General features: G+C 38.9%; 19 protein-coding genes and 2 pseudogenes across 21 annotated transcripts; 9 read left to right on the forward strand and 12 right to left on the reverse strand.

The window, feature by feature from the left end:
* The first annotated feature begins 10,975 nt into the window (after positions 1-10,975).
* LOC126782778 (tyrosine decarboxylase 2) lies at positions 10,976-15,029 on the forward strand. The gene is made up of 13 exons (XM_050508087.1): positions 10,976-11,104; positions 11,208-11,328; positions 11,501-11,573; positions 11,747-11,977; positions 12,255-12,418; positions 12,744-12,884; positions 13,014-13,073; positions 13,318-13,482; positions 13,778-13,834; positions 13,924-13,988; positions 14,187-14,310; positions 14,415-14,552; positions 14,651-15,029. Coding segments are annotated over exons 1-13 (1,470 nt in total). The 5' UTR covers positions 10,976-11,102; the 3' UTR covers positions 14,780-15,029.
* Positions 15,030-22,578: 7,549 nt separating this feature from the next.
* Positions 22,579-30,720, forward strand: LOC126785268 (ABC transporter C family member 5). The gene is made up of 11 exons (XM_050510897.1): positions 22,579-25,555; positions 25,681-26,001; positions 26,085-26,171; positions 26,496-27,182; positions 27,279-27,443; positions 27,594-27,888; positions 28,368-28,582; positions 28,758-29,063; positions 29,405-29,468; positions 29,571-29,810; positions 30,044-30,720. Exons 1-11 carry the CDS (start codon positions 23,423-23,425, stop codon positions 30,145-30,147), a joined length of 4,617 nt encoding a protein of 1,538 aa, XP_050366854.1. The 5' UTR covers positions 22,579-23,422; the 3' UTR covers positions 30,148-30,720.
* A 731-nt stretch (positions 30,721-31,451) lies between these two features.
* Positions 31,452-32,871, reverse strand: LOC126784098 (putative FBD-associated F-box protein At3g50710; annotated as a pseudogene).
* Positions 32,872-33,208: 337 nt separating this feature from the next.
* On the forward strand, positions 33,209-37,411 carry LOC126782834 (NADH dehydrogenase [ubiquinone] 1 alpha subcomplex subunit 9, mitochondrial). 2 transcript variants are annotated; one of them, XR_007670816.1, is made up of 13 exons: positions 33,209-33,327; positions 33,415-33,511; positions 34,000-34,064; positions 34,306-34,391; positions 34,519-34,603; positions 34,688-34,758; positions 35,355-35,486; positions 35,568-35,683; positions 35,790-35,913; positions 35,984-36,052; positions 36,595-36,715; positions 36,826-37,034; positions 37,174-37,411. XR_007670816.1 is itself a non-coding variant. In XM_050508162.1 (12 exons), exons 1-12 carry the CDS (start codon positions 33,240-33,242, stop codon positions 36,963-36,965), a joined length of 1,194 nt encoding a protein of 397 aa, XP_050364119.1. In that variant the 5' UTR covers positions 33,209-33,239; the 3' UTR covers positions 36,966-37,087. The 2 variants fall into 2 exon arrangements, 1 of the variants encoding a protein (XP_050364119.1); XM_050508162.1 differs by lacking the exon at positions 37,174-37,411 and having other exon boundaries at positions 36,826-37,087.
* Positions 37,412-43,171: 5,760 nt separating this feature from the next.
* Positions 43,172-45,730, forward strand: LOC126785515 (xyloglucan galactosyltransferase MUR3). The gene has a single exon (XM_050511235.1). The coding sequence runs from the start codon at positions 43,614-43,616 to the stop codon at positions 45,429-45,431; it is 1,818 nt and encodes a 605-aa protein (XP_050367192.1). The 5' UTR covers positions 43,172-43,613; the 3' UTR covers positions 45,432-45,730.
* Positions 45,731-45,993: 263 nt separating this feature from the next.
* LOC126784099 (early light-induced protein, chloroplastic-like) lies at positions 45,994-46,964 on the reverse strand. Its single transcript, XM_050509594.1, has 3 exons — positions 46,950-46,964; positions 46,659-46,817; positions 45,994-46,555 (listed from the first exon to the last, which is right to left on the reverse strand). Exons 1-3 carry the CDS (start codon positions 46,962-46,964, stop codon positions 46,121-46,123), a joined length of 609 nt encoding a protein of 202 aa, XP_050365551.1. The 3' UTR covers positions 45,994-46,120.
* Positions 46,965-48,466: 1,502 nt separating this feature from the next.
* LOC126784100 (uncharacterized) lies at positions 48,467-50,227 on the reverse strand (annotated as a pseudogene).
* Positions 50,123-51,010, reverse strand: LOC126784492 (senescence/dehydration-associated protein At4g35985, chloroplastic-like). Its single transcript, XM_050509956.1, has one exon. The coding sequence runs from the start codon at positions 50,831-50,833 to the stop codon at positions 50,354-50,356; it is 480 nt and encodes a 159-aa protein (XP_050365913.1). The 5' UTR covers positions 50,834-51,010; the 3' UTR covers positions 50,123-50,353.
* Positions 51,011-53,254: 2,244 nt separating this feature from the next.
* LOC126784101 (subtilisin-like protease SBT1.2) lies at positions 53,255-55,667 on the forward strand. The gene has a single exon (XM_050509595.1). It carries the CDS (start codon positions 53,358-53,360, stop codon positions 55,665-55,667), a length of 2,310 nt encoding a protein of 769 aa, XP_050365552.1. The 5' UTR covers positions 53,255-53,357.
* A 472-nt stretch (positions 55,668-56,139) lies between these two features.
* Positions 56,140-57,478, reverse strand: LOC126784504 (photosystem II reaction center Psb28 protein). Its single transcript, XM_050509967.1, has 2 exons — positions 57,368-57,478; positions 56,140-56,905 (listed from the first exon to the last, which is right to left on the reverse strand). The coding sequence occupies exons 1-2, from the start codon at positions 57,441-57,443 to the stop codon at positions 56,436-56,438; spliced, it is 546 nt and encodes a 181-aa protein (XP_050365924.1). The 5' UTR covers positions 57,444-57,478; the 3' UTR covers positions 56,140-56,435.
* Positions 57,479-62,701: 5,223 nt separating this feature from the next.
* On the forward strand, positions 62,702-65,840 carry LOC126783411 (bifunctional TH2 protein, mitochondrial-like). Its single transcript, XM_050508876.1, has 6 exons — positions 62,702-62,972; positions 63,042-63,150; positions 63,631-63,921; positions 64,028-64,448; positions 64,545-64,811; positions 64,968-65,840. Exons 1-6 carry the CDS (start codon positions 62,800-62,802, stop codon positions 65,414-65,416), a joined length of 1,710 nt encoding a protein of 569 aa, XP_050364833.1. The 5' UTR covers positions 62,702-62,799; the 3' UTR covers positions 65,417-65,840.
* A 2,450-nt stretch (positions 65,841-68,290) lies between these two features.
* Positions 68,291-71,923, forward strand: LOC126783410 (MDIS1-interacting receptor like kinase 1). Its single transcript, XM_050508875.1, has 2 exons — positions 68,291-71,229; positions 71,352-71,923. Exons 1-2 carry the CDS (start codon positions 68,604-68,606, stop codon positions 71,759-71,761), a joined length of 3,036 nt encoding a protein of 1,011 aa, XP_050364832.1. The 5' UTR covers positions 68,291-68,603; the 3' UTR covers positions 71,762-71,923.
* A 260-nt stretch (positions 71,924-72,183) lies between these two features.
* On the reverse strand, positions 72,184-75,060 carry LOC126782474 (auxin-responsive protein IAA11). 2 transcript variants are annotated; one of them, XM_050507727.1, is made up of 5 exons: positions 74,545-75,060; positions 73,354-73,673; positions 72,808-72,943; positions 72,606-72,667; positions 72,184-72,525 (listed from the first exon to the last, which is right to left on the reverse strand). In XM_050507727.1, the coding sequence occupies exons 1-5, from the start codon at positions 74,871-74,873 to the stop codon at positions 72,479-72,481; spliced, it is 894 nt and encodes a 297-aa protein (XP_050363684.1). In that variant the 5' UTR covers positions 74,874-75,060; the 3' UTR covers positions 72,184-72,478. The 2 variants fall into 2 exon arrangements, with proteins under 2 accessions (XP_050363684.1, XP_050363683.1); XM_050507726.1 differs by having other exon boundaries at positions 73,354-73,676; positions 74,545-75,059.
* A 1,888-nt stretch (positions 75,061-76,948) lies between these two features.
* On the reverse strand, positions 76,949-79,650 carry LOC126783500 (uncharacterized). The gene is made up of 4 exons (XM_050508978.1): positions 79,483-79,650; positions 78,937-79,080; positions 78,111-78,298; positions 76,949-77,402 (listed from the first exon to the last, which is right to left on the reverse strand). The coding sequence occupies exons 1-4, from the start codon at positions 79,539-79,541 to the stop codon at positions 77,209-77,211; spliced, it is 585 nt and encodes a 194-aa protein (XP_050364935.1). The 5' UTR covers positions 79,542-79,650; the 3' UTR covers positions 76,949-77,208.
* Positions 79,651-83,252: 3,602 nt separating this feature from the next.
* On the reverse strand, positions 83,253-87,239 carry LOC126782611 (hypothetical protein At1g04090). The gene is made up of 2 exons (XM_050507889.1): positions 86,881-87,239; positions 83,253-85,186 (listed from the first exon to the last, which is right to left on the reverse strand). The coding sequence occupies exons 1-2, from the start codon at positions 86,981-86,983 to the stop codon at positions 83,586-83,588; spliced, it is 1,704 nt and encodes a 567-aa protein (XP_050363846.1). The 5' UTR covers positions 86,984-87,239; the 3' UTR covers positions 83,253-83,585.
* Positions 87,240-89,231: 1,992 nt separating this feature from the next.
* On the forward strand, positions 89,232-91,061 carry LOC126785263 (uncharacterized). Its single transcript, XM_050510891.1, has 4 exons — positions 89,232-89,395; positions 89,531-90,355; positions 90,449-90,621; positions 90,719-91,061. Exons 2-4 carry the CDS (start codon positions 89,561-89,563, stop codon positions 90,858-90,860), a joined length of 1,110 nt encoding a protein of 369 aa, XP_050366848.1. The 5' UTR covers positions 89,232-89,395; positions 89,531-89,560; the 3' UTR covers positions 90,861-91,061.
* Positions 91,062-91,230: 169 nt separating this feature from the next.
* LOC126785261 (nuclear transport factor 2) lies at positions 91,231-95,073 on the reverse strand. The gene is made up of 9 exons (XM_050510890.1): positions 94,796-95,073; positions 94,578-94,712; positions 94,131-94,440; positions 93,662-93,918; positions 93,291-93,483; positions 92,805-92,926; positions 92,665-92,730; positions 92,098-92,176; positions 91,231-91,673 (listed from the first exon to the last, which is right to left on the reverse strand). The coding sequence occupies exons 1-9, from the start codon at positions 94,832-94,834 to the stop codon at positions 91,525-91,527; spliced, it is 1,350 nt and encodes a 449-aa protein (XP_050366847.1). The 5' UTR covers positions 94,835-95,073; the 3' UTR covers positions 91,231-91,524.
* A 624-nt stretch (positions 95,074-95,697) lies between these two features.
* LOC126785260 (pre-mRNA-processing factor 39-1) lies at positions 95,698-103,076 on the reverse strand. Its single transcript, XM_050510889.1, has 14 exons — positions 102,956-103,076; positions 102,038-102,464; positions 101,610-101,713; positions 100,572-100,801; positions 99,776-99,943; positions 99,334-99,694; positions 98,731-98,874; positions 97,856-98,008; positions 97,659-97,775; positions 97,396-97,476; positions 97,136-97,285; positions 96,554-96,859; positions 96,294-96,389; positions 95,698-96,020 (listed from the first exon to the last, which is right to left on the reverse strand). Exons 2-14 carry the CDS (start codon positions 102,429-102,431, stop codon positions 95,889-95,891), a joined length of 2,436 nt encoding a protein of 811 aa, XP_050366846.1. The 5' UTR covers positions 102,432-102,464; positions 102,956-103,076; the 3' UTR covers positions 95,698-95,888.
* Positions 103,077-117,713: 14,637 nt separating this feature from the next.
* LOC126784696 (uncharacterized) lies at positions 117,714-124,267 on the reverse strand. The gene is made up of 5 exons (XM_050510180.1): positions 124,129-124,267; positions 118,602-118,712; positions 118,411-118,509; positions 118,194-118,292; positions 117,714-118,104 (listed from the first exon to the last, which is right to left on the reverse strand). Coding segments are annotated over exons 1-5 (582 nt in total). The 5' UTR covers positions 124,130-124,267; the 3' UTR covers positions 117,714-117,832.
* An 893-nt stretch (positions 124,268-125,160) lies between these two features.
* LOC126783657 (mitochondrial import receptor subunit TOM9-2) lies at positions 125,161-125,813 on the forward strand. Its single transcript, XM_050509161.1, has one exon. It carries the CDS (start codon positions 125,237-125,239, stop codon positions 125,564-125,566), a length of 330 nt encoding a protein of 109 aa, XP_050365118.1. The 5' UTR covers positions 125,161-125,236; the 3' UTR covers positions 125,567-125,813.
* A 7,437-nt stretch (positions 125,814-133,250) lies between these two features.
* Positions 133,251-134,837, reverse strand: LOC126783760 (plasmodesmata-located protein 1-like). The gene is made up of 2 exons (XM_050509286.1): positions 133,848-134,837; positions 133,251-133,455 (listed from the first exon to the last, which is right to left on the reverse strand). Exons 1-2 carry the CDS (start codon positions 134,599-134,601, stop codon positions 133,307-133,309), a joined length of 903 nt encoding a protein of 300 aa, XP_050365243.1. The 5' UTR covers positions 134,602-134,837; the 3' UTR covers positions 133,251-133,306.
* Positions 134,838-139,460: the final 4,623 nt, after the last annotated feature.

Raw genomic sequence — 139,460 nt, forward strand, 5'->3', positions numbered from 1 at the left:
TTCCACAAGCACCTTCTGCTCCCCTTCACCGACGCGGACCACCACCAGGCTTCGGGAATTAGCCTCGTCCTCCTTGTTCTTATTACCATGATACTAACCATGCTTGTGCGACCTGCTGGAAAATATATCCACACCTTAGGCCTAAGAGGCCTAATTATCTTCCCCGGGCTAAAGCAGCTCTTGAATTAGTTCCGGAACCTGATATCTATGGTGTGGTTGGGCATGATCATCATCATACTGCTAGAGGAGCACATACAACCTCCGTCGTTGGTCGTGGTCAAATTGGTATGGCTTTCAATATTTCTCACTATGTTAGTTTTGATACATGGATTATTGATTCTGGTGCATCTGATCATATGACTTATGAAAAATCTTATTTTACCGTATTGTCACCTCCACCCGTACCATATGTTACTAATGCTAATGGTGAGGCATTTCCCGTGTTAGGGACAGGGTATGTTCGTATTACTCCCACCATAGAGCTTCACAATGTACTCTATGTACCTGCTTTATCTCATCATTTGATATCTGTTCCCCAATTAAACGCTGACGCTCAGTGCTCTGTGACCTTTTTTCCTATGTATGTGATATTTCAGGATCTTCTCACCGGACGGGGGTATCTAAGGGGCCGGTTGTTTCATCTGGATCTGACATACGCAGGGGACAAACCAGGGGGACAGTCTCGGACCGCTTTACTCTCCACTTCTGACAAGCTAAGTGAAGTTTGGTTATGGCATCGTCGCTTAGGGCATCCATCTTTTAGTGTTATGAAAAAATTCATGCCTACTTTATTTATTAGTGTTGACGAGTCTTGTTTATGTTGTGAGACATGTCTTTTAGGCAAGAGTCATCGATCTACTTATTCCCCTAGTACTTCTCCTAAAAGTTTTCTTCCTTTTGAATTAATCCATTCTGATGTTTGGGGACCCTCTAAAGAATTTACTGTATCAGGAATGCGATACTTTGTGTCATTTATTGATGATTGCACACGTCTTTCATGGATTGTTCTTCTTAAAAATAAAGATGAGGTTTTTCCAGCTTTTCGTGCCTTCTATACCTCTGTCCAAACACAATACAATGCCACCATTCGAGTTCTTCGTTCTGATAATGGGGGGGGGAATATGTGAATCATGTCTTTCAGGAGTTCTTTAACACACACGGGATTGTTCATCAAATAATGTACTCTTACACACCTGAGCAAAATGGGGTTTTTGAAAGAAAAAATCGTCATTTACTTGATATGGCTCGATGTATTCTCTTTAGTACCCACATGCCTAAATACCTTTGGGGTGATGTTGTCATTACTTCCGACCACCTTATTAATCGTCTTCCATCTCGTGTCCTTCAAGGGAAAGTTCCATATGAGGTGCTTGCATCTCATGTCTCATTACCCTCTTTTCATAATCTTCCTGCCCGTGTTTTCGGTTGTGTTGCTTTTGTACATCTTCCACAACATCAGCGTTCTAAGTTGGATGCCCGGGCAGTTAAGTGTGTGTTTGTTGGGTACAGAGGACATCAGAAAGGGTACCGGTACTATCATCCCCCTACTCGGAAGTACTATGTCACTATGGATGTTACCTTTTTTGAAGACATGAGTTATTTTTCCTCTTCTGATACCGCTCTTCAGGGGGAGAATTCATATTTTGAAGAGCTGTATCATGGAGAGGGGAAGACAAGTGAGCCAGTCGATATGGTAACAGGTTCTGTTGAAATTACCAATGTGTCAGCCACACAGGCACCACCGAAGGTCGTCACTCAAGAGATTGAGGCACCAGAAGCTGACAACACAACTGCCCCTCATGTCTCCCGTACCACTGTTTATACCCCTGACCAATGCTCTCCTGGTACAGAAGATCACTCATCTGAGGTTAGTCATTCTATTAGGGCTAATAGCAGACAATATGTTTTGCCAAATAAGTCTACTCGGGGACAACCAACAAAAAAATATGAACTTACCCTTCAGACTAAAGCCAAGTATCCAATGGCCAATTTTATATCTACCAAAAGATTATCTAAGTCATATGAGTCATTTGTGAATCAAATATCTACTATATCAGTACCTAACAAAGTGTAGGATGCATTGGGAGATCCAAAATGGAGGAAAGCAATGGAGGAAGAGATGGAAGCATTACAAAAGAACAATACTTGGGAGATTGTACCTACACCATATGGCAAGAAGACTGTAGGAAGTCGTTGGGTGTTTACAGTGAAACATAATCCAGATGGGTTAGTAAGCCGGTATAAAGCACGTCTAGTAGCAAAGGGGTTCACCCAGACATATGGTATAGCCTATGATGAGACATTTGCACATGTTGCAAAGATGAACACTATCCGGGTATTACTCTCTGTCGCTGCTAACTTGAACTGGCCACTTAGGCAGTTTGATGTCAAGAATGCATTCCTTCATGGAGAACTAACAGAGGAAGTATACATGGATCTTCCGCTTGGATATGTGGCCGCTTCCCCAAGTAACTCTGTATGCAGATTGAGAAAGTCTTTGTATGGTCTTAAACATTCACCTCGTGCTTGGTTTGGAAGATTCTCACAATTCATGAGGAAACTTGGCTACATACAAAGTAATTCAGACCACATGTTATTTCTCAAACATCAACAAAGGTAACATCCCTAATTATATATGTTGATGATATGGTAGTTACTGGGAATGATACTGTTGAGGTGGATAGATTACAGAAACAGTTTGCCACAGAGTTTGAGATGAAGGACCTAGGTACGCTCAAGTACTTCTTAGGCATTGAAGTAGCCCGGGGAAGCAATGGTATCTATCTGTGTCAAAAGAAGTACATCCTTGATCTACTAACAGAGACAGGTATGTTAGACTGCACTCCCATTGATACTCCTATTGAGCAGAACCATCGGTTAGCAGAGTATCCAGATCAAGTCCCTACTGACAAACCTCGTTATCAGAGGCTAGTCGGGCGCCTGATTTATCTATCACATACCAGACCAGATGTTGCGTATGCAGTAAGTGTAGTAAGTCAGTTCATGCATAACCCCAGTGATGACCACATGGATGTTGTTGTAAGGATCTTGAGGTACTTGAAGTCAGCTCCGGGGAGAGGAGTAATGTTTTCTAATCACAACAATATCTTTGATGTTTGTGGCTTCACAGATGCAGACTGGGCTGGAAATATTACAGATCGGAGGTCTACATCAGGGTATTTTACCTTTGTTGGAGGTAACCTTGTTACGTGGAGGAGTAAGAAACAAAATGTGGTAGCTCGATCTAGTGCTGAAGCAGAATACAGAGATATGGCTCAGGGAGTGTGCGAGTTGTTGTGGATTAGGAATTTGCTACAAGATTTGGGTGTTAAACCTAAGTGTGCTATACAACTGTACTGTGATAACAAGGTGGCTATTAATATTTCACAGAATCATGTGCAGCATGATCGTACAAAACATGTAGAGGTTGATCGTCACTTTATAAAAGAGAAGTTAGACGCTAAGATCATTTGTTTTCTGTTTGTTCCTACAGAAGAGCAACTTGCATATATACTCACCAAAGAAGTGTCCAAGAATGTTTTTTATGACTCACTTTGCAAGTTGGGCATGGTTGATGTGTATGCGCCAACTTGAGGGGGAGTGTTAGCATAAGTGAGCTGTGTGTGAGTTGTGTAAAGCAACAAACATGTTACTCATGGTGCTAGAACAGCTAGGATTCATCATTAGTGATAGTGCTAATGTTCAAATCAATTCCTATAAATAGCTAGACTTGTATCAGATCAAATATATCAATATCAAGCAGTATAATTACCTCATTCAAGTTTAACAAGATTTTCAATTCCAATCCTTGTAAAAAAAACCAAGATTGTTCAATATCAAGATTGTAAAATCTTTATCCTTTCCTATGAAGAAAAAGGATATATAAAGAAACAAATTCTTATCATGGTCATCTTGTAGAAAATCAAAGCTTATTCTGTGTACTTTTTGGATTTTGCCATCAGGAATCACATCTAACTTCTCCAATGCACTTCGCCATACATCTACACTTTTTCCAAATAAAGAAGATCCTAGAACTTGAAGAGCTAAAGGAAGCCCCCCTCAGTGATGTACCGCAAGTGTTGAAACCTCCATGTAGCTTGGGATAGGATGAGCTTGTCTGAAGGCATGCCGAGTAAAAAGCTCAAGTGATTCTTGCTCATCTAGTTCTTGAACCACAAACATCTTAGAAACCCCATTAGCCTTCGGCATTTGTTCATCTCTAGTTGTTATGATAATTTTACTTCCCGGATGAAACCATTCTCGCATTCCCATAATTGCATTGAATTCGTCCGAGTCAGTTAAATCATCGAGAACAATAAGAACCCTTTTTTACCTTACAACATACTTGATCTGGCTTATCCCTTCATCAACAGAATATATCTTCTTTGGCTTCTGCTTCTGGATATCGCATATAAGTTTACTTAGCAAGTGAATAAAACCATTAGGTTGCTCTGAAGTTGCTCTAATAGCTGCAAGAAAGCTACTTCCTTGAAAGCTTTCAGGGTTCATGTTATAAGCAGCTTTTGCAATGGTGGTCTTGCCAATTCTACCCATTCCATAGATCCCAGCAACACCAACATCATCTGATTTATCTCTTAACCATAGGTTTAGGCTTTCCACACGATCCTCTATTCCAACAGCATAAGGAGCAACCTTCAATGTTTTCGGGTTCAGCTTTTTCCCAATCTCCTCCACAATATTTTGGATATGCTGTGACTCAAACCTAATAAAATTTGTTTAAAAAAAAAGAAAAAGAAAAAGAAAGGCACATTAACACAAACCAACAAACTCGTTTATTTCTCTCAAATATAAATTCATGAGTTACTGATATATAATCCAAGTGAAATATCTACTCATCCTTATGCAAAGTGGTAGAACCAAACTGGTGAGGGCGGGATTTGCAGAAGAAAAGAGAATAAGCTGAAAAGAGTTTAATGCATAATTATTGATTCCTTTCATGTCCCCCAAATGGCTCCGGGTTACAAGTTTTAAAGGAAGAGCCATAGAGATTCTCTTCCAGATAAAAGGGAAAATGTGCCACGTCTTGCAAGACCCCATTAGAGCTTGTAACTATTACTACTGCATGTAATACACAGAACTGAGAATTAAGAGGGAGTTAAGAAAGTGATCCTAACATGTAGCTTGATTAGGATGGGGATTAGGGATGGTCCTAACAAGTCCCACCCCCTTGAGTGGGTGCTTGTCCACGAGCACCGAATTGGGGATGCATAGCCATGATTGAAGCGGCTGGTTCCCAAGTAGCATCATCAACAGGGAGACCCAACCATTTGACCAGCCACATTGTGACTGATTTCTTCTTCCGGTGGTGAATAGCAATATCAAGAACTTCCTCGGGTGTCCAGAGTAATTCCCCTTGATCATCAAATGGAGGCAATGTGGTAGAGGTAGGTGTGTCTGAGCCGACTCTGCGTTTGAGGAGAGAAACATGGAAGGTAGGGTAGATTTTGGAGTAAGAGGGCAGCTCCAAATGATAGGCCACACTGCCAATGCGTGCTAAGACCTTGAACGGACCATAAAAGCGAGGAGCAAGCTTGTGGGATGGTCGTTTCACCAAGGATTGCTGCCGGTATGGGTGCAATTTGAGAAACACCCAATCACCTTCCTTGAATTCTCTATCGGTGCGGTTCTTGTCGGCTTGTTGCTTCATCCTGTTGCGGACATTCTCTAGATGCTGCCTAAGTTGAGCCAACAATTGATCACGGCTGCGGAGGGTAGTGTCAATTGCTGCAACTGAAGTAGACCCCGGTAGATAGCGAGCTACTGATGGAGGAGGTTTTCCATACAAGGCCTCAAAGGGTGTCATACGGATAGAGGAGTGGAAAATGGTATTGTACCACCATTCCGCCCAATGGAGCAGCTCCGACCAAGATGAGGGTTTGTCTGCGACATAACATCTCAAGTAATGTTCCAAACAACGATTAACCACCTCAGTTTGCCCGTCCGATTGAGGATGATATGCCGAGCTATGACACAGCTGAGTACCCTGCAATTGATGAAAAGCCTTCCAAAAACGACTAATAAAGATTGGATCCCGATCACTCACATTTTCTTAGGCATTCCGTGTAAGCGGAAAACCTCCTTGGTGAATACAACAGCGATACCGGCAGCAGTGTAAGGATGAGACACTGGAATGAAATGGCCATATTTGGACAAGCGATCAACTACCACCATTATAGCATTGTGGCCTTGAGAGAGCGGAAGACCGTCAACAAAATCCATTGATATGTCTGAGAACACTTCTTCCGGAACCGGAAGAGGCTGAAGAAGACCTGGAGGTCTAATGGTCTCATAAGCTTGGCGTTGGCACTGGTCACATGCTGCAATGTACTCCTTGATGGTTCGTCGCATTCCTGGCCAAGCGAAACTACGACGAATACGAGCATAAGTCCTCAAATAGCCTGAATGGCCTGCTTGCAAGGAAGAGTGGTACTCAAATAGTAACTTGGGTCGCCAATCTGAGGAGGCAGGAACAAAGAAACGATCTTTATAGAGCAAATGATTGTTGGAGATGGTAAATCCTGCCTTTGTAGGTTGGCTAGCTCGGAAGGCAGCCATAATTGACTGACCCTCAGTGTCTCGGTTACAAGCCTGTGCAATTTGATCCATAAAATTCAAAACTGGGGCAGAAATTGAATGAATGGCGCAAACCTCGAATTGCCGAGATAAAGCATCAGGAACTGTATTTTGGGCACCGGCGCGGTACTAAATCTCATAATCATACCCCAATAGTTTGGATAACCACTTGTGTTGTGACGGCATCGTGATGCGTTGATCAAGCAGGTGGCGAAGGGTTTGGTGGTCTGTAAGGATGAGAAACCGATTACCCAATAAGTAGTGGCGCCATTTATTGACCGCAAAGAGGATCGCCATCATTTCTTTGTCATAAGTGGAGAGCTGCTGATGTACAGGAGAGAGAGATTTGCTAAGATAAGCAATTGGATGTTTCTCCTGCGTCAATACTGCACCCAACCCTGTGCCCGACGCATCAGTCTCGACAACAAATTGCTTGGAAAAATCCGGCAATTGGAGGACCGGCGCAGAGGTGACTGCGGCCTTGAGAGCATCAAAAGCGGCGGTGGCTGCAGGTGTCCACACAAAATTATCTTTTCTCAGCAACTCAGTGAGGGGTTTTGCTATTATCCCAATGTTTTTCACCAAACGGCAATAATAGCCTGCTAATCCGAGAAAGCCACGTAAGGCTTTGACTGAAGTGGGCAAGGGCCAAGCAAGTAGACTGCTGACTTTATCTGGATCGGCTGCCACACCTTCTTTGGAGATGACATGGCCCAAATATTTGATGGTGGGTTGAGCAAAGTCGCATTTAGATTCCTTGAGCTTCAAATCATTTTCCCTAAGAATGGAAAAAACTTCGGCAAGCAAGGTTACATGAGAATCTGAATCTTTGCTATACACCAAAATGTCATCAAAAAATACTAACACACCCTTGCGTAATAAAGGCTTAAGCAATGAATTCATAAGTGCTTGAAATGTAGATGGAGCATTAGAAAGACCAAAAGGCATTACTACAAATTCATAGTGACCTTCATGTGTGCGAAATGCGGTTTTGTGGATGTCCACTTCTTTCATGCGAATTTGGTGGTAGCCAGAGCGGAGGTCAAGCTTGGTGAAAAGGGTGGCTCCATATAATTCGTCAAGTAACTCATCAACTATCGAAATAGGAAACCGATCTTTAATGGTCACGGCATTAAGGGCTCTATAATCAACACAAAAACGCCATGTGCCTTTTTTCTTGCGGACAAGGAGGACTGGAGAAGAAAAAGGGCTCTGACTAGGTCGTATGAGACCTTGGGCGAGCATCTCACGGACTTGGGCCTCCAATTCGGACTTTTGAGAATGAGCATATCTATACGGTCGAACATTGACCGGTTTGGTATTGGGCTGCAACGAGATGCAGTGATCAATGGGCCGTGGGGGAGGTAAGCCCGTTGGTGCAGCGAACAAATCACTGAAAGAATGTAGCAACTCCCGGATACTCTGAGCATGGGTTTGTTGATGCTCCCATTTGGGTTCGGGTGGATAGGGATAAGTATCCAACTGTTCTGAAGATAATAAAGCACATAAGTCCAATGGAGCCGCAGAGGATGGTTTGTTGGTTATACCTTGCAGAACGTGGAATTGGCCTTGAGCTGTGAAAGCCATAACTTTATCGGGGAAATGCCACCCCATAAAACCCAAAGTATCCAGCCATTGGACCCCGAGAAGGAGATCACATTCATCAACCGGAAGGAGAAGAAATGAGCTGGTAAAGTGATAGCTTTGGATGGTAACTGTTACATTCTCTGCCATCCCGGACGGTTTGACCGGTTCACCAGTCACCGACTTGAAGCGGAGGTTTGATGGGGGAACAATGGTACAACCCAGCTTGGTCGCAACTTCCGGATTGAGGAAGTTCATAGCAGAGCCACAATCGACAAATACTCTGATTGGGTGGTTGTTGATGGATCCTTCGAATCTCATCATTTCACTGATTCAGTTCGTGGTTATAGCATGGATGGGTAAGGCTGTATTTTGATCTGGTGGTGGGTTACATTCTTCCTCTTCTTCTGCATACCTCTCTGTCTCAGTGGGTTCACAAATGGTAGGGGCTTCTAGAATTGCCATAATTGGCTGCTTGCAAACATGGTTCCAAGACCATTTGTCGTCACAGTGAAGGCATAGACCTTTGGCTATGCGCTCTCTTTGGGAATTGGCTGGCCAGTGACGGAACTGAGTATCAGAATTTGTTCTTGGTTGATAGTGGGTTGGACCATTAGAGGCAGATGGGGATTGGGCACGGTTCTGTGATAGAGGAATGGTGGTGGAATTGGGGATTGGGTTTGAAAGTGATGTGGCAGGGGAAGGTGGTGGCCTGTTTAAGCTTTGCCAAGGAAAAGGACGAGGGAAACGGCTCACATTCTTGTCTTGTAGTTTGGCTTCATACCTTCGAGCAAGGCGTTGGGCAGTGGCCAGGGAAGGAGGATCCAAGAGTCTGACGTTGTGTTGTATCTCCGGTTTCAAACCACCCAAGAATATGGATTTGAAATCGTCGTCGGTCCATTCCGGAATCCGGCAAGCCAAAATGGTGAATTCCGAAATGAAGACATCGATCGACGAACGTTGTTGTAGGTGAGTGATACTCGTCTTGTAGTCAGTGATGGTACCTCCTCCAAAGTGCTCCAAGAAGGAACCCACAAATTGTTCCCAAGTGCAATTGGGGTTTCTCTGCTCAAAGAAATTCATCCAATGTGAGAGGTTGGGACCGAAGTGAGCTGCAACAATGGGGATACGCACCTCTGGCGGTATTTGTTATGAACTGAGGTACCTCTCCGACATGGCGAACCAGCCGGTAACATCCTCTCCCATGAAACGGGGAAGTTCAATCTTAGGAGGGCGGTAGTATGGTTGTTGGTGGTGATGGTTGTGGTTGTGAGGTTGTGGTTGTACATTTGGGATGTGGTGAAGGTTGTTCTGTAACTGAGGTCGTGGTGTATGCGAAGTGAGAGGGTTGATGGGGTGGTTGTACTGTAGAGGGGTCGGATAGGGGGTTGTATATGTGGGCTGAGCAGTGGTGTAAGATGGTGTTTGTGGGGAATTGTGTAGGTGGATAGATGGGCGTGGTGGGGCTGGGGTTTGTGGCAGAGGCAAGGCTGATGGAGTAAAGCTGCCAAATTGGAGATTTGAGCTGGTGTGAGGCAGAGTTGTGGATGCCACGACGCTCGGATGTAGAGTGTCGTTGGGCATGGCACTGTGGCGGAGCAGGAGTTGCTCAAACAAATCCAGCTTAGCTGCTACATGATCTTCGTGTTCCTGCCTACGCTCGGTGGCTCGGTCCAATGCCATGTGCAATTCATCTCGGACTATCTCGATGGCCTGACGGACCTCTCTAAGGTGGGTTTGGGTTACTTCCTCGGGTTGGAAGGAAGAAGATGGAATGTCGGTAGGGGTTGCAGAGTTGATAGGGAGGTCAGCGGAAGATATGTGTATGTTGGGTGGTGGAGGTGTCTGTGAATGGTAATTGGAAGACACTTGGAGCCCCCTCATGATGGGAGTCTCTGATACCAGATGGTAGAACCAAACTGGTGAGGGCGGGATTTGCAGAAGAAAAGAGAATAAGCTGAAAAGAGTTTAATGCATAATTGTTGATTCCTTTCATGTCCCCCAAAGGGCTCCGGGTTACAAGTTTTAAAGGAAGAGTCATAGAGATTTTCTTCCAGATAAAAGGGAAAATGTGACACGTCTTGCAGGACCCCATTAGAGCTTGTAACTATTACTATTGCATGTAATACACAGAACTGAGGATTAAGAGGGAGTTAAGAAAGTGATCCTAACATGTAGCTTGATTAGGATGGGGATTAGGGATGGTCCTAACACAAAGTTAGTGTAGGATATTGGAAAAATAAACCTTCTATATATAACCAAGCAGCTAGTCCTTCACTACCTTCTCAAATTGCATTTGCTTGTGAAGAAACAACTACTAACCGAAAAAGTCCATGTTAGAGTCCTAGAAGGGAATGAATTAACTTACTGATCTCCTAAAACCATTCCACCCAGTCCCGCAACATCTCTAAGAGCTCTTCGCCATTTTGTCACGATTGCCTCCTCAAAAATCTCCTCATGCTTGGCAAATGCTTGTGCAAAACTGCCGCTCTGCTTCCTAACATCGGACGGATCCACCTTATAGAAAACTGGCAAAACCATGTGTCCATCAGCTTTATGACGGCAGAAAAACTATTAATCAGAGGCAGATAAAGATAAGTATTGCAATGACCTTTAGTTGGCTCTGCTCCTAGTTTGGAAAACCCTACCGCCATGCCATGGGCTTCAACAAGGCCATTCTTTTTTTCTCCAGTAAAGAATTTTGCTTTTGTTGTTTGTTTGGAGAAGGGGTATAACAGGAAGTTTAAATATATTTTGTGACGCTAACTGTGATTCGCGGTCACATACTGTCCACTCAGCAGAGTCCACTCGAAAAGACAAAACCTTTTCCAAGTTTGCCGCCTCATCGCTCACTTTTCATGTCTCCAGTTTATTGTTAGAGTCTTCATCTACCTCAGTTCTTATCTTCAGACAGAACCCAGAACATGTAAGTCACAATCTCTCTGTGTTTGTTTTGTTGTATGTTTGATCATATAAAAAAACTGATGAGACTTTAATCTTTTATGCACTTTTGGGTTGTATGGAAATAGGGAGGGTGGATTGAAGCCAATGGATACTGAGCAGCTCAGAGAGAATGCTCACAAGATGGTGGATTTCATTGCTGATTACTACAAAACCATTGAGGATTTCCCTGTTCTCAGCCAAGTTCAGGTTTACCATAACCTCCATCATTTCTCATTTTATAGCAAGGCAATCACACAAAAGTTGATTTTTTTTTTGGCAATTTGTCTAGTGATCCTAATATTCTTAACCCACATCATTATTGATGGCTCTTTCAATAAGAATTTGAACTATTATAACTTAGTTCAGCCACGTTTTGCAGCCCGGATATCTCCGAGAACTTCTACCTGATTCTGCGCCTACTCAACCAGAATCTTTGCAACATATATTTGATGGTGAGATTTCATTATTGGGTTCTCATGTAATAGATTTTTACTGCATGTTGCATTGAAATGTAGCTACTTTTAGTGCTCTTAATTGTGCTGTCACTTATTAGTCTTCATATGCTTGATCATTGCATTTCCCAAAAATTTGTATATGTAAAGAACAAAGTGCTGCGTGGTTGCAGATATCCAGGCCAAGATACTACCAGGGGTGACCCATTGGCAGAGTCCAAACTTCTTTGCTTATTATCCTTCTAATAGCAGCATTGCTGGATTTTTGGGGGAGATGCTCAGTGCTGGTCTTAACATTGTGGGTTTTAGTTGGGTGACTTCTCCTGCAGCAACAGAACTGGAGATGATCGTTCTTGATTGGCTTGCTAAATTGATTAAACTTCCAGACGAGTTTCTTTCAGCAGGTGTGGCTCTTGTGACTATGTTGTGGTTAATGAACTATGTTTTCTGCACATTCGACTTCTTAACCAGTTAACCCTCTATCATATTGTGGAAACAAAACAAAAACAAAAAATCATAACATTACGTTTATATTTTTGCCAAAATATAAATGCATGTAAAGCTATGATTAGATGATTATAAATTTTTCTTCTCTCGTGTACTAGTGGGGTATGAGAATTACATTTAAAATTGACCGTAATTGCATGGTGTATGGACTTATTGTTGGAGCTGTTGTTGCAGGACAAGGTGGTGGTGTGATACAAGGCACTGCAAGTGAGGCTGTTCTAGTTGTAATGCTGGCTGCTCGTGATAAGATTTTGAGAAGGGTAGGGAAAAATGCCCTTGAGAAGCTTGTTGTTTATGCATCTGATCAAACACATTCAGCCTTGCAGAAAGCCTGTCAGGTATCTTCCTAGTGTACTCTATCTCTCTTTTTTCTGTACATATTTTTACACTTGAAATTTTCAGGTAGGCATTTAGAACCCACTTGAGAAGCTTGTTGTTTAATATATTTCTAGTGAGAATAACTATAAGCATGTTATATATGTACAGTCATGATGCCGTAAAGTGTGCAGGCATCCTCAGTTCTTTTGTTCCCTGTAATTTTTCATCTCTACTACATGGTGTTTGCGTGATTTAATCAACATACTTTACTTGTAGATATTGTTCAAGTTAACGTCATATTGATTATGTATGTCAATTCTCATGATGATTTTTGTTTAATGGCAGATAGCAGGAATCCATCCTGAGAATTGCAGGATGCTGAGTACCAGCTCAACTACTAATTATGCTCTTTCCCCCAGTGTACTTAATGAAGCAATTTCAAATGACATCACCTGTGGTTTAATTCCTTTTTTCTTATGTGGAACAGTAAGAAATAAATGCTTTTTATACTAGTTTGTTTCACTGTTTGTGCGTTATCATACCTTTCTACTCAGAACCTGCAATTGGTTCTGCCTAGTTATTTCAACTACTGGAACTTTGCATTTGTATATGCAGGTTGGTACTACTTCTTCAACAGCAGTTGATCCATTGGTAGTACTGGGAGAGATTGCAAAGGTAACTTAGTTAAAGATCACTACAATTTTTTTAATCTTGGTTTTGCTTTGCCAATCAACTTTTGAACAACCTATTGGATATTAAGATCTTGCATGCAGAATAGTTTTAAGCTCTTGTTTCAAACTTCCTGCTTGTAGTGGTGTGGAGTTAAAAGTCACTTCTCTTAAATCAGAACACATATGATCAACACACATTAAAGGCTTATCTATTATTAGCATGATTGTAATGCTTTGCAATTTTGCAGGACAACGAAATGTGGTTCCATGTCGATGCTGCATATGCTGGCAGTGCCTGTATTTGTCCTGAATACCGCCACTACATTGATGGTGTTGAGAAAGCAGACTCATTTAACATGAATGCTCATAAATGGTTTCTCACGAACTTTGATTGTTCAGTGCTCTGGATCAAGGTATGCCATTTTTTTAGTTGTGAATTTTTTGTTTGCTTATAACTTTGACCATTCTGCACTTCTTTTCCACTTCTTGACTCTTCTATGAACCATACTAACCATTTTAAGAAACATTCAGCATGATATGAAAGTTAAGAACTAACACAAACAATTTTACATAAATCGTTCCTCTCAATCTCTAAGTTAAATTGATCAGAAGCATTTTAATTTGTTTTACATCACCCCTTTTGCTCTCATATGCTAGTTCATGTTCCCTGTTAACTCAGTACAGTATATACTTATTTTTTGATAACAGGATAGAAATGCTTTGGTCCAATCCTTGTCTACGAATCCTGAGTTCCTGAAAAACAAGGTAGATATGTTTTTCCCATCATTATCTTTTGGACATTCAAAATGAAAACAGACCACATTGTGAATTTAATAATGTTGTTGATGCTACAGGCATCTCAAGCAAACATGGTTGTGGATTACAAAGATTGGCAAATTCCACTTGGACGACGGTTTAGGTATGCCTTTGTACACGCTTCTGCTCTAAAATAGTGAGTACAGTCGCTCTTGAGATAGTATTCATCCGTAAGCTGCTTTTTGAGCTTGGTTTCTTTAAGGATAAAGAAGTTCATGTCACATTTGAGTGGGTTTATGTGATTTGTTGTATGCTTAAGAATTAAGTGTCATTATCTAAAAGAACTGACTGATTCCTCCAGATCATTGAAGCTATGGATGGTGTTGCGACTTTATGGTTTGGAGAACCTACAGTCCTACATAAGAAATCATATCAATTTGGCCAAAAAATTTGAAGAGCTTGTTGCTCAAGACCCCCGGTTTGAGGTAACCATATACTCCATGAACTCTTTTGTTGACTGCTATATTCTTAACCCATGTGACTTCTTCAACTACCTTGCGTCTTGCTGATACTTCACCATAAATTGCAGATTGTTACTCCACGACTCTATTCGTTAGTTTGTTTTCGCCTTCTGCCTCCTCATGGTGATGAGGCCTGCGCCAGAAAATTGAACCATGACCTATTAGATGCTGTAAATTCAACAGGGAAGATTTACATTTCTCACACAGTAAGCTCACAATCAAATACATCCAGACGCTGTGTGTCTTGTTTTTGGTTCTAATAGGCATTATGGTAACATTTACCTGATAAGAAACTATTATACAGGTCCTCTCTGGTACATACATATTACGTTTTGCAGTAGGAGCTCCATTGACTGAGGAGAAGCATGTTAATGCAGCATGGAAGGTTTTGCAAGATGAGGCATCTGCACTGCTAGCAACCTCTTTAGGTTGACCTTTCTTCCCACAAATTTAGAAGCATGGAAGCCTTTTATTTTCTATTGCATTACAATGCCAATTCAAATCCTCAAGACATTTTTTTAAAAGGCCTTAATCTTTATTATCCTACCGAAAGACTCAGCTACCTAATTATATCTGCTCAACCAAATGGCCTCAAAGACTTTTGTTTGTTTCATCAAACTCTTGGTTGGCCAAAATGGCAAAATGTACTCTGAAAGCTAGGGTCTCTCAACCAACACAGTACAAAATGACAACTCGAATTGTGAACTTGTGAAGCTTGATGGATCTTGAGTGAATGGACATTTGAACTTAAGATCAACAAATATCAGAAGACTAATAACTAACTAGCAATGTAAATCATGAATAAATTTGACGTTTTCCCTTACCATTTTAAAGCATAATTTTATTTATTAATCCATTGGGCGCATTGAGATCGAGTGTTTAACTATGCATTGCAACCATCTATCATCCTCTTTTTTTGGAGAAAACTTGAAACCCAAGCCCATGGTTTAAGTTGGAGCCACTCACCAATCCAGCATTTGAAGTTTTGTGAAATATGAAGCCAGCACAAGACAATTGCCATGTATGCTTGTGCAAGCTAATACATACTTTGGTAGTTTGGTACTCCATTTCTGTCTGATATTGCCGACACAACATTTCTTGCTGAATATGGTTTTGATAAGAGCGTACACCACAACCAATCTAGCTTTGAAGTTGAACCTGTTTATGTTGTTAAAAACTATGTTTTCGTCCTTTTATTTGGCTATAGGTGTTTTCAGTCCGGGATCCCCTCACGCATGCAGATCATTTAAAGGGATTCCGAACATCATCGACTCTGCATTTTGAGTCCGGTCGGTAAATAATCAGATCCAGTTAACTGAGGAATGAGTCGATCGACATTGTAAATCGAAAATTGTGACTCTTTGAACATTATTATGTCACATGATAGCGATTGAGTATCCCATTACCGAGACATATGTTACATAGATGAACATCTATCAACATCTTGTAACTTAGTGTATGATATGGTTAGCAAGGTCCATCACCATTCAACATCAGTCTTTGCCATTTCCTGCTACCATACAAAATCTCTTGCAAGCTGTAGCATTGCCAGCCGTGGACCACAGATGTACCAATTTTGAAATGAGCTCTTTTCCTGGCCATCACAGTCACATTGTAGCAGAGACATGATCAACGTTGAGGAGATTTTTGAAAGGCATTTAAGTTAGAGGCTACTAGGGTGGGGGTGAGTGCTAGCTTGACCGTTCCTTTCTGGCTGCACATCATAATAGCAGAGAAAAGCAAGATGGCTTAGTTCTAGCAGGATCAGTATAACCAGAAGGGGACAATGGTTATGAGTCATTTCTCATAATCTGTGACATTGTTGAAGACCATACTGATGTGATGATGCAACTAACTAAATTTAGGGTAAATTCATTCTATGATACCTGAGGTATGGGTAGTTGGACACTTTGGTGCTTAATATTTCAAACATGACAGTATGGTACCTGAAATTAGATTTTATATGACATTTTAGAACTTATGTTGACTAATGGAATGGTAAAATAAACATTAAAGTATATATTTATAAAAATACAATAAAACATGAGTTACGTGTTCATTATCCTCAAATCTTAATCATTTTATGCGTTTAACTTAATATTTTTGGATCATGTTGATACAGTTTTATGTTTATGAAATTCAATCATCTCACAAAACTACTCAGTGAGGCTATATTTAATTAACAAAAAACATTCTATTAACATCACTAATTTTAGATTTCCTAAACAAAAATCTAATTTTTTACCTTCAATTAAAGCTTAAAATTAATTCATGTTTATTTTCTTACAAATGATACAAAAATGATGAATATCACCTTGATAGAAATTAGCCTTAAACCCATATAAAATTCTACTAGTATTTTTATTTTGATAAATAAATGTATATGTCAATTTTACCCTCTATAATTAATAAAAAATTCAATATAAGTATCTAAAAATCACATAAAATATAATTTCAGGTATTAGTGTGTCCTCTTTTGAAACATTAGGTACTAAATATCTAACTGACTATACCTCAAGTACTATAGAAGGAATTTATCCTTAATTTTATTATGAGTTGCACTACATCATCTTACATGACCCTTAAAGAAACAGGAGAAAATGAAATGAAATTTAGTTACAAGCATTGCACGGTGAAAGAGAAAACCATCCGATTGTGCTTTTGAAAATTCTAGTGTTTAAATGTCTCTATGGCACAAACTCTGAATCGATCGAAGATATATAGTTTTTAGTAACCAGCCTATTGCATGTTTAAGTTGCCATTGATACATTCAAATTCGGCTACCGGCTGGAAATGATATCGATCACACTCGCGTTCGGAGTTCTTGGATCAAAATATGACGCTAACACAATTAATTAAGCTCGGTGCGCGTTATGCATATCAGCATATGGCTCGTGCAGGCTAATTCTTACTCTACCTAATTAAGTACTCATCAATTTATATCACTTATACGCAAGCCTGCATGGAGATTTCAACAAGTTTTTGCCATTGTTTTTGTTCATCTCATAACTGATCGGCGGACTATACGAAGGGAGAAAGAAATTAAGAAAAACATGAAATGTCTAACAAAATGCTTTTTTATATAAAGATCACGATGCGTGAGCAATTACATTATTTGGAGTGAGTAAGGTTTACCTCATTCGCTAGTCGCTACTATCTTAATCTTTTATAAACAAAACTAATTACACAATTCATTCTCAACGAAAAACAAATGCTGAAATGTTAACGGTGTCAGGTCTGTAAACAATCTTATTTAAAATGACGTACTGTGAAGGGCTCTGAAACAGGTGATGGAAGTATCGTACGTCTCAGGAGGTGTCATTTTAGGACTCATCTGCCATGGGAACTCGAAATTCGTTTTATGTGCAACATAGGCTCCGATGAATAGGAGAAATGCTGCAGGCAGAGACTTGGGGATCGGATTATTAATATATTTCATGGGTTAAAATTAATGAAACTTGCCCTTGATGCTTTCATGGTCACTCATCTTGAAGTGGAATCTGACTGTTCTGTGCTTTTCCAACTCGTGAAATATGATGACATTGCCCTTGGCGTGCGAACCTTGCTGAAAAAATTTCAGCAATAATTGCCGCTGCTCTAAATCTTATATGTGTCGAGTTAGCTAGCTAGGTCAATCAAGCATGGCTCCATGTATGGCAGCTGTCAGCTGATGCTCTGGCCAAGGCTGGTGTGTGTCAAATTCTCCTGGGATTTGCATCCTTCTAGGTTGCCCAGCTTTTATAATTTATTAGTATTCTTCTTGATGAGTGATGAGTGATGAGTGATGAGTGATGAGTGATGACATCTTTCTAGCTGATAAGGTGTTGCTCGTTCTGGAGTGATCACCGGTGCTTTGAGATAGCTCTTCTTCGATCTCCTGTTCTTTTGCCTGGGCCTCTGTCACCGTTGTCTCAAACATTTATAAACAAAAACTAGTCGATGATTGTTACTGTACGACTAGGTTAATATAAATATATATATATATATATGATTGATTTTCACACCATTACAAGCTGAATTTAGATAGTATTCACCATGCATGTTACGTAAATATGGATTACTGATTACTCTGTAATAATTAGGGTGATGAAATGCACAACTAGATCAGAATGGTTCAATGGTCCAAACGTACCCAAAACGAAAGAAGATAGATATGCTTTGATTTTGTTTAGCAATTTGTTGTCGATCCTAGTATTCACCAGGGTATACAGACTATTTGAACTGATCGATTGAAGCCCATGGTTTATTTAATTTGCATTAATTAACTTTCAAATTGATATATACTAACATGTCTTATTACCATTTGCTATTCATATGGCTTAATGAATACATAAGATCTGCTGTTGTTTTGCTAGAGCTAGTAGGAGAGGACAAAAAGAAGGAAGAAGATTACGATGAAACTGTGTAGCAAAAATTGTCCTCATCCGTATAAAGTGGGCTGGTACATGGATCTATGACTTTGATGATGTTGAAGAGATGTGATGGGATTATCCATTTGCACTTTAAAATATTGGATTGTATTTCCTCTCTAACGCACCTAATCGGAAAAACAATTTAATGATTTCGGAGAACCACGTGTCAATGTCTAGTGGTCTTCTTATTTGTTATATTTTGACACATAAATTTATTATATTAAAATTATAATTTTATATTTTTTTATTATTTATGAAATTACATTCATGGATATTAATAATTTTGAATTAAAATTTCGTGTTTAGAGCTTAAAGTTTAAGGTATAAGATTTTAGAGTATATGGTTTAAGGTTTAGGGTTTAGGGTTTAGAGTTTTAGATTTTAGGGTATTAGAGTGTATGGTGTAGAGTTTTAGAAATAAACCCAAAATAGTCTTTGATAAAATAGGTTAAATATGATTTTTTAAAATTAAATCTTAAGTGTCAAATGATGATTGGAAAATAGTACCACTAAATTTTACCACGTGGTTCTCCGGAAGGACTAAAAAATTCCTCCCTAATCGGGCACATCTAATTCCACAATAAGAACTTTTCTTAAAGGATTAGGGCTGGTCCTGAGCATAGAAGGGCCTAGTACGAAACTTCAAATGGGTCTTATATAGAAATAACTATTAAAAAGTGGTATGTAATCGTCATCGAATCAACTCAGATAGTGTCAATTAACAACTCAAACATCACATATAAGGTGGATAATTCTTGGCATTCAATCATTTATCATCAAATTCACAATGAAAACAAAAACAAAAACCTACATGTACTTATCATCAATTCACCTATGAATTTCTTGAGAATTTCGGTCAAATTTCAAGAATTTAACTATTACTCAACCTTAACAAGAGATAACATAATAGCCATTGTAATATTATTTTGTAAAGATGGATCTTCTTGTATTTTTTTTGGAAGCAAAATCATCTATCAACCTTTCATTTGAAAGCTACTTTTAATTGAAATTAAAGTTAATTCAATCTTTCTTGTGTCATGGTTGATCTCAATAAGTTTTCAACAATTTAAAGTTTTAAACTTTGAAAAACTCCTCTTATATTTGTGTTGGTTAAAGGTAGAGGTTATGGCTTAGGGATCACAAATAACAATTTTAAATGTTGGTTAAAGAAAAAGGAAGGTTGGGTTTTGAATCCAAGACGTGTGTTCCACTAAGAAAATAAACACGGTACTAATTGAACTGAAGTACATTATATGTATAATTGGTTTGATAATTTAATTAATAATTTTTTTTAATATAAGAATAATCTAGCTTCTGGAGCCTTGCCGGAACGCGGGGCCTTGTGCGATCGCACCACCGGTACTCCCCCATGGCAGGCCTTGTAAAGGATATTCCTAGGGTCCAAGACTCTAAGGAACTATCTAGTTGAATAACGAATTTTTTTAAATTTGCCCAAAGTTAGAAAAATTTTCCAACTTCTTTAAATTGACCTAACTTTTATAATATGTAATCGACGGTCGATGCACTTTAATTACTTGAAATAAGCCAAAAAAAAAAAAACAAAAAAAAACTATGCGTAAAACTACTATGAAACAATATATACTCATCGCATTTTCATACAAACTGTAAATCAACATGAGGATCGATCCCAACGCAAACATACGAATGATGCAATCGGCGAATTAAAATTATCACCTTAGAACCGCCCAATCTCGATCACTAAATAGCTAGTGTTCTAAAACAAGGGTGCTCATCCTACCTAAAAGCCAACACTTCGTCCTAGTAGTGTCAAACGAGTTTGAGTCCTGTACGTATCTTAGTGAAATCTCCATCTCAAACATGATCGATCAAACAATACAACCTGAATTCAAATGAAAAATGTGGAAACAATGACACATCACATTGTGTTAGACCATAATGAGAACGTTGAAAATCACATATAGTAGCCAGGCGAATGAGGAGCCGTCTAAATTGATTAATTAAAACGGTCCAACTCAGGCGGGGTTAATGTGAACCAGGATTAGCTCAAGTCGTGCTTTCATCTGCCCAGAATTGAATTCCAATTCTGCACAAACAGTTCATGATATGTACCCAGAAGCTAACTTGTAGAGACTTTAGGTTTGATACCAAATTATTTGAACGTTTGGTGGTTTACAAGCTTAGCTTTCCTCCAACCCCCTAAAATCAACCCAAGTAAAGCTTTTATTATCACTATGTATTGTAGGTGTTGCTAAAACGAATTTGACAATCAATATTGTTCATATTGAAGAAATTAGGACATTGTTGCATCAAAGTGTATCAATTCCATATTCTTAAGCGCAAATCAAAAGGTGGAGTAGAAATGAGTTCTAACTCCAAAAGGAATAATTCTTGCAAAAAATAAGTCTTGATGATCTCCTCTTGAGAGTGCATTGCATTGTTTGTTTTACACTCAATCGCCATCTTTTCAACCTTTTACCTACATTTCCTTCTGAACTTTTGATTTCATGACACAGAAAGAACCTCCTTTTTCTTTGAGGCTACTTTCCTCAACGTACTGTGCCCTTTTGAATCAAATGAAAATGTTGGGATTTGCCTTTTGAAGCTGCACACTTTACTAGTTTACTTCCCTAGCTAGCTCCCTATCTGAAATTGAGTGCATCACAGAGTACAGGCCCCCATGAACAAGTAGTCTGAGTTGCCAAAAGTATCCATGGTGCTCCCACAGCCACATGAGCTTGTCAGCTTAGATCGAAATAGATTTCTGGTTCATCCTCTCTGTTAGAGATGGACCATGTTACCAATGTTTCACCAGAAAAGGCGTTTGGTGATTTTGTCATCATCTTTATGTCTAGGTAGAAGCAGCCAAAGTTGGTGATAAGTAAGGTACCTGATATGTTCAACACAAAAAACAGGTAGAATTGTACTCACCCCACCTTCCAAAGTCATGATTTTCATGCTGGTTTAATCTTCAAAACTATGAGGCCGGAAATAGGATTCGACTTCACTTGTCAAATGAAGTGAAATTGAAATGAGAGAGGATTTCGGTAAGAGAAGTTGATTAAAGATGTCAAAAAATGAAACCTTAAGATAAAAAGGTGTCATTAGTCGAAAAAAGTGCCGGAAAATGAACTCCGTGAGAATACAATTCAAACATGAGTTGAAAAGAAAATAAATTGAAATATGGACCTCCGATGACTAATATATGCAAGTGACGTTCAATGAGACATTATTGAAAAGAATTATTTAAAAACAAATAAGAGATAGTCTATGGGTTGTTTTGACCTACAAGTCACTAGAGTATATCATTTTCTCAAAAATTAACCAGCACCCTATAGCTCAATGTTTTCAGTTTTCTCCGTTTCTAGGCACCATTTAGTCATATAGCAAACTTCAATCTCTCACATTTCACTTACCAAACATAACAAATGTATCTATCTCATTACCAAACAAGGAGATGACTTGGATTGGAAACAACTCTCTTTTCTTCCACAACCTTAGTAAAGAAATGCCAACATCCTATTTGAGCAAAATTTTCTCATGGTGATCTAATATACTACACAAAGTTATCAATCTTGGAAACATTGTTAGTTAAACCCACTAAAAGCTTATCATTATGGCATCACAGTCATAATGTCATTAGAATCCTCCACTAGCACCCCACAAACACAAAACACACCGTAAAGGTTGAAAGTATAAACCAACAAACATTCCCACAGAGAAACGAACCAATAAGAACCATTAACAAATGGACTGTCCACTCTCATCAAGCTCAATCTCAATGCAATTAAAAACCCACAATATGATGCTGATATCCCTATCATGATCTCACCTCCATCAACATACCACAAACCCCATGTCCATTTTCTTCTGTGATCAATTTGTTCCTCTTCAAAATTATACAAGAAGCAAAGCACAACGCTTTGATAAAAAATATTGGAAACTACACTAGCAATACGAACCAAACAATGAAGACTTGCCATGCCACTGCCCCAACTCGCTCAAATCGTTTTCTCCTTTTTAACAACTTTACACAACAACAAGCAGAGTTTTAAAACCAATTCTTTGTAGATACAAGAAGAAGAAGAAGAAGAAGAAGAAGAGTCTTAACACGTTTAAAGTCTCCACCTTTGGGTTCTGTAGCTCATTCTGCTTTCTGGGTTTAATCTCAAAAGGGAAGGCAGAGCTTTGCTTTGCGTTTGTGGATGGGGGTTTGTTGTTCGTACTTGTCTTCATCGGCACCACCGCTGGTTCACCATTAAAGCCTCCCCACCCTCATTTTGAGGTCATTTGTTTTGTTATTTTCTGTATCAAAGTGGATTGCTTTTCACCTTCGTGATGCTTCTTTGTCATGTTGTGGCTCCTCGCTGGCTCTATATAGCTTAGATAACAAAAGAGAAATTGAAAAGGAATCGTTTTTGATACAGAGAGAGAGAGAGAGAGAGAGAGAGAGAGAGATGTCTTCGTTTTCCGTGATGATGAGATAAAAGCCTGTTTGTTTCCATGTGCAATGTGTCCTCCTGTGCAGGTTTTGTTGCATCTCAAAACCCAGATGGTGAAATGCCCACACGATTCGATCGCTTCTTCTTCTTCTCCTTCTTCTTCTTATTATTAATACTAGCTCTAATCCACTTTCACTTCTCTCTGTTTGTTCATAAAGTTGAGACCTATAGCTCTGTTCTGCAATGGGTCTCACTCTGTTGCTCCACAAAATCCCAGCTTCTTCATTGTTCTTATCTTTTCCTAACCCAGTTCTGCAATCCCAGATGACCCTTTTGGCTGCTGTGCAAGAGCTTCCCTTTCTGGAGCTCTCTTCAATTTTCATTAATTTGGCACTGGTTATTGCATTTCTGTTGGTTGTTTCTGTCCGGCGGATGTTTGTCTGTCTTGGCCGGATTAGGGTGGTGAAGGATGATTTGGGTTTAAGTGGGAACCCAATGAGGGATGATAGTGTTGTTGATGGGGGAATTCAGGAGGTTAGAGTTGGTACGGACTTTAAATTTTCAGTTTTTTGCTGTATCTATGTGTTGTTTGTGCAAGTTGTGGTGTTGGGGTTTGATGGGGTTGGTTTGGTTAGAGGAGGGGGAGGAGGAAGGGGTGAGGTGGTGCATTGGTCTGTGCTTTGCTTACCAGCTGCACATGCTTTAGCTTGGTTTGTGCTGAGCTTCTCGGTTTTGCATTGTAAGTTCAAGGCTGCCGAAAAGTTGCCATTTCTGATGAGGGTTTGGTGGGTTGTGTCATTTGGCTTGTGCTTGTGCACTTTGTATGTTGATGGGAGAAGTTTTGTAGAACAAGGGTTGATACACCTTCGCTCTCATGTTGTGGCTAATTTTGCAGCCACACCAGCTCTAGCGTTTCTCTGTTTCCTTGCTTTTAGGGGTGTGACGGGTGTGGTAGTTTGTAGAAACTCTGAGCTTCAAGAGCCATTGCTTGAAGAAGAAGCAGGGTGTCTTAAGGTTACACCTTATAGTGATGCTGGGATTTTCAGCTTGGCTACACTATCTTGGATAAACCCTCTTCTTTCAACTGGGGCAAAGAGACCGCTTGAGATCAAGGATATTCCTCTACTGGCACCAAAAGATCGAGCCAAGACCAACTATAAGGTCTTGAATTCAAATTGGGAAAAACTGAAGGCTGAAGATCCTTCAAGGCAACCTTCTTTAGCGTGGGCAATTCTCAAGTCCTTTTGGAAGGAGGCAGCTTGTAATGCTATTTTCGCTGGCTTGAACACTCTTGTTTCATATGTCGGTCCTTATATGATCAGCTATTTCGTTGATTACTTGGGGGGGATAGAGACTTTCCCTCATGAAGGGTATATCCTTGCTGGGACCTTCTTTGCAGCGAAGCTAGTTGAGACCATAACAACTAGGCAGTGGTATCTTGGGGTGGACATTTTGGGTATGCATGTACGATCAGCTCTGACGGCAATGGTATACAGAAAGGGACTCAGGCTTTCCAGCTCAGCCAAGCAAAGTCACACTAGTGGAGAGATAGTTAACTACATGGCTGTTGATGTTCAGAGGATAGGGGACTATTCCTGGTATCTTCATGACATATGGATGCTTCCTCTGCAGATTGTTCTTGCCCTTGCAATTCTATACAAGAATGTTGGAATTGCTTCTGTTGCTACATTGATTGCCACCATTATCTCCATTGTTCTTACTGTACCCTTGGCAAAGATACAAGAGGATTATCAAGACAAGTTGATGACTGCCAAGGATGAGAGAATGAGGAAGACTTCTGAGTGCCTGCGGAACATGAGAATTCTCAAGTTGCAAGCTTGGGAGGACAGATACCGACTGATGTTAGAAGAGATGCGTAGTGTGGAGTTTAAATATCTACGCAAAGCCCTCTACTCGCAAGCTTTTATCACATTCATGTTCTGGAGCTCTCCTATATTTGTTTCAGCAGTCACATTTGGTACTTCTATATTTTTGGGTACTCGTCTCACTGCAGGTGGTGTTCTTTCTGCTCTAGCCACTTTCAGGATCCTCCAAGAACCACTCAGGAATTTCCCTGACCTGGTATCGATGATGGCTCAGACAAAAGTTTCCCTTGATCGTATTTCTGGGTTCTTGCAGGAGGAAGAGTTGCAGCAAGATGCAACAATCGTCCTGCCACGGGGCATCACAAGCACATCAATAGAAATTAAAGATGGCGTGTTTAACTGGGACCCTTCCTCTGCAAGACCAACATTATCAGGAGTCCAAATGAAAGTGGAAAGAGGGATGCGTGTGGCTGTATGCGGAATGGTTGGTTCTGGAAAATCAAGTTTTCTTTCTTGCATACTCGGGGAGATCCCAAAAATCTCCGGTGAAGTAAGTTGGTATAATTAACTCTTAGTTCTTTTTTGCATCTGAATTTTATTTTTGAACTTTTGCCTTAGCATGACTGTTTAGCATAGATATTTCATACTTCTTTGTTTCTGTTTGTAACATTTCAGGTAAAGTTGTGTGGTACTGCTGCTTATGTTTCTCAGTCAGCATGGATACAGTCTGGTAATATTGAAGAAAATATTCTTTTTGGTAGCCCCATGGAGAAACCAAAATACAAGAAGGTTATTCATGCTTGTTCACTGAAAAAGGATTTGGAACTATTTTCACATGGAGATCAGACCATAATTGGTGATAGAGGCATAAATTTGAGTGGTGGCCAGAAGCAACGTGTGCAGCTTGCAAGGGCACTGTATCAAGATGCTGACATTTATTTACTTGACGACCCCTTCAGTGCAGTTGATGCACACACTGGATCAGAGTTGTTTAAGGTTATACTCTCTCATAGTATCATTAATTAATATCATGTTTTGCTAATTGAATATGGCTGAAATTAATAAATTTTGCAATGCAGGAATACATATTAACAGCATTAGAAGACAAGACTGTTGTCTTTGTGACCCATCAAGTCGAATTTCTGCCTTCTGCTGATTTAATCCTGGTAAAGTGTCTGTACTCTTCAAACTTGTAGAATTTTGTTTCTCCAAACAAAGGTCCACATTGCCATCTTCAATGTAGCATATGCTTATAGTTTAGTCTGGTAGTATCTGTTGATTTCAGATTTAAGGTGGTTCAGACATGTCTCCTGTAGTGATGGTATTATCTCACTGATTGGTTGGGGAATGTATACCCATGTTTTATTTTATCATTTTCATTTTTGAGCCTTCCTTTCATTTTAATTGTCAGTTTAATTCCCTGACTCAGTTTTCAATTATGTTTGACAGTATGAGACATTTTTTCTAACCTTTGATTTCAATATCTGTAGGTTCTTAAACATGGGCGTATCATACAAGCAGGAAAATATGATGATCTTTTACAGGCAGGAACTGATTTTAAGACTCTAGTCTCAGCACACCATGAAGCAATTGAAGCTATGGATATTCCTAATTATTCATCAAGCGACTCAGATCACAGCTTGTGTCCAGATGGCTCTGTCAAAAATGGTGATGCAACAAGCAGTAGTGTTGATTGTTTGGTGAAGGAAGTGCAAGAAGGTCCATCAGCTGCAGAGCAGAAAGCAATTAAAGAGAAAAAGAAGGCAAAGCGTGCAAGAAAGAAGCAGCTTGTGCAAGATGAGGAAAGGGTAAGAGGAAGAGTCAGCATGAAGGTTTACTTGTCATACATGGCTGCAGCATATAAAGGATCGCTGATTCCACTCATAATCATTGCACAAGTAATATTTCAATTCCTTCAAATTGCTAGTAGTTGGTGGATGGCTTGGGCGAATCCTCAAACTCAGGGAGATCAGCCTAAAGTGACTGCTATGGTCCTTCTTGGTGTATACATGGCCCTTGCATTTGGGAGCTCTTGGTTTATATTTATTAGGGCTGTGTTAGTAGCTACATTTGGTCTAGAAGCTGCACAGAAATTGTTTTTGAAGATGCTTAGGAGTGTTTTCCGCGCACCAATGTCTTTCTTTGACTCTACCCCTGCTGGACGAATCTTGAATCGTGTAAGTTTCTTATGTATCTGGAGTTTAAGTTTGTCACAAATATGAATTACACCAACATTGCTATATATAATTCAATAAACCATTAATCATCTACAGGTATCGATTGATCAAAGTGTGGTGGATCTTGATATACCTTTTAGACTTGGTGGGTTTGCTTCAACGACAATACAGCTTATAGGCATTATCGGTGTGATGACCAAAGTTACCTGGCAAGTTTTGCTTCTTGTTGTTCCTATGGCCATTGCTTGTTTGTGGATGCAGGTAACATAATTTCACTGCCCTAAACAGTGTTAAAACTACTTGGTTTTTTGGAATGAGAAGAATGAAAATGGAGATGCACGATGTTAGCATCCATTTTTAGCTAAAAAATTGTTGAACATGGCACCTGACTGTGTGCATTTCTTGATGCAGAAATATTACATGGCTTCGTCAAGGGAATTAGTACGAATTGTTAGCATTCAGAAATCTCCAATTATCCATCTTTTCGGTGAGTCAATTGCAGGGGCAGCCACAATAAGAGGATTTGGACAAGAAAAGAGGTTTATGAAGAGAAATCTATATTTCCTCGATTGTTTTGCTCGCCCATTCTTTTGCAGTATTGCTGCTATTGAATGGCTCTGCCTAAGGATGGAGTTGCTCTCGACTTTTGTGTTTGCTTTCTGCATGCTTTTACTTGTGAGCTTTCCACATGGAACCATTGATCCAAGTAAGTTCATGTTTTATATTTACTGAATGTTACCTCTGTGAATATATGTTATCATGCATAAGAGTCTGGTAAACACATGTTGAGGGAAGGTGGGTGAATGTATGTACACTTCTATATCATCGTGTACACAAAGGATGAAATTCTTTGAATTAGATGGTGTAAATCAGAGTACCACATGTTATCTTTTTCATGTTGACGTTTTTCATTTGGCACGAGTCCTCCTAATTATAACCGGAGTGGAATCTATGGGCTCATATTTTGAACAAGATAATCTTATCTTATTCTTAGCTCAAATCATTGTGACCTTTTCATTCAATTGGACATTTCAGTGTGTATTGTATTGTAGTGTATAAAACACTCATATGTTTTTTTTATTAACTATAGTGGCCTATAAGTTGGATATGGTATTCTCACATTTTAGTCGCGCTACATCCCAAGTCTTTAGTTGACTTTATTTTTATCGCGTTGTCATATTTTAGGCATGGCGGGTCTTGCTGTAACATATGGCTTGAATTTAAATGCACGATTATCACGGTGGATACTTAGCTTCTGCAAGCTTGAGAACAAAATTATCTCCATAGAAAGGATTTATCAGTACAGTCAAATTCCAAGTGAAGCCCCCCCAGTTATTGAAGATTCTCGTCCTCCAACAAGATGGCCAGAGAATGGAACAATTGAACTGCATGATTTAAAGGTATGCCCGAATCAATCTTGGCGTTACTTGTGCTATGAGTAAGTGGGGATTACTTTTCTCCTGTACCTATAATTCAAGTAATAAGTATGGTTATGGTCAGTGTTCGGTGCAACTTTATACTATCTTTCCTTTGAATTCTGAAAATGCTAACTCTTCTTCCATCTTCCATTTGAAGGTTCGTTACAAGGAAAGTCTTCCTGTAGTGCTTCATGGGGTATCTTGCACTTTTCCTGGCGGAAAAAAGATTGGAATTGTTGGACGTACTGGAAGTGGCAAATCCACTTTGATCCAGGCCTTATTTCGACTGATTGAACCAGCAGGTGGAAGAATCCTTATAGACAAAATAGATATTTCTACACTTGGTCTTCATGATCTCCGTAGTCGTCTCAGTATCATACCCCAGGATCCTACCTTATTTGAAGGAACTATTAGGGAAAATCTTGATCCCCTTCAAGAGCATTCGGATCATGAAGTTTGGCAGGTATTATTTTCGTTTGATATTCTATCCTCTCACGTTTAGAATGCTGAGTTCTCTGGACTATTACTTAGCAGCTGAGAATATTGTTTAATATGATTATGTAGAATGTTTGTAGATTAGAATGTAGTAGTGCTCCTCTGTACTAATTCTAAGCAATCCTTAAATTATATTATTATACATCATTGGTAGAAAAAATTTATTATGCGGCTCACTGACCTATTTTGCAACAATGTACCTATAAATCATTTGACTTGCTTGAATAAACAGACCTATAAATTACTGACCTCATTGCACGACCTTTTCTCCTTGAATATTTATTTATTTATTTATTTTAATTGGTGCAGGCACTTGACAAATCTCAGCTTGGAGAGGTAATCCGCAAAACAGAGCACAAGCTTGATTCACCAGGTATAGCACCCACTGACTATAAATAAATAAAAATTGAATGTCTTGGTTTTTTTTGTTTTTTGTTGTGATTTCCTTGTGTTGATTTGTTATGTTCAATTGTAGTGCTAGAAAATGGAGATAATTGGAGTGTGGGGCAGCGACAACTTGTTTCTCTGGGCCGGGCATTGCTTAAGCAGGCCAAAATACTGGTGCTTGATGAAGCAACAGCATCAGTTGATACGCAGACAGACAACCTCATCCAGAAAATCATTCGATCAGAGTTTAAGAACTGTACTGTGTGCACTATAGCTCATCGCATACCAACCGTCATTGACAGTGATGTAGTATTGGTTCTTAGTGATGGTAAGTACAGTTACATGGCTGATTATTTATAGAAGTCTTCTTTGAAAATATTCAAAGTATACAAGAAATCAGAAAAGTCCTAAACTGTGCAAGGTACTGAATTTTTTTGTGCATTAGTAAGCTCAACTTTAGGAAGTTCATTCATGTGTCTCCCAAAAAAGTCGTCATCTTCTGCATTGAAATTTTGTTACCTCATTCTGCATATTGCCTGAGTTAATTCAATATGTTTGTAGGTCGAGTGGCAGAGTTTGATACTCCTCAAAGGCTGTTAGAAGATAAATCATCCATGTTTCTAAAATTGGTGACCGAGTATTCATCAAGGTCATCAGATTTTTGAATCAGATGGCATGCCATTGAACCTTTGATTCAAAGGCAGCAAGAACAAATGTACAAATTGAAGCAGTTGCCGCCACTTCCCTTGCTGCTGCTTCGTTCGGCAAAGTTGAAAGCTAATTGGGAGAGATATGCACCATTATCAACCCAATACCCCATAAGAGGAAACTTGTTTCCAATCTACAGGGATTATGCACTAATTCATCCCCCAAAACAAACGGGGGAATTGTTTCATGGTTAAAAATAAGTCGGGTTAGTGTGGTTTATAATAAATAACAGTCGACAGAAGAGGCAAATATCAGGAGTGAAGTCGTGTCTAGTCATGTTCAATAATGTAGTCCTTAGATTGGAAGCTGTAGGTCTATGTAGTTAGTGAATAGGTGGAGCTGGGTTGTAATGTTTTTGATCTGAAAGGATTAGTTAATGTTCATCCACAATTTTGGTGGCAAGATTATAGTTTTGTCTTCTAGAATCCTAATTCCAACTATTTACTCTGCTGTACTTGGTACTGAATGAGCTACATCAGTTTATACAACCTTGCATATCCTCTTGTTTTGCTGAGGTAAGTTACATGCAACTCTTTTTTGGTTTTGCAAGATTTCACTATGGTTATACTGATAATATAATGCAGCATCTCCAGCATCCCTATCAAATCCCTATATATGGCCCTTGAATGTAGTAATTTGCTCTCATTTCTTTTATAATGTTTACAGTCTTGGCTCTGTAAATGCAAGGACTTGATAAACTCTTTGGATTTCATCCAAGGGATTCCATATTATGTGTTCTATGAGAAAAGATTGCACAATGTAAGCTAACATGGAGAAACTCCTTGGTCAGAACTTTTGTTATTATTATTTATATCAAATGAATGACTTTAAAACAACAACTAATATATGCAAGGCTAATGTTACTCAGACCAAATGGTATCTGACAGACCCTTTTGTTTTCTATGAGAAAAAAATGTGTATTTCATGTCACATACCCATGCATTTTATTGAAGGCATTATGAGGACAAAATTTCAAATCATTTTTTCTTGGACGATCCGCCATTGGAGAATCATTGTTATCGAACGTTAATGAGCTTGAAAATCTTTCGGTCACAGGTTCATTATGAGCATCTTTCAGTCACAGGTTCATCACGAGAATCTAATTGCGATCAAACTTTTTAGTAAGTAAAGGAATTATTACAAAACTTAGTTGAGTAGTTTATGAACGATTAAGAAAGACTTAAATCCTTGTTTATCCTATAAAAATAACAATAATAATGACAAGCAAACTACAAATTGGTAGAAATGATTTCAACTTCTTCTATCGAGGCATGACACTCACCCAAGAACGCAAATCTAAACATGACGAGCCTAAGCCTTCCGGGTAAAACTCCACTTGACAAGTTTTTGAACCCCATTGACACATTGTCAATTAACTCCTCTTTGGTGCGCAAAAGACGATCACCATAAAAAGTCATCTTCTTCAAAACTTCACCATTCTTTAGTAGATACTTTGCCACATCCACCTCATCCAGTTTTCCCTTGAATCCCCTTATAGAGACTGTCTTGATCTGTGTCGCCAAACACATAGGTACCCACTCTGGTGGACACCATTGATGCTCCTTAGGAGAGCTCCAGGGCACTTGTGGCTTTTCAGCTCTAACCCAAGATCTTCCAGTTTAGGTGATCTCCTGAGAACCTCTTTTAGCAGTTCCCAGTAGTAGCAATTGTAAAGAGCAAGCTCCAATCGGCTCAACTGATCAAAGACAGGAAGACAACAACCTTCCAAACAGTGTGCTGCAAGAGACAAGTATTTAACATTCGAAATTACAGCGAAAAGCGCAGTTGCACGGATATCAAACGGACGACGATCTTGGTGTCCATGATGGTCTATTAGAGCAATGGTAACTCTGACTAGAGAATTTGCATTCTCCAAAAAACAATCAGTTGAAGTATGCTGCTCGATATGAAAATTTTCAAGCTTTGGAGCAACAACATGAAAGCTGCACTTGTCATAATCATTATGTGAAGACCATTTTACTGTCAGTGTCCGTCTTGAGGCAGGTGCAGATATAGTGAAATTCAAAACTGCCTCATCTTGATACATCCATGATTTGCTCTTCCAACACAGGGCAGCAAGAAAAAAGCTTCTCCATTGAGTTATTGACAGGGTAATCAATATGAACCAAGAGAGACTTGAGACTGGGAAAACACCCTGATGCAGGAGCATTAATATTAAAATTCGACCACTCTGAGGCAACTCAAAGATCCTCCGCGGTTGGTCATTTTCCTCATTATAATACACAACAGAAAGATCAACTTATGCAACATTGCAACTAATGGCGGCCCCATTAATCCAACCAGAAACACGATCAAAATCCTCAACACCAATGCAATGGACACGAAACCTATTGATGTCTGTTGAGTCACGGAAGAAGAGTACGTACATCATCAATAAACCTAGAAAAATGAACTCTTGGTCGCAGAAGTCAAGACTCGGAACATGCAGAAGCCCAAATTTTCTAACATCTTCTAGACAAAAACATTGTCATCACAACATGTTCAGTTTGAAGGAAGGAAAGGATGTGATGAAGGAGTTCTTAAATCCTGTCATCCTTTTTGCTATCCAACCTCTCACATCTAATCCTGTACCAATATGCTTTGTTAACTGCGTACTTAAATCATGGTTTCAACAGCTAACTTTGTGTAGTTATATTTTTTATCGATATTTGGTGATCCATTATAGTCAGACATAAATCGAGTTATATGTGTTGTTGGTAGCCAGAATTTAAGGGTTATGAAAACACGTACCTGATAATTTAGCTCCTGAACTGATCGGTGAGAAAGAACACCGGCTCTAACAAAATGATAAACGACGACGTCTCACCATGTCTGCAACTCTAATCTGCGAAGCTCAGTAACAGTGAGGGTTTGGAGTTTTTCATCTCTCAGGTAATATAAATAAATCAAGCGGGTCATTAGAACAATAGCAGGCCCAAAAACCCAACTGGGCCCAACAGTTACAAAACCATCCTCCATCCATCTCCTTCAATCTTTCACTACCCCTCCCTCTCTCTCTCTCTCTCTCTGAGCTGAAGCTGAGCGCAGGATGCAGACGATTACTAGGCGCGCCGGGCAGCGGTACCTGAATCCGGCAACGTCGTCGCTCAAGTCAATCTACCCTATCTCCGATCACCGTAATCTCTCATTTCCTGTCCTCTTTTAGGTATACAACTTGGGATTCTCAATCTCCGGTAACTTCAAATTTGGTTGTTTTTTCGCAGGTTATGGAGGTGAGCGTCCAAAGTACGGATCTACCCTCGCCACGAAGGGAGTGGGGAACCTTGTGCGCAAGGGCACTGGTGGAAGATCATCTGTTAGGTATTTTTTGCTTCCATTTCTTCATTTCTTGTTTTCGAATCAATTTATGCTGATAGCTTAGCCAAATGTATAGCTTGAAATGCCCAATTGGGATTGCGCTGGTCTGTTTCCTGAGGAAATGATTAGTCTGATTCTATTTTAGTCATCTGGAGCTGAAATGAGGTCATTAGAGCAGGATAGGTTACGCACATTTTCTTGGTTGGTAAGAAGAATGCATGTTCGCCACTGATGAGGTTAATTATATAGTGTAATCACGCTTTTCGTTTCTAAATGAAAAGTAATTAGAGAAGAAAATGTAGAATTGTAGATATTTGAACTCGTTCTATTGTTGTTGAGTTCTTCCTGTGTTTCCACATTATTATGCTGCGCAGTGGATACTTAGATAATTCGATGCACTTTGCAATTGTAATCGGAGGGCGAGGCTTGTACTTCGGTACTGAATATATTTTTGATGTTTAGAATATTTATTTAAAATCATGTCTTTTCAGTGGCATTGTCGCTGCAGTTTTTGGATCTACTGGGTTCCTTGGTCGTTATCTTGTGCAACAACTGGGTGAGTATATGTGTAGAATTTGATTAAATTTCTAGTTGGAGGTGGTGGGACTTAACTTGATTCGGTAATGTATATAATTGTGTTGGCTCTGGTTGAGCATAATTGTAGTAGGTTGTTATTGCACTGAACTTGTATGATGGAAGTATGTTCTGGGCTTTTTTTTCTTCTTTACAATATGATTTTGCTTTTAGCCTTTTCGTGCTTTAGTGTGCTGAACTGCTGATTTGTATTTCTCTTCCAGCCAAAATGGGAAGCCAGGTATTAGTTCCGTTCCGTGGTTCTGAAGATTCTCATCGTCATCTCAAGTTGATGGGAGATTTGGGACAGGTATAGTAGTCTCTGTTGTTCGGGTTCCTTGAAGTACAAATATACAATGTACTTTTGTTTTTCTTGATTCTTGAATGTATCAAATTGTATATTGTGTCTCAGAACTTCTTGAAATTCACTTGCTCAGATAGTTCCCATGAAGTACAATCCAAGAGATGAAAGTTCAATTAAGGCAGTAATGGCAAAAGCTAATGTGGTTATCAATCTTATTGGTATAAATGCTTACCCCTAATTTACATCTTATAGATTTCAAATCTCGGATTGAACAAAGGAAATCATACTTCATAGTTTTGCAGGAAGAGAGTATGAGACAAGAAACTTTAGCTTTGAGGAAGTGAATCATTCCATGGCTGAACAACTTGCAATGGTAGGTATCCTGCAGTGACTGTCATGCCTGTGCTTTTCAGCTTGGTCATCTTTAGTTTTACAAAACGTCATCCATATAATGAGAAATGTTGACATTCACAAGATCATCTTGCCATAGTTTACACTTTTGTAGTGTATAGTGATACAGCCAGAGACTGCAGATTTCTTTGGAAGTCTAGTCTGCCCAAATCTGGCAGTGAGCAGTCTGTTGAGAAAAGTTATTTTGGTGGCGATATAGAAGTTGGATGTAACCTAGGAGATTGCAACTTAGTCAATTTAATTAGAGATATATAGAAGTCTTACCGATGTATTACTTTTGAAGTATACTATGACCTATTGTCGTATACAAGCATTATACCATCAACATTGGCTAAGAAGTATAGAATAAATTTAATATCATAACATAGACAAGTTGCACTTGAAGATGTGATTTATATTTATGTGCTTACTCTGTTGAATAATTCTTTCACTTTTTTCAATGATCTTTCATTAGCTGCATTTGTATCAATCACTCACTCCTTCATTTCATTCCATTTTATTCTCTGTTTTTTGTTTGTTTGTTTTACTTATATGATTTAATCTTTCAAATGTTTGTAGATTTCCAAAGAACATGGTGGCATCACGAGATTTATTCAAGTTTCTTGCTTAGGGGCAGATGCCTCATCACCATCTAGATATCTCAAGGCTAAAGCTGCTGCAGAGGGTGCTGTTTTAAGGGAATTACCAGAGGTAGGATTATCAATTTGATCCCTACATCTTACTGTGTTTATTTCAGGAGCATATTTCTTAAAAACCTTTTATAATCAACAGGCCACCATCATGAGACCGGCGGTGATTGTTGGTACGGAGGATCGAATTTTGAATCGATGGGCTCATGTTTCAAAAAAATATGGCTTTCTTCCACTTGTTGGGGATGGGTCTACCAAGTATGTCTTATATATAAAAATTACAAGTCTTAATTAGCTTTGTGAAAGAGCTTTATAAAGGTTAAACCCTCATTGAAAGTATTTTCTTGTAATACCTGCCCTGTAGAATCCAACCTGTGTATGTTGCTGATGTTGCTGGTGCAATTGTTTCTGCGCTTCAAGATGATGGCACCAGCATGGGAAAGGTTTACGAACTTGGTGGGCCTGATATATATACAGTGCATCAATTGGTAATCATCATCTATTTCTCTGAAGTTGTGTGAATGTGACATTTACTCTTACTGATGTCCCAAAGTGCAGGCAGAGCTTATGTTTGACATGATCCGGGAATGGCCTCACTATGTGAAGATTCCAATCCCAATTGCAAAGGTAACTGTGCAACGCTCTTGATTTTAGAAGTGCGTATCTAGTTTCTTATGTTTTGTAATGGTCACTAGATAGTTACTTTTGAGACTTCATCATGACTTTTCTAAGCAAGGATACTGTTATTATGCTAACTTAAACACAGTACCTGAAAATTACATCAGAATTGCCATGAAGAATTCTGTTTGTCTACCAATACGTACATTTTCCATTGACCTCAGAGGGGTTTTGATTTCTACGAAAATCATGAAAATATATAGCATCCTCCCTTGACTGCACTCAAAATATGTAGGACCTGCAGTTGGATCAATTTGTGAGAAAATTTCAGAACTGAGTATCCACTGTCTTCATTCTTCTCATCACATGATGTCGGTGTGTTTCTCTCTGATTGTTACCCCCCTCCCCTTCAATTTCGTGATAGGGAATCCTGTAACAGTGTGATTTGATCACTTTCATTTAGTAATATCTCCTTGATACAAGTCTATAGCCCTTTAATATGTCATCTAGTAGTTGTTCATACTCGTACACAATTTTTGTTGATGTTGCAGGCAATTGCAATGCCACGAGAAATATTGCTTAACAAAGTTCCTTTTCCATTGCCAAATCCTGAAATCTTCAACCTAGATCAAATCCTTGCCCAAGCTCCGGATACAGTTGTCTCAGAAAATGGTAAGATATATTTTGGATGGGGTTTGTTGTTCCTTTCCCTTAGTATTGTCCTTTATATTATTTACAGTTGATTATTCTTATTTTCCTCAACTTTGTGGTGTGCTCTGTAGCCTTGACGTTCAATGACCTTGGAATGTTGCCCCATAAGATCAAGGGTTACCCGATTGAGTTTCTTATCCAATATCGTAAAGGTGGACCGAACTTCGGTTCTACAGTCAGTGAAAAAGTGTCTCCAGATTCTTATCCATGAGTTTCTCAGGCTTTCAAATTCTGTAATGCTTAGTCCAGGAGTGGAACCCACTTAGGATCTTCAAATCAGGTTCGGGATTTTGCAAAACTTGTGCTTCAATCTACATGTCTGATTTCTTGGGATTAATCTCCGTCAAAACTGTGTCCACTTTGTGAAAATATTCATTTGTTTTCTGGGGACTGATGTAGCGTTATCCTTGGCCTGGCAGGTTTTAGAGAGGGTTGCCTTCTGTTGAAAAATTGTAGGAAACAATAAAGGATGTGGAGAGTTATGATTTTACAGTTTCATATCCGTAACATTTGACTGAATTTCATCCATTTGTAATTTGAAGATAGCATGGATTTTTGTTTTCATTTTTGCTGATTGTTCATAAGCCCCGAGTTGAGGGGAATTCCATGCATCTACTTTTAGCTCTATTAGTAAAGAAGTGTTTTCCTCTTGAACTAGAATCAATCTTACTGCACTACAAGCCAGCACTAGATCTTATTTTGGAAGGACTGGCGATATAGCACCAACGCTTTTTTAACCTGATAGAAGCGAAAATGATAAACCTCCTGATACTTGAGTACAAATTGCGTAATCGATCTTCTACCATAGACATTGCAGTATATACTGTAGGAGGTGTTCTATAGTCCGATTAAGGAACAAGAAGCTTGGTTCCTTTGATTGTGTTAGAGAGGAGAGATCCTAAAATAAAATAAAGTTTATTAGTGAGTGAATGATACTTAATTGTACTGAAATTTTTTATAATTCAAACTCAACACATGTGAGTTGACTAAATTGAGATTTACAATTGGTTCACGGGCCACGTTTGTCGTTATTTAACATGGTATTAGAGTGAGTATTTCTTCAGTGGTGTCTCAATTATGTTGTGTGCCCGAGAGTTTATGTGCCATTTTGTTATGGACATGAGTTAGGTTCCATTCTTTTATCATCAAAAAGTTTTCGATTTGATTGTCACCAAGTGTCCGTTGGATGCCAGTCTTCGATTTGTTATGTCCCATAGTGTGGGTTAATCTGTTTTTGCAGACCTAAAAATAGGCTGCACACTTGCACGTGAAGGTGTGTTGGAGAGAAATAGATTCCACGTCTGAAAAGTAGCAAGTATACCTCATTTATCACACCCAAGTGAAATCAACATGATTTTGAAAATTCCAAATTGGGTCAAAGTGACTTTGTTTAAAGTCTTTTGAATAAGAATATTGGCTTTCCTTTGTAAAACTGTAAATACAAAAGTACCAAACTCATAATGGAAGCAAGGAATCCAGAAGACAATTTAGAAAGAAAGAACAGGTGCAGCATTCTTACAAAACTTGAAGCAAGTCTCTCAGACTACAATGGAGCCAGATCCTGGTCATGAATGCTCTGAACGTATCAACTTGGAAAGATCTTCACTGGGGCAGCATTCGTCATACATCCCGGCACGAAATCTCAGTCTCCCACGCATCATTGTTGTTGCATCAACATTTACATAAACAACAATGTCCAGGGTGCCAACAATTCCCTATTGCATGAGAGCTGTGTGAAAATGAGAGATCCTGGAGTACACTTGGTCTTCAGAGGCATCAAGTTGAGCAAGTCTCTAAGAACAAGCAAGAAGAGGAGGAGCAAGAAAGAGTCTTCATCTTCTTCTGCGCCAGGGGCTTTTCCCATGCTACTCTTTGCAGTTTTAATTCCATTCCTCTTGTTGCTTTCAGCTACTTGTCCGTAAAGGAGTGCATAAGCGTCTTGATTCAATTATTTCAATTTATTTGACTTTGTGTATGTAAATTGTAGTGTGTGTGATTCACTACAAAAAAATTTGGCATTAGGAACATTTAAATGTAGATAGAATGTGGGTGTTGCCCCTAATGCCAAAGTTTTTTGTAGTGATTGTACTTTTTTAAGTGATCAACTTTGCAATGTAATTGTTAGGTCTCGGTTTAATTTTCAGATCATGAAAGGTATTGAGACCTGGATTCCCAATTATGAGAAAATGAAATCCTTTTTTTCTTTCACTTGATCAGAAGTCAACAATTTCTTTCTCATATAACAATTTAGCGAACAAAAATACAAGAGGAGAAAGGAGAATATGCTTGTTGACTTTGAAATTGAGATGCTAAGTTGTTTTCCTCCACGAAACGATGAAATTATGTTGTACAAGTAGAAGTAGAAAGGGTCACGAATCAATGGCAATGCAATTGTATGTTACAAAGAGGACTGGTGCATGTGGTCATTGATATATGAAAGGCCACTGCCATTGTGGTAGCCCACTCTGTTTGGCCCTGCACATTTAAATTATGCTTCCCAACTCTGGCACATAGTTGATGTTGATAACTTGATATTAGGTTCCCAACATGCTAGGATGTAATAGCTCCTCGATTTAATAATGCAACTTCAAATGTAATAACGACAATGGAGAACACTACTGGCATATGAAGCACACTGTCACTTCACTACTAGTCATTTTCTTTGTGTTTTCTGATGTGAAAAATAGGGGTGGGTATAAAAAATGAAAATCCTGATCCCATCCCGAAATTCGTAGGGACGGAGGTCTAAAAACGTTTGTCCCGTCCCGATCATGTCTCGTTTCATAATAGTGGGATGAGACGTGAGACGAATAATTTTTATCCCACTTCGTCCCGTCTCGTCCCACCTTTAATGAAAACTTAAAAATTCTTATATATTTGTATCAAAATGAAACTAATTTATGTTCTTAATAACTCCAAAATTATATCAATTCAAATAATAATGGTAAATTATAATATTTTGAAGCATAATATGTATTTTTTTGGTTAAAATTTCATTATTAAATGTTATTTTGTTAATAAAAAATAAAAATATAGGTTTTTATTTAACTTTATAGGAATATGGTATTTGTCTCGTCCTGATCCCGTCCCGTCCCAATCCCGTCCCGATTCAAAAGAGTAGGACGAGACGTGGGATGAGCCTCGTCCCGTCCCATCCCGTCCCGTGCCCACCCCTAGTTAAAAATATGAAAGCCAATGTCTGATTTCGTTAAGTCCTTGTTGCGAAATTAAGGAGCCTTTTGAATTAGGGACCATCGTGGCCAAATGACATTTTATGTGAATAGTTATAGTCTTTTATTTGCTACGAGTACAAACTTTTTAAACCTAAGTTAACTGTGGTAGGGTTAAGGGTTTGATGATGATGTCATATATATTTTTTAGGCAAAAATACCGATTTGCACCTCAAACTTGGTATTAATTTTCAATTTGCACCCGAACTTGCATTTCAGTCATTTTACCTCCTAAATTTGGTAAAAATTGCTGATTTGCACCATATCCGTTAAATTTAATGTTTTCAATCCAATTTTAAGTCACATGTCATGCATTTAAGGGGCATTATTATCATTATATATTTATTCATATTTAATAATGAAATAAATTAATAAAATTACTTAAGAGGAACACTTGCTACAATGTTTGTTTTTTCGAAACATGTTATTGATTTATATATTTATTATTTTATGTGATATGGTATGTTAAAAGATATTAGAAAAATATAAATAAATAAATACATTGAAAATTAAAAATAAATGTGTGTTCCGAGAGAATTATTATTATACCATTGTGTGTGTCTTAGACTTATTAGGTTTCCTGTTAAAGATAGATTCACATCTCTGTAATAGATTAAGACTCTGAATCCTATGGGATTGTGGTTATGTAATGTATATATATTGGCCTCATTATCAATCAATAAACGGTTACGTTCTGTTCTATTACGTCTTTATTATTCTCGTTTTGTTCCTCCTCCAACAATGTGAACATATAAAAATATATTTATACAGAACACACTATATTTGAATAGGTGGATATGTTGAATATATAATTCAAAGTAGGGTTAAGTATGTAGAAAAAAGATGTAAATAAATAATTTGATTAAAAAAATAATCCTCATTTTAAAGAATATTTTTATTTGTTTTTAAGAAAAATATAAATAGAAAATGACAACATTACCCCTAATGTGCATGACATGTGACGCAAAATTGGATAGAAACAGTTAAATTTAACGGATGAGGTGCAAATCGGTAATTTTTACTAAGTTACCTTCTAGACTCAAATACAAGTTCGGGGTGTAAATCGGCAATTTTTACCAAGTTTAGGAGGTAAATTGACTCAAATGTAAGTTTGGGGTGCAAATTGACAATTAAGACCAAATTTGTGGTGTATTTTAACAATTTTGCCTATTTTTTATGTTGTAGTAATTATATCGATTAGTGGAATTAATAGTAATCTAAGTGTAGCTTATTAATTGAGACATGCAAAGCTAAGGATGAATGGATCATGAAATTAAGGATCCTGCTCCTCAGATGCGTAGGAGACCGCCGTCTCAAAAATGCTGCATCCATCCGATCTATTGTTGTAGTTGCTTGTCTCAAGAGTCAGGACCATGTTCTACTATCACCGGAAATCCGGAATTTATATGTTAAACAAGGTTGTTTCTCATCTCACAACGCCTCTAGTTTTTTCATTGGCAAAAAAGCTTCCAGAACTGTTCATTTGCAGCCAAGTATATGACAGCAACCCATCAGGCCAGGCCTAACAAGCTGCCTACTACCAGCGTCGCGGACTTCACCAAAGCTGTGCAACAGCTGGTAGCTCAATGCATGTAAAACCCGCACGATCTACTTAAACCATTGCGTTTCTCAAAGTTGAGATTGATACCCACTATCAAAATGGACGAGAAAGGAAGGGTTCATTGAGATAGATCACCCTCTACCTCACGTCTAGTGGCGGATTCATAAACTTTTGCATCAAAAACAAGACTAAAATTGCCTTAGTCAAGGCATACTGGACTCGCCATCCACCTGAATCCGCCCTTGCTCACGTAGCGAACCATCCAGATTCTCTAAACCACCTTAATGTAACGCCATGCAATTAAGTTTGATGAAGGACCATTGCATGTTGCATTGTCAAGTAGAGTCGGAACCTTGAGTATTTTGCATCACAACGGGGAGACCTAATAGCAAGTCAAATGACAATAAGAATTTTCGAAGAAAGACACACAATTGCTAATCATTTTACATATTTTTTTAATGTTTCAATGAGCGCCTTCATTTCTTATTACTAGGGGTTGATTTCGGTACAATACCGACTTTTTTTTACCTATATTATCTACCAACCAATTTTAATCGATAAAAAGAGAAAATTATTATCATTACCAACCACTGAACCCCGTGTACCGATTTCTCGGTATACCAAGACTTTCGGTTGGTACGGTTGGTAGTGGGCATTTACCAATATATGATTTAGATCCAATTATGTGAGAAACTCATACTAATTAATTGTTGAAAAAAAATTCCTTATGATTTTCAAAGTACTGACAAATTCATACAATTTTTTTTATAGAATGTTCATTTAAGTGACTATAAATCTCTAGTTAAATATTATAAATTAAAAAAAATTGAATAGAAATTGGCAATATCAAACTATTGGTATTAATGAAGGGTTGAGATTACCTATTGGTATTAAATCTATAAAATGAACGATAAATATTGATATATGTAATAATAATTTAAAAAAAATTAATAAATATAAAAATGTTCGGTTGGTACGGTAATACCAAACTTTGTCAAAAGCATTACCATTACCATGTCAACTTCCATGTATTGGCTCGGTATTACTATATCAACACTTCAGTAACCAACATATTGATAACTAACTATATATAATTCGGTTAATAAGAGTTGATACGGTTTTATTTGGCTTAATATTGCCGGCCCTACTTATTACATCATAGTAATAGCATTGATTTTGACAAGGAAAGTCACAAATGAGGATTGCCACTAATCCTCATATAGTTTGCTCATAATCCCCACGCGAGTCTTCAATCCACACTCAAATGACCTCGTTAGGAAATATTAACATGAGACGTTACCAAAAATGAAATACGAGTAAAAGAAATTACAAATTGCAATAATGTTCCGGTCATACTGTCATAGGGTCAAAATAGACCACCACCAAAGAGAAAGAAAAAAAAGTTATAAATTTTCCTTTTCCACCTTAAAAGTCGCAAAAACAAAAACATATATATATTCTTAAAAAATTTCCTTTTTTCCATTAAAAAGTGACGTCACCTATCTCCACGCGTCTAAATCTCAGTAGCTACCGACAACACTAACGTGCACCGCCCCTATTATATCCCCCCTCTTCGCTCGCAATTGCCATCATGCTCTTCCATTTTCCCTCACAACAAATATTTCCTTCCCTCTGTCACCGTCTCTCTCTGAATCCAGCAGCAAATTCAGCCTGAAGTTTCGATCTTTGTTCCGCAAATCAATCTCACAGTGACTCCCATTTCCCCCATATTTACAATACTGCCATTGCCCCCCTCCTCCATTCTCTCTCACTATTAGCTCCTTTGCTTCCGTCACCTGCACCGCCACAGATCGAACCGGCCCAGATGCTCTCTGCTCCTAGATTCGGCCAATTCCCGGTTCATTCTCAACCGAATCAGTTGACGCACTACAGTTATAACTGTGAGTACATTCTGTTTTGCTGAGTTGGATTTGGTGATTCTGTTGTGTATGTCTGTAAAAATCTGTTATTGATTTTGGGTTGTTGGAGAAGAATGGGGGTTTTGTGAGTCGGTTTGTTATATATTTGTATAGAGAGTGTTTTGGGAGTTTTATTTGTTGGGAGTGAAATGAGGAGGCGGTCGCCGACGAATTTCCCGTCGGAGCAAATGGAGAAGGGGGCTGGGAAGAATCAGAACACCAGGATTTGTTTCCTGGCGTCATTGTCGGTTTTCTTCTGGATGCTTCTGTTGTATTTTCATTTCATTGTGCTTGGTAGTAGTACTAGTACCGTGGATCAATCTGGGAAGCTAGAGGTTGGTCCTATGTATTCGGACTCGCAGCCGATCCTAGTCACTCCTCAGATGGAGAAACCAACCACTGAACCTGAACCTAAGCCGAAGAAGCCGATTCCTGTGATCAGTGAGCCTGTAGTGAAGAATGTAGAGAAGAAAGAAGCTAAGCCGGCCGTTACTCGTAAAATCGGTCCCCTTGTGGAGACTACTGAGAGTGGGGAGGGTGAGAAGTACCCGTTTACGAGGGCGCTGAGGACGGTGGAGAACAAGAGTGATCCGTGTGGTGGGAGGTACATTTATGTTCATGACCTGCCGCCGAGGTTCAATGAGGATATGCTGAAAGAGTGTAGGAGTTTGAGCTTGTGGACTAATATGTGCAAGTTTACAACCAATGCAGGGCTTGGTCCTCCGCTTGAGAATGTGGAGGGGGTGTTTGAGAATACGAGCTGGTATGCCACCAACCAGTTTGCTGTGGATGTTATATTTACGAATCGGATGAAGCAGTATGAGTGCTTGACGAATGACTCGTCCCTTGCGGCAGCTGTGTTTGTTCCTTTTTATGCTGGTTTTGATATTGCACGGTACCTTTGGGGGTTCAATATATCAAGGAGGGATGCGGCATCGTTGGATCTGGTTGATTGGCTGATGAAGAGGCCGGAGTGGAGGGTTATGGGTGGCAAAGATCATTTTCTCGTTGCAGGCAGGATTACATGGGATTTCCGGAGACTTACGGAGAATGAAGGGGATTGGGGTAATAAGCTTCTCTTTTTGCCGGCTGCTAGAAATATGTCAATGCTTGTGGTGGAGTCAAGCCCCTGGAATGCCAATGATTTTGGTATTCCATATCCTACATACTTTCATCCAGCAAAAGATGCTGATGTATTGATCTGGCAGGATCGTATGAGAAATTTAGAGCGTAAATGGCTCTTCTCATTTGCTGGTGCTCCACGGCCTGGCAATGTCAAGTCGATTAGAGGGCAGATTATTGATCAATGCAAGAGCTCAAAGGTTGGCAAGCTGTTGGAGTGCGATTTCGGTGAAAGCAAGTGTCATTCCCCAAGCAGTATCATGCAGATGTTTCAGAGCTCCCTTTTCTGCCTGCAACCTCAGGGTGATTCATACACACGAAGATCTGCGTTTGATTCAATGTTGGCTGGTTGCATACCTGTCTTCTTCCATCCGGGGTCAGCATATGCACAATATACCTGGCATCTTCCAAGAGATTATACAACATATTCAGTGTTCATCCCAGAGGATGATATTCGTAAGAAGAATATCACCATAGAGGAAAGGCTCAGTCAAATTCCCCCGGAGAAGGTGAAAGCCATGAGGGAAGAAGTTATAAACCTTATTCCAAGGGTAGTGTATGCTGACCCTCGCTCAAAGCTGGAGACTTTCAAAGATGCATTTGATGTTTCTGTACAAGCAATCATCGACAAGGTTACTAAGGCAAGGAAGGACATTGTTGAAGGCCGTACGGATGATAACTTTATTGAGGAGATTAGTTGGAAGTATGCTTTGTTGGAGGAGGGACAGCGTGAGGTCGGACCTCATGAATGGGATCCTTTCTTTGCAAAGCAGAAGGATGGCAATGCCGATTCAGGTGAAGCTGCAAAAAATTCCTGGGAGAATGAACAGCGTCAACACTCATGAGTGGAAGACAGGAGCAGAGCAATTGGAATTCCAATGTCTAATACATCCTGCACTGAGTTCGAGCAGGTATGAGTTCTAGCTGGTCCCTTGTGATGAATACTCAACACAGAACTCATCTTCAAGATCTCCACTCCTACAATCTTGTTTAAATCCCAAACAGACACATATTCACTGTTTCTAGTGCAAATTTTCCTATAGGATATATCTCTTATGTATTTTGCAGTATTCTTTCTGATGTATTTAGCTAGAGTATTTCATCTTATCAATCTACAGGAAATAATAATAGAGTGATTATCAAGCCTTTACTTTGTCATCCAAACTAAAATTTTATCTGATATCGCCCACTTGCATTCAGTTTATTCCATTCCAGGAGAAATTTGTTACCACATTCTATTGCTTGTGGGACTTGATTTGCACATCTCTGAAGTCATTTCTGAATCAAGAAAAGTCGGCTTTTGTTTTGATTTGCTTCCCCACCTCTCCTTTCCTTAAAAGGAAGAAATGGATGTGAATTGTGAAACCCTGTACTGCATTTTCAAGATTTAGATCTCTTTCTGTCTCTAAACCCGGATACCGTATAGTTGAAACTCTTTTTATTTATGTCCATTAACATATGAAATACAGGGTGGCTATCAGCTATCGAGCAAATAGTCAAATAGCATGTGAAATGTAATGAGCAATGAGAGGATCTACACTAAGGTACTGCCAGTCACGTACTCGGTGAAGGCCAAAGCCACCAGATCCAACATGGCCAACCTTCCATTCCAGAGCTCTGCATCTGAGTTCATGATCCCATCGGATTTGGACTCCACGGCCACTCCTTTCAGTAGAGGAACCAGGGAGGCCACTGATAGCAAAACACTAGTGCCGATGAACAATGGTACTCCGGGGCCACTGGATATCTGAGCAAACACATCTTGCCCCTTTGATAGTTCGACAGCCAGAGCCACAACGAAGCCCACCATTGCCAGCCTGCCGTTGATTCTTTCAGGTGCCGGTCCGCTGAATGCAAACACGTCTGAAAGCTTGGGAGAACGGGGAGAAGGTGAAGGTGGAGGAGCTGCAGTTGGCTCTGGATTCTTGGACGCTTTTGTTACAGTTGTTGGTTGCTTCTTTTGACCATCCTGAAAGAGCAATCAGAGTATCAGACACATGGTTAGAACTTAGGACCATTATGCACTACTAGCATATCCTAGAGATTATCTTGACATACAAGCAAATATTTACCTCGGCCATAGAGCGCACACGGAGATAGATTGATACTGCATAACTAGCAGGAACAGTACCCGGTAGGTTCAGTGATCTGTTCTTGCCGCCAGCTCCGTAGGCAACGGAGTTGCCAAGGATCGATTGCATAGCAGTTGTTGCATCCACTGTAGATTCAAGCTAATATTTGAGCAGGCTTTGATTGAAGATGCTGAAGATGTAGAACTGATATTGGTTTCTGAGTGTGGAAGTTACATGCCTTAGAGTGACTGATATAGTACTTGCTGCCTGGAGGCAGCAGAGCTAGTTCACGTACCAAAACGTCATCGTGGGTTTGGTTTCATAGTGATGACTGATGAGTCATACGACTCGTAGTAAGAGATGCACAAGACGTACGTGGCGGCTTCCTAACACAATGCAATTTATCAATTAAGTTCATTGGTTCTTTTTCTGAGTTGCATTTGCAGCAAGGTTTTTATAGGGTCAATCCCTCCTTAATGAAGGTGTGAAAACTATGTGATGTTCACATGAGTAAATCAAGCACACATATTGCTTTGGTGACCCATTAATTAATGGAGTTGATTTTGTTGAAATTTGGAGCAACCTTTGTTGAAGGTAAGAAATAAATCTACAACATTATGGTAGTAGGTGGTTGATTTGTTTGACAAAGAAAGAAGAATGCATTGATGAGCATGCTAATATCAAGCATGAATCAAGGAAGAAGATTGACTTTGCTTCCATACATGTTACATGCAAATGCATGAATTGCACAAAAATGTTTGCCTATATAAAGGCATGAGAAGTGGTGCAATAAACATAGAAGAACAATAAGGGAGAGATCATCTTGTGTGTGATCAAGAGTGAGAGATAGAGAGAAAACTCCAAGTAGAGAGTTTTGTGTGTGTAGCAAAATAAAGTGTGTGAGTGTATCCCTTTAAGTGTGAGTCTTGTAGTAGTGTTTCTCTCGGTGTAACTTTTTTTCGTATAGTGGAGGTTCTTTATTGTTGCTACCCGTGGACGTAGGCACTTTGCCGAACTACATTAAATCTCGGTGTTCTCTTTCATTTTATTTTCGCTTGTGGTTGTGAGTTATTTCGATTTCCAGTCTTTAGTTCATTCTTCCGCATTCCCTAACAGTTTTCACAATTGAGTTACGAGCATGTAGCACAATTAGAGTGTTTTTCCAAGCCTTTCCAGCTGGCTGAACGCCAAAATGTATTAAGGGAAGTCAGGAATCATTACGGTATTTAGGCTACTTAATGGAAGTAGTTGAACACTTGAAACATTGAGATCACCGATTATTAGAGTTACATATCTCACGTGGCGTACTCCCTTAATGTTATTAGTCTATTTTTTACTGTGATAACCTTTTACCATTTTCACCGCGTGCATGTTAGTTATACCATGACGTAGTATGATTAACTGGGTACACCACATAGCAGTGTCACGTGATGTGTACCCAAACTTGATAATTACTCTTATATCAAATCGATGCAAACTTGATAACCAATTCCACTTATTGTCGAGACTTGCTGAGACTATAATTAGGTTTTCTTACACAAGTTTCTTTCAAACCCTAGACGGCAAATAAGAAACTACGTACATATTATTGTATAGGAAAGTTCCTTTAATTAGGTTCACTCTTCTTTCTGTCCAGAGTACGTAGATGGGCACCAGCAACAGTATATGACCGATCGAATCTAGAAGTTGTGTAACATACTAGTCGAATCAATGATCGACTCTTGAGTAGTAGGTAGTGATTTGGAACCCATGATAGAGAGTCGCAGCTACTCACCCAGCTCAGCCTTTAGATCAAAATTGTTAAGAGCTTAGTTTGTCGAAGATTGTTCACTTTTCTTGGATGGAGCATCGATTACTTTTCCCACAGCAATAGTTTTACCTCCAGTACGAAGAGTAAACCTTCCCAGTTGAGGACAATCGGAGAACTTCTCCAGAATATCATGTTAGTCACCTGAATCCGGCATTTAATCACAGCACCATTCCTCACAAAAACAGGCCTCTTCTTCTTAGGTTTCTTAGTCTTCATATCAAATTCCTCTATCAGCTCTACAATCTCACTATCTCAACAACGGAGTGAATATGCAAGACAGTTTTGTATGGGGGTGCAAAGATTGTATTTTCCAGCAACTCAAGGATCTGCAATTGCGCATACAACTCGGTAACAGCGGATATGGAATTAACCACACTCGACAAGACAAAACCAGCTGCCAGTAATTCCTGGTCATCGATACCTGATAACCTAACGCGAAGATTTTCACCAGGTCCAGCATGTTTGACTCTATCTTCACCGATGATTATAGCAACAACTTTCACTTCAGCCTTATTTGGCATGACAACCAGTGAATCCCCTTCACGCACAGAACCAGATTCCACTTTCCCCATGACATGAACTACTGATGTGTCCTTGAATCTATCCATGATGGGCAACCTGAATGGACCTTTAGGGTCTCGAAGAGGAACTTGAATAGCATCAAGGGCTTCCGCGATCCAAAAGGCAGGGGCCATTCCACCATGGAAAAACTTCTTGATTCAATCTAGTTTTCATGTTTGTACCAATAAGACCAGATATTGGTAGGAACTGAACATCTTTCTTCACATTGTAGCCTGATGTCTTAAGAAATGGTACCATCTTGGACTGAATCTCATCATACCTTTCTTCTGACCAGTTCACAGTAGGGTCATCCATTTTATTCACAACAACAAGCAGTTTAGACGCTCCCAAAGTTTTTGCAAGCTGAACATGTTCACGGGTCTGGCCACCTCTCTCATACCCTGTCTCAAATTCTCCTTCCCGGGCTGATATTAGTATATTACCAGTACTCCTATATCAGCCTGAGATGCACCGCTGATCATATTTGGTACATAATTTTTGTGACCTGATGCATCCAAAATCGTAAACCGAGTTGTCTCAGTTTCAAAATGTGCTCGTCCAACTTCAACGGTTTTGCCCTTGACCCTCTCTTCTTCATTGGCATCCATGATGTACGCAACGTACATACCAGCTCCCTCTACTTTTGTCCTTTGCTTCTTTCTGATATTTTTGAATTGTACGATCATCAACCTGATTACTAAGAAAAAGGATTTGACTTCCTATTGTTGACTTTCCAGCATCGACATGGCCAATTAAAACAACATTCAAGTGCCTCTTCTTAATTATCTCCACCTCGTCATGCTGTTCTTCTTCTCCTTTATGTTTTGCGAATCTACCGCCATCTTAGTTATGACCTTACTCTTAAGGTTTGCTGATCCTGATTGAGAGCGAGCGAAGAAAGGCTGATGAGAATTGTAGAAGGATCCCTAGCCTGCCCTCTATTTATATTAATGTTTTCAGATGCGAAAGCAAAGGCGAAGGTGAAGGTGACATGGTAAAGCCTCACAAGGCGAGAACATCGGTGTGAAAAGGTGATTTAAGGCGATCACCTTTCCAACAAACATTAATTTAATACAATACATTTTCAAACCATTTTTAGAAATGCCTTCCCTGGTTGGGAATTAACCACAGGTGTCATCAATGCTCCGGTCACGAGACCAACCCCATCAAGCATAGACTTGCTCAACTTTGATGTCATCTTTGACAACCTTCTCGCACATTTCAAACTTTTATTCATTTCACTCTTCTTGGTGGCATTCGTATTTTTGCTCGGACTTTCTTGTTTCACAAACTGTTTCTCCGCAGCTGGACGAGCCAATGTCGTCTAGCCTCCTTTGTGAAGCTGATTGGCATAAGCATTGCTACACATGAAGATTCCCCTAACAATCTGACCAGTCCCTCCTGCAATTGCCTTAGCCAACACATTGTTATAGTCCTCAATCCTCAGAGCATACTCCTTCCAATCAACACCCTTAAAATTCTTCGTAGCACTACTGTTCGAAGTGATCGTAAAGCACGAGTGCTCCTTCAAAAACGAATCCAGAAACCCCAAGTGACTCACATACTGCTCCGGAAAAGTGACCCCGTAGCTCAGAGGATCACCATATCTCATAGGCAGAGAGAAGAGGTAGTGGAAATGATCTATCTTCACCACTAGCTCGTCTTTCGTCAAGGGCCACTGGAGCTCTTCACCGACTTTGATGATGGTGGCCAGAGAGATATTGTCGTCGAAGATGTCTCGAGAATGAACTTGCCGGCGGCCAACTCTAGGGCTTTTCCTTTTTCCATGAGGTGAACTCTGCATCCTAGGATTTGTAGGAGGATTTGTTGTTGTATGTTCTTGTTGGGGGGTTCTTGGTATTGCAGAGGCTAACCAGCAGGTTGATCAGACTCAGATGTCTTTGTGGTGGCCTTGGATTTGGAACTGGAACAACTGAAACAACCCATAGCTGTTGTAGCTTTCTTTGTTGGGAAAGAAACTGTTTATTTTTGTCTCTAGAAGAAGATAGGGAAAGTTCTTTGTCTTTGGACTGCTGAATCTTTGGAAACCTCGTTCCCATTTAACACAGACGGAGGGGAGGGTCTTTGTCGTTGTTAACCATTCAAAATGCATCGTTTTAATTAAATCAGAAGATGTCAAAACGACGTCGTTTTGGCCCCCAGAAAAAAAAATTTGCAGCGTCTTCTTCGCCCGGCTTCGCTCCGCTCCGCCGCTCCGGTGGTCGCCTTTCCATCGCTTCGCTTAGGTTTGAACATGCGGGGATTTTCTCCGTCGCTCTGCCCGAATGCGCGCACCGGCGACGCCTCGGCGTCGCATCTTATATTAGTCAAAGGCGACGAAGGGAAGTACGTAGTTGCTGATTTCCTTTTCTTTGTAGGATAGGAAACTTTTTATTTTTTTCGAAAATAAGATAGGTTTGCTGGGAGAGCTTGCTACTTCTCCTAAGTTGTTGCTGATGAGAACTTCTACGCCTGCCATCTATTTATAGTCATACATCTGTGTGGTAGAGGGGAAGTTTTTGCCAGATTTCCTTTTCTTTGTAGTAATAGAAATAATAGAGTTGGACGGGTCATGTCCTAATAATACTAGGAAATCTAATAATATGTGGTCGGGCCCAAAATTAAAAGAACAGACCCATACATCAAACCGGGGTACATATATTTCTAAATTTCTAATCTCTTAAAGGTATAATAATAAATTTTGGATCGAAACTCTTAAAAAAAAAAATATATATATATATATATATATATATATATATATATATTACCAATTGCCACAGTTGTGTTTGTTCTACTCTACTTTAAGCTTCATGCAGTATAAAAGGAACCTTCTGTCTTAGTAAACATTCATGTTAGTTAGTTTTACGTCTTGCTCACAAGGGCTTTTGGTTAGTTTTAGGCTCCAGCTTCAAGTTATTCGGCCATTATATTGGATCTCTCAAATTACGTCGAGAAGTCATTCTAAAAGATAAATGTAGGGGTGGGCACAGGACGGGATGGGACGGGACGAGGGTTTTTAAGAATGCATCCCACTTGGGATTAATCCCGGTTGGGACGGGATGTGATCGTGACGGGACGGGACAAATCCCACATTCCTATTAAGTTAAATAAAAACCTATATTTTTACTTTTTTTTATAACAAAGTAACATTTAATAATGAAATTTTAACAAAAAAATGCATATTACGTTCAAAATATTATAATTTACCATTATTATTTGAGTTGATATAATTTTGGAGTTATTAAGAACAAAAATTAGTTTCATTTTGATACAAATAGACAAGAATTTTTAAGTTTTCATTAAAGGTGGGACGGGACGGGACGAAGCGGGATATAAATTATTCGTCCCACGTCCCATCCCACTATTATGAAACGGGACGGGATCGGGATGGGACGAACGTTTTTAGACCTCCGTCACGTCCCGTCTTTATGAATTTCGAAACGGGATCGGGATTTCCGTTTTTTATGCCCACCCCTAGATAAATGTTTCATCAAATTATTTGCTAAAAACCTGTTTGAAAAGCCGAGATCGAGATTTAATCGAGATTTTTATTATTAGTATTAACATGGATTGTTTCGTGCTTTCGCTTTAGTTCTTTTGTAAAAAAAAGATTACTTTTTTTTTAATATGATGTGGTGTGGCTTGGATGGACAATTTGACGGTCCAATAAGCCTCAAAATATGGCCAAAAGGTAGTTTTCTTGTTTGTTTAGTTTTTTTGTAACCGAAAAAAAAATCGAAACGGAGATTTCAAATAAAAGCATATAACTGTAATTTAGTCGTCAGAATCCACAAGCTGCATGCTACATTGCAGTGGATGGACTTGGAGCCATGGAAACCAAATCTAGCTAGAGAGCCTGTACATAAATGCAGAGCTCCCACAAGAGGCACGCATTTAATGACGAACTTAGTTTTCTTTTCTCAGTACAAGGATGAAAATAAAAATAAAAAATAAAACCAACTGAAAATTCCGTAGCCTACGAAATTGAGAAACAAAGATTCAGAGAATTTTTGAACATAACACGGCTGGTTTGGATATGAACGAATTAAAGCTTCACCATAACATCCCGTGAAGGCTTCATAGAGCTCAAAGCTCTTCACAGTCTTCAACATTAGTTCAGCTCCTCCCAGCAGCTTAAAACCATATGTGCATGAGCCAGCTTCTCAAAAGATCCTCGTGATGCAGAGCTCTTAACTTTCACGAGTTCTGTATTTCAACTCAGACTTCACAGAAACAATGCCTCCCAATCCCCAACCCCGTTACGAGTTCTTCCCCAACTCCTTCAAATACCCCTTCATTCTTTCACCAAATCATCCACAGCAGCAGCAATGGAGTGCTCCAAATCCCAGCTATTCGTTTCGACACTCTTTCTTTGCTTGCTTTCTGTTCGGGCAAACACTCTCCAGACTTACATAGTTCAGCTTCACCCACAAGGTGTAACCAGCTCTTCTTTTGCATCCAAAGCCAATTGGCATCTCTCGTTTCTTGAACAAACCGTTTCATCTGAAAATGAAGACCTTTCTTCACGCCTTCTTTACTCTTACCAGTCTGCAATGGAAGGCTTTGCGGCTCAGCTGTCAGAGTCGGAGCTCGAGTCCCTGAAAATGCTGCCTGATGTGATTGCGATTAGGCCTGACCGAATTCACCAACTTCACACCACTTATTCTTACAAGTTCTTGGGGCTTGACCCTGCTTTGAAAGAAGGTGCTTGGCACAAGTCATCATTTGGTCGAGGAACCATCATTGGGGTGCTTGATACTGGAGTTTGGCCCGAGAGTCCAAGCTTCAACGATCATGGAATGCCGCGGGTTCCGAAGAAATGGAAGGGGATTTGCCAACACGGAGTGGACTTCAACTCCTCAAATTGCAACAGGAAACTCATTGGTGCCAGGTTCTTCACCAGAGGCCATCGTGTGGCTTCCGTGCCAAACTCACCTGATGGTGTTCAAGAGTATGCGTCTCCCCGTGACACTCATGGGCATGGTACTCACACATCATCAACAGCTGGGGGTGCTTCAGTCGGAATGGCAAGTGTTTTGGGCAATGCAGCTGGTGTGGCTCGAGGGATGGCTCCGGGAGCACATGTAGCGGTGTACAAAGTCTGTTGGCTCAATGGTTGTTATAGCTCTGATATCCTTGCTGCAATGGATGTTGCAATTTTAGATGGAGTAGACGTTCTCTCCCTCTCACTAGGCGGCTTCCCCATTCCACTTTTCGATGACAGCATTGCCATTGGAAGTTTCCGAGCAATGGAGCATGGAATTTCAGTTGTATGTGCAGCAGGAAACAATGGTCCAATTGAAAGCTCAGTCGCCAATGAAGCTCCTTGGATTGCCACAGTCGGCGCAAGCACATTAGACCGAAGATTCCCAGCTATAGTTCATATGGGTAATGGGAAAGTCCTCTATGGTCAATCTCTGTACCCAGGAAACCGGTTGATCAGAAGAACCGAAAAGCAGGTTGAAGTTGTTTATGTGACTGGTGATAATACAGGAAGTGAATTTTGCTTCAAAGGGTCTCTCCCAAGAGCAACAGTACGCGGCAAGATAGTGGTTTGTGACCGTGGCGTCAATGGCAGGGCAGAGAAAGGTGAAGTGGTAAGGGAAGCTGGAGGGGCTGGAATGATTTTGGCCAATACAGAGGTAAACCTGGAGGAGGACTCGGTTGATGTTCATGTGCTGCCTGCAACTCTGATTGGCTTCCAAGAGTCCATTCACTTGAAGGCTTACATAAACTCTACAAGGAGACCAATGGCTAGAATTATTTTTGAAGGCACAGTTATAGGCAAGTCCAGAGCACCAGCAGTAGCTCAGTTCTCAGCTAGAGGACCCAGTTATTCAAACCCTTCAATCCTCAAACCTGATGTGATTGCTCCAGGAGTCAACATTATTGCTGCTTGGCCTCAAAATATGGGTCCCACCGGCCTTCCAGAAGACTCTAGGAGAGTAAACTTCACTATCATGTCAGGGACTTCAATGGCATGCCCTCATGCCAGTGGAATCACGGCCCTTGTACGCTCAGCTCATCCGAAATGGAGCCCCGCAGCTGTCAAATCTGCGATTATGACGACTGCTGATGTAACTGATCATTCAGGTAATCCGATAATGGATGGAGGCAAACCAGCCGGAGTTTTTGCAATCGGAGCTGGACAAGTAAACCCTGTGAGAGCTGTTGATCCGGGGTTGATCTATGACATCAGGCCAGACGAGTATGTCACTCATTTGTGCACTCTTGGATACAAGAAATCAGATATCTTAACAATCACTCACAGAAATGTTAGCTGCTTGGAAATTTTGAAGAGGAATAGAGGTTTCAGCCTCAATTACCCCTCCATTTCAGTAACTTTCAAACACGGCATGAGAAGTAAAATGGTCAGACGACGAGTAACAAATGTGGGGAGTCCTCATTCGACTTACTTGCTGGAAGTAGTGGCACCTAAGGATGTTAGAGTGAAAGTTAAGCCTCAAAGATTAATTTTCACAGGCATCAACCAGAGCTTGGGTTATAGGGTATGGTTCACATCAAGGAAGAGAATCGGAAAAGATATGAACTTCGCACAAGGACATTTGGCATGGATGAATTCTAACAATAGTAGCTTTCACATGGTCAAAAGTCCCATTTCTGTGACTTGGAATTAAAGGTAGTGCTCATGAAAGCTCTACTATAAAGTTCATTGCTAGTGACTCACTGGATTTACATTTATGAAGATTCAAGGGGAATATCTTATCCTAGTTTTGTGGGGAAGGAAACCTCAGACATAAACTATGCTTTCTTATCATCTGATAAAAGTATAAGATTTCATTGTATTACTACTAGTCTTTGTTGATGTTTACTTATATTGTTTAAATGGTGATATATGTTTATGTTACCCTCTTTAAATCTCAATATCCATCATAGTATCCCTAGGCATGATTTGCAACAAGCTTACAAAGTAATCGGTGCCTTAAAAATAAGAATGAATTCTGAAACAAAAAGATAAATGACAACATACATTGAATAACTTGTATCTAAAGGTAGAGCTGCTATTTGAACTCCTAGGCTTAATTTGAAACAAGCTCAAAAAGTAACCAGTGTCTTTAAAACAAGACTGAAATCTGAAACAAAAAGATAGATGATAACAGACATTGAATAACTTGTTTAATCTGTAGCCATCATTGTATCATTTCTTCAAATTACAGTAGAGTAATCAAAAGAATGAAGGCTTCGAAATATATAATATCTCACCTCTTTAACTTGAAAGCATGAATCTTAATAACAGAAAAATTGGTTGAATTAGAAGGAACATGGTGTACTTACATTAAGCTACATTGGTGGACTACGATTCTCGAGGTTCATTGACTTCAAAGAAGGCAACCATTGGTAAGATGCCATGGAAGAGCCAGTATCAGATTATTGATTCCATTGCCTCAACTTTTGATGAAACTCAAGCCGTTGTCATTAGCATAGCGCTCCATGAATCTCATGAATCTGTCCCATTCTCTTGGCGTCCGCATTATGTACTTTGCTTCAACCCCTGCAGGCTTCCCGTTGACAAATTTTGCGTTAACATCAACAGATGAAAGGACCCCTTCTTCATCAATCATGTAAAAGCCAGTGATATCACCAACTTCGCCAGACGAGTCGAAGACAGAAGGCTGCTCAAACCTGAATATAGCCATGCCATTGGTACCATCTTTCGATTTGGTAAGCCGCACATCTGGTATTGTCTGCTCATCAGTTCCCTGGATAAATTGAATTCTTGTTGTCGCCATCATTCTGATGGACCTAGAAGCTTGAATAGACTGTCTCAGTGGTGCCCATTGGGGCCGAGAAATGCGCAAAGACTGGCCATTGAATGTTGATTTTGCACTTCTATGAGCCACGCAGGGTAACAACCCTATCCAACAAAAAGAGCACATATCATCAAAGTTAGAACCTATGCTCTCTCTTATCAACAAGGCTATCTCTAGTACTACCGCAGCTAAATGACCAGTTCAAACACCGCTTCTGGTGTTTTGGTCATTGAATTGCTTAGCAACATTTGTGTCAATTCAAGGAACACAACAATAGATCTAATTAATTAATATAATGGAACACAAGACTGCTTTTAGTTAGTTTTTTTTTTCAAGCACCATAAGTTCATAAACACAAAGAATTCTCAGTCTTTCAGAACAATTGCCAACTCCACTCTCATCAACTTTAGAAAGTTAAAATTTGACACAAATTTACATAAAGCCATCAAAATTTCTTTACCCAACTCAAAAGGGAGTAAGCTTGGTGCTAAAGTAACTGAAGTACTGGGTTCTTGAAAGTGATCAGAAACACAGTAAATGCAGTAAAAGCAAGAAGATTGAATTACCAGAGAGTGTGTATGATTGCTGGAGACAGTGGGAGACTGGAGAGAAGAATGCAAGTGAAGACTGCAAGGCTGCCATTGCCACAACTGCAAGCACAGAGAGGCAGAGAGAAAGAGAGATACTTAGAGGCGGAGAGTGTTGGTTAAGAAGGAGGGGGAGTTGTGGTTTGAGGATAGAGAGTGGTGTGTAACAAGGACAGCCATTCACTCTTGAAAACATTCTAAGCTTTTCAATGAAATTGGTGGATGAAATCTATGGGAGGGAGGGATTGTCACTTGCTCTGATTACAGTGTCTTTGTGACAGTGGATCATGGTCTGCTGACTCTTCTCTGAAGCTTTGGGCCAAATAGAAGTATCCATAAAAGGAATTGGGTCAGGACCCAATAAATGTTGGTAACCAATTACAACTGCCCTATGTAGCACAGACACGGATTGGATACGATTCGATACGTAGACACGGCATATAGAATTTTTTTTAGACACGGACACGTGGTGGACACGTCAATTAAAATTATTTTAATATATATATATTTATTAAAAAATTAATTTAAAAATTTGAAAGTATTTATATGTATATATATTAAAGTGTGCATAAATATAACAAAAACTAAATCTGTTGGAATGGTTGAGGAGTTGTTGGGTGCCTTGGATGACCAATGTTCGATTCTCACCATAAGCACTTTCACTTTTATTATGAGTTAGTGCATGTCCGCGTGTCCAATTCCGACACTCACGTGTTCAATTCGGACACTCGCGTGTCCGGACCGTGTCCAAATTGAGTTCACGTGTCCGAGTGTGTTCGTGTCCGTGTCCGTGTCGGACACGCAATACGGACCCTTGTCTGCGTGTCTGTGCTTCCTAGCAACTGCCCAATTGAAATCTGGGTAATGCTTTTTTGATGATTAATTAAGCCATTAAGGTATTATAATTTTCAATTTTGATCGCTTAACATTTGAGAATATCCAATTTTTTCTCAAGAGGATGAGCAGTCCAAAACCAAGAGAAGAGAAAAGTATTAGGTTGTCTAAAGTGAGTTTGATTTTCAAGAATAACATAGGTTGTCAAGTTTCAATTAGCAATTGATATTTTTACACCATATAAACTTCTTTTAACACTAATTGTAATTGCCAAAAAATAAGTCGAAATTATATCCATAATGATGAAATGTAATAAAATATAAATATACTAGAAAATTAGAGTGTGTACTACATGAGAAAGAAAATATACCGCGACTAATATTCTCGGAGCTCTCCCTCTAAAGGCCTCGGCTGCTAGGGTTAGGGTTTTTCTAGCTTTTCTTGGTTGTGCGGCGCACATCTTTCAATGGCAACGATGAATTCTTCCTCTTTTGCTTCTATGGCTGCTCAGGTTGTAGCCAAGCTCTCCCTGTCTAATGATGAAACCATCGATTTGGGAAACATGAAGTGTCCAAAGGCTGGTTTCGTGGCTCCTCGGTTCTATCTCATCGGAAAGTTGAACGCGGTGCGTACTTAACCTTTCGACGCCTTCAGAGGAGCCATAAGATATATGTGGCGCTTGAGTGCGCCGGTGGAGTTTCAAGTCTGCAGTGATCGTTATATGTTCACATTTTGCAACATGAAAGATGTGAATCCTGTGAAACAAGGTGGTCCTTGGGGGTTTCTAGCGTGCCATGATCCTCTTGAACGATTATGATGGTTTTCCTGATATCATGACTGTTCCACTCGACTTCGGGTGGATTTGGGTGGATGTGAAGAACCTGTCGACGACCCTTCATACCCCGATGGCGGTTCAGATGGTAGGAGAGATCATTGGCTCTGTGTTTAAGATTGATACCCACAATTTTCCATCATGGGGTGGTTAGGGTTAGGATTTCTCTCCCTCTAAATAGCCCTGTGTGAGTGGAGCGCTGCCTGCGCATCTCGCCAGAGGAATGAGATATGATCACAATCCTTTTTCGATATGAAAGGTTGCTAGGTCGTTGCCATACCTGTATGATGATCAATCATGGCGGCATGGAGTGTCCTTTGGTGGCAGAAACAGAGGAGGTTGAGGTGGAAGAGCCTCACGTGGAATTAGTGGATCCTACTGAGCCGACGGTGGAGTTTAGGGCTACAAGCTCTCAAACCCTATATCCATCGGTGTTGCAGCATGCAGACAGGCCGAACTAGTGCGTGAGATTCAATAACCATTAAGATTGAGCCTGGTCTTAGGAAGCATGCATCAACGTGAGGATGAAGGTGGTTTGTCGGAGAGGCGTGGTCGCCATGGATTGAAGGTTAGGTCGACTAATCTATCACCAACCAAGCTAGGGCTCACTACCACGGCTACAAGGGTGTTAGGTATACGTCAACCTCCTGGTTGTCACAACAAGAAGGGCTATGCACGCCGGCCATTGGAGTTGGAAAATTCAGCGGAGATGGAGATGGCATTGGCAGCTTTCATTAGGACTACTAATCTAAGGCAGAGGAAGAGATGGAGCTGGCGGAGGACATGGAGCCGGGCTCGGAGGATGCTGATGCGGCTAGCCTCCAGGAGGAGGCGGAGGGTGAGTGATCTTCTAGAATCACGAGGAAAGATCTTCTCGTTATCATTCTTTCAATGAGAGTACGCAATTGATGCCCTTGGCTCAATTTGTTAGCTTGATCTTACATTTAGATTAGAGAGAGTTACACGCTTTAGTTTTACTTTAGTGTTTTTCTGTTTTTTTATGATTTTTTTTAGACTTTGGGTTTGTATGATAAATGCGTTTTTGCATAGTTTCATTAGTTTGCTTAGGTTTTAGTTTGTATGAGAGGTGTCATGTCACCTCTTGTATTTGTCCTTTTAACAGTGCATGACGTTGTCGCCAAATGAAGAAAATTCATTCCCTAAAAAAAAGTGTGTACAAATTTCCACTTGAGTATTGAATTTGTATCATGCATGTTTACGGGATTTTAATAAATCTTGATTGCTATACAATATGTGATCCTTTTTAGTGAGACAGATAATGAGTTTAGTTGCTAAAGATCAAGGTGTAGCCTACACATAATCAATCTTTCCTACTAAATTTCTAGTGTCATGATCAAATGAGAAAATTAGAGGCAATCATGCTAGTGTTTTATATAGATTTGGATAATTTGCTCAAGATCATAATCCCCGGCCCATTCCATGATGAACTGCCACTTGTTCGAAAGTTAATAATTCTGAGAAACAAAATTATTCAGTCATGTACATTGCAATCATCCCAAAATTGTGTGTCGTCTACGGCTCTAGCTAGTTTCCACTCTTTACGGCAATTCAATAATTTCCTTACAATTATTAACATACAGAAAAGTATTTTGGGGAACATCTATTATTTTTAGGACTATTGGCTTGTTTGATTCTCGATGTTTTATCAGCATGATATCAATGAAGTTTTCATGCATATCCAAAGATTCAACGTACATGTTTCTTCAAATTTAGTCACTTACCAAGCTTCTCGAATATCTTGATCAAAACACGAGTTACGAATACATGCAGCGGCAACAATAGGGAAGTAGGTATTCAACGACAAAAATTCTCGTGTAGAAAATGGAAATAGATCACGTTTAACATATATAATTTCTTGATTAATTTTTTTCTCTCAATAAATTTTTACTAGACCATGAAATTTACTGAACAAAAAAAATACAACGAGCATAGTTAAATCTTAATGGGCGAAGACAAGACGGAGACACAGAATACATAAGATTCGTGTTTTTTATAAGAGTAGAAAATTTTGATGCATACCCCAAATGTATTATAAAATTATAAAGAGAAAGCGACTAACGTCTTAGTACATGAAACTTTTATTAAAAAGAAAAACGAAAAGAACAGTTGCACATCCATCGAAAACAGTCAATCACAAAATGTAATATTACAAAACATTATAAAAATCTTCTTGCAAAAGGCCAACAAGAAGCCAACAAAATTTGAAAGCGAGTCTCATGAAACCGTAGACGACATTGCACGAGATGAATTGAACATGATACCATATATAGATAGTAGTAGATAAATTAGGGATTGATGATCAATAAAGATGAAGCTCGTCGACTCTTCCAAGTCAGAGGGTGAGTTAAAGACTTGTGAAGTTGAAACCATGTCTATGTTCCCCAACCGTGGGAAATTTAATGGAAAAGACCAATTCAGTTTTCTCTTGTGATCAAGCATCATGAGACTAAGGTCTTTCTCTCGAGAACCCATTTTCCCTTTTTGATTTGTCAAAGTCAGCCGGAGATACTATCTCCGCGTTCAGAAGGGTATAATAGGACTGTTTCTTGGTTCAAGAAGTTACAAGATGTAAATTAATGGAGCGAAAGACGTGAACCGGGTTGACGTCGTGAGAAATTAATTGAACGAAATGAATGAGGCTTAATCTAATGTCGCATTAAACAAGTAAACAATTGTCTATTTAGTAATAAAAAACGGCGAGACACGCATAAATGTTAGCGTTTTATGTATGAAAAACACTCTCACTTAGATGATGGCTAAAGTGATGCTCATTCGTTTCTTTAGAGATGCATACGAGTCTATTGCTAATGCGACATGTATTCCACAACGCTCAGTCCTACGAAATCATCATACGCCCGGTCTTCGCCATGATGGCGGGTTTTAGTGTTCAAAACCTATCAGCTGTCTTCTTCAGGCCAGCACACTTTCGGCCATGAAGTCCGGCCGGACCCAAATCGCAGACGGCTCTATATAGAAGATTGACAAAGAGATATAGTGCAGCACAACTTATAGGAAGAGTTGTTCTGGCTTATATTTATAAGGTCCAAATTTCTACTCAGAGTAGTCAGTTGTATTGTTCCACATTTCTCTGCTATCCCAAATCCAAAGCTTGAAAATTTCCACGGGTTCTTTACTTCTATTTCAAGTCTACACACGACGCAATTTGCCATAGCAATTAGTCATTTTACCATGTATGGTCCAGTATGTAACAGCGATAGGTCACTGAACCCCATTAAGGCACCTAGTGCCATGAGCCTGATATGTACAAAAGTGTACGTTACAGATGAATCGAATTTAGTTCGCTTTACCAATCTCTTCCGGCTCTTTACAATAGTTCCAATTTGGAGTGAAAATATGAGTCTGGTTCTGTGAACATGATTCTGACGATGTCTTTGGTCAAGTTACCATCTCTTCTGTCAAACTATTTATGAGAAACCAAAAAAAATGTAAAATAAATAATCAAACCTATAAAAAAAATGACGAAAGCGATGAAGGGGCAAGAAGCCAATCGAGAAGACGGATGAACATAATTTAGGTGAAGTTGACCAACGGCAGCCTTATAAAGACTAGACCGAACCAACCAAAAAAACCCCTAAAATCTTTCTCCCGCAATTTTGGACATTTTTGCCACCCCCTTATAAATACCCAGATTTCCACAACAATCCAATTCCCCAAACTCTCTCTTTCTCTCACTCAGTCCAAATCAAAATCCAAAGAAGAAGCCATGGTCGACGAAGCAGGCCTCGCACGGCGGCTCTGGATCAAGTTCAAAGACTCCTCCGTCTTCGCTCTCTACACTCCCTTCTTCGTCGGCCTCGCCTCCGCCACTCTCGACTCCCACACCTTCCGCCATTTCGTCTCTCAGGACCTCCATTTCCTCAAGGCCTTTGCTCTCGCGTAAACTCCGATCACGATTTTCTTCTCCTTTTCCTGCTCTACTCGCCGATCACTGATTTTTTTTTTCAGGTATGAAATGGCGGAGGATTGCGCCGACGACGACGACGACAAGGTCGCGATACGCGCTTTGAGGAAGCGCGTGGTCCAGAGGCTTCAAATGCACGATAAGCTGATGCAGGTAATTTCATGACTTGTGTTTCTTTTGTTTCGTTAATTTTGATGCAATGTGTTTTGAATTTTTATGTGATTGTGTGTTTACTTAGATTAGAGTTTTGGAATGATGTGGAAAACTTTCCGACTTTCGATTCCGTAATTAGTGGAATTTTGGTGTTTATGTGATGATTTTATGGAAGAATAGGTACAAGAATGATGATTTTTTTTTTAATTTCTTATGTGATTATTCATGTCACTGGTACTATTGGACTCATGGGCCATCATACTCACTGCGTGATTATATCGGAATGTTGTTATCTGATTTTTACTTTTTTATTTACAACTGAAAGAGGAATGATGATCTTCGATTCTTGTTTTTTTTTATTTTAGAAAACTGTTGCTGTTTGTTAGAGTTTTGCTTTGCTTGTGGTAGCGTCAAGCTTCTTTTTAGGCCCTTTTTTGTGTTCTTGATAGTTATATAGTTGGATGAACGTGGTATATGCAGGAATGGGGACTTGAAATTCCGGATGAGAGTGTTTCTAATGATGCAACAACCAAATACACAGATTTCTTGCATGCAACAGCGTCAGGGAAAGTTGAAGGAGGAAAAGTTCCGGGTAAAATTGCAACACCATTTGAGAAGACAAAACTTGCTGCTTATACGCTTGCTGCTGTGGCTCCTTTCATTAGGCTCTATGCATATATAAGCAATGAGATTCAGGGCATTCTGGATCCTGATGATGATAGTCACATCTATAAGAGGTGGATTGATAGTTTCTCGTCTACAGATTTTGAGGTGTGGAAATATGTCTAATTCTGAATATACATATCTTTTCCTTAACCTTTTTGCTTTTAAGTTTATGTTCTAACATGAATTTATTTATTCAATACCCTGACTTCAGGAAACAGCTCTACAAAATGAAGAGATGCTAGATAAGCTTAGTGTGTCTTTGACCGGAGAGGAGCTTGAGATATTAGAGAAGCTGTATCATCAAGCTATGAAACTTGAAGTAGATTTCATCATAAATAGTGGACTGCCAATTCCTCAGAAAGATGTAGTCCCTTTGTCTCGGGTTCATGACTTTACTGAGTGCCATCTTACCATACTTTGTGACTTTGACTTGGCATGCACTGCATTTGATTCCTCTGCCATATTAGCAGAGATTGCCATCAGAACAGTACCAAAGAGTGAATCTAATGGATCTGAAACCCGACTTATCCGGTTGTCTTCCGCAGACTTAAGGAGCACATGGGATATCCTTTCCTCCCAATATACAGAAGAGTTTGAACAGTGTGTAGAAACCATCGTGGCCAGTGAGAAAGGTTTGTTAGCTAATTTATTGAAACTGTATTTGGTTTATGTCTTCATAGTTCATAGGTATCATGGCATGAAAAGATTGTGTTCCTAAAATTTTGCAGCGGAAGGATTTCATTATGAAGATCTATGCAGTGCCCTGGAACAACTTGCAGAATTTGAGAGAAAGGCAAATGAAAGGGTGGTTCAGTCAGAAGTACTAAAGGGTTTGAATCTGGAGGATATAAAACGGGCTGGCCAGGCTCTCATCCTTCAGGATGGTTGCAGAAGCTTCTTTCAGAAGATTGTGAAGGATGAAAACCTGAATACTGATGTTCATGTACTATCATACTGTTGGTGTAGTGATCTCATTGCATCAGCCTTTTCTTCAGGTAAACTATTTCGAAAATCATTTATATACTTTCACTGTATTCATGTAAGAGCTGTCTTTTTTTTTTTAATATATATATATTGATATTGCAATTTGGCACTGTTAGTTTCGATTCCAGTCCAATTTAGTGAAATTCATTTTGGTTTCCATTGTGCAGGAGATCTAAATGTCTTAACTGTACATTCGAATGAATTGGCCTACGATGAATCAGTTACCACTGGTGAAATTATCAAGAAGTTGGAGTCTCCAATGGATAAGCTTCAAGCTTTCACTGGCATCCTAAAGGGTCCCTGCAAGAGTAGAGAAGACAAACACAAGCACTTGACAGTTTATATCGGAGGATCAGTGGGCGACTTCCTTTGTCTGCTTCAAGCAGATATTGGTATAGTAATCGGCTCAAGTTCATCCCTAAGGAGACTAGGTGATCATTTTGGCGTTTCTTTTGTCCCATTATTCTCTGGCTTGGTGAAGCGGCAGAGACAACGTGCTGCAGATGAAGACGGTTCCTCTCAATGGAAACCACTGTCTGGCACTCTGTACACAGTCTCTAGCTGGGCCGAAATACACGCATTCATTTTAGGTACATATGCACCTCCCCCCTCATAATCTTTTCATATTGTTAGAACATACTCGAAGAGAAATTGGTGGTAGTAGCTAGACCATATATAGACAGTTGGTGGCCGAGTTTTAATTTCAGTGCCACCAGCCATACCTTTTCTCTTCTCCTTAGTAACTGCCAGAGAAAAACCATTAAATCTTAGTAGGATCATGCCATCATCACATTGAGAGCTGGTGTCGAGAAAGATCTCACTGGAAACTTTCTGACAGGAGAGAGAAAGAGAAGAAGACTAGCAGTATGATTTCATGTCTAGAAATTTTTGTATATCCACAGATTTTTTATTCTTTTGCCCACTTTCATATTGGGTATTCTTTCTGACATTGTGGATCATGCTATATACAGTTGCATCGATTCAACTATGCTTTTTCATCAAGAAAGATTATGAATTACAGATACATTACTCTTTACCAATTTTATGTGAAAGAAGGCAGATAGTTCCTTCAGTTGGTATTTCATTTAATCCTCAAATTTGGCTTCGGGTATGGGTATAGCATCTGACTTGTTAGTTTTGGGTTTTTGTTTTTGATCTTGGGTACGTGTGTTAGGCGTAGACTGTCAAACTGTATCTGTTCTAAACACCATTAGTATTTTTGTTTGTAATGAGATTGGTTATGAAACTTTTGTTGAAAAAATTTGATAACTTGTAGAGATAACCCGTTGCTTTTGGTATATAGAACCCCCTTGTACATCAGGCAAGAACTCACCAAATCAAAGCACATTAGGTACCTTGAGAATCAAGGCAATGATTCAGAGCCCATGAAACCGAAGCATAGGAATTCTGTCTATCTTAAACCCAGAGCCAGGAGGTAGGATGTAACATTGGTTTAGACTTAAAGAGTCAAAGGCCATATGGAACTGGCATAATAGCTCCAGCTTAGTGTTAAGCACTAGGATATTAGTGTACCGAATCAAAACCCAACACGCATGTGCCACACGTGTAGTAGACACCGGCAACAGTGATCTTTAGCATCGTGAAAGCCTGAAAGGTTGGCTTTGCTGTGCCTCAGCATAAAGCCATGTGGAAGCACGTAAGCACCCATAACCCTTCTCCCCTTCTTCTTAGTTGTTCTTCCTCCCCAAAACTAAGTTTATATTTTGCAGATCCAAATGGAAGTAATCACACCCCCTAAATTCCCTTAACCCCCATTGGCATTTAGCACCAAGTCTTTCTTCTTCTTACTCTGCAGCTTCCATATATCTACTTCGCTCTCGCTCTCGCTCTCTCTCTCTCTCTCTCTCTCTCTCTCTCTCTCTCTCCAATAATAGGTGGAAGCACTTCCCAGGGAAGCTGCTTTTTCACATGGCCAACAAATCTGGTTCTGAATGTAGCACAATAGTACAGCCATTTCTATAAACTAAAGTGCCACTATGTCACACTATCACTTATTTTAAACTAGGTCCACATGTGCATGTGAAACTAGGCAGATTATGAACAAAAGGAGGAGTAGGAACTGGGAAGGATGAAAAGGAAAAACAGAGAATTTAATCTGATGCACAAATGGTAGTTGGAATGTGCACGTCACTTTCTTTCATTTCCTCCTTCCTGGTTTGATCTGATCCTCCCCTTTTTATCTCTGTTTTCTCTTCTGCAGTTAAATCATTTTGGATCACCACATTTTCGAAATTAAAGGCACATCATTTTACATATTTTCCTTCTTTCTTAAGCAATAATGCATACACCTAGAAAAACATAATTCATTTTGCTTGCCTGTTTTAGGGCCATGTTTACCACCTATTCTTTGTGCTGTCAAATCAAGAATTATCTAGTCGTTTGGTAATCGACATATCTTATCTCAATCGCGTATAAACAGATGTTCTTACACATTTGGATTCTAGAATTGCCTTCAAATTGTAGGGTGTGTTTAGTTTTTGGCCCTTTGGAAAAACATAGGGGACACTAATAGTGACATAAGAAACCTACCCTGCAAATTAACACAGAGGTATGGCCACCAGTCAAATGTGTGTTTATTTCATGGATCAGAGTTTTTTGTCTTTGTTTTAGTGGATTGGTTCACCCTGTAACATGCCAAGATTCCATCATATCAATCATGAGGAATAATTGACATGTTCCTTCGAATTATCGACTCTGATTAACCATTTATAACTTGGGGGTGATAATGGGTATGAACTGGCGGTGCTTTTATATTGTTTCATCCACGAACTGGAAAAAACGAAGCTTCATTATCCTCTTGCACTCTGCAGTTTTATATAAAATTTAGAAACTTAAACAAATTAGCTAGTAACCAGCATAGTTACTGTATCCACACGCCTTGTTCCTCTTGTTTTAATGGATACAATGATGAATTCCAAATCTTTGTCATACTTAGAAGTTACCCTTTCCAAGTAGAGAAACCTACGATCATGGAAACCCATATCATTCAAGCATGTTGGTTTTGGTTCCATTCTGTGAGGCTCAAGATAGAGTGGCTTTTAAGAGAAACCTGTACAATTAATGTAGTTCTTAATCTTAAAAATACATAATAATCGAGATTAGAGATAAACCCAATATTACTAACCCTCTTTTAAAATAAGTCCACACATGTTCTATTAATCTACAGCTAATCCTTGCTTCAGACATTTCATATGTATTCACATGAAATGATAGACACCATTTTTTGGGTCAATTGGATTTTGTGTGTGCTGAATTAGGAATATATGATCCATTTTTCATTGGGATCAACACTTACCCAAGTCCCAAGACCAGTTAGTTATATATGAACATACAGTTAGAGAACAAGAAAGTATTAACAGTGATGAAGGATGAAAATTACCTTGTTATTTAGTGATTATGAGAACTCAAACTACTCTCTCAAGTTGACTATATATCATCATATATAAGATGACACAGAAGAAGAAAGAAGCTACTGCATGAGAGAGCTTACACCACATTCTCTCCCATGTTTGGTGTCGGAGAAATTTCCAATAAGTCCAAAGCCCTCACAGCTGTTCTTTCATTGCTCAAGATCTCATGAGCTGCCCCCATCAAGCAATTATTAGCAACTAATCAATCACCCCAGAACCCCCAAAATTCAACCAATTATTTATATACCAACTCCTAATCTTCATCCAATCTTCTTTCCACTGCTTCAGTTTCACTCTCTCTGTGTCTCACTCTGTTTTGGATTCTGAAAATGGTGGAAAACCAGACAGAGTAGCCAGTTAGAGATACCCAGTATGAAGATTTTGCTCATCTTCTTCTTGTTTTACTGTTTCATTGGTTTTGCTTCTTATGGTTCTTCTGCTGTGGTCAGCCATGAAGCATCTGCATTGCTTTCACTCAGAGCAGGCCTGCTTGATCCAATGGGGAGTCTTGAGAATTGGAAAGTTGAGGCTGATCACTGTAACTGGACTGGAGTATGGTGCAACAGTGACGGTTATGTAGAGAAGCTTGATCTCTCCCACATGAACCTCAGTGGTTCAGTCTCCGGTGACATCCAATGGCTCAAGAGTCTCACTACTCTCAACCTCTGCTGCAGTGCATTCTCTTCATCGTTGCCGAAATCCATGTCGAATCTCACTGCACTGAAGAGTCTTGATGTGAGTCAGAATTCATTCGTTGGTGATTTTCCGGTGGGACTAGGAAGTGCGGAGAGCTTGTCATATCTGAATGCTTCCAGCAACAACTTCTCGGGGCTTCTGCCGGAGGATATTGGCAATGCAACAATGCTGGAGACTCTGGATCTTCGAGGGAGTTTCTTTGAAGGGGAGATTCCCAAGTCCTTAAGGAAGTTGCAAAAGATGAAGTTTCTTGGCCTCTCTGGGAATAATCTCACAGGTCAAATCCCATCAGAGCTTGGAGAGCTTTCGTCATTGGAGAGCATCATTCTAGGGTACAATGAGTTTGAAGGTGGGATTCCACTGGAATTTGGAAACCTCACCAACTTGAAGTATCTTGATTTGGCAGTTGGCAATCTCAGTGGTGACATTCCAGCTGAGTTGGGGAAGCTGCAGCTACTAGAGACAGTGTTCTTGTACAAGAACAACTTTGAAGGTACAATCCCACCTCAAATCGGCAGCATTTCTTCGTTGCAGTTGCTTGATCTCTCCGACAACAAGTTATCGGGTGAAATCCCAGCTGAGGTTGGTGAGATGAAGAATCTGCAGCTTCTGAATCTCATGTCCAACAAGTTGTCAGGTTCGGTACCATTGGGACTTGGAAACTTGACTCAGTTGGCAGTGCTTGAGCTGTGGAACAATTCTCTATCAGGCTCTTTACCGAGTGATCTTGGTAAAAATGCTCCATTGGTGTGGTTGGATGTATCATCCAACTCATTTTCCGGTGAGCTTCCAGCGACATTGTGCAATAAGGGCAATCTCACCAAGCTTATCCTCTTCAACAATGCCTTCACAGGTCCAATTCCAGTTGGCCTGTCAACTTGTCTTTCACTTGTTCGTGTCCGAATGCAGAACAACCTGCTTTCTGGATCAATCCCAGTTGGTCTTGGCAAGCTAGGGAGGCTTCAAAGGTTAGAATTGGCTAATAACAATCTCACTGGTGCAATCCCTGATGACATTTCTTCTTCTACATCAATTTCTTTCATTGATATATCTCGAAACCGCCTCCGTTCTTCTCTTCCTTCCACCATTCTCTCTGCTCCAAGTTTGCAAACGTTCATGGCCTCCAATAATTTCTTAGTAGGAAAAATTCCAGACCAGTTCCAGGATTGTCCTTCACTTTCTGTGCTTGATCTCTCATCAAACAGTTTCTCTGGAACCATTCCAGCAAGCATTGCTTCTTGTGAGAAATTAGTGAACTTAAATCTTGCCAACAACCAATTGACTGGTGAAATCCCAAAGTCCATTGCCATGATGCCCACATTGTCCATTTTGGACTTGTCCAACAACTCTCTCACTGGAGGAATACCGGAAAATTTCGGAATCTCTCCAGCATTGGAAACTCTCAATGTCTCATACAACAAGCTAGAGGGTGCTGTCCCAGCAAATGGTGTGCTTAGGACAATAAATCCGAGTGACCTTGTAGGCAATGCTGGTCTCTGTGGCAGTGTGCTGCCTCCTTGTGCCCGAAATCCATCATTGGAATCAAGGCATAGGGGCTTGCATACTAAGAAAATTATTGCAGGGTGGGTGATTGGGATTTCTTCAGCTTTAGCAGTTGCCATTGCACTTTTTGGTGCAAGGTCTCTATACAAGAGGTGGTATGCAGATGGAAGTTGCTTCGAAGATAGGTTCGATGTGGGAAATGGAGAGTGGCCATGGAGATTGATGGCTTTCCAGAGGCTTGGTTTCACAACTGCCGACATTCTAGCTTGTGTAAAGGAATCAAACGTGATTGGAATGGGATCTACTGGCATTGTCTATAAGGCTGAGATAACAAGATCAAACACAGTTGTTGCAGTTAAGAAGTTGTGGAGACCAGCAACAGATGTTGAAACTGGAAGCAGTGGTGATCTAGTTGGGGAAGTGAATCTCTTAGGGAGGCTAAGGCATCGGAATATTGTTCGGTTACTAGGATTTCTGAACAATGATACCAATTTGATGATAATATACGAGTATATGAACAATGGCAGCCTTGGAGAAGCTCTTCATGGAAAGCAAGCTGCAAGGTTGCTTGTAGATTGGGTTTCCAGGTATAACATAGCAGTTGGAGTTGCGCAAGGTCTTGCTTATCTCCACCATGATTGCCACCCACCAGTCATTCACAGAGACATCAAGTCCAACAACATACTACTGGATGCAAACCTTGAGGCTAGGATTGCTGATTTTGGGTTGGCAAGGATGATGGTCCGGAAAAATGAGACCCTTTCCATGGTGGCTGGTTCCTATGGCTACATTGCCCCTGGTGAGTTTCACGAATCAACCTTGCGAACTGTCTGTTTTAAACTGGAAGTTTAACTGTGCTTATCAAGTTCCTATAACTTTTTTCATCACTAACATTGTAATTTTGTGACCTGTTTTCATCAGAATATGGATACACCTTGAAGGTGGATGAGAAGATTGACATCTACAGCTATGGTGTGGTTCTACTCGAGCTTCTAACAGGAAAGAGGCCATTAGACCCTCAGTTTGGAGAGTCAGTAGACATCGTTGAATGGATTCGGAGGAAGATTACAGACAACAAATGTTTAGAAGAAGTATTAGACCCCAGTGTGGGAAATTCCAAGCATGTTCAAGAAGAGATGCTCTTGGTCCTTAGAATAGCCCTTGTTTGCACAACTAAGCTTCCCAAGGACAGACCCTCCATGAGAGATGTCATAACCATGCTGGGAGAGGCAACGCCTCGACGAAAAAGCAGCAGCAACAACAATGATGCATATGCATCTAACAAAGACCAACCAGTCTTTAGTACCTCACCTGTAAATGGTCTTCTATAGGGACAGAATTTTGAGTTCCCTACCTGGGCATCATTATTTTCATTTATCAAGTTGTATGTAAGATTAAGATGGCATTTTTGTTCATTTTGTAATCAGTGGTTCATATTTGTGTATGAAGACAGAAGATTGTAACCAGAGAATATTGTACGCATTACCAGAATAACATTTTAAGTTTAACATAAGACACCAGTTATAATTTCTTTTTCAAAGGAATCCCATCAACATATTCTCTATTGTGTTCCAAAACACCTAGTTCATGCAGTTTCTCTTGGTTCTTTTTAGGGTCATCTTCAGTAACATGTACAGCATGCCAATTCAAACTTTATCAAATCTTAACACGTTTTCCTTTATTTTCTAGAATATAACTATTGCACAATTTCACTCCATTGAAATGGGGGAATAGGGCAAGTAGCTAAGCAAGCAAAAGCAATTGAGTAACCCCATATATACATCAGCAACAAAATTTCATCACAGGTACGTGTATTATATGTAGTACACTAAAATATAAGATAGCTCTGGCTTTGAGAAGCAGCCATGTAACTTCTAGAGAAGGCAAAGCAAAAAGAAATGGAATAACATTCCACATCAAGCAAAAATGAAACAGAACACCATAGCTTCTCTTATCTCCATATGCTCCAATTATGTCTTACCCACTTTGTACACTGTAAAACATAGGTTCTTTGTATCCTTGCCGAAGTTCTCACAAATGGAGCTGTATCAGCTCATGCATCTCTGCCTTGCATTCTTTTCCTGCAGCCTTGGAGCTGCGATTTAAAGTAACAGAGTTAGATGCATTCCGGCTTTTGGAGGCAAATTTGAAGCTTATTCCTACACATCTACGTACCAAGTCCATTAGCCTCAGATTTCCTCATGATTCTTAGCCTCTTAACTGAATTGAGAAACATCCTGAATAAAAAGTATTTAAAATAATAAGATATGAGAAAAAGGCTGAAAACCTTATCAGTCAAGGAGAAACAAGCACATTATCACTAAAGACTAGAGATTTGCATCGCACACAAAGCGGCTATGTTATTGAAGAATCTCACCCCCAAGGAACATCCCCAACAAGCATCCAGTCACCTTCTTTGTCTTCATAAGTCAGTGCGAAATCAAATGAACCATCAAGCAACTTAGAAGGTGTAGTTTCTCCCACCATCATATCATGCTCCTGACCACCAGAAACTAAATATAGATACATAGAACAACATTAGTCAAAGGAAATACAAAAAATATATATCTTTAGTCAGCTATATAAATAGATTCTACCTCATTGTCCAATTATACGGACTTTGAGTGACACAACTGTATACATCTGACAATTATCTTAATTTCCAGATATCCATCATCCACCATACCAATATCTTTTGACTTTTCATAAAAAAAAAATTGACAAAATTATCATGAAGAAACATAACTTTTTGGAATTTTTTTCCTACATTTAATTAACATTCCGAGAACGCGGAGAAGGAGATACCAACTTCCACAGAAGAATTGCTGTGCAATTTTCTCTAGACTTGCTTCGATTTAACACTAGAATATTCAAGCATGCATCTTCAATTCAAAATACTGAATATAGAGGCTAGAGTACTAACGTATCAATTTCGCATTTGCACAAAGTCCCCGGAACATATCCTCCAACGTTTGTGCTAGGGCTTCATAGCTACTGTGTGCAGTTAGGTTGACCTTCCTTCCAATTGGACTGCCATCCATATTCACCTTTACAAACAGGGAACTCGTGAGGCGTCTCTCCTTAGCATTTCCATTGTTTTCTTGACCACCAATGTTAGCCTTCCTTGAAACAGTCTTGCATCCACCTTTCTCTGAGTTAACTACTTCAGTCGCTGAAGATTTTGCTTGATGAACCAATGAATTCATTCTATAAGTTCTGATAGGAGGCCATCCCACAGGCTGGCTACTTCAACATATAAAAAAAAAATAAAACCCAATCAGAGAAGCAAACAATAAATTAGAAAGAATTAAGATAACTCAGTATGATTTATATATGATTTATATGTCTCATACATAAATGAACTACATAAATTGACTCGAGAAACGTAGCAATTAACTACCACTATATGATTTATATATCTCATACATAAATGAATGAAAACCTGAAGATCACAAGATTTAAAAAAAAAACTAAAGTTAGTGTACTAAGAACAGGTCCGAAATTTCTGAACGGAACTGCTACAGCTACTTGATCTGATTGTGTGTGCACTATCATATAGATCTGTTGTGTTGTCCTGATGAGATGAAGCAACATATAAAACCTTATATATTCAGAATAACACCTAGTTACCATCTGTGCCAGAACAGACCAAAAGCCTCACCAAAAGTCTACGGTTGGATTCGAGCAATGCCAAGCCTATCTATATAATCTTTGTGCCTGAATACTAACAAGTTCTTAACTTCGGGACTTTTGGGATCTTATCTCTTCATTATTCGCACTCTGCAATCTATCCTTGTATGATCTTGAATCTACAAATGCATTTTTGATAAACACTTTCCTATTTGGCTTTGGGGCATTACGTATTTTCAAGCATTTCTTTGAATTACAAACCAAGAACACTTCTTTATCTGCTGGTCACACCTAACACCAAAGCAGCTCAGAAAATAAAACTGTGCAACAAAATCAAATTTGGGAAACCACATTACTAATAATAGCAACAACAACTTGATCCAGCAAAAAATCAAGACCCTGGAGTACCCAAAACAAGAACCAACAAACAACACTCAAAAACATTAAAAAAAAAACCATCTTTAAAAATTGAACTCAATCTTACTTAACACCACTCGCCGCCGCAACAGAATCAGCACTCCGCTTAGTCCCAGCCGCCACATTAACACTGCTCAACGAAGAAGAACTCGACGACGCCGACGACCCGTTCGAGCCCACATACCGGAAATCCTTAGCCGTCAGAATCCTAGCATAATTCCCAGCTGGGCCTTGCTGGGCAGCCTTGCCGCGGAGGCTGAGGCCAAGGCAGAGCTCGAGGTCAGAGTCATCAGGGCTGCAAGAATCCTCGGAAGACATGGCCAAGTTGTCATCTTTAGAGACAGTTGACATGTTGGTGACAGAACCAGGTCCTAAACCTGCAGATAAACCCTGCATTCAAAATCTTGAAGGTGAGAGCTTTATAGAGACCCAGATGAGATGTGAGCTTTTGGGAAGAGAGAGAGAGATTGAATGGGGTGGTGATTGCCTGGTCTGATTTGGGAATTGGGTTAGGTGTTTTGGGGTGGTTGAGAAGAGAGAAGAGAGAAGAGAAGGGTGAAAAGCAAAGGAGGTGCGCGTACCTATCTGTGTTTGTCTACTGTCTCCTGTCTCCTTTATGCGCCTCCATCAATATCTTCGCCCTTTCTATGCAAACTAGTCCTCCATTCCTACCATACTCTCCCATCCTCTTCATTTCTATTTCTCCCCATCATCTCGCATGGCTAAAGAGATATTGGCGCTCTCTCTCTCTCTCTCTCTCTCTCTCTCTCTCTCTCTCTCTCTCTCTCTCTCTCTCTCTCTCTCTCTCAACATTTTAAACTAGTCTTTGGAAAATTAGAGAGGAAAAAAACGTGTTTCGTTTACTAAAAGTAAACTCATGTTTAGATTGTTAGACACTTCGTTATAAAATATAACGACGTAACTGTTTTTAATTGGTTTCTTTTCCTGTTTCGGTTTAGTTTGGATTTGACTGCTAGTGTTTGGACGCTTTCAGATCAGGCACTGCGATCTTCTTTTGTGATTTCAAATATGTTTTTCTAAAGTTCGCGTGGAATGTTTCGACTGAAACTCTCATTGACTTCTATTTTCCAAAATCAGAATCGTGAGTGAACCGTGCACCCGTTCTTGCTTGAAACCGGACTATTTGAGCAAAGAGAGATGCTAAAGTCTAAAGATATCCTACCTTTTCAACGGGATATATTCAATTTAGCTATAGTATTCAAAAAAATGCATTTATAACCATAGTTAAAAGTCAAAAATGGAGACCCTCCATGGGTTTACCACTTTACCCCCTCTTGTCACAAACGAAAAGATAACAGAGAAAGTTTCCTCCGAGTGGCGAGAGAATGAGATTCTCGTGTGGTCTGTGGGGGTGGGACCTGCAAGGTATCCAAACGACAACCCGACAAGGAGGGCCCACGTCTTATTAAGTCTCGACACGGCGTTGGAGTTAGGACCGTGAAAGAGGCCCAGGCTTGGTAATCACGTATATAGCGACACGTGGGGCATGGGATTTAGTGCTGACAGCTCAACGACGATCAGATTGGCCCCAGGAGTTTGGGAGCAGTTTAGAACGAAAGAGTTTCCGGCGACGGCGTTCACGGTTGTCTATGCGTCTGGTAACAGTAGCTGCTCAAGTGCTGCCACGTGTCCTGTGTTAAACTTTTGAAAGGGTTACTCTTTTATTTCTGTGCCTGTGGGAGGAATGATTAAAATGATGTGCAATTTTGCCAACCAAAATTGAATTATGAGAAAATGAACCCAAGAAGTTGATGCCATCTTCAATTCAACCCACATGAATTATATTACCCTGATAATTAGCAAGATTAATGGAGATAAGGGTTCTAGAATTGTTTGTTTAGAGCGGTTTTGTTAGAATGCTACTAATTAGGTCATGAGCCTAACTCGGAAGCAATTATTTATTTAATCTTTTTTTATTGTGCAAAGTGTCGTTTCTTTTGTTAAATCTCGATAATAAAATAATAAAATATGTTAGTGGATGTAGAGCCTAAAACTCAAATTACAACATCGAACTATGCCATGACGCCCCACTTCTTTCAAGCTACTTAATCCCCTATAGTATTTGTTCTTCGTTACTATCTCAAACTCAAGGTACTGAATCCCTTATAGTATATTTGAATACGCACCGGTTTACAGAGTTTCATTTGACAACTATATATCCATATTTGTATTCTAGTTTCTGACAAAGTCTCAAGTTCAAAGTACCATTTCGTCGATCATATCAAGGGTGTTAAAAATCTGAGGGTATCAAAGGATTTAGTGGTCAACTAGAAAAATACAAGATGGTGACTTTTATTTTGTCTTGTGAGGAGATAGTAAGTCAAAATCAAAAGCACGTTTTCCATTTTTGTCTCATCATGGATGGACAAGTACTCGAGCCCTTGTCCTTCTTTTATCATAAAATTAGTCGAATACAATGACTTGGTGGAACTTCATTTCATTTTGGTCTACCACAAAATTCAGTCGTTTTCCATGATGAAATTTCTGGCCAAGTGTTATTAAAGAGTAAAGAAGACATCTTTAGGAGCCAAGCCTAAACAAGGCAATCAAAAGCTTTTACAAGCTGTACTAAGTATTGTGCTATTGTAATTCACTCATAGTTTTGACACTAGTATCACCCTCTAAGTCCTCTACCAAGCTTTTCATGGAAAAAAAAAACAGAGCCACCTAAATGGGGAAAATACTCTTGCGTGGTGACGCATTGAGTGCTCTATTTCTTCTCTGTATTCTGAGTTTCTTGGGTGCTGCAACTGGGGCCGGTGCATGATGGAGCCGTGCAAGCAGGTTCTGGAATGGTAATCCGTATTGTTTGCTTCTTCTCTTCATTTTCAGGAATATGGAGGAGAGCATCCATGATTAGAATATCCCAATTGCGAGAAATGAGATATGACAACCAGGAATCATCTGTGAGAAGAAAGAAGCCAGCTGATCAATGTACTAGCAGAGCTATCAAATACTCTAGTGATAATGGAATTGCAAATCAAGCATCAAACAATATAGTTCGCATAAGGAGCAAAAGTGGTCCTTCACATACATAATTTGTAAATTCAAATAGAATGGTTATTCAAGGGAAAATAATTTGGAAATGGCTGAACATTGGCAAGGACAATAGTTACAGACTTACAGATCAGAAAAGTTTGCTCATCTATCAAATGGTTTCAGATGAAAAATCAAGTGTGGTTGCATAAAGACCAATCTTAACTCCAAATATGATATATGCTGAAGTGAGAAACGTGTGTCTTCATGAGCCTGTGCCCCAGAGGCGGATCTAAGGGGAACCGTGCCCAGCTTCCGCTGGGTAAACTTTGATCGCACCAGCTTAGTTTTATTTTTTTGCTGGGTAAAAACCTAGCTTCCACTTGGTAAACTAGTGAGGTATTTCATTGTATCATTTGTATGCTCCTTTGCTGTTTAAATTCAATGGGTAGTAACCAATATATTGGTTCATTCCGTGCATAATTGTGTCAAGTAGAAATTACTTGCTTCAAATAAAAGACTATTATCATTTTTTTAGTTTGCTGCTATGGAATGTACTCGATCATTCAGCTATCTTATCATTCTTATGAGACATGATTATATGTGTGCACATAAATGAGGTAAATCAGTACTAACCTCCATCGCGTACAGCCTTCACTGTGAGAACTCCTGTGCCTTTTGGTCCATGCACAGGAAATTTGCAAGATACAGATTGCCTCTTATGAGCTACACCAAGCTGTGCATTGTACCATGGGCCCTTCACAACAGGTTCCCCTAGAGCATCTCGCATGGTTGGGTCCTTACTGACTTTCTCCATGGCCTTGCTGTAAATTTTTCAACAAACGGGTTGGAATGTAACATATTTCCACATACTAAAGAGATACTAAAATGCTTGGGGTCATTCCTTGACCTCTGAACTCTCTAAACACCTTCCTCTACAAAAAAAGTGTTCATGTCTCCCTCCACCTCCCTCATTTTTCTCACGTATTACAACCAATTCCTCACCAAACTTAGCTAGGAACCTAAAATAGAGGAAGCAGCTTTTGGCTAGATTCTTTTCTATAAAACAGTTTGTAATCTCTGTGTTTTATAATGAACAATATAATGGTAGTATTTGATATTTCTACAATGTATTGTTAAGAATATATTGCTAGACATCAGAGATGCTGATTGAACAGCTCTACTGGTAATACATTTGGTCCAAACTAGTGGCACACGACAAATTAAGATCAAATTTTCAATCAAGAGCTTAAATTCTAAGCTAGAGTAGAACAGCTTTTCAATTTGGGGTCTAAGCATAGAGCAGCTGTAAAGACTACATAATCTAACCATCCAAGCCTCCCTCCAACACTTCCTAAATACAACAGCAACCGAAAGATGTTGTTTTTTGAAATTACCTAAAGCAGCTATCTAAAACCCTATTTCATTAAAAAAAAAATCTGTCATAATGTTCAAGACATACCTGCTACAGCTCTGATAAATAATAAGATCATCAAGAGCACTCAAAGCCACGCCACCAGTAATAGTAATCAAGAGATAATTCACAGCCTTGCGGCCAAACCACTTGGTCTGCCCTTCATCCACAGTCTTCGCCGAAGCAGCTACACTGCAGTAAAGCCATCCCAATCACTCACATATCAAAATCACCATCAATTCCACACTCATTGCAACAAGAGGTGCATTCAGTCTCAAAAAACCAAAAAGGGTCTCATTCAGAATCACAAAATACAACTACTCATGTATCATATACAAACCTCACTAACACTCCAAGCATAACTAGTGTAACTAAAGTCAATACACAGACATTAGGATCCAAAACTAGTTAAAGTTCGAAACTTTAGTCCATAACAGTATCAGAGAACTGATCAAACACACACCCAGATAGGAATTAATGTTAAATAACATAGCCATGCTAATATAACTGCTATTGCAGCTAATTGTTGCTTGGCGAATGAATCTTGCACACAATTTTAAACATGGGATCAGAATTCTCGGAAGAAAAGAATACCTGGAAAACTGTGGAGCTGAGGAGCTCTTCAAGAACGAGACAGCCCTCCTCGCCAGCATTTCGCCGAGTCTCTTTTCTCTGGGTTTTGCGGTGATGTGGTGCGCTTTGCTTCCAAGCAATCACCCTCTGAACCCAGTCGTCCCCCTTTTGCACCAGTAGAGAAGATGGGTCTGGTCTTCCACCGACACTGATAAAATGGGCCGGGTCGGGTCTGAGATATAAAATTAAGGGCTTTTTGTTTTTGTTTTTGTTTTTTTAGCTTTTATCGAGGAAGATCTTTCCTGTTGGATGTTTAAGCCTGCTGGTATGTGAACACCATTTGTAACGACCCTAAAATTTCGAGGCTAAAAACTTAAAATTTTAAAATCGTTAGAACACCAAACAATCTCAATGAAATCGAAATTATTTAAAATGCACAGCGGATCATTATTGAGTTCTCAATACAACTCAGAAAACCAATTATTACAACCCAAATTTATAATTCAACATTACATAAGATGGAAATGTAATAATCCTCACAATCTCTCACAAAACTCACAATAAATTCACACCAATTCTCACACTCAAATCCACGCTAGAAACCTCACCACAAGCAGGATACGAAAGACTTCGAGTCTCCGGAGTCGTCTCTCGATCTCTATAAATCAACACCTGCGGAATTATCCCCTACACTATCGAATTGGTGCACCGGGATTTGTAAACACAAACCCGGTAAGCTTATAGCTCGTGTGAGTAAAATGAAAATATAATTCGCATATCAATATATACGACAATCACAAACCAACAAATATAAATGCTCTCATGAGTCAATGGACAGCCCATCTGGTTGTCCCAAAAACAATATATGAAATGGAAGTGCTCATGAGAAATCGGGCAACCCTTCTGGTTACCCAAAAACATTTATAATACAGGTACTAATGAACGCTGGTACACATCTGTTACCCCTCACGTAGTACACCGCTGATATTGGATAGCCACCCGCTACCCAACATCCAAAATAATCTGAGTACCCATGAGCAGATAACCACCCGTTACCTCACATGCAGTACTAAGGCAGACAGACTAGAGCTCTAACTGTATCGTAACTTTAGCCCGGCCAAAGGCTAGGTTCCGACTTGCCAAACACGTACAATAATCTCACTTCATATTGTACCAAAAATCAAGTCTGAAGACAAATCACATTTTAACAATCTCCATGTTAAAATCACGTACAATAATCTCACATCATATTGTACAAATCAAAATCACATGCTCGATAAAATCTTGTCATCAAAATGACATCATCACAATAAAAATCATAACAGTATATTATATAGCAAACTATATACATATGTTTTTATTTACCATTTATACAATATATATATATAATCCATATCTTATACATGTTATAATTTTATAAACACGTCCGAAGACAAAACGTTTAACAAACTCCATATTAAAATCTCATGCTCGACATCGAAATGACCTATTTCAGATGAATTCATAACAGTATATAATATAGCAAACTATATATATATGTACTTATTACCATTTATACAATATATATATAACCCACTATATTGTATACATGTCGTATTTCAATATTTAAAACTCTTGTAAAAATCTTGGAATCACCGCAAGGGTAGATTCGTAAATATGTGAGATTTTACTCATCTTATCGACTCGAACGTAATTCCACAATTTCCGAAGATAATTCCTTTCCTTGATTTATCGATCACCTTGAAAAGAAAAGAAAAGAAAAGAATTTAGAAACATTTCGTAAACCTTTAAATGCCGAAACAGTAATATTCGGTTACTGTTCAGCAATTTTCGGTTTTTACGAATTCACTGTTCACGGTTACTATTCACTGTTTAATGTTTTCTATTCACGTATTTACTATTTATGTATTACTGTACAAGTACATATCTAATACGTATCTCTGTATTAATACATACTGTTTATGTATTTCTGTACGTATAAATACTATTCAAATGTACGTACTGTCTCAGTAAATAATAATTACCGAATTACCCTTCTAAAATTACTTTTTACCTTTACTAAAAGTAATTTATATTTATAATTACCGTACGTAAATAAAATTTACATTTACCTACGTAAATAAAATTTACATTTACCTACGTAAATAAAATTTACATTTACATTTACCATACGTAAATAAATTACAAAATTACCCTTCCGGAAACACTGTTCACGCCACCGCACGTGGCGGCACGTGGGGTGCACGCGCCACCTCCGGCAGGTCGCGCGTGGCGCTCATGCGCCACTCATTGTGGCAGGGCGTGGGGCACACGCGCCGATGCCAAACACGGCGCGTATCACGCCACCGCCGCCCCAAAACTCTCCCTCATCTCCTCCTCTTCATTCCTACAGTTGCAGACCACCTCCTACACCTCCCACGATCCTCCACGCGCCGCCTAAGGCGGCGGCATCTTCCCCAAATCCATTCTCATCTGATCCCTCCAAATTGAAACCAAACCACCACAAATCAACAACAAGGCATTACAACAACCTAATTAAGCTAACTCTCACCTCAATCACGCCTTTGAATCGTCGGATCGTCGCCGGAGAGCTCGAGAAGTCGTCGGTGGAATCGCAGGATCTTGGTGTCGTTGGTGGAGCTCCGGTGCTGCGTGCTTGGGCGTGTTGACCTCGGGGTCGACTAAGAAGGGCCGCGCGGTGCTCCAGGGACCGGCGGTGAGGGAAACGGCGGCTTGGAGACGGAGGTCGTGGTGCGAAGCAGAGGAAGGCTCGGGGAGAGAGAAGGAGGTCTCGGTGGCGAGCTAGCACGTCGCAAGCTCGGGGGTTGGAGAGGAAGGTCGCGCGATCCTTCTGGGCACGGCGGTGAGGGTCACGTCTCCTTGTGAAGGGAGATTGGTGGTGAGGCCGAGAGGAAGAGGGAGAGAGTTCGGGGAGGAAGAGAGAGAGAAGAGAGGGAGGCGGAGAGAAGAGAGAGAGAAGGGTTTCCTGAAATGGAAACCATAATCACAAAAATACCCTTTTATACTCGTTTTCAAAATCGGAAACTAACTTCCGACGTTAATAACTTTCACCTCCGACGTCCGATTAGAACACGTCACATACTCACGAACTCGTATCGACGAGCTCTACAACTTTCGTGAAGGAAGTTTTCGCAACCGAGCGACAGAATAAAGCCGATATATACGTTGCGGAAACGTAACGTTTTTCTAATTAAACGTTCCGAGAACGTTTCCGTTTCTCGTTTCACAACGTCGCAACCGATCACATTCATTCTAATTAAATTTCACAACTTATAGAATTTATATCAAACCAAAATATTGTTTGAAAAATAGGGTTATTACACCATTCTACTTCTATTCAGTGATTATAATTGTTTGACATGTTTGTAATAAAATCTTGTAAATTTCAATTTAGTTTCTATGGTGACCAAATAATAATACTACAATCTCAAAGAACTAGTAAGTAACTGAGGTAACCAATGACTTGTGTGTGATATAATTGGTAAAACAACTCAGAAATAGAATAGTTATGGCTTCTTTCAAAAAAAAAATAGTTATGGCTTTGATATAAAAATTTATATTCTTTCTTGCTTTGGTGAGAAGTTTGTTGGGGAGGATTGCAATGAAGATACAACCAACAGTGTAGAACTAATCTATGAGTCGAACTCAGATTTCCCAACTACAAATTGGGGGACTATTGTCACCCACTAGACCAAATGATCTAAACTCCATGTAGCATTCTTTGGGATACATAAAATGAAGAAACGAAACCCCATGGGACTAGAACAAAAGGCAAGAACACCTCAGTCTCATATTTATCGTACTTCCGCAACAATGGTAATACTAGAAGGGATCAAAACCCATAATCTTTCTAGTTTTAACCTATTTCCACACTCTCCCTCTCAGTCACCATCTTATATTGTTATTTACACAAGAATGGCAATAATACATAAAAGCTACAACCACAACAGGGCTGGCCTTGAAATTCAATGATTTCTAGAACCGTGCTAATGAAAACAACATCTCCTGCAGGATGAAGTAACATAGATAGGCAACATGATCTGCAGGATGAAAGAAACAGGGAGTGATCCTTGAAGTAGGGTCATTTTATGAACCTATCCATGCTACCATCTTTCATCTCCCACCCAGTTGTTCTTCTCCTTTGGTCCGGTAGGACCTTCCTCCCCAGAAAGCTCAACTGGAATTTTTGAAAATATGTTCTCAACAGAATTTCTTAACATCACAGGCAAAACATTGATGATCTTCTCCAGCTCCGTTCTTGAATTGTATATGATTTTTGGACCCCATTCTCTCATAAACTGCAGCCAACCTGGCTCAGTAACAATCCCATCTCCAAGATACTCGGCCGCAACTACTTCATATTGGATGCTTGAATCCACAGAAAAGTCACTGCGAGCAGCATCATTCCTAATGCCAAAACCAAGCTTTGAAGACCCCTGAAGGTAAGTCCCAGCATGTGGGAAGCTCGCATGTCCATTTTTTGTCGAGTAAATAATAGCTTTGTTCCCACTTATGTACTCCAAAGCGTACGCATCAACCCATTGACCACCGCTGTGCTGTGAGAAGTATATGCTGCACAGCTCTCCAGTAAAATTGCATAATCGGAGTGTGAAATGCTCCCAGTCACATACATGCTGTCCAACCTTGTTGAGAGCGATATCCATAGGTCCAACTTTAAGAGTAGCTGGACCGTTAAAGGGACAAAATACCCACATTACAATGTCAGTAAAAGTCCCACCAAGGGCTGGTTTCACATGAATGTAGAGTTTAGCACTTTCCAAGTTCCCATATATAACATTCTTTCTTCGATCACCACTGGGTAAGTCTATCCAAAACTGCCTATCATTTGACCCCCCACAAGGCAAATTTGAGCCGCTTTCGTCAATTGCTTCGCCTACATCTGTGCCAGCTTTGTACAATAGGGCTCCATTTTTGAAGAACCAAGCAACAGAAGATGGCAAGTAGACCTCATCTGGATGAAAGAATACAGTAGGTCCGTAATGATTGATAAGAGAATGAATTTGATCAAGATTTGGCATCCCAGATAGCTTAGGATTCAGATTCTTCAAGCACCCAATCTGCAGGTCCTCTCCATTACTCCAGTGACTACTGCAGAAAAATGTACCTACAGAAACCCCTGTCCCCCTCATTCCCCGATGACGTGGTCTCATAGTCCAAACTTGAAAAGGAAGACTAGCAGATTTGATACTGGTATTAAAAAGTAGGCTATGAGCTTCGCATGTGTCAGTCAAATCAACTCTAACACACCTTACTTCATCCAACTCAGGTTTTCTAGGAGTGTTGGTTACCAAAAAGCCCATTGCTCTGTAACCTTCAGGTGGATCAGGTAGCCAGAAGTAGCCACATGAACCATAGCTTTCCTCATTCCCATCATCAGGGCTCCAAACCAATGTGTAATCAAGCGGCTGTCGGAGAGCTGCTGACTTCACATGCTCCCGACCACCAGCTGTTTCTGCCAAATCCACTTCTCGAACCACAAGAACATAACCGTGTAAAGGCTTACCATAAGTTTGGCAATAATGACCCATGCTACGGAATCCATCAGGAATTCCCACTGGCTTATAAAATGTAACACATTTTTTCTTATCCTCTGGCAGAGAGCAGGTCCAGATTCTTTCAAATCTGCTGATCTTGGAAACCTCTATTTCTCCGATACATATTTTTCCAGAAGCAAAACCTTCACCTGAAAGTAACACAAAGCTTATATTTGTTTAGATAATTTAGACCACAATCCAATTTTTCATCTCAATTAAAAAGTTTTATCACGAGAGCTAAATTTTCAATCTCAGGTATACAAATTCTGTTCATGATATATTTTCATCATCTCTACTATCAATCCCCAACCACTAAGTTTCTCTTGACTCTATTATTTTATATATTTGTTTTCATAAAGTCAATACTCCGTATTTGAAGACACTGTTTCTGAATTTAGACGAGCTCAAATTTTTTTTTGCATCTTAGTCAATAGTAAGCTAAAAAGGGGGGGGGGGGGGGGGGGGTTAATTATGAGGCACGCAAACACAAACACTGAAACCTTTTCAGAACAACCAGCTCGCTAAAAGTCTAAAATTTATCCTAACAGAGAAGATAGTTGCATGGAGACAACAACAACTATCACTAACAAAATAGCAAGAGACAGAAATCACCTGCATAAGTTGGGAGAATAGTTAAGGAATTGGATGCCAAAAGAACATATGAGCTAAACATATTACCATGTTTAGTTCAATTCATTTTCAAGAGAAATATAGAACAATCTAAAAATCTTAATGAAGCACCTGAAGAAAATTATAATATCATCCGGACATGTGATGAAGTTCAAAGTATGTTGGAGAATTGCAGCACAAAACTAAGAAGCAGATCGTTTAATTTTCTTAATTCAAGTAAAGATCAATAGACCAACAGATGTAAAATTGTCTATCAGCTATATGAATAGCATGACCGCATGCATTAAACAAGTTCAGTTATAACTCATATTCCAGCACTCAAATAAAGGAAGGAAGAACAAAAAGATCCCAAGTGCTGGGATTCCAGTAAAGCAATCCCCTACTCAGAAAGCAAAACAAAATAAGCGCCTAAATACAACATGAATGAAAACCCAGGACCAAATACTCAAACTACTAAAGAATCTTAAAGTCGTTTCCAAGGCTCAACAGCCATGCATTCTCTTCTTCCTCATTTGTACTTATCTTCAATTTTAAGTACATGATCAATGACAAGAAACTAGTTGAGCAAACCCCTTTCAGAAAAAAAGAAAAAGAAAAAAAAAAGTAACTAGTTGAGCAATAAAGTATCTCATAGTTGCTGTCAAGCCTCAAAGAAATGCATTCTTGTATGCAACGTGTGCTTATCTTGAACTTAAACTACAAGATCAGGGACCAGGCTCATTGTTCCAAATTGCAAACCATAAAGATTAACAACTAAGTCGTAACAGCAACTATTTAATTAAGAACTAATGAATTTTGAGAAGTTATATGAGCATTGACAACCATAGAGAATTCAAAAATCACATATGCAGTCAGTATACAGAGATGATGATCAATAGGGCCTCTTTGAATTGGCTATCAAGCCTATCATCAATCAAGCTCAAATTAAAAAAACCAATGAAGCTACTCAAACAATTGCCCAAATATGCTTAATCGAAAAGTCTGAGCATTATCATTTCCATTTTCATAATCTGCAGAGAGTCAAAATAACCCAGAAAGTACCAATTGGTATATGCAACAACCAGAACTCAATTAATCAAAAACATAAAGAAACAAACTTTACCACCACAATCCACAAACCCTTCAACCCAATATTCATAAACAACCCGAATACTAATCAAAACCCACATTCAATATTCTGAAAGATCAATTCTTTGAACTGACATATTCATACCTGGAGGCCATTGAGGAATTGGAGCAGGCAGGGAGAAGGGTTCAGGCTCCGGTGGGAATAAATCTTTGAGTTGATTCCAGTACAAGCACTTGCACATAAACATAATTGGCCCCCAAACAAAACTCAAGTCAGTCTGATCACATGCACAACAAGGGCCTGGCCCTGAATCTGTGATCGTAGATTTCAGATGGTTCTGCAACTGAAGGTATGTTGATTCCTAACAACTTGTACTTCCTGTTGTTGAAGCAAACATATCCCAAGATAATGTAACGGGGAACTGTCATTTTTGTGGGGCAGCTTCCCACCCTGCACAATTGAATACCTCGATAAAGAGAGGACCTGATGATTAGATGATATTTATTGGCTTGTGTGATTTGTGTCCATGGTCCAATAGGACTTGCAGGTTCTTAGACTATTGTTTGGTGATTAAAGGTCACGCAACGGTGTCCAAATTATATACAAACACGTACGCAGTGCGCCACATGTCCTCATCCTATAGTCAAGAAGGTGAGGAAAAAACCTTGCTCATGAGAGGATCCATGTCCCTTGCTTACTACTCTTTCTCATCTCCTTATTCTTTCAATCTTGTTGTTTCTCTTGTTGTGTCCGGTACCTGTTGAAGATGAAAGATCTTACATCTAAGAAATAATAAATAAAATATAGATTATAAGTGGGTGAATAATACTCAATTATATCAAGCTCTTTTGTGATTAAAACTCAACACCTGTGAGGTGACTAAATTGGGACAATATAGGTACACTTGGTCCACGTGCCACGTTTTGTCACTATTTAATACTACGTTCCACTTAGAGAGTTGGGAGGGACTGCGTATTTTAATTCAACTTGTAATTCTTTATATATATATAACCCGGAAAGAAAGAGAATACAAAAACAAATGTGTATCATGTGTATCATTCGGGAAAAATAATTTCTCCTAATAAAATGCCAAACAATACTATCATTATAATTGGTATCATCATCATAAGTGACAGTTGAATTACTATTATGTTAGTCTCCTGAGTCTTGACGGTCGAATTTTCTAAAATAATGCTCAAATTTTACATACAGTATTTTGATGCTGATTTTAATATATACGATTACTTTTATATTCGATCATAACTACACGTAGCTCATATTTACAGTCGAACATAACCAGTATATCACGATCTAAACATTCCACTAACCAATATGGACCGATCTCAATGCGATACAGTGTGCCTCGTTCAAGAACAGCACAACATGAGCAAAGCTTATCGATCACGATTCACGACTGTACGTTCTCTATGTTGTTTATGAAGCATGTGGTGTGTAAGGGGAAGAATGTCAAATACCAGTCCACTCCTTTGTTAAGCTAACAAACTACTGGCTACGTGTACGGATACAAACTAGTTTGTAGGACGAGGACAAGCCACATGTGTATTCCGTTTGAACATAAAATGCCGTATTGTTCAACGCGGTCGTCTTCTTGTTCCTTTCATCATTTGTACCATTGTAGCTTCCATGAAACACATGACTCGTTTCTATTTCTCTTATTGTAATTTGTAAGTTTGCAACCACATTATTCTTTTACCGTCAATTACACACTTGTTACAGCCTCAATTAGAAATCGAAATGATCAAACTTTTACTGATTGAATTGTGTCCGATCAGTTGGTTGTTCTACATAATCAATACCGGAGAGATTACAATCATTACATGTTGACCTTACTGATATTACAAAATGGATTTTAGTTGTGGAGGGGCTTTATTATGTAAATAACAGTATTTCATCCGTAGAAACCATCAAACTTTTGATCGATTTTAACCAATATGTGTTTTTACCAAGTCTTACAAGAACTTTCTCCGACCAATTTATATTTTTGGTTAAGAAGAGCATATATTACTGTAAAGTTCACACCATTTTCGCATATTGACCGGGTATAAATTTGATTCATGGACAAGTTTATATACGCAACTCTTGGTCAGTATTCTTACTTCAAAATTTGTGTGGCAAGTAATCACTCATACCCCATAAACTTATTTTCCCTTGTAATTTCATACGAAAAGGACTGATTTTTCTTGTGGCGTAGTGCAGATAAGTCCAAGACATTGTAGACGGTAGCACAGTGGCATAGTTGTAGCCTGAGATATATACAAATCAAAGTGTCCATTAGTTTCCAAAGTGTAGATGTAAACATTCAACGGAGCACGTGAAGCAGACACAGGTTTCGTATTTGCTTCCTTTCCAGCCTATCAAATTCAGACCCTACTGCAAATTGCTCATGATATTTTCCCACCAAGTTGAATCTGCCCCTCTTCTCCGGCAACGTCTGGAAGTTGCCCTCTTCTCCACCATTCATACAATATCATAAATCTTTTTCCTCTTGCATTTCCACAAGAAAACAGAAATTATATATATTCAATAAGAAATCACATTCCCAGCTGTAAGCTGCACCCTTTATAACAAGAGCCAGCTTCTCTTTCTTTCTTTGTCATTTTGGAGATTGCAACTAGTCTCTGTACGTTTCCAAAAAGTGGTATGCTCTTCTTCTTCTTCATCATCCCTACAGCTTCAAAATTTATTTAACACATGGAATCCAGATTCATGGTCATAAAGCTTTGATACTTTTGCATGTACTGATCATATAAAGACTGGTTTTTTTTTATTGCAGAGTTGCATAATCTAGATCAAAAGTTGAATCATGTTGCTAAGAAGCTCTTCAGCACCAGTTATTGGATCCCTACTTGCTTCATTCTCAGCTGAAAGTCCACTTGGCAATCACTTTGAGCCAAAACCAAGCTCAATCCACAACACTCCCAACAAGTTTTCATTCCACCCAACTGGGCCTCTCAATCTCTCTCACACCTCCTCACCGATCTCTCCCTCCATTGATCTCTCGTCCGGGTTCATCCGAAGGGCTCAGTCTGATGGGAACCTGGAAAGACTGGCATATGCAGCTTCTTGTGATAAACATGACGATGATCCCTTCTTCTGTGATTTATACCCACACCGCAAGTCGAGAAGGGGCATAACGTTGCAAACTATAGAGTCTTTTTCGACTTATAACTCGGGCGCTTTGGGTGAAGATGATGATGAAGAAGAAGATAGTGATAGGGAATATGATGAAGAGGAAGTAGAAGAGGTTGAGGAGAGTGAGAGAGTCATAGCTGTTGAGGGTGATATTGTTGGTTTGGAAGAGAAGGGGAAGAAGGTGAGTTTATCTGAGGACATGAGAACTATGCAGAAAATGTGGGGTGGGGGTTATGAAGATCAAAGAGAGCTAGTGAATCAGGAAATGTATCTAGCAAAGGGACTTGGGATTGGTGGTGGAAGTGGCGGCGGCCGGGGTGGTCATGAGGCTAGTTGGGGAATTGCTGGTGGAGATGGGGATGGAGGTGACAACAATAATGGGGTCGAGGAGCATTACAAGAAGATGGTGGACGAACATCCGGGAAACCCATTGTTTCTAGGAAACTATGCTAATTTTCTCTATCAGGTGAGCTTTTTTTTGTGTCTTCTATCTGTAACTTGGTGTATGTTTGAGAATTCTTTGCGGCTGTACTAAGTACTAACTTGCTTGTTTCTGCAGACCAAGAGAGACCTTCCTTTAGCAGAGGAATACTACTCTCGTTCGCTCCTGGCAGACCCAAACGATGGTGAAATTTTGGTGCAATACGCCAAGGTGATATGGGAACTGCACCATGATGAAGATAGAGCCTTGAGCTACTATGAACGAGCAGTCCAAGCTGCACCTCAAGATAGGTATGTTGTCGTATCATTATTTGAGATAGAGTTTCACTGTGGCATTCCATGTATTTGAAGGCCAAAGTTTGACATGAATTTCCCTTGTTGATTTCAGCCATGTACATGCAGCATATGCTGGCTTCCTATGGGAAACAGAGGAAGACGTTGAAGACGAAGATGGAGCAGATCTGGGACACGATCTTGGCACCATGTCGCCATATATTAATGGAGGAATGATGACTTCTGCAAGTGCCTAGGTGCATTTTGCAGAAGTTTCTGTAATATTAGTCGAGTCAATTGATGAGTTGTAAATATTGTAGTCTCCGAGTTAAAACAGTTTAAAGAGGGAATTTTCAGTAGATGAAACCTGTTTAGATGAGAATAAGAGCAATTACAACTACAACTTACATGGAGAATCGCTCAAGGCCTATAAAAGCTTGATCAATTTTGGCATTTAAGCTTTCTTTCCGTTGTTATGGTCACCAGTGAACTTTGTTATGAGACCAAAAGGGGGGAAAAAATTTAAAAGCTCTTGATGTAAAGGCGTGGAATCAAACAAAATATATCAAAATCAGAAACGCTTCTTATAGTCGGACCAAAAAAAAACGCTTATAGAATAACTCAGAATAACTTGAAACAAACATGGTGATCATATTCCCTCACAACCTGGGGATACAAAGGCCCCAAAATTTCCCACTTGAATTGCATGATAAAAACAAACCAAGGGGGGAGAAAACATATTACCCAGAAAAGGAGACTGACTTGTCCAAATGAGCTGAGAAGCTCAAGTAAAATGACACTCGAAAAAGTACAAATACAATTTCATGAAACATCTGGCGGCAAACACCGGACCTGGAATCCGCACCTCAACAAACTTTTCCTTCAATATATTCTGTGGATTCAGAAGTTCCAAAACTAGGCTCATCGTGTACCACGTTGATAAAAACCATTGCCTCTCCCTCTGTTGTAGTCACCACTATCCTGGTAACTACCTCTGCCGGAACTACGACCTCCAAAACGCCCCCTTGTGGCGTCAATTGGGTAGCTGCCTCTGCCTCTCCCCCTTCCTCCTGGTCAGACAAATACAAATGCATCATGTTACAAGCAAATGAGGGTACCAAAAAGATGAAGTTACATAATACCTGAAGAGTATAAATGCACTAACATATATGGACTAGAAAACCATTTTGTAACATGGAAACTTTGAAACTAATAAAGCATTCCATAAATGATGTTGCAGAAGGACATTGAATAATTCCTACAGTGCACTTCAGATTGGATTTTAAAAGAAAATTAATTCACTGCATGTAAATGATAAAATTTACTGCCTCCCAAGACTTCCAAAGACCTAAGAAAGCAAATTTCATGTGCTAAAAGCTAACCGAGTCATAACTTATATACCACTCCACTGCTCTATCTATATAGCACGTAAGAACTTAACTAGACTGTAAATAAAGACTTAAATTATATAGTGCAGAATCTGAAATTACATACTTCCTCGAGAAGCAATACCGCTGTTCGGTCTTCGCTCCTCAATGTACACTTGTCTTCCAGCCAAATGAATTGGAGATGCCTAGAGGGAGGAAAGCACTTTCAGGCCATGCAAATAGAGAAATGGACACTGGAGTCTATGTGACAATAAATCAATGCACAGGATAGGAAGAGGAGGTTGATAGACAGCAATGTTCATGTTACGTGTATACTATAGTAACATGTGAATAATAACCAAGATTTTAGCTTTTTAAAATTGATGTTATGGAAAAAAAAATCAGATTTTTTTCAGGCAAGTTCTGCTCAACCAGAAAAGGAATAGAAGACATTTATTCCTAGATCTAGGGTCCAAGATTTATACCATTCTCACAACACCTGGGTCCTCAAGGTAGATGGACAAATGAAAGATAGCAAGCATGTGTATGGAATCATTAGTAGAGTATGGGAAAACAGAAGTGTAAAATGCTCAAGACTTCCCCATATGAGAATAATGACTGTCACCAAATATAAGGACACTGAAAAAGTGAAGAAAGTACATCAATGATTTTAAAAAATATATAAAAGACTTGCCTTGAGCGCATTGTGAACACCAGCCATGTCTTCAAACTCAACAAAAGCATAGCAGACTCCAATTTCCTGTGCACACCAAAATGTACTTTAGATTCATTCAAATTCATTACATAATGGCACAACTATGGAAACAAACTCACCTTCCGAGCCCTAACAAAGACACCATCAGGTATTATTTGACCAAAGTGCTTGAACTCTTCCTCAATTTCACCTTCGGTAACTGTAGGAGGTAAGTTTCTTACGTAGACAGATCTCATTTCACCTGAAAATGCAACATAAGGTTCAAGATACAAACTCTTCAATACATTGGACTAACCACCCAACGTAGGAAGCACACAATGTTCCAATGTAAGAGGACAGTTATGTTTACACACCAATTTCTCATTTCAAAAATTTGTCAGTTTATTCGTAGTATTCACCATTCATGTTGGACCTCCAGGTATCCAATTTCTAATAGATTTGTTTACACACCATCTTCTCATTTTCGAAAACCACATAATTGACAACAATAAATGATCTCTTATATTTTCCGCCAAAGTTGAAATATAGTGCAACGCAATATAAGCAGGAACAAACAACATTTAATAAAAGGCACCGATCAACTTCAAGTAGACTTATAACACTACCTTCTTCCTCTGGCATGTAATTCTCCTCTGCTGCTTCTGCAGTAGCTTGAGGTGCGTAACTCCAGTCTGAAGCAGAGTTAGATTGTTCAACAGGAGACTGAGGCGTATGATTCCAGTCTGAAGCTGTTTGAACGCTTCTAGAGGAAGGTTGTTGAATTGTTTCGAGAGCTGCCGGTCCCTTAGCAACTCGCAACTGTTATTATCAATCATACATAACAAAAGGGCAAATTGTAAGTTACCAAAGCAACCTCACCAAAATAAGAGATGAATTATGTAAATAAATGCAATATAAGCAGAGCAGAAGCCAGAGAGTAGACAAGCAAAATCATGCGCAATGACAGATAATAAGACGGGTGTTTTAGGGGGCATACTATAGATGCCCAAGTTTTCTTCTGAGGTTCTCCCACCGGTTCTTCCACAGTAACAGCAGGAGTGTCTTGCACATTGTTCACTGAACTTTGAAATGAAGCATAGCTCTCCTCTTGAGGAGTTTCCTCCACCACAACTTCAGTCTCAAATTCTTGCTGCACCTGTTGCTCTGGGAGACTATACTTATCCACCGGATCGTCTTCTACATCGACAGAGTTCACATACTCCCTGGCCTCCTCCTCCAAAACATAGTCAGAAACTGCAAAGGCAAGCACCCAATTATATCCAATACAAATATACCAAACTCTATTCTATAAACAAATACTTTAACATATATTGAATGGCAAATAGAGAAAGAACATCTATTAATGTGCATCTTCCAACACATATAACTAACATATACATGATGAGTGTAGCTCAAACAAGCTCAACTATGATGAAATAAACACCAACAAAACTGTGACAAAGTACCTGGCGGTTCTCGATGAGGGCTCAAAGCGTTTAGTTGAATATCAAATTGACCTTCTGATATCGTGGACGACGGATGCTGCGAAACAACATCCTCCTCGAGAAACTGGAAGATATCATTGAGAACAAAGTAACCCTTATTCTGAGGAGCCAGAAAGAAGGTCTGAACAAACTTCCTCCTGCCATTGAACTCCTTCGACTTAACAGACCCCGTAACCATCACAAGAACACCTCCACCCAATGAATTGATGGAATTGATAGTCTTGATCTCAATCGCAGTAAAATACTGCGACAATATGAGCGTATGGATGTGCTGCACAGCCAAAAAACAACATAACTAGCTCACACTAAACAACCTCATCAATTCCGAAATCATACAAAGCAATACACAACTAAATCAAACTGCAATTCAATTCGAAACAGATAAACATCGAGCTAAGAATAAATTACCAGCATTTCATTAGCCGACTCTGTCGAATCGCCGTCGACACGAATCATGGTGCTGCCATCAGAGTAGAACTGATGAACAAGATCGGGTTGCTGCTGAAGCACCTGGTAGTACTGTCCCACAAAGTACGACCCTACCTGCTCAAATACGTACAAAAATACATTAAACAAAAACATACAAACATAAATACTCTCAAGACTACAGAGAGACTGAATCTGACCTGAACAGCACTAACAGGTCCAGGATAAGAACTCGCCATTGCTTCCTCCAACTCTCAAAGCATGCAACCACACCAGACTCGTCGGAAAATTCTTCGCTAAAACCCTATCTGATCGGCCACAGATCCGGCTATGTATCCGAAACCCTAAACCCCGGGTTCACGGCGCGTCGGGATTCCCGAACCTATCTGAGAACGATGAAGAGGTTAAGAAATTGAGAGCTTGGGAGCTTTTGGAGACTTGGGTTGAGCTTAGCTTCTAGTTCTCCTTCCGCTTCCGGCTTTAGCCTGATTCGCTAATCCTTAAAAGGGTTTTGCAGGAGAGCGCATCACAGCCGCACGTTGGGAATCCAATCGTGGCCGTCCGTTTAAAACCTCGGGAGGTAGCGTGTGAGTATTTAACTTTTAAATGGCTGGGAGAGGAAATGAGTCTGTTGTCCGGCGGTTGATATTATTAGAGGGAGGGAAATAAGCGACGATGAGACGCTCCAGGTGGATTTTGAATTCCTGACACTCAAAAGTAGTGTGGTTTGCTGGGTACGGGTTTCCGAATCGGGTCGGGTCATGTGATTGGGCCTTGATATTTGCACACGGACACATGGCTTAGAGCGGCACTGACTATTGACGCTTTCGACGATGAACGTACATGCCGGGCGAGAATGTGTTTTTCACTAGTTATGGTAAAAAGAAGACTTACTACGCACCACGTACGAAGGATGGAAACAGCCATTTCCATCAAGTCATTTCAGACGTAAATGGCAAGTTACCGGAGACTAGTGTGGAACTTCAGTTTTATCAACTTCCGACTGTTTGGCTGAACCTCTGTAGTGTCCGAGGATCGACCTGAATGGCATTCCAACGAAATCATAGATGTAGAGTAAAGATGGAAAAAATGACAACAGATCTCCACGAAACCACGAATACTATAACATTAGGAAGAAAAACAATACATGTGTCACTGGAAACTAAAGCCAACTGATCAAAACCAAGATATTTGTTAGCTACAAGTACATGTACCCGAAGAGAAACCTGAGTTCAAAAGGCAAAAATTAGATTACATAGGGAAAACATAGCGGGACTAGTCCTGCAACCTCAATTATTGGTAGTAGTTCCCATAATACGCCTGTTGAGCCGGAGGAGGTTGCTGAGCTGGAGCTACAGCTGCTACTGCAGCAGCAGCTGGTGCTTGTGCTGGCTGTGCATAACTTTGTGGCGGATAAGCCGCCGGCTGAAAGAACAATTTTATACCATTAGCTAAAAGAAATGTGGGCAGGGAGGAAATAAAGAACAAAAAGGAAATTAAGCTAAAAATTATGACATCTTCTCATCGGTTTTTAGAACAGTTACTTCTACTCAGACCATCAAAGTGTCTAATACAACAACCTAACACAATCAAGTGCCCCTTATAATGAAAGCTATGCATAACATTTTTTCTAGTGGAAAGCTATGGGTAACATTGTTAAAACACATCTTGAAACGATTGGACAACCATAATAGATACCTGTGCAGAATAAGCAGCAGGATATGTAGCAGGATATGCAGCAGTCTGTGGCGCCGCTGCAGGTACTTGCTGATAACCACCATATGCATTGTATGCCTATAATCGAACAAAACAAATTAGATATCATACAAAGAGACAATTTGGACCAACTCTTATTTAGAACCAAACTTTAATCTAGAAACGTCCCTGGATAATAATCTGATCCAAAAAATCATCGGTAACAATAGTGAACAAAATGTTCCATCATTGCAAAACACTACCTGTTGGGTATAACCAGGGGTCCACTGTTGTCCCTGTGCTTGTGTAGCTTGTGGCCAAGCTTGAGGCTGCACACCATAACCAGCTGCCCACTGGTTCTGTACATTTGGATATGCTCCCATAATAGACTGCGCAGGTGAAGGAACACCAGAGTAGGATTTTGCCATCTTTGCTTTGTCAGAAGATAGGTAATCTTCAGCTTGTCGTTTTTTCAACTCTGATGTGCTGCTCCTATGAAGTGAAAAGAGCTTAGCATGCCGATCCTCAGCCTTCTTGATTGACTGTGCTTCTCCAAAGAGATTTAGAAACTGCAATATCATTCCCTAGCACATCAGTAATGCAGCCAAACAAATGAAAACATGGACAAATAGATTTTCGGGCAACAAAACATAACATGTAGTGTAAGACTACAAAAACTAAAGCTCACCAAAACATGGGGAAAAAAAAGGCTCCATAAACTAAGGAAACCCCAACTCTTGCTAATAGTCTACTGGGAAATCTAAAGAGGGAGAGAGAGAGAGAGAGAGAGAGAGAGAGAGAGAGAGAATCATAAACTCAAATCTCTTTGAAGAATTAATATATACCTCCAAGTAGATGCAAGACAACTCTTCCCTGTCAGCAACACTCGCATAACTGGGGTTCTCTACATTGGGTTCCACAAACTTCACAACCAAGGAATCCACAAAATCAATTTGCTTTGGCAACGAATGTATTGACTCGAAATGTATTAGAGCCTGCATGCAATATTTGAAGGACATTTGAGAAATTAATCCATGGTCCGAGAGAGAAAAATTAGTATATGGAGATAGATAGATAGAGAGAGAGAGAGAGAGAGAGAGAGAACCTCAAGGAATGCTTTTGACAATTGAACATGCTCAACCGCTTCAAGATAGATTGCTCTGGCTTTTTCGGCATTCAAAGTTACCTGAAAATGAAGGGAACAAAATCGCTGTCAGACTCATGGATTCAATAAAATAACATATTTGGTTTTAACAGTATCATCATGCTCACTGTTTAAAGCATAGAGAAAATCTTAGAAAGGAATCTAAATCCTTCCACAAGACTTCACCAACAGACTGCCGAGTTATAAATTATGTAACAACATACCAAGTAAGTGAACCGAGCATATTGAGCAAACAGCACAGGTAAGGTCTGAGAATGCTCCTTTCCTTTTTCGATGGCAATGGTCTGTTCAAACAAGGAGTACGCGGCTTCCATATTTCCCTGTGTATAGAACAGATAATCAGGTTATTGATACATGCAATTTACCTATAATGAGGTTCAAACTCTTTACAACTTCTTACCATACGGCGTTCCATGTTTGCATGCTTAATGATTGCTTCAAGAAGACCAGGTGAGATTTCAGAATGCACGAGTTGATAGGCAGCCTGAGCACCAGGAATGTCTCCACTTTGCTCTTTGAAGCGAGCTGCAAAAAGATGAATCTCTGGTTGTCTCTGTTATTTCAAGACAAAAAGGTCATACACAAAACATAACCTGAGACAAACTTATTTTGTAATTAACTGGGTCAAAATTCTATTTCCTGACCAGACAGGTGTTTCCCAATTGTTGATCATTAATGAGAATATCTAGAGTTACTATACTTAAAAAAGCACATACTGATTGCCCTTAAATCCAATAACACAAGACATGTGCCCCCTGCAATATATGACTGATACTAAAGTGATGGCTGTTACTATAGTGACACTAACAAAAAGGCGAGGGGTATAAGAAAGAGATATAACAGCATTGATAATGCACATCTTGAATTTGGAAAGATAAGGCCCTAATCAAAAGAGAAGGGTGATATAAATGATGAAGGGCACGGTACTGATGATCATTTTCTACAACATTCCAGCTCACTTTAAGGATTCACAAGTAAACAATCTATAATAGTTAAAAGACTTGAGCCAACTTCTACAGTGGACTTCATATCCATGAATGAAATATCTACATTATTATGTGATGGAAAGACATGTGTTTATCCATGAGATCCGCATTAAATTTAGAAGACAAATAACCAGCTATTTCAAGGAAACTTTGTATAAACCCTTCAGTACCCAAGACCATTGATTTTAAATCAAGCTTATCTCATTCAATACATTTACCAGACCACTATTTTAATACTCTGGGATATCAAATGGGGACAATAACATGTACACAAACTACAAGGTAGTACCTTCACAAAGACCTGCGTTGCACGATCAAGAGCATTATTGGCAAGATCCAAACTTCCACTTGCTTCCATACTTAGGACATAACGACTCCAGTACTCAGGATAATTAGCACAAGCAATCAGGCATCTTTCATATAACTTGACCACCTGATTCACAAAACAACGCAGTGATGATACTAAAAATTCAATCGCCATATCAGTAACTAATGAAAGACCAAAACAAAAGGAGATATGCACAAGAAATACTCGGTTAGTAGAACAGAGAGGCCCCTCAATTAGGAAAGGAGGGACCCTCCTTGCCTGACAGACAGATGTTTAGGATAGGAAGATAAGAACAGACCTGCATGCATAACATTGGACTTTAAATAGAATAACTTCACCAACATTTCATGAACCTAGAACATCCACTGAACGAAAGGGTTTGAAATACTTATCCTCAAGGTAACCAAATCGAAGGCCCATCTTTAGTCTCAGTTCAAATTCCCGTTTTTAAAGTTGCTTCATCCACGATTTAGCCAATAAAGGATATGATTCACTCGTGAGACATCATATTCCAGGCAGGACAATTAATATCAACCAATATGTATAATGGAGAAAAATCAATACCCTGTTAAAGTCACCGTCTCGTTCAATAAAGTCTAGATAGTTGTTCCAATTTTCAAGCTCTGGAGCACTAAGGGGCCTCACGTGAAAGTAAGGCCTCCTAATACTTGTCTCAAAACCAATTATCTTAGATTCGAACTCTTTGGTTGTCTTATACATTTCTTCTCGAATGGCGATAAACTTCTCCAGCTCCTCTGCTTCTGTTAAGATGGCAGAAGATGGTTCTGCGCCATCAGGTTTGGCCTCTTCCCCATTTGCTTGTACACAGTCCTCTGAAGCTGCACTTGCTGCTGCTGCTGCTGTAGCAGCTTCTTCAGCAGTTCTTAATTCTGAGAGAGGCCGACTTCCAGCTAATTCCTTAAAGCTGATAAAACCATTGGCGTCAGAAACACAAACAAAACCATGGAAAACCCCTTACTGAAACAATACATTAAACAATAATCACCTATTTAGATATCGATCCAGCTGTTGGTTTGGATTCTCTAATATTCGTGAGTAGATCACGACCAGCTGTCCCCATGCTTGCTGCGTAAATTCATAATCAATGTACCGGTCCCAAAGAGGAAAGGACAAGTAATCTGTTCCAACATACGCTAATCCTCTCTCAAAAAGCCTGCACAAACATTATAAAACAAACTTGATGAGATGGGAACAAGTACTAATACAGCTCAGATAGCACATCCATGAAAGGGAGAGACCGAAGATTACTCTAACACCATATGACACTTCTAAACACTGCATTTACCTTCCTGAAAAAAAAAACCATACTATGTCCGTCAAATGGAGCAGTGCTAGAGGCCATCTAAGCCCTTAACTGGACGAGATCTTCTCAGCAGCAATTGGTAATGATGCACTCCAAAGTGTCAAAGTTATAATTGATCCAGTATTCATTGACCATTTTTTTTCTAAGATGTGTGTCTTCATGATAAGGGAGACAGAACGGGTTTATTGAGGCCAAAAAATGTAATTAGATCCTTAAGGGGATAAGGAAAAAGAAACAAAAACAAGAAATGGTAAAGTAGCCCCAAAAACCAAGGGATTACACATTTACACATCAGAAAAGAATTTCTAGAGTGCATTTTTACCAAACCTTTCCATCATATATGTGACGAACCACTGTTGCAATCATACTGAAGTAACGTTAGAAAGCAAGGACACCAGGTCCTTGCAACTAAGAAAACCATGCAATCATAAACTCCTAGCATGACTAACAGCAAGAATGCATAGAGAATAGTTATTACCTTCTAATAGTGTCGGGATCTCCAAATGTAGTTGTGGCAAATGTGCAGTAATGCAACCAAATGTCAACTGAATAAGTAACGGCTTGAACTGCTCTTTCATAAACCTCCACAACTTTATCAATAACACCGAAAAGTGCTTCATGATCTGCATACTTTTTCCAATATCCATAACACAAAGGAAACTCCGCTAGGAAAGCATCATAAACTTTACGAATTTTCAGAATGTTAATCTGCAGAATAAAAATGTGTTAGCTACAAAGGAAAGGGCTACAGATAAAAGATAGAAAAAATTCAGATTGGAGCGGATTAACAAATGCTTGAGCCTTGACAAAGCCCACAATACCAATTACACGAAACTATAAGTACCATAAAAAATCAAACTCAATGAGACAAAATTTTCCTTTGAGGGAGAACACTTATAAAATGACCAGGACCTATTTTCATATTAAGATCAATAACATGAGCATATATCAATTAATAGGACATAGAAAACTATTGAAGATAGCTGGTATTTTTGAGGCACCAACTATGGCAACCCAAAAAAAAAAAACAGACAACATGTTAAGAACAGCAATAATTTAACTATTTTCTATACAGGACTAGGATATTACCACAAAAAAAATTAATTAATACTATAAAGTAATAAAGGTGACAGAAACATCACATATCACTGCTACAAAAAATTGCAACACTATGAAAAAATATATATATCCAAAAGGTACCCATTTCATACTAACCCACGCATTAAAATCACCAAAAACCATTATACATAACCAAGCAGCTAATTAGGACATAAGTACTTTGAAAAATGGACCGTTGTTAAATTCCGAAGTTTATGAATGACTCACGACTCAGCAGGAGGAGCAGATCATTCTCTTTAATTTTTATATAACAAATATAAAAACAGACAGAAAAAGAAAACCCGTCCAACTTTTCAGAAGATTATCTGAACCTCAACTGGTATAAAATAACTACTAGAGAAACAGGAGCAGCCATCTATATGATCCAACTCATGACACAAAAGAAAAGCTAACATACCTCTGCAACCTTCTCTGTCTCTTCAATTAAGGCAGTCCAAGCATTAAAATCTAGAGAATTGGCTCTCACAATGTTCCACAGTCTATCTTCTTCTGCAGACTTAGCTGCAACAGATAAAGCAAAAGAAAATAACATAAGAATACAGAAGGAGATGTTGGCAAAGACATAAATTATAAACAAGGTTTAGATGAGATTGTTTTATCAAGTATCTTTTGATATTACTACGAGATGTGAATATATTCACCGTACAAACTATTCCTCCTTAACAAGGTTCTGATTATGTTTACATTTTTAATTTTCGTTCCACAGAGTCCTATTACATAATCACATTCCTAACTTATGTATCATGATATTAGTATAGTAGTCAAATTTAGCATCATCTAAAAGTCAATTGTAACCTCGCCAAATAACATGCCAGAAAGACATACCAGAACCATCCACAAGTGGTGTATCTACAGATCCAGCCTTGTTATCTGAAGCATCTCCATTTTCAGCTGATGAAACAATACCATTAGCAGAAGAATCATAAACGGCAGTTTGTGATGCCATGATTTCATGTTCACTACTAGAAACATTGCCACCAGCATGAGCAGCAGCTGGTTGAGCCTCATATGTTGCATATGAAGGTGCTTCTTGCATGACGGAATCAGAATCAACAGAATATGTGTTTCCATCACCAGCATTAGAACCACTTACAGGAGCAGAAATTCCCTCCTGAGTGATATTTGAGCTGGGATCAGAATAATCTGTCGTAGTATAGGCTGCTGATGCATATCCCATCACTTCATTTGTCTGAGCAACGACTGTCTCACTGTCTCCCATGCTTGAGAATCAAACGTTTCCCTTGGTTTAAGACTGCATTAATAACAACAACAATTTAGTTCCAACCAGTTCGGCATTCAGTGACACAGCCCTTGATTTTTCAAATGAGAAATACTACTGCATATTGTTTTTCTTATTCTCACAACAAATAGCACATCTAATCTTAAACCCAATATATTCTAACGCATTGCTCACTCTATATTCATAATCGAAACCGTAATCCTTAAATCAACCTCAAAACATGTAAGTCTAACTAGTAATCCAATTCAATCAACACAGTAAATCACTACAAACTGCAGTCAGAATCAAAATTGCAGCTCCGGATTTGCATACATAGAAACCTATACAAAATTGTAGCCGAATTCAAGCAGTAAAGCACAGATTAGCAGAAATCAACAGAGAATAAGAGTAATTAACCACGCCTAGGCCTAGGCCTAGGGTTTGGCAAGATAAACCCTAATTGCCTAGCGTAAATGGACGAAACTGAAGGCGGATTGGGAGAGTGGAGCTGAGGGAAGACTAACCTTGAGATCGGAAAACGGCGGCGTATGGGGAGAGCTCCGGTGAGTGAGCTAGGCGGAGAGAGAATTTGAAACTTTTGGTGGTAAAACGAAAAGGATGAAACTGAGAGAGGGGAACAAGTTTAGAGTTGTGGTAGGCGTAGGGTATATTGTGTTGGGGCAGCCTAGATACACAACCTACATGTACTCAGCACACCCACAAATCTACTTACTGCACCCGGCTATTTTCCTTCGTTCCCTAAAGGCTGTAGACAGCTGATGTTTGTCTTGTTGCTATTTTAGCTGCTATCTACATGTTTGTTACCCAGGACTGTCTAAGTCAGGACTATTTCTTATAACAGTCCCAGACTATGCAAGCTTCGGACTGTACTACATTAATCCCTAACCCAGATTTGGTACTGCTTCGGACTAAAGAACATAACAGTCAGAATAGTCCAATCCTTCGTTTGATGATGCACCGGACTAAATTTTGTAACTCAAATATTTTGTTAATGTTGGTTATATCTTTTGTTTGGCCAGGATGAAAAAGAAATATTCTTGAAGGTTGAATTCATATGTAGTGATTTATGGTTGTCTATATATGTAATTCATGAATGGTTGTAGGGAGGATGTGCCTCAAGTTGGTATGATGTGAAGGCATTTTGATTTTTTTCTCAAGAAAAGAAGTTTCTATAATCAAAACAAGTTTACTGAAGATGGAACTGATTTCAATAAATAAAAATACATTAATATATTCACAAGTACAAATTATATATCCAAAAGAAAAATGAAAGACAATTCTAGTATTTCCACCCCATTCTTACACATATGCACACATGTATCCAGCCCTTTTCCCTTCTCTAAGGAAGGACCTGAGGAAGTTCTATGAATCTCCACACAAAAAAAAATGAAATAGTAAGCCACAAGTTCATAGATTACAAAATAAGAGTAATAGTTTACACAAACAAGTCCACCAATTAATATAACAATGGAAACTGAATTCTCAATTAGCATTTTACATGTTAAGAAAGTACAAAAGACATCAATGCTAATCTAGTAGTACAAAATGAGTTCATCCTAGCAAATGGTGGCTTGTCCAACATGTGTAAAGTTAGCAGCTCCCCCAAAAGGTTAAAGTCAGAAGCTAGGTAGATCCCCTACGAGCATCAAGCAAAGCTTGTTCAACATACATTGTCCTTGCTTCACCACGCAATGACTTGAACACAGAGATACGATGTGGCTCTTTTAAAATGTATTCCACAACCTTAATTTGGTCTAGAATAGGAAGTCCAATATCCTCAATTTCTTTAGAAATATCAGAATAACGATCTTCATTACCTTTCAATATGGCATCAGTCACCATTTGCAATTGTTTTCCAGATTCTTCAAATAGCTTATTCATTGCATCCATGACTCTATCCTCATCATTTCTTTTCCTCTTTTTTTGACTAACTTGAGATTGTCGGCTAGCTTCTCTGCTTATTGACATAGGACTTGTGTCATTCTCAACATCAACCTCAATCTGAACTTCATTGATGCTCTGCTCCTCCACCATATCAGCAGGGGTCTCAGCCGCACTACCATTAGCACGATCATTCCCAAATATGTTTCCTAGTCTTTCAAACATGGGATACGATTTGTTTCTCCAGCCTTTTGCGTTTTTGTTTTGCTATGGCATAGAAAGAAAAATGAAACCAGTAAATATTTTCATCAACCTTAAAATAGAATCTGCAACCTCAATAATAAAGCCAAGGTATTAAAATCATTACCTTCTCATAAGTCTCCCACACTTCATTACTATCAACTTCCACACACTTTTTTACATCATTCCATGCAAATCCACTCTTGTTTATCATGTCATAGATGATGCTATAATCCTTCTTAAGTTTCTTCAACTTTGACTCAATATGTGGACTTGCCTTCAAATTGGAATTAGGACATAACAAATTCAAAGCATTCTCTATTTTCCCCACTGTACCAGATTTGAAACTTCCAGTGTCGCAGCGTTGTCCACTAGCAACAATGTCATCAAGCACATTCAACAAAGATTCTTCTTCGAATTTGGTCCATATACGTCGTTGCTTCCCTTGTTCAGCATTCTCATCACCACCTTCTCTACTGAGCATACAAACAATAATTAGAACTCATACTAATGATCAAAAGACAGTCATGCAGTTCCATAAAATGCTAAACCAAACAGATAGGCAAAAAATTCAACAACACATTATAGCTTCTGTTAATTGTCATTTTAGTTCAGAATTTGATGTCAACACATTTATTGTTGATTAAGAAAAGGAGACACGTCATTAATGAACACACATAAACATATCACAGACCTAAGAACACATTATCTTTCAGATATTGCAGAAATAGAGATTTTTAATCCAATAGAAATCGTATGTTCCCTTGAAATGTATCTTTCTCATAACAAAAGAACAATAATGAGACCATCATAATGGATACAACACCTATAGTTATTAGAATACAGGCAGATATCACTCAAAAGTCTTAAAAGCAAGAAGACATACCTTCCTGAACTTGACTAGAGTCTTCAACACAGGAGAACAAGCTTTCAAGAATGTAGAAGAAAATGATCCACCTGCTACAACAGAAGTTCTATGAATCTCCACACAAAAAAAATATGCCAGGAATTCTCATATCCAATATTTCATATTTAACCATACAAATAGGCAAAAAATTCAGCATTACCATAATATATGAAAACAGAACAAGGAAAATTAACACGTTCTACAATGTTAGAAACAACAATCCAAGACATAAACAACAATTGAAGACATAAACAACAATCCAACTACATAAAATCTTTCTAATCAGCCGCACAACACAGCTCTAGCTACAATCTATCTAACGTCTTGCAGATCTTCCCCCCCCCCCCCACTTGCACTCCTCACAGCCCTTCTGCCCCTTGTAGTATTTTCTTCAACCTCAGCAGCTCTTGCTTCCCTTGCAGCCCTTCTTCTTGACCACTCATTATACATTCGTAAAGCCAAGTCATTCCTCCAAGCAGTCCATTGATCAGAGGATTCAACGTGGTCAATCACATTAACATTTTCCTCATTTTGTGACTCTAAAGGAAATACTGCATTCTCCATCGGATCTACAGACATCTCTCTCCTAATCAAATTGTGTAAAAGACAGCAAGCCATAATTATACGGCTTTGTGTCTTTATTGGATAAAATGACGGACTCCTTAGTATTGCCCATCTTCCTTTCAGCATTCCAAAACAGCGTTCTATGACATTTCTTGCCTTAGAATGCTTCATGTTAAAGTATTCCACATGATCACTAGGCATATTTCCATCATCCCATTTTGATAAATGATACTTTGTTCCTCTATATGGTGCAAGAAATCTCTCACCATTAATGTAACCACCATCTACAAGGTAATAGTAACCTAATATCCAAAATAAAAATTGTATTAGTGTGTGTAAAGGCAATGAAACAATCTGAATTTTTTCTAAACCTAGTAGCCTTACCGGTGGGAACTCTTAATCCATTAGGCCTAGTGACTGCATCATGAAGAACCCTAGAGTCAGATGCGGATCCCTCCCAACCCGGTAAAACAAATATGAATTGCATATCACGAGAACAAACAGCCAACACATTTGTAGCAACTTCACCCTTTCTTGTTCGATATCTTGGCTGGTCATTTGCAAGCACACGTACTCTAATGTAAGTCCCATCTAGTACCCCCAAGCAATTCTATTAAAACAAAGATTCATTATTCATCAACTGCATGGACACAAGGCATAATTTAGGCTTGAAAAAAAATTGAAGTCCCTAAAATATACAAACCTTAAAACACTTCCATCGCTGATTTGTGCAATCAGCAAGTACTGGATCAGGAACCCTTAACAAACTCCCTTGCAATCGTAAGACACCTTGTAGTACTGAATTGAAGTACCTACTAATAGTCTATCCAGATCTAAAAAATCTACCTCTAATCGTACGATTTTTCACATGATGTGCAAGCGTATGGACAAAAATACATACTTGCTCTTCCACTGACACCAACCCATCGTTCTTTATCCTCCCATCTGTGCGCAACAATTCACATAGCAAGCCAAAACACCTTCTATCCATTCTCAGTTCATTCACACACTCAGTGTCACTATTACCTATGATACTATCTAGATAACTCTAACGAGTTTGTTGTCTTATGAATGACCGATTATTTAAGGCCTGTATTTCAGCACGCCTTCTCCTCAAATTAAAAAACTGTAGCACAAGCATAGTGCAAGCACACATGGTCCGTAGGTGCCATAAATTCACCAATAAGAGCAACAAAATGTGTCTTCGATCCATTATCTAATATTCACAGGAAAATAAAAATCAATGAACTACTCACACAAAAAGGAAGAAGAAGACCTAGCTATGAAATTCATCAATTGAAATTCATATTGAGCATTTTCAACCCTATATGCAGTAGCATTCTAACCACCAAGCTTTCATCAACATTGAACTAATACAATATTAAAGATAAGTAAAATTATCTCATGTAAAATTATCTCATGTTAGAGGCCAACCTAACATTGTTCTAGGCTTTCTGGTTAATAGTTGTTCATAAGAAATCAGCTCAAACACAATGCAGGAGGCCAAAAAGGAAATCATAGCTTTCAGTCTTATTAAGAGAACTCCATTTTATTCATACATATTATAACTGAACAAAAACTAAACAGAAGAGTTCTCTAATTTCGGCTTGATACAGCCTAGCTTATTAAGAGAACTCCATTTTATTCATACATATATAATTGAACAAAAACTAAACAGGAGAGTCCTCTATTTCGGCTTGATACAACCTAGCTTTTTATTTAAATGCTAATTCTCAATCATAAGAAGGAGCAATGACTTTCCAGATGTATGGAACACCATAAACTGCTCTGAAGTAGTCCATATTGGTTTCACTTCAGCAAACAGATCAAGGACTACCATCTTCCCTCAAGGAACAGAATGTAAAAGCCCCGTCAAGACTGGAAACTTTTAGTCATTTTCTTACGGTCATAAGTTCATGATAACCCTACCATTTCGAAGCATATAAATACAAATTTGTGTGTCGGATGCTAAAGCTAGCATCAAAAGCTTTTGCATTCAATTTTACTTCCAAAGCTATTAAGTTTCTTAATTGAAATCAGATCAAGCAACCCAGATCAAGAAGACGACCTAGCTATGAAACTCATGAATTCATATCAAATCAAGCTACCCAGACCAAGAATCATTCATAAATCAATCAAATAAACACAACCCATAAACAATAGTCATGTAAATCAATCTATTTTAACCCATACCAGATCGAGAAAAAAATTCAAGATAGAGCAAGGGTGAAGACGAGAGGGAGAGAGAGAGAGAGGAGGAGGAGAGAGAGAGAGAGGTAGAACATGGAATGGGGGTGTGAGAGAGAGTCGATGAGTGAGAGAGCACCAGAGCTGAGTGAGAGAGGCGTGAGAGTGAGACGAAGTCTTCTGGAACCCTACGTTATTCTTATGCAGTGAAAGCTTATGGAGTCCCCCCAATTTTGGGGCCGCTCCGTAAGCCGAAATATGGGAGACGCGGGGACTGCGTTAGCTCATTAAATGAAATCCCGTGTTTTCACCAAACGTGGGTTTCAGCTTATTTTTGTGTGTAAGGTAGTCCAGTCCAATCCAAACCCAGGTAACAAACGTACGCATATGTACTGAGTTATCCCTCTGTCTTGAGGATCATGAATGAAAATGAATTCTCTTTGAACTCTTACTCTCTTGCCTTTCCTCCTCTCTTTGTTAATACTCAACATTGGTATCCAGAGCAGGCAACGATGCGCGACCCCCATACTGTTATGCCGTTGTTACCCTTGTCCGGTGCTTTTGTCGACCCCCCTCTATCCTCCCTTCCTACCACCTCCGCTGGAGTCCACTCCCCTACTTCTAGTACTACCACCCCTCCTACAAGCTCTGTGCAGGCCTCCATCGAGCATCTCCACACCCAAACACGTGAAATCCGCGTTACCATGGCTCAGCTACAATAAAATTTCTTAGCTTCACAAACAGCCCTTCATGACAACCTCTCATCTCAAATGGCATCACTTTTTTCTCAGTTATTGGATCGCCCTCACCCTTCTTCCACCTCCACCGCCACCACCACACCACCCTCAACATCCACTGTCCTTACCTTCGGCAACTACACACCGTCGCCTGCCACCACGTCCGCCAACAACATGTGGGAGAGTATGGGTATGACCAATCCCTTCTCTTCCGGCTATACCCCGCCATATGGCTCAGCCACCTCTACCTTCTCAACTATCACTCATACCTCTCCACCACCTCTTCCCGATTCCGCCCTCCTTACTAGCCATCAACTAGTGACTTCGGATGGGTTTACGTTCCGCCTCCCAAAAATCGAGCTTCCTCACTTTTACGGTGACGACGCCGTGGGTTGGATGTCGATGGCGGATCGATACCTGCGAATGACCCGCGTTCCTCTGCACGAGCGGGTGACCATTGTGGCGGCACACCTGGGTACGGGTCCGTCCCTATGGATGAATTACTTGGACCAGCGCCACCCCAATATCTCGTGGGATTGTTTCGTTGATGCCTTTATGGAGAATTTCAGCTCCGGCAGTCCAGCGGACTTCAAGGCCGAGCTAGCCCACATGCAGCAACGCCTCTCGGTCGATGAGTTCTTCGACGACTTCACGAAGTTGGCTTGCCGTGTGCCGGACTAGACTGATGCCGACCTCTGGCCGATATTTTGCGGTGGCTTGAAGCCGGAGCTTCACCATGACGTCTTGGCGCTTGGGCCCAGATCGTTGTCTCACGCCCACCAGCTGGCTCAGCGTTACGAGGCCAAGATTCGAGACAACAGGCCGGCGCCGGGTCAGAGTTTTAAACCGGTGCCATGGTCCAGCAACACACGTCCACAAACACTCAGTGGTCCCTCCCTAGCCAGCTCATCCCACATAAAATCTAGCCACACCATTCAAACACCTCCGCCCCCAACTTCAAACCTTGTCTCCACCTCCAGACAAAACGTAACATCTCCCACTACCGTCAGACATTGGTCCCCGGTGGAGAAACGTGATAGGCGGGCACGTGGACTCTGTTGGACTTGTCACGCCCCCTATTCCACTAGGCATGTGTGCAAAGAGCCGTTTCTAGCAATACTTGAATCGCCTCGGCCTGAGCCCACTAACGACTCTCAAGAATTTCACGATGCCAAATCAGAATTGGAGGATATGATTGAGGCCACTGCCCCACTACCGCTCCATGCCATTACACGATATTCCCTCAATGATCTAATGAGGTTAACTGGGTCTATCAACGGCGTAGTTGTACGCATATTCATTGACTGTGGCTCGGCATCAAACTTCCTCAACCCCGCCATTGCTTCCAAGTTATATCTCCCTATTCAGACTGATCCCACCATTCGGTTCGTTTCTGCTTCAGGCCACCCTTTTCAACCTGCCGGCACAGTGCATTCAGTTCCGGTAACAATGCAATCTTATTGTTTTACTAGTGATTTCTTGTTACTTCCGGTGGAAGATTGTGATATTGTTTTAGGTGCTCCGTGGCTAAGTACGTTGGGTTTTATCGGCTGGCATTTCGCCGAGAAGGTCATGCTTTTCTATATTCAAGGGAAGTGTTATACAATTGTTGGGGACTCCTCTACTTCTCGTGATATTTCGACACTGGTAGGACTTGTTGCAACGGCCCAAAAACACTCTGTCACACCTATCCTGGACCAATCTGTGGCACAACCAGCTTGTGTTGCCCAACTATTACAAACTTATGCAGACCTATTTCACACACCCACTACACTGCTTCCAATCCGTGCCATTGAACACCGCATCAATTTGCTGCCCAACACTGAGCCGGTGCGGGTCAGCCCCTATCGATATGCACATTCCCAAAAGACGGAGTTGGAGAGTCAAGTCCGCGACATGCTTGCGTCCGGCATCATTCGATGAAGCACTAGCCCTTACTCATCTCCGGTACTTCTTGTCAAGAAGAAGGATAAAACGTGGAGATTTTGTGTCGATTATCGCCGGCTTAATGCGGTTACTATCAAGGACCGATTCCCCATCCCAGTGGTCAACGAACTATTGGATGAATTACATGGTGCTACATATTTCACCAAACTTGACCTCCGTTCGGGTTATCACCAAATTCGAATGCGGGAACAAGACATTGAGAAAACGGCATTCCGTACACATGAAGGTCACTACGAGTTCTTGGTAATGGCCTTTTTGGGTTGACCAATGCTCCGAGCACATTTCAAGCCCTCATGAATTATATCTTCAATGACTTTCTCCGTAAGTTTGTGCTTGTATTTTTTGATGATATACTTATTTTTAGCCCGGACTTACACACTCACTTGGTTCATATGGAAGCTTTTTTTGAAGTGTTACGTGCTAATAAGCTATATGTGAAGTTGTCCAAATGTTTTATTGCACAAACTAGAGTGGATTATTTGGGCCATATTGTCACTGAGCAACGAGTCTCTATAGATCCGACTAAGGTCCATGCCATCATTGACTGGCCCAAACCTAAGACATTGAGAGGACTGCGCGGCTTCTTAGGGTTGGCCGGTTATTATCGGCGGTTTGTTCGATCTTTTGGAGTTATAGCTTAGCCGCTCAACAACATGCTCCGTTCAGATCAATTTCGCTGGTCACCAGCTTCAGAGGCGGCGTTTGAGCAATTGAAAGCTGCAATTATTTCTGCCCTTGTTCTTGTGTTACCCAATTTCAGTCGGCCTTTGGTGGTGGAAACTGATGCTAGCGCCGGTGGAATTGGCGCCGTTTTGCAGCAAGATAAGCACCCGGTAGCCTTCCTCAGCACGTCTCTATCCCCTAAGCATCAAGCTCAGTCAGCCTATGAGAGAGAAATGTTGGCAATCATGTATGCAATTGATAAATGGCGCCCCTACCTCATTAGAAACAAGTTTACCATTGTCACCGATCACAAGCCACTGAAACACATGATGGATCAGCGCATCTCAACTCCGGCTCAACATAAATGGATTGCAAAATTGTTGGGATATAATTACTCAATTGAGTACAAGGCGGGGTCCTCCAACACAGTACCATATTTGCTTTCCAGGCGCCATGAGCTTTTGGCAATTCAAACTGTCTCGGCTCCGATTTTTTATTCCATTCACCTTATTGATGCAGCTTGTGCTACTGACCCTGAGGCCAAACAACTCTTTCAGACCTTGTCTTCCCCTAATCCACCAATAAACTTCATTGCACGGCACGGTCGTTTGTTTCACAAGGGGAGAATTTTTGTACCAGCCTCTTCTGAGTGGCATACTAAGCTTCTTTATGAGTTTCACAGCTCCCTGACTGCCGGTCACTATGGGTTCATTAGGACTCTTGCTCGTCTGCGGCGTAATTTTTCTTGGCCCGGTATAACTCGCGATGTGAAGTTATTTGTGGCATCTTGTGATACTTGCCAGCGGCAGAAATACGAGGCTATGCATCCTCCCGGTTTATTGCAGCCCCTACCAATTCCAAATCAGACATGGGAAGACATTACTATGGATTTTGTTGAGGGCTTGCCGGCCTCCGATGGTGCTAATGCAATTATGGATGCGCTTCTCCGTGAGTTACGCCAAAACTTGTTTGAGGCACAAAACCGTATGAAACAAATGTCCGATAAGAACAGAACCAAGCGTGCTTTCAATAAGGGGGACTGGGTTTTCTTAAAGCTGCAGCCTTATCGGCAGAAATCCATCTTCAAACGCCGCTCTCCCAAGCTAGCACCACGCTACTTTGGTCCCTTCAAAGTGCTTCAACGCATTGGTTCAGTGGCATACAAGCTGGACTTACCACCCTCTTCACGTTAGCATCCAATATTCCACGCTTCCCTGCTCAAGTGACGCATTGGTGACTCGGAACCAGTCTCACACACCCTCCCACCTTTTGATGAGAGTGGCCACCTTGTTTTGGAGCCTGCCAAGGTGTTGGACATGGGCGTTAGTAAATACCGTGGCAAGCCCATCACGACTTGGTTGGTGCAGTGGCACGGGCTGCCAGTAGAGGATGCTACCTGGGAAGATGCCGCTCGGATTGTCTCAACATTTCCTCACTTTGGCACTTGAGGCCAGGTTGCTTCTCCTTGGGGGGGGGAGTGGTTGTTGGGACAGCCTAGATACACAACCTACATGTACTCAGCACACCCACAAATCTACTTACTACACCCAGCTATTTTCCTTCGTTCCCTAAAGGCTGTAGACAGCTGATGTTTGTCTTGTTGCTATTTTAGCTGCTATATGTACTGAGTTATCCCTCTGTCTTGAGGATCATGAATGAAAATGAATTCTCTTTGAACTCTTACTCTCTTGCCTTTCCTCCTCTCTCTGTTAATACTCAACATAGTGCGTGTGCGCCTTTGGCGGCGGAACCGTGCTGTATGCAATCTCTTTTTCGGATTTGAACGAACTTCCAAGTTCAAACCAAAGAATTAAAACATAGTAATATTATAATAACAAACACAGGCAAAGAAAATCTAGTATCTAATATCCAAGTATTTTGTCACAAATTATTAGAAAGTACTCAGAATATAAACGCTTAGTTTGTACTAACAAAACCAGTATTAGCATCCAGTATTACCATCCTCCAACACCATGCTTAAGTACATGCCACTACGTTGTCCACAAGACCATCGGTATCCTTCTTACAATCTGCAAATTAGAAAAAAATGTACTAAATGTTAGTAACCTGAGTTAAACTTACATCATGCAAACTTTTAATTTAGCTGGAAAAGAAAAACAAAAATGACTCCGTCATGTTCCAATCATATAACTCAAATAAGTGAACATTATTCAACCATGCCATGCCCTTTTGGCTATGTAACCATGCGACAAAAAAATTCTGAACATCTGATTACAGTAAGAGTGTTGAACTGTAGACGCAACAAGAATCCCATTCAGCAGTTTGTTGAAATCATGCACGGACAAGACGGACCATATGACGTGATAGAAAACCATAACCATAACCATAAACTAGCCAGCTACATTATGAGTCACACTACCAATCACACATAAAATTCGTTAGCTACACTGCATATTACACTGGTAATTACAATATTGGCAATGTGACTACTGTTGTGACAGTCATTGTGACTGATAGTGTGCCTAACATTGTGACAGCTACACTGCCAATCACACTAATAATCACACACAAAAAACCTCGACATGAATTCTAATTAAATGTAACACAATATTTACGTATCCTTCAGCCCTCCATTCTCACCGCCACAACACAAAACTCCACGTCATAATCAAAATTGAAACGGCATATCAAAAACTCTATAGCCAAGGACGTAGCTACACATAGAATAAGGTGGGTTGTACCCCACCTCAAATTACTAAAAAACTTATCTTTCTAGCTAAATTTTAGTGTTAAAATTTAAATTTTAAATATTAGCTGACCCCAAATTTCTATATATAGTTCATAAATAATCGAAAATGTTTCATAGTCTAACCCATTATGAAATCCTAGCTCCGCTCTTGTCTATAGCACATCTGATATGGGCACCCAAAACTGCTTTGGGCACCCCCCCTCCCGCCAAAATTACTTGCAGATCTCTATTTTCCGGCAAGCCTTACAACAGCAACAACCATTGTTGTCCCTTCTTGAACCATTAACACCATCTAAAATAGACTCCAACCAAGCCCCTCAGCCTCAATGACTTCAGTGTCGGCGTCGACTTCTCTCAGATCAATGTAGCGGGTCAACCGGTCTCAGTCAGGACGCGGTTATGGCGTTGTAGCCTTTCCAAACCAGAGCGAGGTCAGCAGAGCCGAAGCCGATCTGGTTGAAGACCTCGAAGTTCTTGTGAGGTCTGAGAATGGCAACCTCCTACACCATCGGGGTCGACGTAGACCCAGAATAAGGCGGTGAGAGAAGCGAGGCGGCACTGTGGTGGAGAGAGAAGCGAGGCGGCGATGTGGTTGAGGAGAGAGAGAAAACAATTTGACCAATGGCATCATGTAAAGTTTGTCAAATTCGTGGGCAACGGTATAAGGGTTTTAGAAGAGTGAAAAAATCCTAATTTTCAATATTTGTTTGAACTTTTTTTAAATTAGGTGTGTATAAATTGACTTTTTTATCATGTGCCCTTCAAATAATTCAATTTTGTTAAAAAAAAAATCAACAAACAGTACCTCAATTATTAGTCATTCTAACTTTTAACATCTCACATTTGAAAACTATCGCATTAGTACCTCAAGTTTCTATTTCAGGATAATTTTAGTTCATTCCGTCAATTAACACCGTTAGTAGCTTTATTTCTATACCAATTTTAAGGGCATTTTCGTCATTTTATTTTCCATTGATTTCACTTAGTTTATAGACAACATTTTATATCATTCAAATTAACCAATTGTTATATAGGCATTTTCCTTTTTTTTTGAAACATTTAAATGCCTATGATCAATGGTCTAAATAGCGGTTATCAGTATCGTACCGGTTTTGTAAAATAAGAATATTATTATAACAATATGGTTGTTGGTTGATGGACATATATGCTGGTTTATTTTGTAATTGCGAACTCTAACTTGTTTATAATAGTTGTAGTAAATAAAGAATGTTTATTAATTTTATAATGAAATGATGTGAATTAATTAACTTAGTTTTTTTACATAAAAAAAGAAATAGAAATTAGAGGAAAATGAAAGATGAAATCGAAAAATAATGAAGTCACAAAAATGCCTTAAAAATTAGTGGGAAATGAAGTCACAAATGGTGTTAATTGATGGAATGAACTAAAATTAGGCTAAAATAGAAACTTGAGGTACCAATACGATAGTAGTCTAATGTGAGGTACTAAAAGTTAGAATGACTAATAATTGAGGTACTGTTTGTTGAATTCTCCCTAAAAAAAAATACCTGTCATAATTAAACAATAGCAAAAAAATCTGTCACAAAATTAACTTTTTAATAATTTAATTATAATGTATCTTCAATGCTTAAGTTGTTTATTTTTTTAGATAATTAGACATAAACCCAATTTTGAAGCCCCCACTTAAATCTAAATCCACAACCAAAAGTTTTTTCAATCTAAACCCAAATTAATTATGTTAACCTTATATTTTTATAACAAATATTTTTCATTTACAATTGTTCACTTTTTTACTCTCTAGGTTGAGAAATTGAAACTCCTCCTTAAAATTAGCTTTGACAAACTTTCTAATTTAGTTAACATTTAATTATATCTATCATAAATGAAAATTGCAATTTCATTTTAGAGAAATTTGAGAAAATCGGGTATCAACATTAATTTAGAGAAATTATAGAATATACAAGAGTGAAACAAAGCTATGATTGAATGAATTTTAATTTTTTTTTCTTATTTAAGACGATCAATTATTTGAATTTGTTATAATAAGCTTTAATGTTTGCATTCGTTTTTGTTTCTCTATAACTTGACGTCTATTTAGTCTCTTATCACTTTATATTATCAAATATTTTTTTCATATACTTAGAATATACTTTTTATTCTCCCACCTATTCAGCAGATTAAAAACACTTATCATAAACCAAAATAATCATATACACTATAATTTAAGGAACATAATGCAATCCCCATAATTGCCAAATTCCAACACTATGGATGCCGATCTCACTGCATACTAAACAATTATCCACTTTACGTATACATGTTAAACAAATGCAAATCTTGTTACCTACTAAGTAGATTTTAATGCTCTATAGAATATAACTTCTTACCTCAGCCTTAGATGCACAACAAAGCCACATTTACTCTACAGATACAAATCCAAACCAAATTATGAAACCCACCTACTCAACAGAATTATGAAACCTACAAATCCCAACCAATACACAAGTAACCATATGAATCCTCTCACATATTTAGCACACTTAAGAAAAACATACATATTTTGTAGAATCACATACTCCACTGAACAATAAGGATTATACTTTTTACCGGTTATATAAGTTCTTCAGATTTAGCAAACATACACACACACTGAAAACATACAATAACAAAAATACATACTCTAAGGTAGTACTTGGGTAAGAGATTTGGAGGTGACAAGGAATTTCAAAAATGAAGAGATTTCAAGGTGAATGGATTAATATAAAAGTGATGAGATATTAAATTAAATCTACAATTAAGTAATTCAGAAACATACCAAAGGTATTTGTACCATTGTCAAAGAAAGTAATTTTTTTTCATCAAGAATAAGTTTTATTTCTTATAGCAAATAATTTTTTTTATTTCTTGTTCAACCTAATTGAAAGAGTTTTAATGGTGAGTTTAGATTAAAAAAGGTGTTGATTTTTGGGTCTATAATCAATTACCCCTTTTTTTTATTAGACCGATTTCATAAGACTACACTATTCAAACTTCATGGTGTGCGGCTCAAGCATTAGTTGTTGGGTATTGGAAAGTTGAAATAAGAGATTGGAGCTATGTGAATGGATTTGTCTATGGTGTAGCGTTGCACACCATGCAGCACATAATCATCACAGTTTAAATTTAAACTTCTAAAATCTTGTAGTTCTTATGACATCTTGAGGTCAATTTTTTTATTGATTTTTTTTTCATACACACACAAAACAGTCTGCATAGTGTATATCACTACATAATAGAATTTTCCCTATGTGAATGATATCTTTGATATGTTGATGTAGCCTTGTAGGTGGAATGTGCATAACCAACATTGTTTGCGGTTGAAAGTTTCGCCTCACGACATGATGGCCCTATAAATCATACATACACATATACATAAACTCTTGCTTGCTCTGTTATCATTCATAAACTTAATTGTATTGAAACCCAAAAGGACAATACAACCACACCTTCAAAACACAATTCAAAGAAGCATGTCATTTGACATCTCCAAATTAGTTCAGTCTGATTAGTTAAACAGATATGCTTAGGTAGTGAAACTTGATTTCTCTACTCCAAGTTTTCCTACACTCGCTTGCTGCTGTTTTCCCATCATGGTTTTTTGCACTTTACTTTGCACAAGACCTGTCTTGTTAAACCCTGCTCTATTTGAACCTTTGGTCATGCTCACAGGACTTGAAGATGTCTTGGTCTGTGGGCTCTTAGCAACTGGTACCCTCTCCTTTGAGTTATGCACCTTGACAGCAGAAGGTTTCTTATCAGTTAGCTTGTTCACTACTCCAATCATCCCATCATTGTCTGAAACCACATAATTACTTACTGCTTTAAATTGAAAAATTATAATATATGTCCTATTTACAAAGCACATAATTGATCAAACTACATACCAGGACTCGATAAAACCGCGCGAGGACGTAGCACTACTGCAGAACAAGCTCTAACATCTGGTTTTGCATCCTGCTTCTCAAGTTGTCTGGTCTTATAAACTGACAATAACAAGTATATGGGTTTGCCAGAAAATTGACAATGGTAATTAAAACATGAAACTATGAAATATGAATGTAAGTGTCTCTATAGGTAATTTCTTTTTGAATATATACCAACCTTTGGATGAAGAAAGTGACTGTGTTGCTGGTATCTTAGGTACATAAGCCTTCATGATTCTGGGTTTCAATGGTGGATAACAGCCTTGAATCATCTTCACTGCAAATATATACTTGTGATTTACAAGTAAACTAGCGGCAAGGTTTGGATGTAAACAGAAAGCCTAAACTTATCTGAAAAGACTGTACTACCTGATATAGATGCAGATTCATCAGGGAACTTAGTCACTGGTATTCTTCTGTGATCATTTTGTGGAGATATATGATTTTCTTGCTGCACCCTCACTCTGACCTCAGGATACACTTCAAAATCCAGAAAAAACTATTGAGATAAGTGTTGCTATTCTGTCATGCAGCTTGGAACCGTGTTACGTGCTCTGCACGTTCATCCTCCCAGTCATTTCCTCCTTGTTTTATGGCAATAGAGTTGATTAGTTTTTTCTGCTTGTCAATTAGGGAACACTGATCCATGTTGTGAGGAACAACACTAGTCCATGTTGTGAGGAACTTTTAGAGACTTTGTTTTTCTCTTGTATAAATGCTGTAAACCGTGTTGTTTGTGCACAATTTGAATGAATCAACACACTTGAGTTTGAAACCTCTGCATGAATTTCTACATGGTATCAGAGCAGTGATCCTCATAGGACCTGTTTCTGCTCTTCCATCCATTATCTCATCCTCTTAGCCAATCATGGCACATTAAAATCAAGGTCCTAGTAGTAGTTCTGAAATCTTTTCCTTTGATCCTTCACCAATAAGAACTGAGTATGTTGATGGAGGTTCGAATCAGAGCATTGTGGCCACCAGACTCAATCAGTTTAACTACTTGAATTGGTCGAGAAACATGGAGCTTGCCATCGGAGGAAGATCTAGGATGAGCTACATTAAAGAAAACAAGATTTCAGCAGCTGGTGTTGAAAGTCATGATAAAGAATTGAGCAAGGATCAGCAGGTTCGAGCATGGATCCTCAACTCTATGGAACCAAGTATTGCAGAAGTGTTCAACTATCATGAGTCTGCATTTGACCTGTGGGAAGCATTAATGGAACTTTATGGAAGTGTCAATAATGCTGCAAGAGTTTTTCAGCTGCAGAGAGTTATTTGACCTTCAACAAGGTACCAATTCCTTTGTTCAACATCTTGGTATCTTAAAATCTAAATGGAATGAGATTGATATTCTCAGACCTTTTACAACTGATGGAGCTGTATTGAAGAAAAGAGCTGATGAAGACAAAGTCTTTCAACTTCTAGCCAGTCTTGGACCAGAATATGAGGATTTAAGGAGCCATCTCTTGATGAGTGCAGAATTTCCAAAGCTCTCCACAGTTACTAATGTCATACACAATGAAGAAACTCGAAGAAAAGTCATTAATGTAGAAGTAGGATCAAGAAGTGCTGATGCTAGAGCCTTTACTGCAAGCCAGCCTGCTGCTCGAGTGTACAAAGGGAAAAGACCTGAATTGTCTTGCACTCACTGTAAATCCATTGGGAGAGCTGGAATTGGTCATCTGAGGGAATCATGTTGGATTCTTCATCCCGAATTAAAACCTAAGTGGAATGAAAACCATAAAGGCCATAAGTCTACTCTCAAGGCAAATATGTGCAGTGCCACAGAGCCAATTGTGAACTTCACCTCTAATCCAATAACTCTTATCAACGAGTTTGCCAACTTCATTAACAGCAAGCAAGGAGGATTATGTAGCAGTGAAAATACAACCGCATTACTTGGCAAATTTGCAGGCTATTTAGAAAAATCTGATCTTGCTCCAAAAAACAATATTCCAGGTATTATTGCTGCTTTATCAACTGCCTTAGATATCAGCAAGATTGGTGATGTTTGGATAGTGGACTCAGAAGCCTCAGAACATATTACAAATGATTCTTCAAATCTGATGTTTTTTGAAAAATTAAAAAAACCTTCTCATATCTCCATTGCAAATGGAAATTCAGTTCCTGTCTATGGTAAAGGAAAATTACAGCTTTTTTCAAAAAATGTTAAGTCAGATGTTTTGTTTGTGCCATCTTTCCCTTTTAAACTTCTCTCAGTTGGAAAATCAACTCGGTTACTAAATTGTCTTGCCATTTTTTCATCTAATAATATCATTTTCAGGACCAAGTAACCAAGATGAAGATTGGTGAGGGATTTTTTTTGAATGGTCTGTATTATATCCTCACAAATCCAAGATCATCCAGTTTTTCAGAATGCTTTCTTTCCTCTTCCGAGTCAACTTCTCAGCAACTTTTGTGGCACAATCGACTTGGTCATCCATCATGTCATGTTTTGTCTAAGATATTCCGAAACAATTTCTGTAAGGTTGCTCATGAGTGTGAAATTTGTCATTTGTCAAAACAGACTAGATCTCCCTTTCCTATTTCACACTCTCGAGCAACCAAGCCTTTTGAGCTTATTCACTCTGATGTATGGGGTCCTGCCTCAGTAAATTCATATGATGGATATAGTTTCTATGTGACTTTCATTGATGATTACACTCGTTCTACTTTTATTTATTTGTTGAAATACAAAAGTGAAGTTTTTAAGAGTTTTCAGGATTTTCATAATCTTGTTAAAAATCATTTTAACTCTTCAATATCTATTCTGAGATCTGATAATGGAACTGAGTACACTTCTAATACCATGGCTAATTATCTAAGTGAACATGGCATTATACATCAAACCAGTTGTGTTGGCACACCACAACAAAATGGAATTACAGAAAGAAAAAATCGAGATTTACTGGAAAAAGCTAGGGCTTTACTGCTTCAAAATCAAGTTCCAAAAAGATTTTGGTCTCATGCTGTTCAAACTGCTGCATACTTGATAAATAGGCTACCTAGCAGTGTTCTTGATTTTAAATCTCCATTGGAGGTACTTAAGGGAAGGAAAATTGACATTAGCCATCTCAGAACTTTTGGCTGCATTTGTTTTGTGCATGTTCAAGCTAATAAAAGAGATAAATTTGATCCGAGAGCAGTAAAATGTATGTTCCTTGGATATTCATCTACACAGAAAGGATACAAGTGTTACAATCCTGTAACCAGAAAAATAGTTGTATCCAGAGATGTGCAATTTCATGAAAATCTTCCTTTCTATTGTGCTACTAATGTTCAGTCTCAGGGGGATTATCTCAGGGATTTATTTCCTTCTTCAATGCATTCAAAATTTAATGAGACTGAGGAAGATGATACAAAAACTCAAGAACTTCATTCTCCTGTCACTGAGAATGATCATAGAGAACCGGCTGCAGTCATCGATGTAGAAGATTCTACTCAGCTCTCTCCTACTTCAACTAGAAGTGACTTACCTAGTTCATCATATCCCATTGTTCCTAGGAGAAATCCACCTAGAACCAGAAATCCTCCTACAAGGCTGAAAGATTTTGTTACATATACCACAAAACATCCAGTGAATCTTGGCCTTGATAGGCTTGATACAGCTCAGTGTGCATTCCTTAGTAAAATCCTTGCAAATCATGAGCCAAGAAGTTTTTCTGATGCAATACAGTACCCTGAATGGCAGAAAGCTATGCAAGATGAACTTCAGGCTCTAGATGAAAACAAGACATGGAGTATTGTCCCTCTTCCCAAAGGTCAGAAGCTGGTAGGTGCTAGATGGATTTATAAGCTCAAATACAACTCGGATGGTTCTCTTGAAAGGCATAAAGCTCGATTAGTAGCTAGGGGATTCACGCAGACCATTGGAGTTGACTATAAAGAAACCTTTGCACCAGTAGCCAAGATGAACACAGTAAGAGTTCTTTTATCTATTGCTATAAATTCTGGTTGGTTTCTATCTCAGATGGATATCAAAAATGCCTTTCTGCATGGAGACCTTGAAGAAGATGTATATATGAAAATTCCTCCAGGTCATCCAAGAGAGAATGAAGTTGGTATGGTCTGTAAGCTCCACAAAGCCTTGTATGGATTAAAACAATCACCTCGGGCTTGGTATTCCAAACTAAGTTCTGTTCTCATCTCATCAGGGTTCCAAATAAGTCATTCTGATTCATCATTATTTGTGAAAAACTGTACTTCTAGGAAACTTGTGGTTCTTGTCTATGTTGATGATCTTATTGTTGCAGGAAATAATGAAAGTGAAATCCATAGCTTAAAGGCTGTTCTTCATAATGCATTTGCAATCAAGGATCTTGGTTCTCTAAGTTATTTTTTGGGAATTGAGATGCATCATACCTCTACTGGCCTGTTCTTAAATCAACGAAAGTATGTTGTTGATCTTCTACATGAAGCTGAAATGTCAAATTGCAAGCCTGCACGAACCCCTTTATGCAGCAAAATTGATTGGACACCCCAGGCACAATCCTTGATGATATCAGCTTATATCAACGCCTTGTAGGCAAGCTGATATACCTTACTATCACAAGGCCTGATATCACTTATGCAGTGAGCCTGGTTAGCCAATTTATGCATTCTCCTAACTCTTTTCATTTCAATATGGTTAAGAGAATCTTGCGCTATTTGAAGGGTACTATGAGTAGAGGCATCACAATGAACAAGAATGATAATTATCAGATTATTGCATATTCAGATTCAGATTGGGTAGGAAATGCACTGGATAGAAAATCAACCACAGGTTATTGCACATTTGTTGGAGGCAATCTTGTTACATGGAAGAGCAAGAAGCAATCAGTTGTGGCAAGGAGCAGTGCTGAAGCAGAATATCGAGCTATGGCATCTGTAGCTTGTGAACTCATTTGGCTGAAAGCTTTATTGCTTGAACTCGGTATCTCACATCCTTATCCTATCATGTTGTACTGTGATAATCAAGCAGCCATGCATATTGCTGCCAATCCAGTGTTTCATGAACGCACCAAACACATTGAAGTGGATTGTCACTTCATTAGAAATCAAGTTCAAGCCAAGGTTATCGAGACTGTGTATACCCGGTCCTGTGATCAACTTGCCGATCTCTTTACCAAGATCCTTTCCTCTGCACAGTTTGAACGTCTTCTTTCCAAGCTTGGATTAAGTTTTTCTCTTAATCCAGCTTGACGGGGAGTATTGAGATAAGTGTTGCTGTTCTGTCATGCAGCTTGCTGTCATGCAGCTTGGAACAGTGTTACGTGCTCTGCACGTTCATCCTCCCAGTCATTTCCTCCTTGTTTTATGGCAATAGAGTTGATTAGTTTTTTCTGCTTGTCAATTAGGGAACACTGATCCATGTTGTGAGGAACAACACTAGTCCATGTTGTGAGGAACTTTTAGAGACTTTGTTTTTCTCTTGTATAAATGTTGTAAACCGTGTTGTTTGTGCACAATTTGAATGAATCAACACACTTGAGTTTGAAACCTCAGCATGAATTTCTACAAAAACAAAACCAAATTATCACATATTGATCAATCAAACCCTTGAGCTCATATAATGAACTGTTAGAAGCTTAGAGTAGAATTGGATTTAGAATAACGTACTCACTTTGCTGTGTTAAACAACGACAAGCGTGGCCCGTGGACCAACTGTACCGATATTGTCCCAACTTAACCACCTCACAGGTGTTGGGTTTTAATCACAAAAGGCCTCGGTACAATTGGTTATTATCCACCCACTTATAAGATTTATTTTTTTTGTCACTTCTTAGATGTGGGATCTCTCCTCTCCAACATGTTGTGTGTGTCTCAGAATTCGGAAACGATGATTTCCCGCATTTTGTTTAAAAAGCAAAAGAGAGAAACAAACCTCAAAAGAAAAGAAGATGTGAAGTCTCACTTTGCGATTGTCGTCTGTATTCAAATTCGAATGACTTTGGTGCTTCTCAATCCTTGGAGAACATGGTTTTGAAGCATAAATTTTAAACTGGGATTTGTGTTTAGAGTCTGGGACAAGTAACGAGTACCAGAAAGAAACTGAATAATGTCAGGGGTTCTCCTCCATGTATCTTGACTTGAAAACCAAGCAGAATCGATTCCTCTGTCATTGCCACACATGGTTTTGCTTTCTTCCTTTTTAGCGATCGGAGATAGAGTACAATATGAAGAACTAAAATTTGTTATAAAGCTAGAGGATATGATGTACATAAGTAAATTGTCTGTATGTTCATAAACCCATTAAACCATAGCAAGAAGGGTAAGGTCATCCTACTCACGATCGATGAGTAGGTAGCAAATCCAAATATGATCATTCAAAGTTGAAAGGGTAGGTAGCAAATCCAATTACTCTCATGCCGAAGTCCCCGGTTACCCTATCCACGAACTCAATTACTATGATTATGATTATTCAAAGTTGGAATAGAAGTCTCCGAGGTGCCCACGATGGAAATAGGTACTTTTGTTTCCTCTAGCTCTCTTCTACGACAACCTTTTTCCAAATGTTTGGATTTCGCGATGTTACTAGCAATATTTGACATTCGATTCATTTTGTGTTTTATTAGATTGATTCGATGTTCACATTCAATTATTTTGTGTTTTGTTACATAAAAGCAATCACAGCATAATGGATAAGAAGCAAAACCAGCTTGTCAACCTCAGATATTTTTGTAACCACATTTGACTGTGGACTGTCGATGATCGACGTGCAAGAACCCACGCCATCGACACTGTTTGGGACTCTTGAGTCTAGCTAGCAATGTCACATTGTCATGTCAATTTTGACAACTGTAACAAAACTCAAGACTACAGGGGCCAATGTCGCTGCATTCCCAAACCACAAGGACTCAAAAAGAAAAAAAACTAAAACCCTCGAATACTACCAACGACATGTCGTTGCTGCACATAACAAAACTCAAACCCCCAACGCCGCAGAGCAAGATAAAAAGAGACCTCCACTCACCCACACACTCTTCTCCTTCGTCTTCTTCATCTTCCTATCTCTCTCTCTGATGGCAAGCCAAGCTCGCAAAGGCGGAGTCTCCCTCCCGGAGCGGCGGAACCCTAAGAAGGACGACGGGGGCCCCGGAATCCTGGCCAAGATCTCCCAGTCCAAAATAGTCGCCCGCGGCAAGCAGTACACCTCCGACACGTCGTTCGTCGTCAATAAGCTTATAAAGAGCACCGGCAGGGCCGCCTGGATCTTAAGCACCACCTTCCTCATCCTCGTCGTTCCCCTCATCATCGAGATGGACCGCGACCAGCAGCTCACCGAGCTCGAGCTCCAGCAGGCCAACATCCTCGGGACACCCCCCTCCGGCGCCGCTCCTGCTCTCAAGTGAAAAACCCTAACGGGCCGGGTCGGGCCAATCGGGTACCGTACATTTTACTATATCGCTAGGGTTTGGAATTGGTGTGAACCTGCTGGGGATTTTGTATGCTTTAATTTACTAGCTTTAGTTGATGAGATGAGTTTCTGTCCTTGACTGCAATAATTGATACTTTAAGCAGTTTAATTAGTTATATTGGAGCTTAATTATCTTTGAGTTGAATTCAATGTTCAATATTATGTGCTCCCTGTTTTGCTTTGATTGTAGATATATTTGTGCATAATTTGGGCTTTAACTCAGTTAGGTTCAGTTTCTCGGCATGAGTAGGATCTTGTTCAGCTTAGGTTGTTTCACACTTTCACAGGCACTATGCAGAAGAAGGGCTGTTTGTATGTTGTTCAGGGTCGAATCTTTGATATCTTGATATCTTGATGAGGTGGAGTTTCGTATGATATGGCTGCGTCTCAGTAAAACCGAAGAACTTGTAGTTCAGATACGTACAGGAGCTCGGGGAGTTTGTAGTTAGCATTATGTCTTCTCTCTTTACTTTTCAGGGAGATTTATGGACTAAGGGACTTAGGCCCTTTCTGCAAAGAGCGCTCTTCAGTGCAAAGGGCCTTTAGTGGTAATCTATATGGATAAATGAATTATTTTTAGGGATTGAAAGCCCCGTGTTACATTGTGTGTGATCTATACTCATGCCTGACTTAAGAGTTTATATATGAATATTTAAAGGTACAGACCTAAATGTTATCGATTATGTTCATGTGTCAAGCATTAGGTGATACAGAGTATCATTTGTAGTAAGATGAGACCCAGCAAACTCGGAAGATCAACTGAAATTGTCTATTTTTGAGGACTTTGTAGTGTTGTTCATCTTAGTTTGTGGCATCATGACTAACTTAATATCGGTTCTATTAGAATGTTGAGTTCAGTGCACAGACCATTGCAGCTGTTTTTTTCTTTGTATCTGGTTATTGGTCACTTGATCAGTGCACAGGGTAAGTTGTTTGAATGTGGTGTTGAAACAATTGCCTTTTGTATGCACTATGCACTGTCTTGGCATATGTAGGGATTGAGTGTGCAAAGTTTCTTTTGGTTGCTGTGTTATGCATTATATCCCTTACTCTAATCCATTGAGTAATGATATGGGGGTTAAACGTAGATCTTGAAATTGGGGTTGAGTTTGCCAGTGTCATTCAGATATGGTGGTGAGTTATGAGTTAGGTAGTGTTAGGTTTGAAATATAGGATTACCCAAACTCTTGTAGACAGTTATGCAGAGCAAGTCGGTACTTCCCGCTTGAATGCGATAGTGAGACTGCTAGCTACTCATAATCTCTCCACTTCCTTCAGATTAGGACTTCACATTTATCCAGATTAGCGACTTAAGGAAAGCATAACTCTTAAAAGACTATTTTGAATCAATTCATTTGTTGCTTTGCTTACATTTTGTTTGCGTATGAGGGATTTAGTTTTATGTTGATGTTATTTATTTTATTTTTATAAATAAGACTAACTTAAACGGTTGCCGCACAAAGTCCCCCATCTCACAATGCCTGATCCCGTTGCACCTGTGAGCAAAACCCTAGGTAACCAATCGCAGGAGCATTGTATCATATAAACCTATCTTTGTTATTTTTCATGAGAATGATATTTTTGCGTCAGCAAAAAGTAGATTAATTGTACAGAACATTCATATGCAGAAGACACTCAAGCTCCTTGCTCTTATACAGGCCTCATGCACTCCCAACTTGAGAATGATATGTTAAAATTTCATGGTATCGACACTTCGTTGCTACCTCCGGTCTCCATACCTCTTTTATAATGCTAAAGAAGGTAGAGACTTGAGAAAGCATATCCCACTCAAAGGGTCATAACTGCGCCCTAATGCGAACTAACTCTGTAGGGAACATCAGTGTGCTAGCCATTGTACTCGTGATGCTGAACATGCATCAATCTCCGAATAAGCTCAAGAGGTTCTACAATAACTGTTTCAATCTATACCGGTGGTAAGAAGCTGAAGATGACAAAATTCACCTGGACTCTGGAGCCTCTTTGTTCATTGCTTAAAATGAGACAAAAGCATACAAATGCACAGCACGTCAGAAACTTTTATTTGTCAGGGGAATGAATTTTGCTTTATTTGGGGACTATGCCATAAACGACCACAAGGACCAAACACAAGAAGTGACAGGCAACTTCTAATGCAAGTTAAACTTAAGCAAAGAAAAACAAATGCACAAAAACGTATTTATTAACAAACCAAGGTACAAAAACCTAGAACTTAAAGCAAAAATAAAAACACAGTAAAACCCTCTACACTAGACTAATTAAATAAAACAAATCGAGCCAAGAGCATCAATTTCATACTCTCATTGGAAGAAATAATCAAGAAAAAATATGAGGGAGAAAAACAAGAGGTGTATGAGGCCTTCTCGAACTTTAAATAATAAATACTTAATTTACTATTAATAAAATTTTAGTACCAATTATTGTTATAGAAGAAACATATAGATTGTTTCAAATATCCTTCATCATCTACTTCAATATCATGAATTTAATTATTATAAAATTAAATTAATCATTCAAATTATAGCGTTATAGATATTGTACACAAAAATTATAGTGTTATCATACAAGAGAAATATATATAATTATATATTGTATATAAGATTATATAGGTTTCAATTGCTAAGTTCAAAGAAATTTGCAATATACAAATCGTCTTTATTTATATCATATAACTCGAACCATATATTAATGAGAAAATTAACCGGGACTTGTTTATTGTTAGGAAATGAACCAAGTTCAAGATTCATTCTTTGAAATTAGTCATTTCTTTATCAAATGCATCTACGATGTTCTCATAAATTATAAATGTATGATGATGATGAAATATTTGATGGTTAAAATCAAATGAAATTTAAAACGGGACGGGACGAGACGAAACATGATATAAATTATTCGTCCCACGTTCCGTCCCACTATTATGAAACGGGACGGGACAAACGTTTTTAGACTTCTGTATCGTCTCATCCTTATGAATTTCGGGACAAGATCGGGATTTCGGCTTTTTATGCCCACCCCTAACCATACTGCAGAGAAAAACAAAACATCCTTATTTTTTAGATTATTTGTAGTGACCCATCCCCAAACTTTACAAACATACAATCTATCAAACTGAGCCGTTTACAGATCATCTTAACAATATTCTCGATCAATAATTCTGATGGTTTATGGACTATTGATCCATATGAGATTGCTCATGTTTTTGTTAATAGTTTTAAATCCCGTTTTTAAGCTTCTTCTATTCCAAGCTCTAACGACTTATCTTTTTGTAATATTGTGGACATGATTATTTCTGATGATGATAATACTCAGGAAAATTTTACATGAAACAATCTGAGAGGAAGCCATGAGAGCTTGAAGTGGAGCCAATAAAATATTAACAACTAAGATGAAGGGCGTGCGGCATATAGACTATGGATTTTGGGGAATTAGTTTGATCGTTGGGTGTCTTTCAACCCTATGCACCTTTAAAAGACAAAATTCCAATGTGATTATCTACAAGTTTTGTGTGTAAGATTAGTTTGATTATTATGCTTTACTTCTTCTACCATTACTGTTGTGTTCATATTCTATTAGTACTAACTCGGTTATAAGAGAGTGTATGATTCAAATAACAGTGCTTCTTTTTGTATGCAATTAATCTTTTCTCTATTTGGTCATTTTCATAGATGAAAGAATGATTTTTACAATAATATAAAAAAATTGAGTGAATAAAGAAAAATACGCACGAGCGCCGTGGCCCTTTCGCACGTGCATAACACGTGCAGGAATGCTAGTAATTAATTTAAAACATGTGTCGTTAGTCTGGGAAGGTGGTCAAATAAATCAAGTTATCAACCACTCTTGTTCTTCTCTCTGCAACTCAAAAGATTAAAATTTTTATTACCTTTTTACTGTTTCAGAATTTACCCAAAGCTTGATTACTCTCTTAATCATATCAGAGGCTAATATATACGAATCGGTTTTGAATCGCAACGCTCGAAGTTGATTCTGACGCACTCAAAAATGTGTTTGATGTTCGGCAAGTTAGGTTGTTATTGGTATTTAATGAGTTTGTGTGAATTTGAGAGTTGGGTTTGGCTGGGTTTCGTGTTGTTTGAATGTTTTTGGTTTTGGTTGAGATTCTAATATAGTAAATGGGGAGGTGACAGTTGATATTGAGTGTGTGCTATTTGCAAGTTTTGAGTTGGTTCTGGGGTGCGAGTAGTTTGAAAGTTTTGGCTTGAGGTTTGTTTGAAGTTGATCGGATAGAATTTGGGTTGGAATTGATGTTTCAGTTGGGGTTGGTGTTAGAGTAAGTTTTTGTTTGTATGTTTCCGTTTGAAGGTTATGAATTAATCAGTAGTATTAGTTTGAGTGGCTACTGTCATTTGAAAGCTTCATCTCAAGTTGATTTTGAATGCGTTTGTGCAATTTGAAAGTGTGAGTTTGTGGATTGTGGTTTTATTAAATGAATTACTGTAAATATGTAGCTTTAAAGTTTCAATCTGATTTATGGATGAAGGTGATTGAATATTGAACTTTTCAGGAAATGGGGTGGGAAACAAAGCCCCACCAAATACTCGATCTGTCACAGTGATCACTGCAAGCATCCAACACAGTAAGACATTCATCCAAGATTGGAGTTTGAGTGGTCTCACCGCGAGTTTATTTCTCATTTATCTTAGTCAAGCGTCTGAGAATCCATTTGAGGATATGATGGCGTTCAGGTCTTCTCAGATATACTAATTGGTAATATGATAACCCTTTTAACCTTACAATGTTTTCTTCTACGTCATTCTAAACTCATTATAATTTAGTTTTAAGTTTTAGACTGCTACAAACATTCTTCTTAGTAGTAATTAGGGTCCTTTTTGTGTATTTAGGTACTAGACCTTATTTATCATGTTGATTTGGCAAAAGATTGTTATAAGGACAATGCTGCAGCTCCCGCAGGACTGAATCCGAAAATTCTCATGTCATGAGGCCAGGTTATTATATAGGGATTGAAATGTCGAAAACTAGTGATTATAGAAATCCGTGGAACTCATACTGCCTATGGCCTTATTACTGATGTTGTTTCTTCAAGTGATGAGGATGCCATTTTAGAAGGGTTTTCACATCACTCTTGAGATGGGAAAGATAAAGAAGTTATTGGAGAAGTATGAGATCTTGATATTTTGTTGTATTTTTTGTTCTTGTTCTTTTCTCTTGAAAGTTGAAACTGTATTTTGTTTGAGGATTTTATTAACATTGTTGGTTGTTGTCTCAGCCCTATTTAGTAACAGGGTGATATGAGCATTTTGTGCGACGTTCTTAACATGATTTTACCTCAATTTGTACTTTGCTTAGCCCTTATTGTTGTACTATTGAGTCATTGAGTCGTAGTAAGAGTCTTGGGCGGTATTGGATGCATTTTTGTGCTTACATGAGTTTAAAACGCATAGTTGGTCTAAAGTCCTAATTTGACTAGGAATCCTTGTTAGGTTTCAAAACTAATTATCTCTTATGATTTTATTTTGTTATTTTCAGATTGGATTAAAGAGATAATTAAAGAAAAGAGATGGAGCCAAGTCATGCAACAATTAAATAGAAGATGATCATTAAAAGCATAAAACATGGTATGATTTAGGAAATAAAATATGACATGATTTAGGAAATAAAACATGGCATGATTTAAGGAATAAAATATAACATGATTTAGGGAGATAAAACATGACATTATTATAGGAAAAAAAAGGCAAGTTCAAACCCTTCATCTTTCCTCTATATATACATTGATTCACCTCTCAAATAAGATGACTTCTCATTAGCATTCAAGAACCAACACTCTACCGAAACACCACCATAAACTTCCCTCGCAAATTAGCCAAGTCGTCTACCCCAAAACCACCATCATCTCCACCGAGTTTCACTTATTGCAGCCGTACCTCTAAGGTTCCTACAACGTGTGATTCTTGCAACTCATCTTCATGGCTTCATCTATTTGTGTTAATCTACAATTATTTGTTTATGAAGATTGTAAGTTGTTGTTTATGTGAAAATATTGGTTTTGTATTTGTTTTAGAATTTTCATATTGTATTTGATATGTTTTTGAGACTATATCGAATCTATGTTCTTATAATTATTGAAGTTTGTATTTCTATTATTGTGTTCTAATCATCTTTCTCATACTTTTAGATAATTTTCAGATATGTGGATATGAATTTAGTGCTTGGATGCAGTCCCTAAGATTGTGTTTGAGTGCTAGATTTATCAACCATATTGACACAAATCAAATCATGCCTTAAGTAGGTTCGGTTTGTATTGATTAAAAGTGGTAAAAATTCTGGAAATTTGCATATGAAACCATGGTGGGTGGCACCACACATGAAACATGTCTCCAACAAAGAGTTCTAAATGTAATCTTGTTTGATTTCTACTCTAAGTACTATTGAATTCGATTGTATGCGAATTTAGATTAGGCCCTAAGTCAATCTAATGTTAAATGAAATCTTGCATGATTAGATGATCCCCTAACACTCTAATTGTATTGGTGTCTAAAAAATATGTAATTTGTCGAATTAGAATGCATGATAGGTTCTAACTTGTAATTATGTGGTGTAATGGTAAATTTGGTTTAAGTTTGTTAAAGATAAGTCAATTATGTAAATAATAATTTAAGTTTTATTTTAGTAGTTAATATTCAATCTCAAACTCCCTATTATTTGTTAACACTAAAAGTTTAGAGTTCCCAATTTCCCGGACTAAACGATCCATACTTATTTTATACTAACGATGATGTTTTACAAGATTTATTATAAACGTTTTAATTAACGTCTATCTACGTATGTAAATAAAGGCTTGTGGGTCATTATCTTGAAGGTGCTACACCTGCTCTACAGTTCTACTAGCAATAGTCGGGGTGTGAAGTTCCTTACAAGTTTCTACTTATTGTAAGTAAGTGCTCGTTGCTGCTGCTTAATTCTTATTATTTATGTTTTAATTGCTATTTACTTGATCGTAATTTATATTTGTTTCGTCATTGGGTTATGATGTCCTCACGGCAGTTCTGTGCTTAAATACATTTGCTTTCCAACTGATGAACAGAACTGAAACGCCATAACTAGAGGGATTAATGTAGCTAATAGAAGAAGAAAGGAAAAATGATTCTGGCACTTCAAAGTTCTAACAAACAAATACCAATACACCTAGGTTGTTTTTAATGTGTGTGAAAGATAGCTCCACCCACCTAGGTGGGTCCATTTATAAATAGTGCAAAATTTGTTTTAATAAAGCGGGTTAGATATTTTTCTTTACTAATCTTAATTTATGGCTTAACAGCCAAGGAACCCAAATACAATAGGAAGAAACAAAGTCCTTTACCCAACTTTGATCATTGAAGCAAAGCAAGTGAACATTCATGCAAAAAAGGAGAATGAAATCAAAAGCTAAAGGTATATATCAGAGAAAGAAAACAATTTGAAAATCCTCATGATCCATATATCCCAATTACACATGATTAATTAAACAAATTCCACCAGAAGTTAGTGTTTGATGATCTTTAAACTCAATCCCATCCATCTGAAAAAAGATTCAAACTTAAAACCCCATCTCATGCCCTCAATAGCCTTGATCAAAAGTATCAACATTCCCCCCCCCCCCCCTGTAGGCCTATACAAAGATCTTCATATCTTCATTGACAGCAACCCACAATTCTAATCAGTAGTAGTCTCCATATTTGGCACCACGCTTCTTGATCAGAGACTTGATAAACATCAAGCATACAAATACAAACCCCACAGCTGCAACACCTCCCACAACAATGGCCACTGTCTTCTGTGTTGTGTGATGGCTAGACCTTACAGTCCCTACACCATTTAAGCACATCAAAAGCATTAATAATATTTGACTTGGTGTTGAAATAGAACAGCAAACTGGAAGATGTGGGGGGAAACAAAGAAACCCATCATTTTCACACTTCATCATGCCCATTGAAAACTGATAACAAAGAAGAGTGACTCTTATTTACTATTTTACTAGTTAATTATAAGATTAATAGAGCAATCCCTTCTTATGCTCTCTGTCATATACCACTTGAAATTTGTTCTTTAGTAGTTCCCAAAACCTCAATTTGAAATTGATTATTCATGGTAATATACGTATGAAACAAATTTTAAACCTTTAGACAATGACCCAAAAAGAAAAAACAAACCATTTTTACTAAAAAACAAAGATGAGATTGTTTGCTATGTGTGTTTACCTGATGAAGAGGTTAAGTTTGGGACACCATTAGCATAGTAGCTGTAGTTAATATAGCACTTGTGCTGGTAAATCTGCCCAGAAGCTGAATCACCGCACTCTGTATTAGCTTTTTCAGAAGCACTTTTGATACAATCCCCACAGTCACTGTTGCTCAAATCACCCTCACACTGGCCCAAAACATAAACAGACTCATAACTCCCAGTGTAGAAAGTAGTGCTCTTGATCCCACTCTCCAATTTCTCAAAAGCAGAGTCTCTTTTCTCTTCAAACTCACCAGACCCACCAGCCTTGCTCGACTTACATATCTTGTAGAGCAGCTGTGTCCCTGAAACCTGCTTCAACCCAGAGATTTCATAGCGCAAGTAGCACCCACTGAGGTGGACTCTAGCTGCTATGGCTTCTCCACAGAGCTTTTGGGTTAAAGATGGAAGTTTTGAGACACAGGTGGAGCAATCAGCTGGGGAGAGGTCTCCTCTGCACTGGTAGAGACCCATGATTGCATTTGGGGAGTCACCAGAGGTGGTGGTGAAGAAGGTCTTTTGCTGCTGGGCTGAAGAGACTAGAGAGCTGAATAGAGTTTTGAGGTTCTGGGTGTAAGCCCCAGTTGAGTCTTGGAACTTTTGATTAGCACATCCCTTGTAAACCAAGGATGTGTAGTCCACAGCTGTTGTTACGGAGGAGAAGGAGGCAAAGGATATGAAGAAGAGCAAAGTAGAGCAAAAGGAAAGGGCTTGGTTTGTAGGGAAATCCATGTTGGGAATTGAAATTCTTTGGTGAGAAGCAAAGAGTAAAACAGAGCAGGGGCAAAGGGAAGGGGTTTTGTAGAGGTAGGATATGCACAAAATGAGTGTGATTTAATAAGAAGGGAAAAAGCATTAAATGGATGCAAAGAGTAACAGAGTTGGATTGCTGACACAGAAAGAGTTCGTTGGTTTTACTTTTACTAATCTCTCCATGATAGTAACAACTTAAATTCCCAATTTGTGCTTTGTTACTAATCTCTTTGCTTCTCTGGTTTTACAACTTATGAAAACCCCTATGAGAAGTTGGTTCGGGAATCAAGAATTCAAAGACAAGGGAATACTATCTGATTTGGTTCTGGTGTAATATATGAACCTGGACTTGGAGTAGTACACTGAAATTGTTGACCAGTGCTGCCCTTTTCCTAATTGGTTAAGTTTGCTGACCTGGAATTCTGGAGTGTTTGTATTTTGAGACTTTGACTGCAATTTTATAACCATATACATCAATGTAGGCTGACACATGCCCTCTGCATGCACAGACACACAGAGTTGCTGAAAACAAAAAGAACATAATGATTGACCAAACAGGGGAACAGTTTGATTTGTTTACTTTCCAGGCCTACTTTCCTACCAAGTAAAAGCAAAGGTGTAAAGTGCAAATAGAGCTTCAAAAATGGGGACTGTAAAAAGAATTGAATCAGGATCTTACTGGTGTGGTTTAAATCAAGGAATAAAATATCAGCGAGAACGGAAATAATTAAGTAAATTGATTGAAATTTATATAAAAACATGGAAATTTTGAATGAAACTTTGAAAAATATTTATTTGATCAATTATCTACTATATGTTATAAGAAATTATTATATAACTATTAATTTATACTGAGTTATAGTAATTTGAATTGAAATAATCGTCGAACATTATTAAAAATATACTTGATATATATATATATATATTTACCTAAATGGAGGCTAGCTCATCACGCCTTATTTACATATGATATATTAAACATGAAATTACATAAGTGATTTAGAATCACATAAAGGATCTATGAGGTACAAAATTTTCACTATCTTCATCATGTCTTTGAGTAAAATCATGAGTATCTCGTGAAGAATAGTCATTAAATGATACATCCTCTTTCTAATTTTGCATATACTGACTTATATGTCAACCATAGACAATAGGAGTCGTGAGTAATTAACTATGGGTTATGGTACTGATAGTTCTCGTTTGGATCAAGCATTTCTCGACCTTGACCATAACCATAGCTTTGTGAAGATTATGCATCAGATTGTGTCCATATGTAAACACTTGATTGCATCTCATTAGAGAATAAATATGGTGGATAAGACATGTTGAATTTCCCTCATAAGGGTAAGGTCCATCATTACTTTCTCCTAGACCAAAGGGGTTCGATTCCATTCAACAACTAGTTCGATTTTATTTCAATTTTAGATGAATGTTGAGACATGGAATGCAATATATGATAAAAAAAGTCATATATAACAATAAGTTGGTGTAGTAGAATTGACTATAACTTTGTTCTTGCAAAATGATGGATCAGAGGTTTGATTCTCCTAACCAGTGATTTTTTATTTTATTTGAAGTTGACTTGACACGTGGCGATATTATGAATTTATCGGGAAATTTCGAAAGTTTCCGGATATATCGGAAAATTTCCATCGAAAAATGTTTGGTATGTAACAAATATATCCATATGCCGGAAAATGGAAAGTTTCGCGGAAATATCAATGAAATTATGAATATTTTAGTCATTGATTTAAATAGAAAACAAGGTGTTCGAGCTGGTTATAGACGTTGAAGAAAATAGATGCTTTCATTTAACATCAAAAACCAAAACAATGTTTGTCGTGCGTTCTCTGGGGGGGGGGCGGGGGGGCGGCGGTTGGGGTTTAGCTCCCCTGCTTAGAAGCAATGACACATGGCCCCAAGCCGCGTTTTGAAGAAGCGCCAGCTTTTTTAGCTGAAAAGCAGAAAGAGGGAGGTACCTCCTTTTAAAAGTTGGAAGCCGCTTATCAACTGTAGCGGTCGTAGTTTAATGAAACGATAAAAATATCAGCGGTTCGTATCAAAAATAAGAGAAACGCCCTCCTTTCTTTCACCCACGACATCCACGCAAGCTATTGAATAAGAGAAACCGCTCTATTCATTCTTCACGTACATATGCTTCAGTTCTTGTCTTCGTCTTTAAGCTTCAATTCAGAGGTATCCATCGATCCCTCTCTGTAATAAATGATAAATCATAGCATAGATTAAACTCCACAATCTACAAAATTAGGGATATCATGAATTCGGATCGACATGAAAGCATATGATAGTGAAGCGTAAGGAGTAGATAATCGAATTATCCACCGGGTTTGCCATCTAAATTATTTAGGCTATCGCATGCTTGGAATTAATTTGCACCGTGAATGCCAGAAACGGTTCAATTTGCTGCTATCTTTGTTTGATTACGTACTGTGACATGTTAACGCTGTGATTTCTCATTTGAAATGTTTATCTCTCATTTGAATTGGAACCTTTAATGGGGGGCTCTGTCAAGATCTTCACCGTTTCAAAAGTGAGTACGTGTAGCTTTATTCTCTAATTTACAACTGTTTGTTCTCTTCATGTTTATGTCAAGAATGAAGAGGAAGTTATGAAGAAGACCAAGTGATTGATATCTTCATGTTCTCTAATTATAACCTTAATGTAAATTTGGATATCAGAGGTAACCATCTCTCTCTCTCTGTCCATGATTGATAAATTATAGCATAATTATAGCATAATGAAACTCTCGAATCGGAAAAAATTGAGGTTTCCATGATTAAGGATCGATTTGAAAGCATATGATTGTGAAGCTTTAGGAATAATTCATCGAATTGGGTATTTATATATTTAGGCTATTAGGTTTGGGGATATCATTGTGGAGGCCAGAAAGCTTTAGGAGTATTCATCGAATTCTTGTGATGTCATATTATTTGGAATTCTTATTACATGTTTATGTCATATGTAACTGATGTCTCATAATGAGTGTAGCTTTATCCTTTCGCTGATTAAGCATGTAAGACCTCAGTATGGTGGTGGAACAATAGTTTGTGCCTCTGATCTTGATTCTGTTGTTATTTTCTTTTGCAATCAAATATGGAATTATTATTATTTTTCTTCTTGTGGTTGTGCTCAATTGCTTTCTTGATTAGCTGCAAACTCTGCCATTTGAAACTAAGAGTTGTTAAATATTTGACCTATTATGTAGAGACTGAACTAAGAGCATGCATGTTGGTTAGACTCTCTTTATGGCTATGAACATGTTATGAAAAGCATATGAAAAAAAAAGCTTTTTTAACAATCTTGTAGTTGCCACCTTTTTTTTCTTCTGCTCTTACATCGTTGGTATATTTTTTTGTTTTGTAGGCCGCTTGAAGTAAAAGTGAACAAGAGTAAGAGGGATAATAAACTTTTGAGAAATCCTCAGGTTAAAGGAAGAAGTTATGAAGGAGACCAAGTGATTCTTATGTTTTCTACTATTGATCAACTTATTGATGTATGTAATTTTGTGTTCAAGACAGTAGAATATTGGGTATAAAAGTCGATTAAGCTGAATCGATTATATTCTAGACATTTGCATTATATTTTTATTTTTAGAATGAGAAATTTACATTTTGTTGATTATGCAGTAATATCAAAATTGACCAAATCATATATTTACTGATAGTTTTATTTTGAACTATTTCAGTTTATCCCCTTAAATTTTACACCCTAAATTAGTTCACCACTTAAAATTTTATTTTAATCAATTCATCCATATACTTTCAAATGACATCAACAAGGAGAAAATTCATATTTTCTTAGTTAAAAATCTGATTAAAAAAACTATCAAAAGAAGGTTTTAAATCATATATGCAAGACCGAAACAAAATTTCCAATAATTTTACAACAACACTGAAGATTTAAAATTAGGTCTTATAGCATAATTATCGATATAATCCATATAAAAATATGAATTTTGTCATTCTTTGATGTCATTTGAAAGTATAGGGGCTGAACTGATTAAAATAAAAATTTAAGGAATAAACTGATTTTGGGTGTAAAGTGTATGGAGTATACTGAAATTAATTCTTTTATTTTAATAGACATTATAATATCTCACCGTAAAAGAGCAATTGACCTTACAAAAAATGAAGAGCAAATAACAAATATCAAGGTGAATATATTATGTCAAAATTGGTCATTATAAAATAAAAAAGCACAAGCTAATTTTGAGTCACCAAACACTTTGTCGTAGCTTTTACTTCTAAAAGTACTCATAAAAAGTCAGTTTACAAAATACTCAGCTATTTTGCTTTTCAGTTACTTATTATCAGAAATAAGTAAAAGCGAGTTTTTTTAGAACCTCGGCTACACCAAACACACCTAATATTGGTTTGCATTGTATTAGAACCCCAGCTACAAGACATCAACCATATTGGAAGAGAATGATTCATACGGAAATAAACGAATGCGCGACTAATTAAGAACCATGGTTGCCTGGTTGCTAGATTACTGAGACGCCCTTCAATTCTCATTCTTTGTTCAAGTGTTCAGAATGCATTCTACCTTCCATTGTTATCACGACCTCGAAATTTCGAGTATGAAACTCGAGTTCGAAACCGTAAAAAATCTCTAAAAAAATCTCAATAAATTAAAATTATTTTAACGTCACAGTGGATCATTACTGAGTTCATGATACAACTCAGTCAAATTGATTATTACAAACCAAATTTATAATTCAAGCATTATATCAAATGGAAATGTAAAAATCCTCTAAATCCTCACCACAAGATAAAATAAAACAACTTCAAAGTCTTCAGAGTTGTCTGTCGATT

The sequence above is a fragment of the Argentina anserina genome, chromosome 2, assembly GCF_933775445.1.
Source record: "Argentina anserina chromosome 2, drPotAnse1.1, whole genome shotgun sequence".
Lineage (NCBI taxonomy): Eukaryota > Viridiplantae > Streptophyta > Magnoliopsida > Rosales > Rosaceae > Argentina > Argentina anserina.

Excerpts from the sequence above, each read along its gene's own strand:
- LOC126782778 (XM_050508087.1), top strand. Across the intron at positions 13,074-13,317 it reads TACTGGGAGAGATTGCAAAG|GACAACGAAATGTGGTTCCA; the intron begins GTAACTTAGTTA and ends GCAATTTTGCAG. Across the intron at positions 14,311-14,414 it reads CTCAAGACCCCCGGTTTGAG|ATTGTTACTCCACGACTCTA; the intron begins GTAACCATATAC and ends CATAAATTGCAG.
- LOC126785268 (XM_050510897.1), top strand. The coding sequence starts at position 23,423 with ATGGGTCTCACTCTGTTGCTCCACAAAATCCCAGCTTCTTCATTGTTC. Across the intron at positions 28,583-28,757 it reads TTGAACTGCATGATTTAAAG|GTTCGTTACAAGGAAAGTCT; the intron begins GTATGCCCGAAT and ends TTCCATTTGAAG. Across the intron at positions 29,469-29,570 it reads GCACAAGCTTGATTCACCAG|TGCTAGAAAATGGAGATAAT; the intron begins GTATAGCACCCA and ends GTTCAATTGTAG.
- LOC126782834 (XM_050508162.1), top strand. The coding sequence starts at position 33,240 with ATGCAGACGATTACTAGGCGCGCCGGGCAGCGGTACCTGAATCCGGCA. Across the intron at positions 34,065-34,305 it reads TTATCTTGTGCAACAACTGG|CCAAAATGGGAAGCCAGGTA; the intron begins GTGAGTATATGT and ends TTTCTCTTCCAG. Across the intron at positions 36,053-36,594 it reads TTCCAATCCCAATTGCAAAG|GCAATTGCAATGCCACGAGA; the intron begins GTAACTGTGCAA and ends TTGATGTTGCAG.
- LOC126785515 (XM_050511235.1), top strand. The coding sequence starts at position 43,614 with ATGAGGAGGCGGTCGCCGACGAATTTCCCGTCGGAGCAAATGGAGAAG.
- LOC126784099 (XM_050509594.1), bottom strand. Across the intron at positions 46,556-46,658 it reads GTGTGCGCTCTATGGCCGAG|GATGGTCAAAAGAAGCAACC; the intron begins GTAAATATTTGC and ends TTGCTCTTTCAG.
- LOC126784492 (XM_050509956.1), bottom strand. The coding sequence starts at position 50,833 with ATGCAGAGTTCACCTCATGGAAAAAGGAAAAGCCCTAGAGTTGGCCGC.
- LOC126784101 (XM_050509595.1), top strand. The coding sequence starts at position 53,358 with ATGGAGTGCTCCAAATCCCAGCTATTCGTTTCGACACTCTTTCTTTGC.
- LOC126784504 (XM_050509967.1), bottom strand. The coding sequence starts at position 57,443 with ATGGCAGCCTTGCAGTCTTCACTTGCATTCTTCTCTCCAGTCTCCCAC. Across the intron at positions 56,906-57,367 it reads GCAATCATACACACTCTCTG|GGTTGTTACCCTGCGTGGCT; the intron begins GTAATTCAATCT and ends TTTGTTGGATAG.
- LOC126783411 (XM_050508876.1), top strand. The coding sequence starts at position 62,800 with ATGGTCGACGAAGCAGGCCTCGCACGGCGGCTCTGGATCAAGTTCAAA. Across the intron at positions 63,151-63,630 it reads TGCACGATAAGCTGATGCAG|GAATGGGGACTTGAAATTCC; the intron begins GTAATTTCATGA and ends TGGTATATGCAG. Across the intron at positions 64,449-64,544 it reads CATCGTGGCCAGTGAGAAAG|CGGAAGGATTTCATTATGAA; the intron begins GTTTGTTAGCTA and ends AAAATTTTGCAG.
- LOC126783410 (XM_050508875.1), top strand. The coding sequence starts at position 68,604 with ATGAAGATTTTGCTCATCTTCTTCTTGTTTTACTGTTTCATTGGTTTT. Across the intron at positions 71,230-71,351 it reads CTATGGCTACATTGCCCCTG|AATATGGATACACCTTGAAG; the intron begins GTGAGTTTCACG and ends TGTTTTCATCAG.
- LOC126782474 (XM_050507726.1), bottom strand. The coding sequence starts at position 74,873 with ATGCAGGGTTTATCTGCAGGTTTAGGACCTGGTTCTGTCACCAACATG. Across the intron at positions 72,944-73,353 it reads TGCAAATGCGAAATTGATAC|TTTCTGGTGGTCAGGAGCAT; the intron begins GTTAGTACTCTA and ends ATCTATATTTAG. Across the intron at positions 72,668-72,807 it reads GTTGGGGATGTTCCTTGGGG|GATGTTTCTCAATTCAGTTA; the intron begins GTGAGATTCTTC and ends CTTTTTATTCAG.
- LOC126783500 (XM_050508978.1), bottom strand. The coding sequence starts at position 79,541 with ATGCTGGCGAGGAGGGCTGTCTCGTTCTTGAAGAGCTCCTCAGCTCCA. Across the intron at positions 79,081-79,482 it reads TCAGCTCCACAGTTTTCCAG|TGTAGCTGCTTCGGCGAAGA; the intron begins GTATTCTTTTCT and ends GCTTTACTGCAG. Across the intron at positions 78,299-78,936 it reads ATTTATCAGAGCTGTAGCAG|CAAGGCCATGGAGAAAGTCA; the intron begins GTATGTCTTGAA and ends AAAAATTTACAG.
- LOC126782611 (XM_050507889.1), bottom strand. The coding sequence starts at position 86,983 with ATGTTTATGTGCAAGTGCTTGTACTGGAATCAACTCAAAGATTTATTC. Across the intron at positions 85,187-86,880 it reads AATTCCTCAATGGCCTCCAG|GTGAAGGTTTTGCTTCTGGA; the intron begins GTATGAATATGT and ends TGTTACTTTCAG.
- LOC126785263 (XM_050510891.1), top strand. The coding sequence starts at position 89,561 with ATGTTGCTAAGAAGCTCTTCAGCACCAGTTATTGGATCCCTACTTGCT. Across the intron at positions 90,356-90,448 it reads ATGCTAATTTTCTCTATCAG|ACCAAGAGAGACCTTCCTTT; the intron begins GTGAGCTTTTTT and ends TTGTTTCTGCAG. Across the intron at positions 90,622-90,718 it reads CAAGCTGCACCTCAAGATAG|CCATGTACATGCAGCATATG; the intron begins GTATGTTGTCGT and ends TGTTGATTTCAG.
- LOC126785261 (XM_050510890.1), bottom strand. The coding sequence starts at position 94,834 with ATGGCGAGTTCTTATCCTGGACCTGTTAGTGCTGTTCAG. Across the intron at positions 93,919-94,130 it reads CCCTCATCGAGAACCGCCAG|TTTCTGACTATGTTTTGGAG; the intron begins GTACTTTGTCAC and ends TTGCCTTTGCAG. Across the intron at positions 93,484-93,661 it reads AGAAAACTTGGGCATCTATA|TTGCGAGTTGCTAAGGGACC; the intron begins GTATGCCCCCTA and ends TGATAATAACAG.
- LOC126785260 (XM_050510889.1), bottom strand. The coding sequence starts at position 102,431 with ATGGGAGACAGTGAGACAGTCGTTGCTCAGACAAATGAAGTGATGGGA. Across the intron at positions 100,802-101,609 it reads AGACAGAGAAGGTTGCAGAG|ATTAACATTCTGAAAATTCG; the intron begins GTATGTTAGCTT and ends TTTATTCTGCAG. Across the intron at positions 99,944-100,571 it reads GATCCCGACACTATTAGAAG|GCTTTTTGAGAGAGGATTAG; the intron begins GTAATAACTATT and ends ATGTTTGTGCAG.
- LOC126784696 (XM_050510180.1), bottom strand. Across the intron at positions 118,293-118,410 it reads GTCACTTTCTTCATCCAAAG|TTTATAAGACCAGACAACTT; the intron begins GTTGGTATATAT and ends TGTTATTGTCAG. Across the intron at positions 118,105-118,193 it reads CGCGGTTTTATCGAGTCCTG|ACAATGATGGGATGATTGGA; the intron begins GTATGTAGTTTG and ends ATGTGGTTTCAG.
- LOC126783657 (XM_050509161.1), top strand. The coding sequence starts at position 125,237 with ATGGCAAGCCAAGCTCGCAAAGGCGGAGTCTCCCTCCCGGAGCGGCGG.
- LOC126783760 (XM_050509286.1), bottom strand. The coding sequence starts at position 134,601 with ATGGATTTCCCTACAAACCAAGCCCTTTCCTTTTGCTCTACTTTGCTC. Across the intron at positions 133,456-133,847 it reads AAACTTAACCTCTTCATCAG|GGACTGTAAGGTCTAGCCAT; the intron begins GTAAACACACAT and ends TAAATGGTGTAG.